Consider the following 144,179-nt stretch of genomic DNA (forward strand, 5'->3'; position numbering starts at 1 on the left):
CATTATAGTGAACAGCAGTCCCTGTGTGTATTATAGTGAACAGCAGTCCCTGTGTGTATTATTGAGAACAGCAGTCACTGTGTGTATGAAAGAGGACAGCAGTCCCTATGTATATTATAGTGAACAGCAGTCCCTGTGTGTATTATAGTGAACAGCCGTCCCTGTGTGTATTATAGAGAACAGCAGTCCCTGTGTGTATGATAGTGAACAGCAGTCCCTGTGTATAATACAGAGAACAGCAGTCCCTGTCTGTATTATCGAGAACAGCAGTCCCTGTGTATATTATAGTGAACAGCAGTCCCTTTGTACATTATAGTGAACAGCAGTCCCTGTGTGTATTATAGTGAACAGCAGTCCCTGTGTATATTACAGTGAACAGCAGTCCCTGTGTATATTATAGTGAACAGCAGTCCCTGTGTATATTATAGTGAACAGCAGTCCCTGTGTGTATTATAGTGAACAGCAGTCCCTGTGTGTATTATAGTGAACAGCAGTCCCTGTGTATATTATGGTAAACAGCAGTCCCTGTGTGTATTATAGTGAACAGCAGTCCCTGTGTGTATTATAGTGAACAGCAGTCCCTGTGTGTATTATAGAGAACAGCAGTCCCTGTGTGTATTATAGTGAACAGCAGTCCCTGTGTATATTATAGTGAACAGCAGTCCCTGTGTGTATTATAGTGAACAGCAGTCCCTGTGTATATTATAGTGAACAGCAGTCCCTGTGTATATTACAGTGAACAGCAGTCCCTGTGTATATTATAGTGAACAGCAGTCCCTGTGTATATTATAGTGAACAGCAGTCCCTGTGTGTATTATAGTGAACAGCAGTCCCTGTGTGTATTATAGTGAACAGCAGTCCCTGTGTATATTATGGTAAACAGCAGTCCCTGTGTGTATTATAGTGAACAGCAGTCCCTGTGTGTATTATAGTGAACAGCAGTCCCTGTGTGTATTATAGAGAACAGCAGTCCCTGTGTGTATTATAGTGAACAGCAGTCCCTGTGTATATTATAGTGAACAGCAGTCCCTGTGTGTATTATAGAGAACAGCAGTCCCTGTGTATGTTATAGAGAACAGCAGTCCCTGTGTGTATTATAGTGAATAACAGAACCGAAGTATATTATAGAGAACAGCAGTCCCTGTGTATATTATGGTAAACAGCAGTCCCTGTGTATATTATAGTGAACAGCAGTCACTGTGTGTATTATAGAGAACAGCAGTCCCTGTGTGCACTATAATGAACTGCAGTCCCTGTGTGTATTATAGTGAACAGCAGTCCCTGTGTGTATTATAGAGAACAGCAGTCCCTGTGTGCACTATAATGAACTGCAGTCCCTGTGTGTATTATAGAGAACAGCAGTCCCTGTGTATATTATAGTGAACAGCAGTCCCTGTGTGTATTATAGTGAACAGCCGTCCCTGTGTGTATTATAGAGAACAGCAGTCCCTGTGTGTATTATAGAGAACAGCAGTCCCTGTGTGTATTAGAGTGAACAGCAGTCCCTGTGTGTATTATAGTGAACAGCAGTCCCTGGGTATATTATAGTGAACAGCTGTCCCTGTGTGTATTATAGTGAACAGCAGTCCCTGTGTGTATTATAGTGAACAGCAATCCCTGTGTGTATTATCGTGAACAGCAGTCCCTGTGTGTATAATAGTGAACTGCAGGCCCTGTGTATATTATAGTGAACAGCAGTCCCTGTGTGTATTATAGTGAACACCAGTCCCTGTGTGTATTATAGTGAACAGCAGTCCCTGTGTATATTATAGTGAACAGCAATCCCTGTGTGTATTATAGTGAACAGCAGTCCCTGTGTGTATTATAGTTAACACCAGTCCCTGTGTGTATTATAGTGAACAGCAGTCCCTGTGTATTATAGAGAACAGCAGTCCCTGTGTGTATTATCGTGAACACCAGTCCCTGTGTGTATTATAGTGAACAGCAGTCCCTGTGTATATTTTCGTGAACAGCAGTCCCTGTGTGTATTATCGTGAACAGCAGTCCCTGTGTGTATTATAGAGAACAGCAGTCCCTGTGTGTTTTATAGAGAATGGCAGTCCCTGTGTGTATTGTAGTGAGCAGCAGCCCCTGTGTGTATTATAGTGAACAGCAGTCCCTGTGTGTTTTATAGAGAACAGCAGTCCCTGTGTGTATTATAGTGAACACCAGTCCCTGTGTGTATTATAGAGAACAGCAGTCCCTGTGTATATTATAGTGAACAGCAGTCCCTGTGTGTATTATAGTGAACACCAGTCCCTGTGTGTATTATAGAGAACAGCAGTCCCTGTGTATATTATAGTGAACAGCAGTCCCTGTGTGTATTATAGTGAACACCAGTCCCTGTGTGTATTATAGTGAACAGCAGTCCCTGTGTGTATTATAGTGAACAGCAGTCCCTGTGTGTATAACAGTGAACAGCAGTCCCTGTGTGTATTATAGTGAACACCAGTCCCTGTGTGTATTATAGAGAACAGCAGTCCCTGTGTATATTATAGTGAACAGCAGTCCCTGTGTGTATTATAGTGAACACCAGTCCCTGTGTGTATTATAGTGAACAGCAGGCCCTGTGTATATTATCGTGAAAAGCAGTCCCTGTGTGTATTATAGTGAACAGCAGTCCCTGTGTGTATTATTGTGAACAGCAGTCCCTGTGTATATTATAGTGAACAGCAGTCTCTGTGTGTATTATAGTGAACAACAGTCCCTGTGTGTATGAAAGAGAACAGCAGTCCCTGTGTGTATTATAGAGAACAGCAGTCCCTGTGTGTATTATTGAGAACAGTAGTCCCTGTGTATATTTTCGTGAACAGCAGTCCCTGTGTGTATTATAGTGAACAGCAGTCCCTGTGTGTATTAAAGAGAACAGCAGTCCCTGTGTGTTTTATAGAGAATGGCAGTCCCTGTGTGTATTTTAGTGAGCAGCAGTCCCTGTGTGTATTATAGTGAACACCAGACCCTGTGTGTATTATAGAGAACAGCAGTCCCTGTGTATATTATAGTGAACAGCAGTCCCTGTGTGTATTATAGTGAACAGCAGTCCCTGTGTATATTATAGTGAACAGCAGTCCCTGTGTATATTATATTGAAGACCAGTCCCTGTGTGTATTATAGAGAACAGCAGTCCCTGTGTATATTATAGTGAACAGCAGTCCGTGTGTGTATTATCGTGAACAGCAGTCCCTGTGTATATTGTAGTGATCAGCAGTCCCTGTGTATATTATAGTGATCAGCAGTCCCTGTGTATATTATAGAGAACAGCAGTCGCTGTGTGTATTATAGAGAACAGCAGTCCCTGTGTGTATTATAGAGAACAGCAGTCCCTGTGTGTATTATAGTGAACACCAGTCCCTGTGTGTATTATAGTGAACAGCAGTCCCTGTGTATATTATAGTGAACAGCAGTCCCTGTGTGTATTTCAGAGAACAGCAGTCCCTGTGTGTATTATAGTGAACACCAGTCCCTGTGTGTATTATAGTGAACAGCAGTCCCTGTGTATATTATAGTGAACAGCAATCCCTGTGTGTATTATAGTGAACAGCAGTCCCTGTGTGTATTATAGTGAACACCAGTCCCTGTGTGTATTATAGTGAACAGCAGTCCCTGTGTATTATAGAGAACAGCAGTCCCTGTGTGTATTATAGTGAACACCAGTCCCTGTGTGTATTATAGTGAACAGCAGTCCCTGTGTATATTATTGAGAACAGCAGTCCCTGTGTGTATTATAGTGAACACCAGTCCCTGTGTGTATTATAGTGAACAGCAGTCCCTGTGTGTATTATAGTGAACAGCAGTCCCTGTGTGTATAACAGTGAACAGCAGGCCCTGTGTATATTATCGTGAAAAGCAGTCCCTGTGTGTATTATTGTGAACAGCAGTCCCTGTGTATATTATAGTGAACAGCAGTCTCTGTGTGTATTATAGTGAACAGCAGTCCCTGTGTATATTATAGTTAACAGCAGTCCCTGTGTGTATTAAAGCGAACAGCAGTCCCTGTGTATATTATAGAGAACAGCAGTCCGTGTGTGTATTATAGAGAACAGTAGTCCCTGTGTATATTTTCGTGAACAGCAGTCCCTGTGTGTATGACAGTGAACAGCAGTCCCTGTGTGTATTAAAGAGAACAGCAGTCCCTGTGTGTGTTATAGAGAATGGCAGTCCCTGTGTGTATTGTAGTGAACAGCAGTCCCTGTGTGTATGAAAGTGAACAGCAGACCCTGTGTGTATTATAGTGAACAGCAGTCCCTGTGTGTATTGTAGTGAGCAGCAGCCCCTGTGTGTATTATAGTGAACAGCAGTCCCTGTGTATATTATAGAGAACAGCAGTCCCTGTGTGTATTATAGTGAACAGCAGTCCCTGTGTATATTATAGTGAACAGCAGTCCCTGTGTGTATTATCGAGAACAGCAGTCCCTGTGTGTATTATCGAGAACAGCAGTCCCTGTGTGCTTTATAGTGAACAGCAGTCCCTGTGTGTATGATAGTGAACAGCAGTCCCTGTGTGTATTATAGAGAACAGCAGTCCCTGTGTATATTATAGTGAACAGCAGTCCCTGTGTGTATTATAGTGAACAGCAGTCCCTGTGTATATTATAGTGAACAGCAGTCCCTGTAGGTATTATAGTGAACAGCACTCCCTGTGTGTATTATAGTGAACAGCAGTCCCTGTGTGTATTATAGTGAACAGCAGTCTCTGTGTGTATTATAGTGAACAGCAGTCCCTGTGTATATTATAGTGAACAGCAGTCCCTGTGTGTATTAAAGAGAACAGCAGTCCCTGTGTATATTATAGAGAACAGCAGTCCGTGTGTGTATTATAGAGAACAGTAGTCCCTGTGTCTATTATAGTGAACAGCAGTCCCTGTGTGTATTATAGTGAACAGCAGTCCCTGTGTGTATTAAAGAGAACAGCAGTCCCTGTGTGTATTATAGAGAATGGCAGTCCCTGTGTGTATTGGAGTGAACAGCAGTCCCTGTGTGTTTTGTAGTGAACAGCAGACCCTGTGTGTATTATAGTGAACAGCAGTCCCTATGTGTATTATAGTGAGCAGCAGCCCCTGTGTGTATTATAGTGAACAGCAGTCCCTGTGCATATTATAGAGAACAGCAGTCCCTGTGTGTATTATAGAGAACAGCAGCCCCTGTGTGTATTATAGCGAACAGCAGTCCCTGCGTATATTATAGTGAACAGCAGTCCCTGTGAATATCATAGTGAACAGCGGTCCCTGTGTGTATTATAGTGAACAGCAGTCCCTGTGTGTATTATAGTGAACAGCAGTCCCTGTGTGTATTATAGAGAACGGCAGTCCCTGTGTGTATTATAGTGAAATGCAGTCCCTGTGTATATTATAGAGAACAGCAGTCCGTGTGTGTCTGAAAGAGAACAGCAGTCCCTGTGTGTATTATAGAGAATCACAGTCCCTGTGTGTATTGTAGTGAACAGCAGTCCATGTGTGTATTATAGAGAACAGTAGTCCCTGTGTATATTATAGTGAACAGCAGTCCCTGTGTGTATTATAGTGAACAGCAGTCCCTGTGTGTATTAAAGAGAACAGCAGTCCCTGTGTGTATTATAGAGAATGGCAGTCCCTGTGTGTATTGTAGTGAACAGCAGTCCCTGTGTGTATTATAGTAAACAGCAGTCCCTGTGTGTATTATAGTGAATGGCAGTCCCTGTGTGTATTGTAGTGAACAGCAGTCCCTGTGTGTATTATAGTAAACAGCAGTCCCTGTGTGTATGATAGTGAACAACAGTCCCTGTGTGTATTATAGAGAACAGCAGTCCATGTGTGTATTATAGTGAACAGCAGTCCCTGTGTGTATTAAAGAGAACAGCAGTCCCTGTGTGTATTATAGAGAATGGCAGTCCCTGTGTGTATTGTAGTGAACAGCAGTCCCTGTGTGTATTATAGAGAATGGCAGTCCCTGTGTGTATTATAGTGAACAGCAGTCCCTGTGTGTATTATAGTGAACAGCAGACACTGTGTGTTTAATAGTGAACAGCAGTCCCTGTATATATATTATAGAGAACAGCAGTCCCTGTGTGTAATGTAGTGAACAGCAGTCCCTGTGTGTATTAGAGTGAACAGCAAACCCTGTGTGTATTATAGTGAACAGCAGTCCCTGTGTGTATTATAGAGAACAGCAGTCCCTGTGTGTATTATAGAGAATGGCAGTCCCTGTGTGTATTGTAGTGAACAGCAGTCCCTGTGTGTATTATAGAGAATGGCAGTCCCTGTGTGTATTATAGTGAACAGCAGTCCCTGTGTGTATTATAGTGAACAGCAGACCCTGTGTGTTTAATAGTGAACAGCAGTCCCTGTGTATATTATTGAGAACAGCAGTCCCTGTGTGTAATGTAGTGAACAGCAGTCCCTGTGTGTATTAGAGTGAACAGCAGACCCTGTGTGTATTATAGTGAACAGCAGTCCCTGTGTATATTATAGTGAACAGCAGTCCGTGTGTGTATTATAGAGAACAGCAGTCCCTGTGTGTATTATAGTGAGCAGCAGCCCCTGTGTGTATTATAGTGAACAGCAGTCCGTGTGTGTATTAAAGAGAACACCAGTCCCTGTGTGTATTATAGAGAATGGCAGTCCCTGTGTGTATTGGAGTGAACAGCAGTCCCCGTCTGTATTATAGTGAACAGCAGACCCTGTGTGTATTTTCGTGAACAGCAGTCCCTGTGTGTATTATAGTGAACAGCAGCCCCTGTGTGTATTATAGTGAACAGCACTCCCTGTGTGTATTATAGTGAACAGCAGCCCCTGTGTGTATTATAGTGAACAGCAGTCCCTGTGTATATTATAGAGAACAGCAGTCCCTGTGTGTATTATAGAGAACAGCAGTCCCTGCGTATATAAAAGTGAATAGCAGTCCCTGTGTGTATTATAGAGAATGGCAGTCCCTGTGTGTATTGTAGTGAATAGCAGTCCCAGTGTGTATTATAGTGAACTGCAGACCCTGTGTGTATTATAGTGAACAGCAGTCCCTGTGTGTATTATAGAGAACAGCAGTCCTTGTGTGTATTATAGTGAACAGCAGCCCCTGTGTGTATTGTTGTGAACAACAGTCCCTGTGTGTATTATAGTGAACAGCAGCCCCTGTGTGTATTATAGTGAACAGCAGTCCCTGTGTATATTATAGAGAACAGCAGTCCCTGTGTGTATTATAGAGAACAGCAGTCCCTGTGTGTATTATAGTGAACAGCAGTCCCTGTGTATATTATAGTGAACAGCAGTCCCTGTGTGTATTATAGTGAACAGCAGTCCCTGTGTATATTATAGTGAACAGCAGTCCCTGTGTGTATTATAGTGAACAGCAGTCCCTGTGGTTATTATAGTGAACAGCAGTCCCTGTGTATATTATAGTGAACAGCCATCCCTGTGTGTATTATAGTGAACAGCAGTCCCTGTGTGTATTATAGAGAATGGCAGTCCCTGTGTGTATTGTAGTGAATAGCAGTCCCAGTGTGTATTATAGTGAACTGCAGACCCTGTGTGGATTATAGTGAACAGCAGTCCCTGTGTGTATTATAGAGAACAGCAGTCCCTGTGTGTATTGTAGTGAATAGCAGTCCCTGTGTATATTATAGAGAACAGCAGTCCCTGTGTGTATTATAGTGAACAGCAGTCCCTGTGTATATTATAGTGAACAGCAGTCCCTGTGTGTATTATAGAGAACAGCAGTCCCTGTGTGTATTATAGAGAACAGCAGTCCCTGTGTGTATTATAGTGAACACCAGTCCCTGTGGGTATTATAGAGAACAGCAGTCCCTGTGTATATTGTATTGAACAGCAGTCCCTGTGTGTATTATAGTGAACAGCAGTCCCTGCGTATATTATAGTGAACAGCAGTCCCTGTGTGTATTACAGTGAACAGCAGTCCCTGTGTGTATTATAGTGAACAGCAGTCCCTGTGTTTATTATAGAGAACAGCAGTCCCTGTGTATATTATATTGAAGAGCAGTCCCTGTGTGTATTATAGAGAACAGCAGTCCCTGTTTATATTATAGTGAACAGCAGTCCCTGTGTGTATTGTAGTGAGCAGCAGCCCCTGTGTGTATTATAGTGAACAGCAGTCCCTGTGTATATTATAGAGAACAGCAGTCCCTGTGTGTATTATAGTGAACAGCAGTCCCTGTGTATATTATCGAGAACAGCAGTCACTGTGTGTATTATCGAGAACAGCAGTCCCTGTGTGTTTTATAGTGAACACCAGTCCCTGTGTGTATTATAGAGAACAGCAGTCCCTGTGTATATTATAGTGAACAGCAGTCCCTGTGTGTATTATAGTGAACAGCAGTCCCTGTGTATATTATAGTGAACAGCAGTCCCTGTGTGTATTATAGTGAACAGCAGTCCCTGTGTGTATTATAGTGAACAGCAGTCCCTGTGTATATTATAGTGAACAGCAGTCCCTGTGTATATTATAGTGAACAGCAGTCTCTGTGTGTATTATAGTGAACAGCAGTCCCTGTGTATATTATAGTGAACAGCAGTCCCTGTGTGTATTAAAGAGAACAGCAGTCCCTGTGTATATTATAGAGAACAGCAGTCCGTGTGTGTATTATAGAGAACAGTAGTCCCTGTGTCTATTATAGTGAACAGCAGTCCCTGTGTGTATTATAGTGAACAGCAGTCCCTGTGTGTATTAAAGAGAACAGCAGTCCCTGTGTGTATTATAGAGAATGGCAGTCCCTGTGTGTATTAAAGAGAACAGCAGTCCCTGTGTGTATTATAGTGAACAGCAGTCCCTGTGTGTATTAAAGAGAACAGCAGTCCCTGTGTGTATTATAGTGAACAGCAGTCCCTGTGTGTATTAAAGAGAACAGCAGTCCCTGTGTGTATTATAGAGAATGGCAGTCCCTGTGTGTATTGGAGTGAACAGCAGTCCCTGTGTGTTTTGTAGTGAACAGCAGACCCTGTGTGTATTATAGTGAACAGCAGTCCCTATGTGTATTATAGTGAGCAGCAGCCCCTGTGTGTATTATAGTGAACAGCAGTCCCTGTGCATATTATAGAGAACAGCAGTCCCTGTGTGTATTATAGAGAACAGCAGCCCCTGTGTGTATTATAGCGAACAGCAGTCCCTGCGTATATTATAGTGAACAGCAGTCCCTGTGAATATCATAGTGAACAGCGGTCCCTGTGTGTATTATAGAGAACGGCAGTCCCTGTGTGTATTGTAGTGAACAGCAGTCCCAGTGTGTATTATAGTAAACAGCAGTCCCTGTGTGTATTATAGTGAACAGCAGTCCCTGTGTGTATTATAGAGAACAGCAGTCCCTGTGTGTATTACAGTGAAATGCAGTCCCTGTGTATATTATAGAGAACAGCAGTCCGTGTGTGTCTTAAAGAGAACAGCAGTCCCTGTGTGTATTATAGAGAATCACAGTCCCTGTGTGTATTGTAGTGAACAGCAGTCCGTGTGTGTATTATAGAGAACAGTAGTCCCTGTGTATATTATAGTGAACAGCAGTCCCTGTGTGTATTGTTGTGAACAGCAGTCCCTGTGTGTATTAAAGAGAACAGCAGTCCCTGTGTGTATTATAGTTAACAGCAGTCCCTGTGTGTATTATAGTAAACAGCAGTCCCTGTGTGTATTATAGTGAATGGCAGTCCCTGTGTGTATTGTAGTGAACAGCAGTCCCTGTGTGTATTATAGTAAACAGCAGTCCCTGTGTATATTATAGAGAACCGCAGTCCCTGTGTGTATTATAGGAAACAGCAGTCCCTGTGTGTATTATAGTGAATGGCAGTCCCTGTGTGTATTGTAGTGAACAGCAGTCCCTGTGTGTATTATAGTAAACAGCAGTCCCTGTGTGTATTATAGTGAACAGCAGTCCCTGTGTGTATTATCGAGAACAGCAGTCCCTGTGTGTATTATAGAGAACAGCAGTCCATGTGTGTATTCTAGTGAACAGCAGTCCCTGTGTGTATTAAAGAGAACAGCAGTCCCTGTGTGTATTATAGAGAATGGCAGTCCCTGTGTGTATTATAGTGAACAGCAGTCCCTGTGTATATTATAGTGAACAGCAGTCACTGTGTGTATTATAGAGAACAGCAGTCCCTGTGTGTATTATAGTGAAATGCAGTCCCTGTGTATATTATAGAGAACAGCAGTCCGTGTGTGTATTAAAGAGAACAGCAGTCCCTGTGTGTATTATAGAGAATCACAGTCCCTGTGTGTATTGTAGTGAACAGCAGTCCGTGTGTGTATTATAGAGAACAGTAGTCCCTGTGTATATTATAGTGAACAGCAGTCCCTTTGTGTATTATAGTGAACAGCAGTCCCTGTGTGTATTAAAGAGAACAGCAGTCCCTGTGTGTATTATAGAGAATGGCAGTCCCTGTGTGTATTGTAGTGAACAGCAGTCCCTGTGTGTTTTGTAGTGAACAGCAGACCCTGTGTGTATTATAGTGAACAGCAGTCCCTGTGTGTATTATAGTGAGCAGCAGCCCCTGTGTGTATTATAGTGAACAGCAGTACCTGTGCATATTATAGAGAACAGCAGTCCCTGTGTGTATTATAGAGAACAGCAGCCCCTGTGTGTATTATAGCGAACAGCAGTCCCTGCGTATATTATAGTGAACAGCAGTCCCTGTGTGTATAACAGTGAACAGCAGGCCCTGTGTATATTATAGTGAACAGCAGTCCCTGTGTGTATAATTGTGAACAGCAGTCCCTGTGTGTATTATAGTGAACAGCAGTCCCTGTGTGTATTATAGTGAACAGCAGTCCCTGTGTGTATTATAGTGAACAGCAGTCCCTGTGTGTATTAAAGAGAACAGCAGTCCCTGTGTACATTATAGAGAACAGCAGTCCGTGTGTGTATTATAGAGAACAGTAGTCCCTGTGTATATTTTCGTGAACAGCAGTCCCTGTGTGTATTATAGTGAACAGCAGTCCCTGTGTGTATTAAAGAGAACAGCAGTCCCTGTGTATATTATAGAGAACAGCAGTCCGTGTGTGTATTATAGACAACAGTAGTCCCTGTGTATATTATAGTGAACAGCAGTCCCTGTGTGTATTATAGTGAACAGCAGTCCCTGTGTGTATTAAAGGGAACAGCAGTCCCTGTGTGTATTATAGAGAATGGCAGTCCCTGTGTGTATTGGAGTGAACAGCAGTCCCTGTGTGTTTTGTAGTGTACAGCAGACCCTGTGTGTATTATAGTGAACAGCAGTCCCTGTGTGTATTATAGTGAGCAGCAGCCCCTGTGTGTATTATAGTGAACAGCAGTCCCTGTGCATATTATAGAGAACAGCAGTCCCTGTGTGTATTATAGAGAACAGCAGCCCCTGTGTGTATTATAGCGAACAGCAGTCCCTGCGTATATTATAGTGAACAGCAGTCCCTGTGTGTATTATAGAGAATGGCAGTCCCTGTGTGTATTGTAGTGAACAGCAGTCCCTGTGTGTATTATAGTGAACAGCAGTCCCTGTGTGTATTATAGTGAACAGCAGTCCCTGTGTGTATTAAAGAGAACAGCAGTCCCTGTGTGTATTATAGAGAATGGCAGTCCCTGTGTGTATTGTAGTGAACAGCAGTCCCTGTGTGTATTATAGTGAACAGCAGACCCTGTGTGTATTATAGTGAACAGCAGTCCCTGTGTGTATTGTAGTGAGCAGCAGCCCCTGTGTGTATTATAGTGAACAGCAGTCCCTGTGTGTATTATAGTGAACAGCAGTCCCTGTGTATATTATAGTGAACAGCAGTCCCTGTGTGTATTATAGAGAACAGCAGTCCCTGTGTGTATTATCGAGAACAGCAGTCCCTGTGTGTTTTATAGTGAACACCAGTCCCTGTGTGTATTATAGAGAACAGCAGTCCCTGTGTATATTATGGTGAACTGCAGTCCCTGTGTGTATTATAGTGAACAGCAGTCCCTGTGTATATTATAGTGAACAGCAGTCCCTGTAGGTATTATAGTGAACAGCACTCCCTGTGTGTATTATAGTGAACAGCAGTCCCTGTGTATATTATAGTGAACAGCAGTCTCTGTGTGTATTATAGTGAACAGCAGTCCCTGTGTATATTGTAGTGAACAGCAGTCCCTGTGTGTATTAAAGAGAACAGCAGTCCCTGTGTATATTATAGAGAACAGCAGTCCGTGCGTGTATTATAGAGAACAGTAGTCCCTGTGTATATTATAGTGAACAGCAGTCCCTGTGTGTATTATAGTGAACAGCAGTCCCTGTGTGTATTAAAGGGAACAGCAGTCCCTGTGTGTATTATAGAGAATGGCAGTCCCTGTGTGTATTGGAGTGAACAGCAGTCCCTGTGTGTTTTGTAGTGAACAGCAGACCCTGGGTGTATTATAGTGAACAGCAGTCCCTGTGTGTATTATAGTGAGCAGCAGCCCCTGTGTGTATTATAGTGAACAGCAGTCCCTGTGCATATTATAGAGAACAGCAGTCCCTGTGTGTATTATAGAGAACAGCAGCCCCTGTGTGTATTATAGCGAACAGCAGTCCCTGCGTATATTATAGTGAACAGCAGTCCCTGTGTGTATTATAGAGAATGGCAGTCCCTGTGTGTATTGTAGTGAACAGCAGTCCCTGTGTGTATTATAGTGAACAGCAGTCCCTGTGTGTATTATAGTGAACAGCAATCCCTGTGTGTATTAAAGAGAACAGCAGTCCCTGTGTGTATTATAGAGAATGGCAGTCCCTGTGTGTATTGTAGTGAACAGCAGTCCCTGTGTGTATTATAGTGAACAGCAGACCCTGTGTGTATTATAGTGAACAGCAGTCCCTGTGTGTATTGTAGTGAGCAGCAGCCCCTGTGTGTATTATAGTGAACAGCAGTCCCTGTGTGTATTATAGTGAACAGCAGTCCCTGTGTATATTATAGTGAACAGCAGTCCCTGTGTGTATTATAGAGAACAGCAGTCCCTGTGTGTATTATAGAGAACAGCAGTCCCTGTGTGTATTATAGTGAAAACCAGTCCCTGTGTGTATTATAGAGAACAGCAGTCCCTGTGTATATTATAGTGAACAGCAGTCCCTGTGTGTATTATAGTGAACAGCAGTCCCTGTGTATATTATAGTGAACTGCAGTCTCTGTGTGTATTATAGTGAACAGCAGTCCCTGTGTATATTATAGTGAACAGCAGTCCCTGTGTGTATTAAAGAGAACAGCAGTCCCTGTGTGTATTGTAGTGAGCAGCAGCCCCTGTGTGTATTATAGTGAACAGCAGTCCCTGTGGATATTATAGAGAACAGCAGTCCCTGTGTGTATTATAGTGAACAGCAGTCCCTGTGTATATTATAGTGAACAGCAGTCCCTGTGTATATTATAGTGAACAGCAGTCCCTGTGTGTATTATAGAGAACAGCAGTCCCTGTGTATATTATAGTGAACAGCAGTCCCTGTGTGTATTATAGTGAACAGCAGTCCCTGTGGATATTATAGAGAACAGCAGTCCCTGTGTGTATTATAGTGAACAGCAGTCCCTGTGTGTATTATAGTGAACAGCAGTCCCTGTGTGTATTACAGTGAACAGCAGTCCCTGTGTGTATTATAGTGAACAGCAGTCCCTGTGTGTATTATAGTGAACAGCAGTCCCTGCGTATATTATAGTGAACAGCAGTCCCTGTGTGTATTACAGTGAACAGCAGTCCCTGTGTGTATTATAGTGAACAGCAGTCCCTGTGTTTATTATAGAGAACAGCAGTCCCTGTGTATATTATATTGAAGAGCAGTCCCTGTGTGTATTATCGAGAACAGCAGTCCCTGTGTATATTATAGTGAACAGCAGTCCCTGTGTGTATTATCGTGAACAGCAGTCCCTGTGTATATTATAGTGATCAGCAGTCCCTGTGTAAATTATAGAGAACAGCAGTCCCTGTGTGTATTATAGAGAACAGCAGTCCCGGTGTGTATTATAGAGAACAGCAGTCCCTGTGTGTATTATAGTGAACACCAGTCCCTGTATGTATTATAGTGAACAGCAGTCCCTGTGTATATTATAGTGAACAGCAGTCCCTGTGTGTATTTCAGAGAACAGCAGTCCCTGTGTATATTATAGTGAACAGCAGTCCCTGTGTGTATTATAGTGAACAGCAGTCCCTGTGTATATTATAGTGAACTGCAGTCTCTGTGTGTATTATAGTGAACAGCAGTCCCTGTGTATATTATAGTGAACAGCAGTCCCTGTGTGTATTAAAGAGAACAGCAGTCCCTGTGTGTATTGTAGTGAGCAGCAGCCCCTGTGTGTATTATAGTGAACAGCAGTCCCTGTGGATATTATAGTGAACAGCAATCCCTGTGTGTATTATCGTGAACAGCAGTCCCTGTGTGTATTATAGTGAACACCAGTCCCTGTGTGTATTATAGTGAACAGCAGTCCCTGGAAATATTATAGAGAACAGCAGTCCCTGTGTGTATTATAGTGAACACCATTCCCTGTGTGTATTATAGTGAACAGCAGTCCCTGTGTATATTATAGAGAACAGCAGTCCCTGTGTGTATTATAGAGAACACCAGTCCCTGTGTGTATTATAGTGAACAGCAGTCCCTGTGAGTATTATAGTGAACAGCAGTCCCTGTGTGTATAACAGTGAACAGCAGGCCCTGTGTATATTATAGTGAACAGCAGTCCCTGTGTGTATTATTGTGAACAGCAGTCCCTGTGTGTATTATAGTGAACAGCAGTCCCTGTGTGTATTATAGTGAACAGCAGTCCCTGTGTGTATTATAGTGAACAGCAGTCCCTGTGTGTATTAAAGAGAACAGCAGTCCCTGTGTATATTCTAGAGAACAGCAGTCCGTGTGTGTATTATAGAGAACAGCAGTCCCTGTATACATTATAGAGAACAGCAGTCCCTGTGTGTATGAAAGTGAACACCAGTCCCTGTGTGTATTATAGTGAACAGCAGTCCCTGTGTATATTATAGAGAACAGCAGTCCCTGTGTGTATTATAGTGAACACCAGTCCCTGTGTGTATTAAAGTGAACAGCAGTCCCTGTGAGTATTATAGTGAACAGCAGTCCCTGTGTGTATAACAGTGAACAGCAGGCCCTGTGTATATTATAGTGAACAGCAGTCCCTGTGTGTATAATTGTGAACAGCAGTCCCTGTGTGTATTATAGTGAACAGCAGTCCCTGTGTGTATTATAGTGAACAGCAGTCCCTGTGTGTATTAAAGAGAACAGCAGTCCCTGTGTACATTATAGAGAACAGCAGTCCGTGTGTGTATTATAGAGAACAGTAGTCCCTGTGTATATTTTCGTGAACAGCAGTCCCTGTGTGTATTATAGTGAACAGCAGTCCCTGTGTGTATTAAAGAGAACAGCAGTCCCTGTGTGTATTATAGAGAATGGCAGTCCCTGTGTGTATTGTAGTGAACAGCAGTCCCTGTGTGTATTATAGTGAACACCAGTCCCTGTGTGTATTATAGTGAACAGCAGTCCCTGTGTATATTATTGAGAACAGCAGTCCCTGTGTGTATTATAGTGAACACCAGTCCCTGTGTGTATTATAGTGAACAGCAGTCCCTGTGTGTATTATAGTGAACAGCAGTCCCTGTGTGTATAACAGTGAACAGCAGGCCCTGTGTATATTATCGTGAAAAGCAGTCCCTGTGTGTATTATTGTGAACAGCAGTCCCTGTGTATATTATAGTGAACAGCAGTCTCTGTGTGTATTATAGTGAACAGCAGTCCCTGTGTATATTATAGAGAACAGCAGTCCGTGTGTGTATTATAGAGAACAGTAGTCCCTGTGTATATTTTCGTGAACAGCAGTCCCTGTGTGTATTATAGTGAACAGCAGTCCCTGTGTGTATTAAAGAGAACAGCAGTCCCTGTGTGTATTATAGAGAATGGCAGTCCCTGTGTGTATTGTAGTGAACAGCAGTCCCTGTGTGTATTATAGTGAACAGCAGACCCTGTATGTATTATAGTGAACAGCAGTCCCTGTGTGTATTGTAGTGAGCAGCAGCCCCTGTGTGTATTATAGAGAACAGCAGTCCCTGTGTGTATTATAGTAAACAGCAGTCCCTGTGTATATTATAGAGAACAGCAGTCCCTGTGTGTATTATAGTGAACAGCAGTCCCTGTGTATATTATAGTGAACAGCAGTCCCTGTGTGTATTATAGAGAACAGCAGTCCCTGTGTGTATTATCGAGAACAGCAGTCCCTGTGTGTTTTATAGTGAACACCAGTCCCTGTGTGTATTATAGAGAACAGCAGTCCCTGTGTATATTATGGTGAACAGCAGTCCCTGTGTGTATAATAGTGAACAGCAGTCCCTGTGTATATTATAGTGAACAGCAGTCCCTGTAGGTATTATAGTGAACAGCACTCCCTGTGTGTATTATAGTGAACAGCAGTCCCTGTGTATATTATAGTGAACAGCAGTCTCTGTGTGTATTATAGTGAACAGCAGTCCCTGTGTATATTATAGTGAACAGCAGTCCCTGTGTGTATTAAAGAGAACAGCAGTCCCTGTGTATATTATAGAGAACAGCAGTCCGTGTGTGTATTATAGAGAACAGTAGTCCCTGTGTATATTATAGTGAACAGCAGTCCCTGTGTGTATTATAGTGAACAGCAGTCCCTGTGTGTATTAAAGGGAACAGCAGTCCCTGTGTGTATTATAGAGAATGGCAGTCCCTGTGTGTATTGGAGTGAACAGCAGTCCCTGTGTGTTTTGTAGTGTACAGCAGACCCTGTGTGTATTATAGTGAACAGCAGTCCCTGTGTGTATTATAGTGAGCAGCAGCCCCTGTGTGTATTATAGTGAACAGCAGTCCCTGTGCATATTATAGAGAACAGCAGTCCCTGTGTGTATTATAGAGAACAGCAGCCCCTGTGTGTATTATAGCGAACAGCAGTCCCTGTGTATATTATAGTGAACAGCAGTCCCTGTGTGTATTATAGAGAATGGCAGTCCCTGTGTGTATTGTAGTGAACAGCAGTCCCTGTGTGTATTATAGTGAACAGCAGTCCCTGTGTGTATTATAGTGAACAGCAGTCCCTGTGTGTATTAAAGAGAACAGCAGTCCCTGTGTGTATTATAGAGAATGGCAGTCCCTGTGTGTATTGTAGTGAACAGCAGTCCCTGTGTGTATTATAGTGAACAGCAGACCCTGTGTGTATTATAGTGAACAGCAGTCCCTGTGTGTATTGTAGTGAGCAGCAGCCCCTGTGTGTATTATAGTGAACAGCAGTCCCTGTGTGTATTATAGTGAACAGCAGTCCCTGTGTATATTATAGTGAACAGCAGTCCCTGTGTGTATTATAGAGAACAGCAGTCCCTGTGTGTATTATCGAGAACAGCAGTCCCTGTGTGTTTTATAGTGAACACCAGTCCCTGTGTGTATTATAGAGAACAGCAGTCCCTGTGTATATTATGGTGAACTGCAGTCCCTGTGTGTATTATAGTGAACAGCAGTCCCTGTGTATATTATAGTGAACAGCAGTCCCTGTAGGTATTATAGTGAACAGCACTCCCTGTGTGTATTATAGTGAACAGCAGTCCCTGTGTATATTATAGTGAACAGCAGTCTCTGTGTGTATTATAGTGAACAGCAGTCCCTGTGTATATTATAGTGAACAGCAGTCCCTATGTGTATTAAAGAGAACAGCAGTCCCTGTGTATATTATAGAGAACAGCAGTCCCTGCGTGTATTATAGAGAACAGTAGTCCCTGTGTATATTATAGTGAACAGCAGTCCCTGTGTGTATTATAGTGAACAGCAGTCCCTGTGTGTATTAAAGGGAACAGCAGTCCCTGTGTGTATTATAGAGAATGGCAGTCCCTGTGTGTATTGGAGTGAACAGCAGTCCCTGTGTGTTTTGTAGTGAACAGCAGACCCTGGGTGTATTATAGTGAACAGCAGTCCCTGTGTGTATTATAGTGAGCAGCAGCCCCTGTGTGTATTATAGTGAACAGCAGTCCCTGTGCATATTATAGAGAACAGCAGTCCCTGTGTGTATTATAGAGAACAGCAGCCCCTGTGTGTATTATAGCGAACAGCAGTCCCTGCGTATATTATAGTGAACAGCAGTCCCTGTGTGTATTATAGAGAATGGCAGTCCCTGTGTGTATTGTAGTGAACAGCAGTCCCTGTGTGTATTATAGTGAACAGCAGTCCCTGTGTGTATTATAGTGAACAGCAGTCCCTGTGTGTATTAAAGAGAACAGCAGTCCCTGTGTGTATTATAGAGAATGGCAGTCCCTGTGTGTATTGTAGTGAACAGCAGTCCCTGTGTGTATTATAGTGAACAGCAGACCCTGTGTGTATTATAGTGAACAGCAGTCCCTGTGTGTATTGTAGTGAGCAGCAGCACCTGTGTGTATTATAGTGAACAGCAGTCCCTGTGTGTATTATAGTGAACAGCAGTCCCTGTGTATATTATAGTGAACAGCAGTCCCTGTGTGTATTATAGAGAACAGCAGTCCCTGTGTGTATTATAGAGAACAGCAGTCCCTGTGTGTATTATAGTGAAAACCAGTCCCTGTGTGTATTATAGAGAACAGCAGTCCCTGTGTATATTATAGTGAACAGCAGTCCCTGTGTGTATTATAGTGAACAGCAGTCCCTGTGTATATTATAGTGAACTGCAGTCTCTGTGTGTATTATAGTGAACAGCAGTCCCTGTGTATATTATAGTGAACAGCAGTCCCTGTGTGTATTAAAGAGAACAGCAGTCCCTGTGTGTATTGTAGTGAGCAGCAGCCCCTGTGTGTATTATAGTGAACAGCAGTCCCTGTGGATATTATAGTGAACAGCAGTCCCTGTGGATATTATAGAGAACAGCAGTCCCTGTGTGTATTATAGTGAACAGCAGTCCCTGTGTATATTATAGTGAACAGCATTTCCTGTGTGTATTATAGAGAACAGCAGTCCCTGTGTGTATTATAGAGAACAGCAGTCCCTGTGTGTATTATAGTGAACACCAGTCCCTGTGTGTATTATAGAGAACAGCAGTCCCTGTGTATATTATAGTGAACAGCAGTCCCTGTGTGTAATAAAGAGAACAGCAGTCCCTGTGTGTATTATCGAGAATGGCAATCCCTGTGTGTATTGTAGTGAACAGCAGTCCCTGTGTGTATTATAGTGAACAGCAGACCCTGTGTGTATTATAATGAACAGCAGTCCCTGTGTGTATTGTAGTGAGCAGCAGCCCCTGTGTGTATTATAGTGAACAGCAGGCCCTGTGGATATTATAGAGAACAGCAGTCCCTGTGGATATTATAGAGAACAGCAGTCCCTGTGTGTATTATAGTGAACAGCAGTCCCTGTGAGTATTATAGTGAACAGCAGTCCCTGTGTGTATAACAGTGAACAGGAGGCCCTGTGTATATTATAGTGAACAGCAGTCCCTGTGTGTATTATAGTGAACAGCAGTCCCTGTGTATATTATAGTGAACAGCAGTCCCTGTGTGTATTAAAGAGAACAGCAGTCCCTGTGTATATTATAGAGAACAGCAGTCCGTGTGTGTATTATAGAGAACAGTAGTCCCTGTGTATATTTTCGTGAACAGCAGTCCCTGTGTGTATTATAGTGAACAGCAGTCCCTGTGTGTATTAACGAGAACAGCAGTCCCTGTGTGTATTATAGAGAATGGCAGTCCCTGTGTGTAGTGTAGTGAACATCAGTCCCTGTGTGTATTATAGTGAACAGCAGACCCTGTGTGTATTATAGTGAACAGCAGTCCCTGTGTGTATTGTAGTGAACAGCAGCCCCTCTGTGTATTATCGTGAACAGCAGTCCCTGTGGATATTATAGAGAACAGCAGTCCCTGTGTGTATTATAGTGAACAGCACTCCCTGTGTGTATTATAGTGAACAGCAGTCCCTGTGTGGATAACAGTGAACTGCAGGCCCTGTGTATATTATGGTGAACAGCAGTCCCTGTGTATATTATAGTGAACAGCAGTCCGTGTGTGTATTATAGAGAACAGTAGTCCCTGTGTATATTATAGTGAACAGCAGTCCGTGTGTGTATTATAGTGAGCAGCACCCCTGTGTGTATTATAGTGAACAGCAGTCCCTGTGTATATTATAGAGAACAGCAGTCCCTGTGTGTATTGTAGAGAACAGCAGCCCCTGTGTGTATTATAGTGAACAGCAGTCCCTGCGTATATTATAGTGAACAGCAGTCACTGTGTGTATTATAGAGAATGGCAGTCCCTGTGTGTATTGTAGTGAATAGCAGTCCCTGTGTGTATTATAGTGAACAGCAGACCCTGTGTGTATTATAGTGAACAGCAGTCTCTGTGTATATTATAGTGAACAGCAGTCCCTGTGTGTATTATAGTGAACAGCAGTCCCTGTGTATATTATAGTGAACAGCAGTCCCTATGGATATTATAGTGAACAGCAGTCCCTGTGTGTATTATAGAGAACAGCAGTCCCTGTGTATATTATAGTGAACAGCAGTCCCTGTGTGTATTATAGTGAACAGCAGTCCCTGTGTGTATTATAGTGAACAGCAGTCCCTGTGCGTATTATAGAGAACAGCAGTCCCTGTGTGTATTAAAGAGAACAGCAGTCCCTGTGTGTATTATAGAGAATGGCAGTCCCTGTGTGTATTGTAGTGAACAGCAGTCCCTGTGTGTATTATAGTGAACAGCAGACCCTGTGGGTATTATAGTGAACAGCAGTCCCTGTGTATATTATAGAGAACAGCAGTCCCTGTGTGTATTATAGTGAACAGCAGCCCCTGTGTGTATATTATAGAGAGCAGCAGTCCGTGTGTATATTATAGTGAACAGCAGTCCCTGTGTGTATTAAAGAGAACAGCAGTCCCTGTGTGTATTATAGAGAATGGCAGTCCCTGTGTGTATTATAGTGAGCAGCAGCCCCTGTGTGTATTATAGTGAACAGCAGTCCCTGTGTATATTATAGAGAACAGCAGTCCGTGTGTGTATTAAAGAGAACAGCAGCCCCTGTGTGTATTATAGTGAACAGCAGTCCCTGTGTGTATTATAGTGAGCAGCAGCCCCTATGTGTATTATAGTGAACAGCAGTCCGTGTGTGTATTAAAGAGAACAGCAGTCCCTGTGTGTATTATAGAGAATCGCAGTCCCTGTGTGTATTATAGTGAACAGCAGTCCCTGTGTGTATTATAGTGAACAGCAGACCCTGTGTGTATTATGGTGAACAGCAGTCCCTTTGTGTATTATAGTGAGCAGCAGCCCCTGTGTGTATTATAGTGAACAGCAGTCCCTGTGTATATTATAAAGAACAGCAGTCCCTGTGTGTATTATAGTGAACAGCAGTCCCTGTGTATATTATAGTGAACAGCAGTCCCTGTGTATATTATAGTGAACAGCAGTCCCTGTGTATATTATAAAGAACAGCAGTCCCTGTGTGTATTATAGTGAACAGCAGTCCCTGTGTGTATTATAGTGAACAGAAGTCCCTGCGTATATTATAGTGAAAAGCAGTCCCTGTGTGTATTATAGAGAATGGCAGTCCCTGTGTGTATTGTAGTGAGTAGCAGTCCCAGTGTGTATTATAGTGAACTGCAGACCCTGTGTGTATTATAGTGAACAGCAGTCCCTGTGTATATTATAGTGAACAGCAGTCCCTGCGTATATTATAGTGAACAGCAGTCCCTGTGTGTATTATAGAGAACAGCAGTCCCTGTGTGTATTACAGTGAACAGCAGTCCCTGTGTGTATTATAGTGAACAGCAGTCCCTGTGTGTATTATAGTGAACAGCAGTCCCTGTGTATATTATAGTGAACAGCAGTCCCTGTGTGTATTATAGTGAACAGCAGTCCCTGTGCGTATTATAGTGAACACCAGTCCCTGTGTGTATTATAGTGAACAGCAGTCCCTGTGTGTATTATAGTGAACAGCAGTCCCTGTGTGTATTTCAGAGAACAGCAGTCCCTGTGTGTATTATAGAGAATGGCAGTCCCTGTGTGTATTGTAGTGAACAGCAGTCCCTGTGTGTATTATAGTGAACAGCAGACCCTGTATGTATTATAGTGAACAGCAGTCCCTGTGTGTATTGTAGTGAGAAGCAGTCCCTGTGTGTATTATAGTGAACAGCAGTCCCTGTGTATATTATAGTGAACAGCAGTCCCTGTGTGTATTATAGTGAACAGCAGTCCCTGTGTATATTATAGTGAACAGCAGTCCCTGTGTGTATTATAGAGAACAGCAGTCCCTGTGTGTATTATAGAGAACAGCAGTCCCTGTGTGTATTATAGTGAACACCAGTCCCTGTGTGTATTATAGAGAACAGCAGTCCCTGTGTATATTATAGTGAACAGCAGTCCCTGTGTGTATTATAGTGAACAGCAGTCCCTGTGTATATTATAGTGAACAGCAGTCCCTGTAGGTATTATAGTGAACAGCACTCCCTGTGTGTATTATAGTGAACAGCAGTCCCTGTGTATATTATAGAGAACAGCAGTCTCTGTGTGTATTATAGTGAACAGCAGTCCCTGTGTATATTATAGTGAACAGCAGTCCCTGTGTATATTATAGTGAACAGCAGTCCCTGTGTGTATTTCAGAGAACAGCAGTCCCTGTGTGTATTATAGTGAACAGCAGTCCCTGTGTATATTATAGTGAACAGCAGTCCCTGTGTGTATTATAGAGAACAGCAGTCCCTGTGTGTATTATAGAGAACAGCAGTCCCTGTGTGTATTATAGTGAACACCAGTCCCTGTGTGTATTATAGTGAACAGCAGTCCCTGTGTATATTATAGTGAACAGCAGTCCCTGTAGGTATTATAGTGAACTGCACTCCCTGTGTGTATTATAGTGAACAGCAGTCCCTGTGTATATTATAGAGAACAGCAGTCTCTGTGTGTATTATAGTGAACAGCAGTCCCTGTGTATATTATAGTGAACAGCAGTCCCTGTGTGTATTAAAGAGAACAGCAGTCCCTGTGTATATTATAGAGAACAGCAGTCCGTGTGTGTATTATAGAGAACAGTAGTCCCTGTGTATATTATAGTGAACAGCAGTCCCTGTGTGTATTATAGTGAACAGCAGTCCCCGTGTGTATTAAAGATAACAGCAGTCCCTGTGTGTATTATAGAGAATGGCAGTCCCTGTGTGTATTGTAGTGAACAGCAGTCCCTGTGTGTTTTGTAGTGAACAGCAGACCCTGTGTGTATTATAGTGAACAGCAGTCCCTGTGTGTATTATAGTGAGCAGCAGCCCCTGTGTGTATTATAGTGAACAGCAGTCCCTGTGCATATTATGGAGAACAGCAGTCCCTGTGTGTATTATAGAGAACAGCAGTCCCTGTGTGTATTATAGAGAATGGCAGTCCCTGTGTGTATTGTAGTGAACAGCAGTCCCTGTGTGTATTATAGTGAACAGCAGACCCTGTGTGTATTATAGTGAACAGCAGTCCCTGTGTATATTATAGAGAACAGCAGTCCGTGTGTGTATTAAAGAGAACAGCAGTCCCTGTGTGTATTATAGAGAATCGCAGTCCCTGTGTGTATTGTAGTGAACAGCAGTCCCTGTGTGTATTATAGTGAACAGCAGATCCTGTGTGTATATAGTGAACAGCAGTCCCTGTGTGTATTATAGTGAGCAGCAGCCCCTGTGTGTATTATAGTGAACAGCAGTCCCTGTGTATGTTATAGAGAACAGCAGTCCCTGTGTGTATTATAGAGAACAGCAGCCCCTGCGTGTATTATAGTGAACAGCAGTCCCTGCGTATATTATAGAGAACAGCAGTCCCTGTGTGTATTATAGAGAATGGCAGTCCCTGTGTGTATTGTAGTGAATAGCAGTCCCAGTGTGTATTATAGTGAACTGCAGACCCTGTGTGTATTATAGTGAACAGCAGTCCCTGTGTGTATTATAGTGAACAGCAGTCCCTGCGTATATTATAGTGAACAGCAGTCCCTGTGTGTATTACAGTGAACAGCAGTCCCTGTGTTTATTATAGAGAACAGCAGTCCCTGTGTGTATTATAGTGAACAGCAGTCCCTGTGTGTATTATAGTGAACAGCAGTCTCTGTGTATATTATAGTGAACAGCAGTCCCTGTGTGTATTATAGTGAACAGCAGTCCCTGTGTGTATTACAGTGAACAGCAGTCCCTGTGTGTATTATAGAGAACAGCAGTCCCTGTGTATATTATATTGAAGAGCAGTCCCTGTGTGTATTATAGAGAACAGCAGTCCCTGTGTATATTATAGTGAACAGCAGTCCCAGTGTGTATTATCGTGAACAGCAGTCCCTGTGTATATTATAGTGATCAGCAGTCCCTGTGTATATTATAGAGAACAGCAGTCCCTGTGTGTATTGTAGAGAACAGCAGTCCCTGTGTGTATTATAGAGAACAGCAGTCCCTGTGTGTATTATAGTGAACACCAGTCCCTGTGTGTATTATAGTGAACAGCAGTCCCTGTGTATATTACAGTGAACAGCAGTCCCTGTGTGTATTTCAGAGAACAGCAGTCCCTGTGTGTATTATAGTGAACACCAGTCCCTGTGTATATTATAGTGAACAGCAATCCCTGTGTGTATTATAGTGAACAGCAGTCCCTGTGTGTATTATAGTGAACACCAGTCCCTGTGTGTATTATAGTGAACAGCAGTCCCTGTGTATATTATAGGGAACAGCAGTCCCTGTATGTATTATAGTGAACACCAGTCCCTGTGTGTATTATAGTGAACAGCAGTCCCTGTGTATATTATAGTGAACAGCAATCCCTGTGTGTATGATAGTGAACAGCAGTCCCTGTGTGTATTATAGTGAACAGCAGTCCCTGTGTGTATTATAGTGAACAGCAGTCCCTGTGTATATTATAGTGAACAGCAGTCTCTGTGTGTATTAAAGAGAACAGCAGTCCCTGGGTATATTATAGAGAACAGCAGTCCGTGTGTGTATTATAGAGAACAGTAGTCCCTGTGTATATTTTCGTGAACAGCAGTCCCCGTGTGTATTATAGTGAACACCAGTCCCTGTGTGTATTATAGTGAACAGCAGTCCCTGTGTATATTATAGAGAACAGCAGTCCCTGTGTGTATTATAGTGAACACCAGTCCCTGTGTGTATTATAGTGAACAGCAGTCCCTGTGTGTATTATAGTGAACAGCAGTCCCTGTGTGTATAACAGTGAACAGCAGGCCCTGTGTATATTATAGTGAACAGCAGTCCCTGTGTGTATTATTGTGAACAGCAGTCCCTGTGTATATTATAGTGAACAGCAGTCCCTGTGTGTATTATAGTGAACAGCAGTCCCTGTGTATATTATAGTGAACAGCAGTCCCTGTGTATATTATAGAGAACAGCAGTCTGTGTGTGTATTATAGAGAACAGTAGTCCCTGTGTATATTTTCGTGAACAGCAGTCCCTGTGTGTATTCTGGTGAACAGCAGTCCCTGTGTGTATTAAAGAGAACAGCAGTCCCCGTGTGTATTATAGAGAATGGCAGTCCCTGTGTGTATTGTAGTGAACAGCAGTCCCTGTGTGTATTATAGTGAACAGCAGTCCCTGTGTGTATTATAGTGAACAGCAGCCCCTGTGTGTATTATAGTGAACAGCAGTCCCTGTGGATATTATAGAGAACAGCAGTCCCTGTGTGTATTATAGTGAACAGCAGTCCCTGTGTATATTATAGTGAACAGTAGTCCCTGTGTGTATTATAGTGAACAGCAGTCCCTGTGTGTATTATAGAGAACAGCAGTCCCTGTGTGTATTATAGTGAACACCAGTCCCTGTGTGTATTATAGAGAACAGCAGTCCCTGTGTATATTATAGTGAACAGCAGTCCCTGTGTGTATTATAGTGAACAGCAATCCCTGTAGGTATTATTGTGAACAGCACTCCCTGTGAGTATTATAGTGAACAGCAGTCCCTGTGTATATTATAGTGAACAGCAGTCTCTGTTTGTATTATAGTGAACAGCAGTCCCTGTGTATATTATAGTGAACAGCAGTCCCTGTGTGTATTAAAGAGAACAGCAGTCCCTGTGTGTATTATAGAGAGCAGCAGTCCCTGTGTACATTATAGAGAACAGCAGTCCGTGTGTATATTATAGAGAACAACAGTCCCTGTGTGTATTATAGTGAACAGCAGTCTCTGTGTGTATTATAGTGAACAGCAGTCCCTGTGTATATTATAGAGAACAGCAGTCCGTGTGTGTATTATAGAGAACAGTAGTCCCTGTGTATATTATAGTGAACAGCAGTCCCTGTGTGTATTATAGTGAACAGCAGTCCCTGTGTGTATTAAAGAGAACAGCAGTCCCTGTGTGTATTATAGAGAATGGAAGTCCCTGTGTGTATTGTAGTGAATGGCAGTCCCTGTGTGTTTTGTAGTGAACAGCAGTCCCTGTGTGTATTATAGTGAACAGAAGTCCCTGTGTGTATTGTAGTGAGCAGCAGCCCCTGTGTGTATTAAAGAGAACAGCAGTCCCTGTGTGTATTATAGAGAATGGCAGTCCCTGTGTGTATTGTAGTGAACAGCAGTCCCTGTGTGTATTATAGTGAACAGCAGACCCTGTGTGTATTATAGTGAACAGCAGTCCCTGTGTGTATTGTAGTGAGCAGCAGCCCCTGTGTGTATTATAGTGAACAGCAGTCCCTGTGCATATTATAGAGAACAGCAGTCCCTTTGTGTATTATAGAGAACAGCAGCCCCTGTGTGTATTACAGTGAACAGCAGTCCCTGTGTGTATTATAGTGAACAGCAGTCCCTGTGTTTATTATAGAGAACAGCAGTCCCTGTGTATATTATAGTGAACAGCAGTCCCTGTGTGTATTATAGTGAACAGCAGTCCCTGTGTGTATTATAATGAACAGCAGTCCCTGTGTGTATTATAGAGAACAGCAGTCCCTGTGTTTTTTTTTCGAGAACAGCAGTCCCTGTGTGTATTATAGAGAACAGCAGTCCCTGTGTGTATTATAGAGAACAGCAGTCCCTGTACTTATTATAGTGAACAGCAGTCCCTGTGTATATTATAGTGAACAGCAGTCCCTGTGTATATTATAGAGAACAGCAGTCCCTGTGTGTATTATAGAGAACAGCAGACCCTGTGTATATTATAGTGAACAGCAGTCCCTGTGTATATTATAGTGAACAGCAGTCCCTGTGTATATTATAGAGAACAGCAGTCCCTGTACTTATTATAGTGAACAGCAGTCCCTGTGTATATTATAGTGAACAGCAGTCCCTGTGTATATTATAGAGAACAGCAGTCCCTGTGTGTATTATAGAGAACAGCAGACCCTGTGTATATTATAGTGAACAGCAGTCCCTGTGTATATTATAGTGAACAGCAGTCCCTGTGTATATTATAGAGAACAGCGGTCCCTGTGTGTATTATAGTGAACAGCAGTCCCTGTGTGTATTATAGTGAACAGCAGCCCCTGTGGGTATTATAGAGAACAGCAGTCCCTGTGTATATTATAGTGAACAGCAGTCCCTGTGTATATTATAGAGAACAGCAGTCCCTGTGTGTATTATAGTGAACGGCAGTCCCTCTGTGTATTATAGAGAACAGCAGCCCCTGTGTGTATTATAGGGAACAGCAGTCCCTATGCGTATTATAGTGAACAGCAGTCCCTGTGTGTATTATAGTGAACAGCAGTCCCTGTGTGTATGAAAGAGAACAGCAGTCCCTGTGTGTATTATAGGGAACAGCAGTCCCTGTGTATATTATAGTGAACAGCAGTCCCTGTGTGTTTTTAAGAGAACAGCAGTCCCTGTGTGTATGAAAGAGAACAGCAGTCCCTGTGTGTATTATAGAGAATGGCAGTCCCTGTGTGTATTACAGTGATCAGCAGTCCCTGTGTATATTATAGTGAACAGCACTCCCTGTGTGTATTATAGTGAACAGCAGTCCCTGTGTGTATTATAGAGAACAGAAGTCCGTGTGTGCATTATGGAGAACAGTAGTCCCTGTGTATATTATAGTGAACAGCAGTCCCTGTGTGTATTATAGTGAACAGCTGTCCCTGTGTGTATTATAGAGAATGGCAGTCCCTGTGTGTATTATAGTGAACAGCAGTCCCTGTGTATATTATAGTGAACAGCAGTCCCTGTGTATATTATAGTGAACAGCAGTCCCTGTGTATATTATAGTGAACAGCAGTCCCTGTGTATATTATAGAGAACAGAAGTCCGTGTGTGTATTATGGAGAATAGTAGTCCCTGTGTATATTATAGTGAACAGCAGTCCCTGTGTGTATTATAGTGAACAGCTGTCCCTGTGTGTATTATAGAGAATGGCAGTCCCTGTGTGTATTATAGTGAACAGCAGTCCCTGTGTATATTACAGTGAACAGCAGTCCCTGTGTATATTATAGTGAACAGCAGTCCCTGTGTGTATTATAGAGAATGGCAGTCCCTGTGTGTATGAAAGAGAACAGCAGTCCCTGTGTGTATTATAGTGAACAGCTGTCCCTGTGTGTATTATAGAGAATGGCAGTCCCTGTGTGTATGAAAGAGAACAGCAGTCCCTGTGTGTATTATAGTGAACAGCAGTCCCTGTGTATATTATAGTGAACAGCAGTCCCTGTGTATATTATAGTGAACAGCAGTCCCTGTGTGTATTATAGTGAACAGCAGTCCCTGTGTGTATTATAGTGAACAGCAGTCCCTGTGTATATTATAGTGAACAGCAGTCCCTGTGTATATTAAAGAGAACAGCAGTCCCTGTGTGTATTATAGGGAACAGCAGTCCCTGTGTATATTATAGTGAACAGCAGTCCCTGTGTATATTAAAGAGAACAGCCGTCCCTGTGTGTATGAAAGAGAACAGCAGTCCCTGTGTGTATTATAGAGAATGGCAGTCCCTGTGTGTATTAAAGAGAACAGCAGTCCCTGTGTGTATTATAGTGAACAGCAGTCCCTGTGTGTATTATAGTGAACAGCAGTCCCTGTGTATATTATAGTGAACAGCAGTCCCTGTGTATATTATAGTGAACAGCAGTCCCTGTGTGTATTATAGTGAACAGCAGTCCCTGTGTGTATTATAGTGAACAGCAGTCCCTGTGTATATTATAGTGAACAGCAGTCCCTGTGTATATTATAGTGAACAGCAGTCCCTGTGTGTATTATAGTGAACAGCAGTCCCTGTGTGTATTATAGTGAACAGCAGTCCCTGTGTATATTATAGTGAACAGCAGTCCGTGTGTGTATTATACAGAACATTAGTCACTGTGTATTTTATCGTGAACAGCACTCCCTGTGTGTATTATAGAGAACAGCAGTCCCTGTGTGTATTATAGGGAACAGCAGTCCCTGTGTATATTATAGTGAACAGCAGTCCCTGTGTGTTTTTAAGAGAACAGCAGTCCCTGTGTGTATGAAAGAGAACAGCAGTCCCTGTGTGTATTACAGTGATCAGCAGTCCCTGTGTATATTATAGTGAACAGCACTCCCTGTGTGTATTATAGTGAACAGCAGTCCCTGTGTGTATTATAGAGAACAGAAGTCCGTGTGTGCATTATGGAGAACAGTAGTCCCTGTGTATATTATAGTGAACAGCAGTCCCTGTGTGTATTATAGTGAACAGCTGTCCCTGTGTGTATTATAGAGAATGGCAGTCCCTGTGTGTATTATAGTGAACAGCAGTCCCTGTGTATATTATAGTGAACAGCAGTCCCTGTGTATATTATAGTGAACAGCAGTCCCTGTGTATATTATAGTGAACAGCAGTCCCTGTGTATATTATAGAGAACAGAAGTCCGTGTGTGTATTATGGAGAATAGTAGTCCCTGTGTATATTATAGTGAACAGCAGTCCCTGTGTGTATTATAGTGAACAGCTGTCCCTGTGTGTATTATAGAGAATGGCAGTCCCTGTGTGTATTATAGTGAACAGCAGTCCCTGTGTATATTACAGTGAACAGCAGTCCCTGTGTATATTATAGTGAACAGCAGTCCCTGTGTGTATTATAGAGAATGGCAGTCCCTGTGTGTATGAAAGAGAACAGCAGTCCCTGTGTGTATTATAGTGAACAGCTGTCCCTGTGTGTATTATAGAGAATGGCAGTCCCTGTGTGTATGAAAGAGAACAGCAGTCCCTGTGTGTATTATAGTGAACAGCAGTCCCTGTGTATATTATAGTGAACAGCAGTCCCTGTGTATATTATAGTGAACAGCAGTCCCTGTGTGTATTATAGTGAACAGCAGTCCCTGTGTGTATTATAGTGAACAGCAGTCCCTGTGTATATTATAGTGAACAGCAGTCCCTGTGTATATTAAAGAGAACAGCAGTCCCTGTGTGTATTATAGGGAACAGCAGTCCCTGTGTATATTATAGTGAACAGCAGTCCCTGTGTATATTAAAGAGAACAGCCGTCCCTGTGTGTATGAAAGAGAACAGCAGTCCCTGTGTGTATTATAGAGAATGGCAGTCCCTGTGTGTATTAAAGAGAACAGCAGTCCCTGTGTGTATTATAGTGAACAGCAGTCCCTGTGTGTATTATAGTGAACAGCAGTCCCTGTGTATATTATAGTGAACAGCAGTCCCTGTGTATATTATAGTGAACAGCAGTCCCTGTGTGTATTATAGTGAACAGCAGTCCCTGTGTGTATTATAGTGAACAGCAGTCCCTGTGTATATTATAGTGAACAGCAGTCCCTGTGTATATTATAGTGAACAGCAGTCCCTGTGTGTATTATAGTGAACAGCAGTCCCTGTGTGTATTATAGTGAACAGCAGTCCCTGTGTATATTATAGTGAACAGCAGTCCGTGTGTGTATTATACAGAACATTAGTCACTGTGTATTTTATCGTGAACAGCACTCCCTGTGTGTATTATAGAGAACAGCAGTCCCTGTGTGTATTATAGAGAATGGCAGTCCCTGTGTGTATTGTTGTGAACAGCAGTCCCTGTGTGTATTATAGTGAACAGCAGTCCCTGTGTATATTATAGTGAACGGCAGTCCCTGTGTGTATTATAGGGAACAGCAGTCCCTATGCGTATTATAGTGAACAGCAGTCCCTGTGTGTATTATAGTGAACAGCAGTCCCTGTGTATATTAAAGAGAACAGCAGTCCCTGTGCATATGATAGAGAACAGCAGTCCGTGTGTGTATTATAGTGAACAGCAGTCCCTGTGTGTATTATAGAGAACAGCAGTCCCTGTGTATATTATAGTGAACAGCAGTCCCTGTGTGTATTAAAGAGAACAGCAGTCCCTGTGTGTATTATAGAGAATGGCAGTCCCTGTGTGTATTGTTGTGAACAGCAGTCCCTGTGTGTATTATAGTGAACAGCAGCCCCTGTGTTTATTATAGTGAACAGCAGTCCCTGTGTGTATTATCGTGAGCAGCAGCCCCTGTGTGTATGAAAGTGAACAGCAGTGCCTGTGTATATTATAGAGAACAGCAGTCCCTGTGTGTATTATAGTGAACAGCAGTCCCTGTGTATATTATAGTGAACTGCAGTCCCTGTGTGTATTATAGTGAACACCAGTCCCTGTGTGTATTTTCGTGAACAGCAGTCCCTGTGTATATTATAGTGAACAGCAGTCCTTGTGTATATTATAGTGAACAGCACTCCCTGTGTGTATTATAGTGAACAGCAATCCCTGTGTGTATAACAGTGAACAGCAGGCCCTGTGTATATTATAGTGAACAGCACTCCCTGTGTGTATTATAGTGAACAGCAATCCCTGTGTGTATTATAGTGAACAGCAATCCCTGTGTGTATAACAGTGAACAGCAGTCCCTGTGTGTATGATCGTGAACAGCAGTCCCTGTGTGTATTATAGAGAACAGCAGTCCCTGTATATATTATAGAGAACAGCAGTCTCTGTGTATATTATAGTGAACAGCAGTCCCTGTGTGTATTATAGAGAACAGCAGTCCCTGTGTGTATTAAAGAGAACAGCAGTCCCTGAGTATATTATAGAGAACAGCAGTCCGTCTGTGTATAATATAGAGAACAGCAGTCCCTGTGTATATTATAGTGAACAGCAGTCCCTGTGTGTATTATAGTGAACAGCAGTCCCTGTGTGTATTATAGTGATCAGCAGTCCCTGTGTATATTATAGTGAACAGCAGTCCCTGTGTATATTATAGAGAACAGCAGTCCCTGTGTGTATTATAGTGAACAGCAGTCCCTGTGTGTATTATAGTGATCAGCAGTCCCTGTGTGTATTATAGAGAACAGCAGTCCCTGTGTGTATTATAGTGAACAGCAGTCCCTGTGTGTATTATAGTGAACAGCAGTCCCTGTGTGTATTATAGAGAACAGCAGTCCCTGTGTATATTATAGAGAACAGCAGTCCCAGTGTGTATTATAGTGAACAGCAGTCCCTGTGTGTATTATAGTGATCAGCAGTCCCTGTGTGTATTATAGAGAACAGCAGTCCCTGTGTGTATTATAGAGAACAGCAGTCCCTGTATATATTATAGAGAACAGCAGTCCCTGTGTGTATTATAGTGATCAGCAGTCCCTGTGTATAATATAGAGAACAGCAGTCCCTGTGTATATTATAGAGAACAGCAGTCCCTGTGTGTATTATAGTGAACAGCAGTCCCTGTGTGTATTATAGTGAACAGCAGTCCCTGTGTGTATTATAGAGAACAGCATTCCCTGTGTGTATTATAGAGAACAGCAGTCCCTGTATATATTATAGAGAACAGCAGTCCCTGTGTGTATTATAGTGATCAGCAGTCCCTGTGTATATTATAGAGAACAGCAGTCCCTGTGTATATTATAGTGAACAGCAGTCCCTGTGTGTATTATAGAGAACAGCAGTCCCTGTATATATTATAGAGAACAGCAGTCCCTGTGTGTATTAAAGAGAACAGCAGTCCCTGTGTATAATATAGAGAACAGCAGTCCCTGTGTATATTATAGAGAACAGCAGTCCCTGTGTATATTATAGTGAACAGCAGTCCCTGTGTGTATTATAGAGAACAGCAGTCCCTGTATATATTATAGAGAACAGCAGTCCCTGTGTGTATTATAGTGATCAGCAGTCCCTGTGTGTATTAAAGAGAACAGCAGTCCCTGTGTACAATATCGAGAACAGCAGTCCCTGTGTATATTATAGAGAACAGCAGTCCCTGTGTGTATTATAGTGATCAGCAGTCCCTGTGTGTATTAAAGAGAACTGCAGTCCCTGTGTATAATATAGAGAACAGCAGTCCCTGTGTATATTATAGAGAACAGCAGTCCCTGTGTGTATTATAGTGAACAGCAGTCCCTGTGTTTATTATAGAGAACAGCAGTCCCTGTGTGTATTATAGTGATCAGCAGTCCCTGTGTATATTATAGTGAACAGCAGTCCCTGTGTGCATTATAGAGAACAGCATTCCCTGTGTGTATTATAATGACCAGCAGTCCCTGTGTGTCTTTTCGTGAACAGCAGTCCCTGTGTGTATTATAGAGAACAGCAGTCCCTGTGTGTATTATAGTGATCAGCAGTCCCTGTGTATATTATAGTGAACAGCAGTCCCTATGTGCATTATAGAGAACAGCATTCCCTGTGTGTATTATAATGACCAGCAGTCCCTGTGTGTCTTTTCGTGAACAGCAGTCCCTGTGTGTATTATAGAGAACAGCAGTCCCTGTGTGTATTATAGAGAACATCAGTCCCTGTGTGTATTATAGTGAACAGCAGTCCCTTTGTGCATTATAGTGAACAGCAGTCCCGGTGTGTATTATAGAGAACAGCAGTCCTTGTGTGCATTATAGTGAACAGCAGTCCCTGTGTGTATTATAGTGAACAGCAGTCCCTGTGTGTATTATAGAGAACAGCAGTCCCTGTGTGTATTATAGTGAACAGCACTCTTTGTGTGTATTATAGTGAACAGCAGTCCCTGTTTGTAATATAGTGAACAGCAGTCCCTGTGTGTATTATAGTGAACAGCAGTCCCTGTGTGTATTATAGAGAACAGCAGTCCCTGTGTGTATTAAAGAGAACAGCAGTCCCTGTGTGTATTATAGAGAATGGCAGTCCCTGTGTGTATTATAGTGAACTGCAGTCTCTGTGTGTATTATAGTGAACAGCAGTCCCCGTATTTATTATAGTGAACAGCAGTCCCTGTGTGTATTGTTGTGAACAGCAGTCCCTGTGTGTATTATAGTGAACAGCAGTCCCTGTGTATATTATAGTGAACGGCAGTCCCTCTGTGTATTATAGAGAACAGCAGCCCCTGTGTGTATTATAGTGAACAGCAATCCTGTGTATATTATAGTGAACAGCAATCCCTGTGTGTATTATAGGGAACAGCAGTCCCTATGCGTATTATAGTGAACAGCAGTCCCTGTGTGTATTATAGTGAACAGCAGTCCCTGTGTGTATTAAAGAGAACAGCAGTCCCTGTGTATATGATTGAGAACAGCAGTCCGTGTGTGTATTATAGGGAACAGCAGTCCCTATGCGTATTATAGTGAACAGCAGTCCCTGTGTGTATTATAGTGAACAGCAGTCCCTGTGTGTATTAAAGAGAACAGCAGTCCCTGTGTATATGATTGAGAACAGCAGTCCGTGTGTGTATTATAGGGAATGGCAGTCCCTGTGTATATTATAGTGAACAGCAGTCCCTGTGTGTATTAAAGAGAACAGCAGTCCCTGTGTGTATTATAGAGAATGGCAGTCCCTGTGTGTATTGTTGTGAACAGCAGTCCCTGTGTGTATTATAGTGAACAGCAGCCCCTGTGTTTATTATAGTGAACAGCAGTCCCTGTGTGTATTATCGTGAGCAGCAGCCCCTGTGTGTATGAAAGTGAACAGCAGTCCCTGTGTGTATTATAGTGAACACCAGTCCCTGTGTGTATTATAGTGAACAGCAGTCCCTGTGTATATTATAGTGAACAGCAGTCCCTGTGTATATTATAGTGAACAGCACTCCCTGTGTGTATTATAGTGAACAGCAATCCCTGTGTGTATAACAGTGAACAGCAGGCCCTGTGTATATTATAGTGAACAGCACTCCCTGTGTGTATTATAGTGAACAGCAATCCCTGTGTGTATTATAGTGAACAGCAATCCCTGTGTGTATAACAGTGAACAGCAGGCACTGTGTATATTATAGTGAACAGCAGTCCCTGTGTATATTATAGTGAACAGCAGTCCCTGTGTGTATTATAGTGAACAGCAGCCCGTGTGTATAAAAGTGAACAGCAGTCCCTGTGTGTATGATCGTGAGCAGCAGTCCCTGTGTGTATTATAGAGAACAGCAGTCCCTGTGTGTATTATAGAGAACAGCAGTCCCTGTGTGTATTAAAGAGAACAGCAGTCCCTGTGTGTATTATAGTGAACAGCAGTCCCTGTGTGTATTATAGTGAACAGCAGTCCCTGTGTGTATTATAGAGAACAGCATTCCCTGTGTGTATTATAGAGAACAGCAGTCCCTGTATATATTATAGAGAACAGCAGTCCCTGTGTGTATTATAGTGAACAGCAGTCCCTGTGTGTATTATAGTGATCAGCAGTCCCTGTGTGTATTATAGAGAACAGCAGTCCCTGTGTGTATTATAGTGAACAGCAGTCCCTGTGTGTATTATAGTGAACAGCAGTCCCTGTGTGTATTATAGAGAACAGCATTCCCTGTATATATTATAGAGAACAGCAGTCCCTGTGTGTATCATAGAGAACAGCAGTCCCTGTATATATTATAGAGAACAGCTGTCCCTGTGTGTATTATAGTGAACAGCAGTCCCTGTGTGTATTATAGAGAACAGCAGTCCCTGTATATATTATAGAGAACAGCAGTCCCTGTGTGTATTATAGTGAACAGCAGTCCCTGTGTATATTATAGAGAACAGCAGTCCCTGTGTGTATTATAGTGAACAGCAGTCCCTGTGTGTATTATAGTGAACAGCAGTCCCTGTGTGTATTATAGAGAACAGCATTCCCTGTGTGTATTATAGAGAACAGCAGTCCCTGTATATATTATAGAGAACAGCAGTCCCTGTGTGTATTATAGTGATCAGCAGTCCCTGTGTATATTATAGAGAACAGCAGTCCCTGTGTATATTATAGTGAACAGCAGTCCCTGTGTGTATTATAGAGAACAGCAGTCCCTGTATATATTATAGAGAACAGCAGTCGCTGTGTGTATTATAGTGATCAGCAGTCCCTGTGTGTATTAAAGAGAACAGCAGTCCCTGTGTGTATAATATAGAGAACAGCAGTCCCTGTGTATATTATAGTGATCAGCAGTCCCTGTGTGTATTAAAGAGAACAGCAGTCCCTGTGTATAATATAGAGAACAGCAGTCCCTGTGTATATTATAGAGAACAGCAGTCCCTGTGTGTATTATAGTGAACAGCAGTCCCTGTGTATATTATAGTGAACTGCAGTCCCTGTGTGTATTATAGAGAACAGCAGTCCCTGTGTGTATTATAGTGAACAGCAGTCCCTGTGTGTATTATAGTGAACAGCAGTCCCTGTGTATATCATACTGAACAGCAGTCCCTGTGTATAGTATAGTGAACAGCACTCCCTGTGTGTATTATAGTGAACAGCAATCCCTGTGTGTATAACAGTGAACAGCAGGCCCTGTGTATATTATAGTGAACAGCACTCCCTGTGTGTATTATAGTGAACAGCAATCCCTGTGTGTATTATAGTGAACAACAATCCCTGTGTGTATAACAGTGAACAGCAGGCACTGTGTATATTATAGTGAACAGCAGTCCCTGTGTATATTATAGTGAACAGCAGTCCCTGTGTGTATTATAGTGAACAGCAGCCCGTGTGTATAAAAGTGAACAGCAGTCCCTGTGTGTATGATCGTGAACAGCAGTCCCTGTGTGTATTATAGAGAACAGCAGTCCCTGTATATATTATAGAGAACAGCAGTCTCTGTGTATATTATAGTGAACAGCAGTCCCTGTGTGTATTATAGAGAACAGCAGTCCCTGTGTGTATTAAAGAGAACAGCAGTCCCTGAGTATATTATAGAGAACAGCAGTCCGTCTGTGGATAATATAGAGAACAGCAGTCCCTGTGTATATTATAGTGAACAGCAGTCCCTGTGTGTATTATAGTGAACAGCAGTCCCTGTGTGTATTATAGTGATCAGCAGTCCCTGTGTATATTATAGTGAACAGCAGTCCCTGTGTATATTATAGAGAACAGCAGTCCCTGTGTGTATTATAGTGAACAGCAGTCCCTGTGTGTATTATAGTGATCAGCAGTCCCTGTGTGTATTATAGAGAACAGCAGTCCCTGTGTGTATTATAGTGAACAGCAGTCCCTGTGTGTATTATAGTGAACAGCAGTCCCTGTGTGTATTATAGAGAACAGCATTCCCTGTGTGTATTATAGAGAACAGCAGTCCCTGTATATATTATAGAGAACAGCAGTCCCTGTGTGTATCATAGTGATCAGCAGTCCCTGTGTATAATATAGAGAACAGCAGTCCCTGTGTATATTATAGAGAACAGCAGTCCCTGTGTGTATTATAGTGAACAGCAGTCCCTGTGTGTATTATAGTGAACAGCAGTCCCTGTGTGTATTATAGAGAACAGCATTCCCTGTGTGTATTATAGAGAACAGCAGTCCCTGTATATGTTATAGAGAACAGCAGTCCCTGTGTGTATTGTAGTGATCAGCAGTCCCTGTGTATATTATAGAGAACAGCAGTCCCTGTGTATATTATAGTGAACAGCAGTCCCTGTGTGTATTATAGAGAACAGCAGTCCCTGTATATATTATAGAGAACAGCAGTCCCTGTGTGTATTATAGTGATCAGCAGTCCCTGTGTGTATTAAAGAGAACAGCAGTCCCTGTGTATAATATAGAGAACAGCAGTCCCTGTGTATATTATAGTGATCAGCAGTCCCTGTGTGTATTAAAGAGAACAGCAGTCCCTGTGTATAATATAGAGAACAGCAGTCCCTGTGTATATTATAGAGAACAGCAGTCCCTGTGTATATTATAGTGAACAGCAGTCCCTGTGTGTATTATAGAGAACAGCAGTCCCTGTATATATTATAGAGAACAGCAGTCCCTGTGTGTATTATATTGATCAGCAGTCCCTGTGTGTATTAAAGAGAACAGCAGTCCCTGTGTGTATTATAGTGATCAGCAGTCCCTGTGTGTATTAAAGAGAACAGCAGTCCCTGTGTATAATATAGAGAACAGCAGTCCCTGTGTATATTATAGAGAACAGCAGTCCCTATGTGTATTATAGTGATCAGCAGTCCCTGTGTGTATTAAAGAGAACAGCAGTCCCTGTGTATAATATAGAGAACAGCAGTCCCTGTGTATATTATAGAGAACAGCAGTCCCTGTGTATAATATAGTGAACAGCAGTCCCTGTGTGTATTATAGAGAACAGCAGTCCCTGTATATATTATAGAGAACAGCAGTCCCTGTGTGTATTATAGTGATCAGCAGTCCCTGTGTGTATTAAAGAGAACAGCAGTCCCTGTGTGTATTATAGTGATCAGCAGTCCCTGTGTGTATTAAAGAGAACAGCAGTCCCTGTGTGTATTAAAGAGAACAGCAGTCCCTGTGTATAATATAGAGAACAGCAGTCCCTGTGTATATTGTAGAGAACAGCAGTCCCTGTGTGTATTATAGTGATCAGCAGTCCCTGTGTGTATTAAAGAGAACAGCAGTCCCTGTGTATAATATAGAGAACAGCAGTCCCTGTGTATATTATAGAGAACAGCAGTCCCTGTGTGTATTATAGTGAACAGCAGTCCCTGTGTTTATTATAGAGAACAGCAGTCCCTGTGTGTATTATAGTGATCAGCAGTCCCTGTGTATATTATAGTGAACAGCAGTCCCTGTGTGCATTATAGAGAACAGCATTCCCTGTGTGTATTATAATGACCAGCAGTCCCTGTGTGTCTTTTCGTGAACAGCAGTCCCTGTGTGTATTATAGAGAACAGCAGTCCCTGTGTGTATTATAGAGAACAGCAGTCCCTGTGTATAATATAGAGAACAGCAGTCCCTGTGTGTATTATAGTGATCAGCAGTCCCTGTGTATATTATAGTGAACAGCAGTCCCTGTGTGCATTATAGAGAACAGCATTCCCTGTGTGTATTATAATGACCAGCAGTCCCTGTGTGTCTTTTCGTGAACAGCAGTCCCTGTGTGTATTATAGAGATGAGCAGTCCCTGTGTGTATTATAGAGAACATCAGTCCCCGTGTGTATTATAGTGAACAGCAGTCCCTGTGTGCATTATAGTGAACAGCAGTCCCGGTGTGTATTATAGAGAACAGCAGTCCTTGTGTGCATTATAGTGAACAGCAGTCCCGGTGTGTATTATAGAGAACAGCAGTCCCTGTGTGTATTATAGAGAACAGCAGTCCCTGTGTGTATTATAGTGAACAGCAGTCCCGGTGTGTATTATAGAGAACAGCAGTCCCTGTGTATATTATAGTGAACAGCAGTCCCTGTGTGTGTTATAGTGAACAGCAGTCCCTGTGTGTATGAAAGTGAACAGCAGTCCCTGTGTATATTATAGTGAACAGCAGTCCCTGTGTATATTATAGAGAACAGCAGTCCCTGTGTGTATTATAGTGAACAGCAGTCCCTGTGTGTATTATAGTGAACAGCAGTCCCTGTGTGTATTATAGTGAACAGCAATCCCTGTGTGTATTATAGTGAACAGCAGTCCCTGTGTGTATTATAGTGAACAGCAATCCCTGTGTGTATAACAGTGAACAGCAGTCCCTGTGTGTATTATAGTGAACAGCAGTCCCTGTGTGTAGTATAGTGAACAGCGGTCCCTGTGTGTATTATAGTGAACAGCAATCCCTGTGTGTATTATAGTGAACAGCAGTCTCTGTGTATATTATAGTGAACAGCAGTCCCTGTGTGTATTATAGTGAACAGCAGTCCCTGTGTGTATTATAGTGAACAGCAGTCCCTGTGTGTATTATAGTGAACAGCAATCCCTGTGTGTATTATAGTGAACAGCAGTCCCTGTGTGTATTATAGTGAACAGCAGTCCCTGTGTGTATTATAGAGAACAGCAGTCCCTGTGTGTATTATAGTGAACACCAGTCCCTGTGTATATTATAGTGAACAGCAGTCCCTGTGTATATTATAGAGAACAGCAGTCCCTGTGTGTATTATAGAGAACAGCAGTCCCTGTGTATATTATAGTGAACAGCAATCCCTGTGTGTATTATAGTGAACAGCAGTCCCTGTGTATATTATAGTGAACAGCATTCCCTGTGTGTATTATAGTGAACAGCAGTCCCTGTGTATATTATAGTGAACTGCAGTCCCTGTGTATATTATAGTGAACAGCAGTCCCTGTGTATATTATAGTGAACTGCAGTCCCTGTGTATATTATAGTGAACAGCAGTCCCTGTGTGTATTATAGAGTACAGCAGTCCCTGTGTGTATTATAGAGAACAGCAGTCCCTGTGTATATTATAGAGAACAGCAGTCCCTGTGTATATTATAGAGAACAGCAGTCCTTGTGTATATTATAGTGAACAGCAGTCCCTGTGTGTATTATAGTGAACTGCAGTCCCTGTGTATATTATAGTGAACAGCAGTCCCTGTGTGTATTATAGAGTACAGCAGTCCCTGTGTGTATTATAGTGAACAGCAGTCCCTGTGTATATTATAGAGAACAGCAGTCCCTGTGTATATTATAGAGAACAGCAGTCCCTGTGTATATTATAGTGAACAGCAGTCCTTGTGTATATTATAGTGAACAGCAGTCCCTGTGTGTATTATAGTGAACTGCAGTCCCTGTGTATATTATAGTGAACAGCAGTCCTTGTGTATATTATAGTGAACAGCAGTCCCTGTGTATATTATAGTGAACAGCAGTCCCTGTGTATATTATAGTGAACTGCAGTCCCTGTGTATATTATAGTGAACAGCAGTCCCTGTGTGTATTATAGAGTACAGCAGTCCCTGTGTGTATTATAGTGAACAGCAGTCCTTGTGTGTATTATAGTGAACAGCAGTCCCTGTGTGTATTATAGTGAACAGCACTCCCTGTGTGTATTATAGTGAACAGCAGTCCCTGTTTGTAATATAGTGAACAGCAGTCCCTATGTGTATTATAGTGAACAGCAGTCCCTGTGTGTGTTATAGTGAACAGCAGCCCCAGTGTGTATGAAAGTGAACAGCAGTCCCTGTGTATATTATAGTGAACAGCAGTCCCTGTGTGTATTATAGTGAACAGCAATCCCTGTGTGTATTATAGTGAACAGCAGTCCCTGTGTGTATTATAGTGAACAGCAATCCCTGTGTGTATAACAGTGAACAGCAGTCCCTGTGTGTATTATAGTGAACAGCAGTCCCTGTGTGTAGTATAGTGAACAGCAGTCCCTGTGTGTATTATAGTGAACAGCAATCCCTGTGTGTATTATAGTGAACAGCAGTCTCTGTGTATATTATAGTGAACAGCAGTCCCTGTGTGTATTATAGTGAACAGCAGTCCCTGTGTGTATTATAGTGAACAGCAGTCCCTGTGTGTATTATAGTGAACAGCAATCCCTGTGTGTATTATAGTGAACAGCAGTCCCTGTGTGTATTATAGTGAACAGCAGTCCCTGTGTGTATTATAGTGAACAGCAGTCCCTGTGTGTATTATAGAGAACAGCAGTCCCTGTGTGTATTATAGTGAACAGCAGTCCCTGTGTGTATTATAGTGAACAGCAGTCCCTGTGTGTATTATAGTGAACAGCAGTCCCTGTGTGTATTATAGTGAACAGCAGTCCCTGTGTGTATTATAGTGAACAGCAGTCCCTGTGTATATTATAGTGAACAACAGTCCCTGTGTATATTATAGAGAACAGCAGTCCCTGTGTGTATTATAGAGAACAGCAGTCCCTGTGTGTATTATAGAGAACAGCAGTCCCTGTGTATATTATAGTGAACAGCAATCCCTGTGTGTATTATAGTGAACAGCAGTCCCTGTGTGTATTATAGTGAACAGCAGTCCCTGTGTGTATTATAGTGAACAGCAGTCCCTGTGTGTATTATAGTGAACAGCAGTCCCTGTGTGTATTATAGAGAACAGCAGTCCCTGTGTATATTATAGTGAACAGCAGTCCCTGTGTGTATTATAGTGAACAGCAGTCCCTGTGTACAGTAGCGAGTCTGTGTTCCCTCACCCCTGTTCTCCTGCTGTGATCCTCCATTGCTTTCCCCATGATCCGGTCCATCTTCCTCTGCTGAATTTTCTCATGACGTGCCTTTTTCTCTTCCTGAGTGCGTCTCCTGCAGTTAGAGAGAATACCACAGTGTGGGGCTGGATTATGGAGCTCAAGGCCTAGAGTATATCCATCTCTCTCCGACAGTGCGGCACTCCCTCAGTACTGGGCACCGGGAGGGAGGGAGGGAGGGAGGTAGTGTGGGCCAGGATTATGGAGCTCAAGGCCTCGAAAATATCCATCTCCCTCCGACAGTGCGGCACTCCCTCAGTACTGGGCACTGGGAGGGAGGGAAGGAGGGAATGTGGGCCTGGATTATGGAGCTCAAGGCCTAGAGTATATCCATCTCCCTCCGACAGTGCGGCACTCCCTCAGTACTGGGCACCGGGAGGGAGGGAGGGAGGGAGGTAGTGTGGGCCTGGATTATGGAGCTCAAGGCCTAGAGTATATCCATCTCCCTCCGACAGTGCGGCACTCCCTCAGTACTGGGCACCGGGAGGGAGGGAGGGAGGGAATGTGGGCCTGGATTATGGAGCTCAAGGCCTAGAGTATATCCATCTCCCTCCGACAGTGCGGCACTCCCTCAGTACTGTGCACCAGGAGGGAGGGAGGGAGGGAGTGTGTGCCGGGATCATGGAGCTCAAGGCCTAGAGTATATCCATCTCCCTCCGACAATGCGGCACTCCCTCAGCACTGGGCACCGGGAGGGAGGGAGGGAGGGAGTGTGGGCCTGGATTATGGAGCTCAAGGCCTAGAGTATATCCATCTCTCTCCGACAGTGCGGCGCTCCCTCAGTACTGCGCACCGGGAGGGAGGGAGTGTGGGCCTGGATTATGGAGCTCAAGGCCTAGAGTATATCTATCTCCCTCCGACAGTGCGGCACTCCCTCAGTACTCGGTAGTGAACACATTATAAACAGAGACCAACCTGAAGTACACGAGACAGCCAATGCAAGCTCCAATCAGAGTCAGAAGCATGAAGGACATAATCCCATAATTCATCGCCATCCTATTATCTGAACGAGAGAAGATTAAGTAGGGAGGTGGGCAAGGCACAGTGTGAGACTTGGAGAGATCACCGAAATTTCAAATAATACCCCTGTCCTTCCCACCCCTCCTCACCAACACTTGTAGCTGGGGACAGGTCTGTCCCTGTATAACACTGGGGTACAGTACTGGTGGGGACAGGTCTGTCCCTGTATAACACTGGGGTACAGTACTGGTGGGGACAGGTCTGTCCCTGTATAACACTGGGGTACAGTACTGGTGGGGACAGGTCTGTCACTGTATAACACTGGGGTACAGTACTGGTGGGGACAGGTCTGTCCCTGTATAACACTGGGGTACAGTACTGGTGGGGACAGGTCTGTCCCTGTATAACACTGGGGTACAGTACTGGTGGGGACAGGTCTGTCACTGTATAACACTGGGGTACAGTACTGGTGGGGACAGGTCTGTCCCTGTATAACACTGGGGTACAGTACTGGTGGGGACAGGTCTGTCCCTGTATAACACTGGGGTACAGTACTGGTGGGGACAGGTCTGTCACTGTATAACACTGGGGTACAGTACTGGTGGGGACAGGTCTGTCCCTGTATAACACAGGGGTACAGTACTGGTGGGGACAGGTCTGTCACTGTATAACACTGGGGTACAGTACTGGTGGGGACAGGTCTGTCACTGTATAACACTGGGTACAGTACTGGTGGGGACAGGTCTGTCCCTGTATAACACTGGGGTACAGTACTGGTGGGGACAGGTCTGTCACTGTATAACACTTGGGTACAGTACTGGTGGGGACGGGTCTGTCCCTGTATAACACTGGGGTACAGTACTGGTGGGGACAGGTCTGTCCCTGTATAACACTGGGGTACAGTACTGGTGGGGACAGGTCTGTCACTGTATAACACTGGGGTACAGTACTGGTGGGGACAGGTCTGTCCCTGTATAACACTGGGGTACAGTACTGGTGGGGACAGGTCTGTCACTGTATAACACTGGGGTACAGTACTGGTGGGGACAGGTCTGTCCCTGTATAACACTGGGGTACAGTACTGGTGGGGACAGGTCTGTCACTGTATAACACTGGGGTACAGTACTGGTGGGGACAGGTCTGTCCCTGTATAACACTGGGGTACAGTACTGGTGAGGACAGGTCTGTCCCTGTATAACACTGGGGTACAGTACTGGTGGGGACAGGTCTGTCCCTGTATAACACTGGGGTACAGTACTGGGTGGGGACAGGTCTGTCCCTGTATAACACTGGGGTACAGTACTGGTGGGGACAGGTCTGTCCCTGTATAACACTGGGGTACAGTACTGGTGGGGACAGGTCTATCACTGAAAAACACTGGGGTACAGTACTGGTGGGGACAGGTCTGTCACTGTATAACACTGGGGTACAGTACTGGTGGGGACAGGTCTGTCACTGTATAACACTGGGGTACAGTACTGGTGGGACAGGTCTGTCCCTGTATAACACTGGGGTACAGTACTGGTGGGGACAGGTCTGTCCCTGTATAACACTGGGGTACAGTACTGGTGGGGGACAGGTCTGTCACTGTATAACACTGGGGTACAGTACTGGTGGGGACAGGTCTGTCCCTGTATAACACTGGGGTACAGTACTGGTGGGGACAGGTCTGTCCCTGTATAACACTGGGGTACAGTACTGGTGGGGGACAGGTCTGTCACTGTATAACACTGGGGTACAGTACTGGTGGGGACAGGTCTGTCACTGTATAACACTGGGGTACAGTACTGGTGGGGACAGGTCTGTCACTGTATAACACTGGGGTACAGTACTGGTGGGGACAGGTCTGTCACTGTATAACACTGGGGTACAGTACTGGTGGGGACAGGTCTGTCACTGTATAACACTGGGGGTACAGTAGTGGTGGGGACAGGTCTGTCCCTGTATAACACTGGGGTACAGTACTGGTGGGGACAGGTCTGTCACTGTATAACACTGGGGGTACAGTAGTGGTGGGGACAGGTCTGTCCCTCTATAACACTGGGGTACAGTACTGGTGGGGACAGGTCTGTCCCTGTATAACACTGGGGTACAGTACTGGTGGGGACAGGTCTGTCCCTGTATAACACTGGGGTACAGTACTGGTGGGGACAGGTCTGTCCCTCTATAACACTGGGGTACAGTACTGGTGGGGACAGGTCTGTCCCTCTATAACACTGGGGTACAGTACTGGTGGGGACAGGTCTGTCCCTCTATAACACTGGGGTACAGTACTGGTGGGGACAGGTCTGTCACTGTATAACACTGGGGTACAGTACTGGTGCGGACAGGTCTGTCACTGTATAACCCTGGGGTACAGTACTGGTGGGGACCGGTCTGTCACTGTATAACACTGGGGTACAGTACTGGTGGGGACAGGTCTGTCCCTCTATAACACTGGGGTACAGTACTGGTGGGGACAGGTCTGTCCCTCTATAACACTGGGGTACAGTACTGGTGGGGACAGGTCTGTCACTGTATAACACTGGGGTACAGTACTGGTGCGGACAGGTCTGTCACTGTATAACCCTGGGGTACAGTACTGGTGGGGACCGGTCTGTCACTGTATAACACTGGGGTACAGTACTGGTGGGGACAGGTCTGTCCCTGTATAACACTGGGGTACAGTACTGGTGGGGACAGGTCTGTCCCTGTATAACACTGGGGTACAGTACTGGTGGGGACAGGTCTGTCCCTGTATAACACTGGGGTACAGTACTGGTGGGGACAGGTCTGTCACTGTATAACACTGGGGTACAGTACTGGTGGGGACAGGTCTGTCACTGTATAACACTGGGGTACAGTACTAGTGGGGACAGGTCTGTCACTGCATAACACTGGGGTACAGTACTGCTGGGGACAGGTCTGACCCTGTATAACACTGGGGTACAGTACTGGTGGGGACAGGTCTGTCACTGTATAACACTGGGGTACAGTACTGGTGGGGACAGGTCTGTCCCTGTATAACGCTGGGGTACAGTACAGGTGGGGACAGGTCTGTCACTGTATAACACTGGGGTACAGTACTGGTGGGGACAGGTCTGTCACTGTATAACACTGGGGTACAGTACTGGTGGGAACAGGTCTGTCCCTGTATAACACTGGGGTACAGTACTGGTGGGGGCAGGTCTGTCCCTGTATAACACTGAGGTACAGTACTGGTGGGGACAGGTCTGTCCCTGTGAAACACTGGCGTACAGTACTGGTGGGGACAGGACTGTCACTGTATAACACTGGGGTACAGTACTGGTGGGGACAGGTCTGTCCCTGTATAACACTGGGGTACGGTACTGGTGGGGACAGGTCTGTCACTGTATAACACTGGGGTACAGTACTGGTGGTGACAGGTCTGTCACAGTATAACGCTGGGGTACGGTACTGGTGGGGACAGGTCTGTCCCTGTATAACACTGGGGTACAGTACTGGTGGGGACAGGTCTGTCACTGTATAACACTGGGGTACAGTACTGGTGGGGACAGGTCTGTCCCTGTATAACACTGGGGTACAGTACTGGTGGGGACAGGTCTGTCCCTGTATAACACTGGGGTACAGTACTGGTGGGGGACAGGTCTGTCCCTGTATAACACTGGGGTACAGTACTGGTGGGGACAGGTCTGTCCCTGTATAACACTGGGGTACAGTACTGGTGGGGGACAGGTCTGTCCCTGTATAACACTGGGGTACAGTACTGGTGGGGACAGGTCTGTCCCTGTATAACACTGGGATACAGTACTGGTGGGGACAGGTCTGTCCCTGTATAACACTGGGGTACAGTAGTGGTGGGGACAGGTCTGTCACTGTATAACACTGGGGTACAGTACTGGTGGGGACGGGTCTGTCACTGTATAACACTGGGGTACAGTACTGGTGGGGACAGGTCTGTCCCTGTATAACACTGGGGTACAGTACTGGTGGGGACAGGTCTGTCCCTGTATAACACTGGGGTACAGTTCTGGTGGGGACAGGTCTGTACCTGTATAACACTGGGGTACAGTACTGGTGGGGACAGGTCTGTCACTGTATAACACTGGGGTACAGTACTGGTGGGGACAGGTCTGTCCCTGTATAACACTGGGGTACAGTACTGGTGGGGACAGGTCTGTCCCTGTATAACACTGGGGTACAGTACTGGTGGGGACAGGTCTGTCCCTGTATAACACTGGGGTACAGTACTGGTGGGGACAGGTCTGTCCCCGTATAACACTGGGGTACAGTACTGGTGGGGACAGGTCTGTCACTGTATAACACTGGGGAACAGTCCTGGTGGGGACAGGTCTGTCCCTGTATAACACTGGGGTACAGTACCGGTGGGGACAGGTCTGTCCCTGTATAACACTGGGGTACGGGACTGGTGGGGACAGGTCTGTCCCTGTATAACACTGGGGTACAGTACTGGTGGGGACAGGTCTGTCACTGTATAACGCTGGGGTACAGTACTGGTGGGGACAGGTCTGTCACTGTATAACGCTGGGGACAGTACTGGTGGGGACAGGTCTGTCCCTGTATAACACTGGGGTACAGTACCGGTGGGGACAGGTCTGTCCCTGTATAACACTGGGGTACGGGACTGGTGGGGACAGGTCTGTCACTGTATAACACTGGGGTACAGTACTGGTGGGGACAGGTCTGTCACTGTATAACGCTGGGGACAGTACTGGTGGGGACAGGTCTGTCCCTGTATAACACTGGGGTACAGTACCGGTGGGGACAGGTCTGTCCCTGTATAACACTGGGGTACAGTACTGGTGGGGACAGGTCTGTCACTGTGTAACACTGGGGTACAGTACTGGTGGGGACAGGTGTGTCACTGTATAACACTGGGGTACAGTACTGGTGGGGACAGGTCTGTCACTGTATCACACTGAGGTACAGTACTGGTGGGGACAGGTCTGTCACTGTATAACACTGGGGTACAGTACTGGTGGGGACAGGTCTGTCACTGTATAACACTGGGGTACAGTACTGGTGGGGACAGGTCTGTCACTGTATAACACTGGGGTACAGTACTGGTGGGGACAGGTCTGTCACTGTATAACACTGGGGTACAGTACTGGTGGGGACAGGTCTGTCCCTGTATAACACTGGGGTACAGTACTGGTGGGGACAGGTCTGTCCCTGTATAACACTGGGGTACAGTACTGGTGGGGGACAGGTCTGTCCCTGTATAACACTGGGGTACAGTACTGGTGGGGACAGGTCTGTCACTGTATAACACTGGGGTACAGTACTGGTGGGGGACAGGTCTGTCCCTGTATAACACTGGGGTACAGTACTGGTGGGGACAGGTCTGTCCCTGTATAACACTGGGATACAGTACTGGTGGGGACAGGTCTGTCCCTGTATAACACTGGGGTACAGTAGTGGTGGGGACAGGTCTGTCACTGTATAACACTGGGGTACAGTACTGGTGGGGACGGGTCTGTCACTGTATAACACTGGGGTACAGTACTGGTGGGGACAGGTCTGTCCCTGTATAACACTGGGGTACAGTACTGGTGGGGACAGGTCTGTCCCTGTATAACACTGGGGTACAGTACTGGTGGGGACAGGTCTATCACTGTATAACACTGGGGTACAGTTCTGGTGGGGACAGGTCTGTACCTGTATAACACTGGGGTACAGTACTGGTGGGGACAGGTCTGTCACTGTATAACACTGGGGTACAGTACTGGTGGGGACAGGTCTGTCCCTGTATAACACTGGGGTACAGTACTGGTGGGGACAGGTCTGTCCCTGTATAACACTGGGGTACAGTACTGGTGGGGACAGGTCTGTCCCTGTATAACACTGGGGTACAGTACTGGTGGGGACAGGTCTGTCCCTGTATAACACTGGGGTACAGTACTGGTGGGGACAGGTCTGTCACTGTATAACACTGGGGAACAGTCCTGGTGGGGACAGGTCTGTCCCTGTATAACACTGGGGTACAGTACTGGTGGGGACAGGTCTGTCCCCGTATAACACTGGGGTACAGTACTGGTGGGGACAGGTCTGTCACTGTATAACACTGGGGAACAGTCCTGGTGGGGACAGGTCTGTCCCTGTATAACACTGGGGTACAGTACCGGTGGGGACAGGTCTGTCCCTGTATAACACTGGGGTACAGTACTGGTGGGGACAGGTCTGTCCCTGTATAACGCTGGGGACAGTACTGGTGGGGACAGGTCTGTCCCTGTATAACACTGGGGTACAGTACCGGTGGGGACAGGTCTGTCCCTGTATAAAACTGGGGTACAGTACTGGTGGGGACAGGTCTGTCACTGTATAACACTGAGGTACAGTACTGGTGGGGACAGGTCTGTCACTGTATAACACTGAGGTACAGTACTGGTGGGGACAGGTCTGTCCCTGTATAACACTGGGATACAGTACTGGTGGGGACAGGTCTGTCACTGTATAACACTGGGGTACAGTACTGGTGGGGACAGGTCTGTCACTGTATAACACTGAGGTACAGTACTGGTGGGGACAGGTCTGTCCCTGTATAACACTGGGATACAGTACTGGTGGGGACAGGTCTGTCACTGTATAACACTGAGGTACAGTACTGGTGGGGACAGGTCTGTCCCTGTATAACACTGGGATACAGTACTGGTGGGGACAGGTCTGTCACTGTATAACACTGGGGTACAGTACAGGTGGGGACAGGTCTGTCACTGTATAACGCTGGGGTACAGTACAGGTGGGGACAGGTCTGTCACTGTATAACACTGGGGTACAGTACTGGTGGGGACAGGTCTGTCCCTGTATAACGCTGGGGTACAGTACAGGTGGGGACAGGTCTGTCACTGTATAACACTGGGGTACAGTACTGGTGGGGACAGGTCTGTCACTGTATAACACTGGGGTACAGTACTGGTGGGAACAGGTCTGTCCCTGTATAACACTGGGGTACAGTACTGGTGGGGGCAGGTCTGTCCCTGTATAACACTGAGGTACAGTACTGGTGGGGACAGGTCTGTCCCTGTTTAACACTGGCGTACAGTACTGGTGGGGACAGGACTGTCACTGTATAACACTGGGGTACAGTACTGGTGGGGACAGGTGTGTCCCTGTATAACACTGGGGTACAGTACTGGTGGGGACAGGTCTGTCCCAGTATAACGCTGGGGTACGGTACTGGTGGGGACAGGTCTGTCCCTGTATAACACTGGGGTACAGTACTGGTGGGGACAGGTCTGTCACTGTATAACACTGGGGTACAGTACTGGTGGGGACAGGTCTGTCCCTGTATAACACTGGGGTACAGTACTGGTGGGGACAGGTCTGTCCCTGTATAACACTGGGGTACAGTACTGGTGGGGGACAGGTCTGTCCCTGTATAACACTGGGGTACAGTACTGGTGGGGACAGGTCTGTCCCTGTATAACACTGGGGTACAGTACTGGTGGGGGACAGGTCTGTCCCTGTATAACACTGGGGTACAGTACTGGTGGGGACAGGTCTGTCCCTGTATAACACTGGGATACAGTACTGGTGGGGACAGGTCTGTCCCTGTATAACACTGGGGTACAGTAGTGGTGGGGACAGGTCTGTCACTGTATAACACTGGGGTACAGTACTGGTGGGGACGGGTCTGTCACTGTATAACACTGGGGTACAGTACTGGTGGGGACAGGTCTGTCCCTGTATAACACTGGGGTACAGTACTGGTGGGGACAGGTCTGTCCCTGTATAACACTGGGGTACAGTACTGGTGGGGACAGGTCTATCACTGTATAACACTGGGGTACAGTTCTGGTGGGGACAGGTCTGTACCTGTATAACACTGGGGTACAGTACTGGTGGGGACAGGTCTGTCACTGTATAACACTGGGGTACAGTACTGGTGGGGACAGGTCTGTCCCTGTATAACACTGGGGTACAGTACTGGTGGGGACAGGTCTGTCCCTGTATAACACTGGGGTACAGTACTGGTGGGGACAGGTCTGTCCCTGTATAACACTGGGGTACAGTACTGGTGGGGACAGGTCTGTCCCTGTATAACACTGGGGTACAGTACTGGTGGGGACAGGTCTGTCACTGTATAACCCTGGGGTACAGTACTGGTGGGGACAGGTCTGTCCCTGTATAACACTGGGGTACAGTACTGGTGGGGACAGGTCTGTCCCTGTATAACACTGGGGTACAGTACTGGTGGGGGACAGGTCTGTCCCTGTATAACACTGGGGTACAGTACTGGTGGGGACAGGTCTGTCCCTGTATAACACTGGGGTACAGTACTGGTGGGGACAGGTCTGTCACTGTATAACACTGGGGTACAGTACTGGTGGGGACAGGTCTGTCACTGTATAACACTGGGGAACAGTCCTGGTGGGGACAGGTCTGTCCCTGTATAACACTGGGGTACAGTAGTGGTGGGGACAGGTCTGTCCCTGTATAACACTGGGGTACGGGACTGGTGGGGACAGGTCTGTCCCTGTATAACACTGGGGTACAGTACTGGTGGGGACAGGTCTGTCACTGTATAACGCTGGGGTACAGTACTGGTGGGGACAGGTCTGTCACTGTATAACGCTGGGGACAGTACTGGTGGGGACAGGTCTGTCCCTGTATAACACTGGGGTACAGTACCGGTGGGGACAGGTCTGTCCCTGTATAACACTGGGGTACAGTACTGGTGGGGACAGGTCTGTCACTGTATAACACTGGGGTACAGTACTGGTGGGGACAGGCCTGTCACTGTATAACACTGGGGTACAGTACTGGTGGGGACAGGTCTGTCCCTGTATAACACTGGGGTACAGTACTGGTGGGGACAGGTCTGTCCCTGTATAACACTGGGGTACAGTACTGGTGGGGACAGGTCTGTCACTGTATAACACTGGGGTACAGTACCGGTGGGGACAGGTCTGTCACTGTATAACGCTGGGGTACAGTACTGGTGGGGACAGGTCTGTCACTGTATAACGCTGGGGACAGTACTGGTGGGGACAGGTCTGTCCCTGTATAACACTGGGGTACAGTACCGGTGGGGACAGGTCTGTCCCTGTATAACACTGGGGTACAGTACTGGTGGGGACAGGTCTGTCACTGTATCACACTGAGGTACAGTACTGGTGGGGACAGGTCTGTCACTGTATAACACTGGGGTACAGTACTGGTGGGGACAGGTCTGTCCCTGTATAACGCTGGGGACAGTACTGGTGGGGACAGGTCTGTCCCTGTATAACACTGGGGTATAGTACTGGTGGGGACAGGTCTGTCCCTGTATAACACTGGGGTACAGTACTGGTGGTGACAGGTCTGTCACTGTATAACACTGGGGTACAGTACTGGTGGGGACAGGTCTGTCACTGTATAACACTGAGGTACAGTACTGGTGGGGACAGGTCTGTCACTGTATAACACTGGGGTACAGTACTGGTGGGGACAGGTCTGTCCCTGTATAACGCTGGGGACAGTACTGGTGGGGACAGGTCTGTCCCTGTATAACACTGGGGTATAGTACTGGTGGGGACAGGTCTGTCGCTGTATAACACTGGGGTACAGTACTGGTGGGGACAGGTCTGTCGCTGTATAACACTGGGGTACAGTACTGGTGGGGACAGGTCTGCCCCTGTATAACACTGGGGTACAGTACTGGTGGGGGACAGGTCTGTCACTGTATAACACTGGGGTACAGTACTGGTGGGGACTGGTCTGTCACTGTATTACACTGGGGTACAGTACTGGTGGGGACAGGTCTGTCCCTGTATAACACTGGGGTACAGTACTGGTGGGGACAGGTCTGTCACTGTATAACACTGGGGTACAGTACTGGTGGGGACAGGTCTGTCGCTGTATAACACTGGGGTACAGTACTGGTGGGGACAGGTCTGTCGCTGTATAACACTGGGGTACAGTACTGGTGGGGACAGGTCTGTCACTGTATAACACTGGGGTACAGTACTGGTGGGGACAGGTCTGTCACTGCATTACACTGGGGTACAGTACTGGTGGGGACAGGTCTGTCACTGTATTACACTGGGGTACAGTACTGGTGGGGACAGGTCTGTCACTGTATTACACTGGGGTACAGTACTGGTGGGGACAGGTCTGTCCCTGTATAACACTGGGGTACAGTACTGGTGGGGACAGGTCTGTCCCTGTATAACACTGGGGTACAGTACTGGTGGGGACAGGTCTGTCACTGTATAACACTGGGGTACAGTATTGGTGGGGACAGGTCTGTCACTGTATAACACTGGGGTACAGTACTGGTGGGGACAGGTCTGTCACTGTATAACACTGGGGTACAGTACTGGTGGGGACAGGTCTGTCACTGTATAACACTGGGGTACAGTACTGGTGGGGACAGGTCTGTCACTGTATAACACTGGGGTACAGTACTGGTGGGGATAGGTCTGTCCCTGTATAACACTGGGGTACAGTACTGGTGGGCATAGTTCTGTCAGTGTATAACACTGGGGTACAGTACTGGTGGGGACAGGTCCGTCCCAATATATCACTGGGGTACAGTAGTGGTGGGGAATGGTCTGTCCCTGTAAAACGCTGGGGACAGTACTGCTGGGGACCGGTCTGTCCCTGTATAACACTGGGGTACAGTACTGGTGGGGACAGGTCTGCCCCTGTATAACACTGGGGTGCAGTACTGGTGGGGACAGGTCTGTAACTGTATAACACTGGGGTACAGTACTGGTGGGGACAGGACTGTCCCTGTATAACACTGGGGTACAGTACTGGTGGGGACAGGTCTGTCACTGTATAACACTGGGGTACAGTACTGGTGGGGACAGGTCTGTCCCTGTATAACACTGGGGTACAGTACTGGTGGGGACAGGTCTGTCCCTGTATAACACTGGGGTACAGTACTGGTGGGGACGGGTCTCTCACTGTATAACACTGGGGTACAGTACTGGTGGGGACAGGTCTGTCGCTGTATAACACTGGGGTACAGTACTGGTGGGGACAGGTCTGTCCCTGTATAACACTGGGGTATTGTACTGGTGGGGACAGGTCTGTCCCTGTATAACACTGGGGTTCGGTACTGGTGGGGACAGGTCTGTCACTGTATAACACTGGGATACAGTACTGGTGGGGACAGGTCTGTCCCTGTATAACACTGGGGTACAGTACTGGTGGGGACAGGTCTGTCCCTGTATAACACTGGGGTACGTAACTTGTGGGGACAGGTCTGTCACTGTATAACACTGGGGTACAGTACTGCTGGGGACAGGTCTGTCCCTGTATAACACTGGGGTACAGTACTGGTGGGGACAGGTCTGTCACTGCATAACACTGGGGTATAGTACTGGTGGGGACAAGTCTGTCCCTGTATAACACTGGGGTACAGTACTGGTGGGGACAGGTCTGTCCCTGTATAACACTGGGGTACAGTACTGGTGGGGGACAGGTCTGTCCCTGTATAACACTGGGGTACAGTACTGGTGGGGACAGGTCTGTCCCTGTATAACACTGGGGTACAGTACTGGTGGGGGACAGGTCTGTCCCTGTATAACACTGGGGTACAGTACTGGTGGGGACAGGTCTGTCCCTGTATAACACTGGGATACAGTACTGGTGGGGACAGGTCTGTCCCTGTATAACACTGGGGTACAGTAGTGGTGGGGACAGGTCTGTCACTGTATAACACTGGGGTACAGTACTGGTGGGGACAGGTCTGTCACTGTATAACACTGGGGTACAGTACTGGTGGGGACAGGTCTGTCCCTGTATAACACTGGGGTACAGTACTGGTGGGGACAGGTCTGTCCCTGTATAACACTGGGGTACAGTACTGGTGGGGACAGGTCTATCACTGTATAACACTGGGGTACAGTTCTGGTGGGGACAGGACTGTCACTGTATAACACTGGGGTACAGTACTGGTGGGGACAGGTCTGTCCCTGTATAACACTGGGGTACAGTACTGGTGGGGACAGGTCTGTCACTGTATAACACTGGGGTACAGTACTGGTGGGGACAGGTCTGTCCCTGTATAACACTGGGGTACAGTACTGGTGGGGACAGGTCTGTCACTGTATAACACTGGGGTACAGTACTGGTGGGGACAGGTCTGTCACTGCATTACACTGGGGTACAGTACTGGTGGGGACAGGTCTGTCACTGTATTACACTGGGGTACAGTACTGGTGGGGACAGGTCTGTCACTGTATTACACTGGGGTACAGTACTGGTGGGGACAGGTCTGTCCCTGTATAACACTGGGGTACAGTACTGGTGGGGACAGGTCTGTCCCTGTATAACACTGGGGTACAGTACTGGTGGGGACAGGTCTGTCACTGTATAACACTGGGGTACAGTATTGGTGGGGACAGGTCTGTCACTGTATAACACTGGGGTACAGTACTGGTGGGGACAGGTCTGTCACTGTATAACACTGGGGTACAGTACTGGTGGGGACAGGTCTGTCACTGTATAACACTGGGGTACAGTACTGGTGGGGACAGGTCTGTCACTGTATAACACTGGGGTACAGTACTGGTGGGGATAGGTCTGTCCCTGTATAACACTGGGGTACAGTACTGGTGGGCATAGTTCTGTCAGTGTATAACACTGGGGTACAGTACTGGTGGGGACAGGTCCGTCCCAATATATCACTGGGGTACAGTAGTGGTGGGGAATGGTCTGTCCCTGTAAAACGCTGGGGACAGTACTGCTGGGGACCGGTCTGTCCCTGTATAACACTGGGGTACAGTACTGGTGGGGACAGGTCTGCCCCTGTATAACACTGGGGTGCAGTACTGGTGGGGACAGGTCTGTAACTGTATAACACTGGGGTACAGTACTGGTGGGGACAGGACTGTCCCTGTATAACACTGGGGTACAGTACTGGTGGGGACAGGTCTGTCACTGTATAACACTGGGGTACAGTACTGGTGGGGACAGGTCTGTCCCTGTATAACACTGGGGTACAGTACTGGTGGGGACAGGTCTGTCCCTGTATAACACTGGGGTACAGTACTGGTGGGGACGGGTCTCTCACTGTATAACACTGGGGTACAGTACTGGTGGGGACAGGTCTGTCGCTGTATAACACTGGGGTACAGTACTGGTGGGGACAGGTCTGTCCCTGTATAACACTGGGGTATTGTACTGGTGGGGACAGGTCTGTCCCTGTATAACACTGGGGTTCGGTACTGGTGGGGACAGGTCTGTCACTGTATAACACTGGGATACAGTACTGGTGGGGACAGGTCTGTCCCTGTATAACACTGGGGTACAGTACTGGTGGGGACAGGTCTGTCCCTGTATAACACTGGGGTACGTAACTTGTGGGGACAGGTCTGTCACTGTATAACACTGGGGTACAGTACTGCTGGGGACAGGTCTGTCCCTGTATAACACTGGGGTACAGTACTGGTGGGGACAGGTCTGTCCCTGTATAACACTGGGGTACAGTACTGGTGGGGGACAGGTCTGTCCCTGTATAACACTGGGGTACAGTACTGGTGGGGACAGGTCTGTCCCTGTATAACACTGGGGTACAGTACTGGTGGGGGACAGGTCTGTCCCTGTATAACACTGGGGTACAGTACTGGTGGGGACAGGTCTGTCCCTGTATAACACTGGGATACAGTACTGGTGGGGACAGGTCTGTCCCTGTATAACACTGGGGTACAGTAGTGGTGGGGACAGGTCTGTCACTGCATAACACTGGGGTACAGTACTGGTGGGGACAGGTCTGTCACTGTATAACACTGGGGTACAGTACTGGTGGGGACAGGTCTGTCCCTGTATAACACTGGGGTACAGTACTGGTGGGGACAGGTCTGTCCCTGTATAACACTGGGGTACAGTACTGGTGGGGACAGGTCTATCACTGTATAACACTGGGGTACAGTTCTGGTGGGGACAGGACTGTCACTGTATAACACTGGGGTACAGTACTGGTGGGGACAGGTCTGTCACTGTATAACACTGGGGTACAGTACTGGTGGGGACAGGTCTGTCCCTGTATAACACTGGGGTACAGTACTGGTGGGGACAGGTCTGTCACTGTATAACACTGGGGTACAGTACTGGTGGGGACAGGTCTGTCCCTGTATAACACTGGGGTACAGTACTGGTGGGGACAGGTCTGTCCCTGTATAACACTGGGGTACAGTACTGGTGGGGACAGGTCTGTCCCTGTATAACACTGGGGTACAGTACTGGTGGGGACAGGTCTGTCCCTGTATAACACTGGGGTACAGTACTGGTGGGGACAGGTCTGTCACTGTATAACACTGGGGTACAGTACTGGTGGGGACAGGTCTGTCCCTGTATAACACTGGGGTACAGTACTGGTGGGGACAGGTCTGTCCCTGTATAACACTGGGGTACAGTACTGGTGGGGACAGGTCTGTCCCTGTATAACACTGGGGTACAGTACTGGTGGGGACAGGTCTGTCACTGTATAACACTGGGGAACAGTCCTGGTGGGGACAGGTCTGTCCCTGTATAACACTGGGGTACAGTACCGGTGGGGACAGGTCTGTCCCTGTATAACACTGGGGTACGGGACTGGTGGGGACAGGTCTGTCCCTGTATAACGCTGGGGACAGTACTGGTGGGGACAGGTCTGTCCCTGTATAACACTGGGGTACAGTACCGGTGTGGACAGGTCTGTCCCTGTATAACACTGGGGTACAGTACTGGTGGGGACAGGTCTGTCACTGTATAACACTGAGGTACAGTACTGGTGGGGACAGGTCTGTCACTGTATAACACTGGGGTACAGTACTGGTGGGGACAGGTCTGTCCCTGTATAACGCTGGGGACAGTACTGGTGGGGACAGGTCTGTCACTGTATAACACTGGGGTACAGTACTGGTGGGGACAGGTCTGTCCCTGTATCACACTGGGGTACAGTACTGGTGGGGACAGGTCTGTCCCTGTATAACACTGGTGTACAGTACTGGTGGGGACAGGTCTGTCACTGTATAACACTGGGGTACAGTACTGGTGGGGACAGGTCTGTCCCAGTATAACACTGGGGTACAGTACTGGTGGGGACAGGTCTGTCCATGTATAACACTGGGGTATAGTACTGGTGGGGACAGGTCTGTCGCTGTATAACACTGGGGTACAGTACTGGTGGGGACAGGTCTGTCGCTGTATAACACTGGGGTACAGTACTGGTGGGGACAGGTCTGCCCCTGTATAACACTGGGGTACAGTACTGGTGGGGGACAGGTCTGTCACTGTATAACACTGGGGTACAGTACTGGTGGGGACAGGTCTGTCACTGTATTACACTGGGGTACAGTACTGGTGGGGACAGGTCTGTCCCTGTATAACACTGGGGTACAGTACTGGTGGGGACAGGTCTGTCACTGTATAACACTGGGGTACAGTACTGGTGGGGACAGGTCTGTCACTGTATAACACTGGGGTACAGTACTGGTGGGGACAGGTCTGTCGCTGTATAACACTGGGGTACAGTACTGGTGGGGACAGGTCTGTCACTGTATAACACTGGGGTACAGTACTGGTGGGGACAGGTCTGTCACTGTATTACACTGGGGTACAGTACTGGTGGGGACAGGTCTGTCACTGTATTACACTGGGGTACAGTACTGGTGGGGACAGGTCTGTCCCTGTATAACACTGGGGTACAGTACTGGTGGGAATAGGTCTGTCCCTGTATAACACTGGGGTACAGTACTGGTGGGGACAGGTCTGTCACTGTATAACACTGGGGTACAGTACTGGTGGGGACAGGTCTGTCACAGTATAACACTGGGGTACAGTACTGGTGGGGACAGGTCTGTCCCTGTATAACACTGGGGTACAGTACTGGTGGGGACAGGTCTGTCCCTGTATAACACTGGGGTACAGTACTGGTGGGGACAGGTCTGTCACTGTATAACACTGGGGTACAGTACTGGTGGGGACAGGTCTGTCACTGTATAACACTGGGGTACAGTACTGGTGGGGACAGGTCTGTCACTGTATAACACTGGGGTACAGTACTGGTGGGGACAGGTCTGTCACTGTATAACACTGGGGTACAGTACTGGTGGGGATAGGTCTGTCCCTGTATAACACTGGGGTACAGTACTGGTGGGCATAGTTCTGTCAGTGTATAACACTGGGGTACAGTACTGGTGGGGACAGGTCCGTCCCAATATATCACTGGGGTACAGTAGTGGTGGGGAATGGTCTGTCCCTGTAAAACGCTGGGGACAGTACTGCTGGGGACCGGTCTGTCCCTGTATAACACTGGGGTACAGTACTGGTGGGGACAGGTCTGCCCCTGTATAACACTGGGGTACAGTACTGGTGGGGACAGGTCTGTAACTGTATAACACTGGGGTACAGTACTGGTGGGGACAGGACTGTCCCTGTATAACACTGGGGTACAGTACTGGTGGGGACAGGTCTGTCACTGTATAACACTGGGGTACAGTACTGGTGGGGACAGGTCTGTCCCTGTATAACACTGGGGTACAGTACTGGTGGGGACAGGTCTGTCCCTGTATAACACTGGGGTACAGTACTGGTGGGGACGGGTCTCTCACTGTATAACACTGGGGTACAGTACTGGTGGGGACAGGTCTGTCGCTGTATAACACTGGGGTACAGTACTGGTGGGGACAGGTCTGTCCCTGTATAACACTGGGGTTCGGTACTGGTGGGGACAGGTCTGTCACTGTATAACACTGGGATACAGTACTGGTGGGGACAGGTCTGTCCCTGTATAACACTGGGGTACAGTACTGGTGGGGACAGGTCTGTCCCTGTATAACACTGGGGTACGTAACTTGTGGGGACAGGTCTGTCACTGTATAACACTGGGGTACAGTACTGCTGGGGACAGGTCTGTCCCTGTATAACACTGGGGTACAGTACTGGTGGGGACAGGTCTGTCCCTGTATAACACTGGGGTACAGTACTGGTGGGGGACAGGTCTGTCCCTGTATAACACTGGGGTACAGTACTGGTGGGGACAGGTCTGTCCCTGTATAACACTGGGGTACAGTACTGGTGGGGGACAGGTCTGTCCCTGTATAACACTGGGGTACAGTACTGGTGGGGACAGGTCTGTCCCTGTATAACACTGGGATACAGTACTGGTGGGGACAGGTCTGTCCCTGTATAACACTGGGGTACAGTAGTGGTGGGGACAGGTCTGTCACTGTATAACACTGGGGTACAGTACTGGTGGGGACAGGTCTGTCACTGTATAACACTGGGGTACAGTACTGGTGGGGACAGGTCTGTCCCTGTATAACACTGGGGTACAGTACTGGTGGGGACAGGTCTGTCCCTGTATAACACTGGGGTACAGTACTGGTGGGGACAGGTCTATCACTGTATAACACTGGGGTACAGTTCTGGTGGGGACAGGACTGTCACTGTATAACACTGGGGTACAGTACTGGTGGGGACAGGTCTGTCACTGTATAACACTGGGGTACAGTACTGGTGGGGACAGGTCTGTCCCTGTATAACACTGGGGTACAGTACTGGTGGGGACAGGTCTGTCACTGTATAACACTGGGGTACAGTACTGGTGGGGACAGGTCTGTCCCTGTATAACACTGGGGTACAGTACTGGTGGGGACAGGTCTGTCCCTGTATAACACTGGGGTACAGTACTGGTGGGGACAGGTCTGTCCCTGTATAACACTGGGGTACAGTACTGGTGGGGACAGGTCTGTCCCTGTATAACACTGGGGTACAGTACTGGTGGGGACAGGTCTGTCACTGTATAACACTGGGGTACAGTACTGGTGGGGACAGGTCTGTCCCTGTATAACACTGGGGTACAGTACTGGTGGGGACAGGTCTGTCCCTGTATAACACTGGGGTACAGTACTGGTGGGGACAGGTCTGTCCCTGTATAACACTGGGGTACAGTACTGGTGGGGACAGGTCTGTCACTGTATAACACTGGGGAACAGTCCTGGTGGGGACAGGTCTGTCCCTGTATAACACTGGGGTACAGTACCGGTGGAGACAGGTCTGTCCCTGTATAACACTGGGGTACGGGACTGGTGGGGACAGGTCTGTCCCTGTATAACGCTGGGGACAGTACTGGTGGGGACAGGTCTGTCCCTGTATAACACTGGGGTACAGTACCGGTGTGGACAGGTCTGTCCCTGTATAACACTGGGGTACAGTACTGGTGGGGACAGGTCTGTCACTGTATAACACTGAGGTACAGTACTGGTGGGGACAGGTCTGTCACTGTATAACACTGGGGTACAGTACTGGTGGGGACAGGTCTGTCCCTGTATAACGCTGGGGACAGTACTGGTGGGGACAGGTCTGTCCATGTATAACACTGGGGTATAGTACTGGTGGGGACAGGTCTGTCGCTGTATAACACTGGGGTACAGTACTGGTGGGGACAGGTCTGTCGCTGTATAACACTGGGGTACAGTACTGGTGGGGACAGGTCTGCCCCTGTATAACACTGGGGTACAGTACTGGTGGGGGACAGGTCTGTCACTGTATAACACTGGGGTACAGTACTGGTGGGGACAGGTCTGTCACTGTATTACACTGGGGTACAGTACTGGTGGGGACAGGTCTGTCCCTGTATAACACTGGGGTACAGTACTGGTGGGGACAGGTCTGTCACTGTATAACACTGGGGTACAGTACTGGTGGGGACAGGTCTGTCACTGTATAACACTGGGGTACAGTACTGGTGGGGACAGGTCTGTCGCTGTATAACACTGGGGTACAGTACTGGTGGGGACAGGTCTGTCACTGTATAACACTGGGGTACAGTACTGGTGGGGACAGGTCTGTCACTGTATTACACTGGGGTACAGTACTGGTGGGGACAGGTCTGTCACTGTATTACACTGGGGTACAGTACTGGTGGGGACAGGTCTGTCACTGTATTACACTGGGGTACAGTACTGGTGGGGACAGGTCTGTCCCTGTATAACACTGGGGTACAGTACTGGTGGGGACAGGTCTGTCCCTGTATAACACTGGGGTACAGTACTGGTGGGGACAGGTCTGTCACTGTATAACACTGGGGTACAGTATTGGTGGGGACAGGTCTGTCACTGTATAACACTGGGGTACAGTACTGGTGGGGACAGGTCTGTCACTGTATAACACTGGGGTACAGTACTGGTGGGGACAGGTCTGTCACTGTATAACACTGGGGTACAGTACTGGTGGGGGCAGGTCTGTCACTGTATAACACTGGGGTACAGTACTGGTGGGGATAGGTCTGTCCCTGTATAACACTGGGGTACAGTACTGGTGGGCATAGTTCTGTCAGTGTATAACACTGGGGTACAGTACTGGTGGGGACAGGTCCGTCCCAATATATCACTGGGGTACAGTAGTGGTGGGGAATGGTCTGTCCCTGTAAAACGCTGGGGACAGTACTGCTGGGGACCGGTCTGTCCCTGTATAACACTGGGGTACAGTACTGGTGGGGACAGGTCTGCCCCTGTATAACACTGGGGTACAGTACTGGTGGGGACAGGTCTGTAACTGTATAACACTGGGGTACAGTACTGGTGGGGACAGGACTGTCCCTGTATAACACTGGGGTACAGTACTGGTGGGGACAGGTCTGTCACTGTATAACACTGGGGTACAGTACTGGTGGGGACAGGTCTGTCCCTGTATAACACTGGGGTACAGTACTGGTGGGGACAGGTCTGTCCCTGTATAACACTGGGGTACAGTACCGGTGGGGACAGGTCTGTCCCTGTATAACACTGGGGTACAGTACTGGTGGGGACAGGTCTGTCCCTGTATAACACTGGGGTACAGTACTGGTGGGGACGGGTCTCTCACTGTATAACACTGGGGTACAGTACTGGTGGGGACAGGTCTGTCGCAGTATAACACTGGGGTACAGTACTGGTGGGGACAGGTCTGTCCCTGTATAACACTGGGGTTCGGTACTGGTGGGGACAGGTCTGTCACTGTATAACACTGGGGTACGTAACTTGTGGGGACAGGTCTGTCACTGTATAACACTGGGGTACAGTACTGCTGGGGACAGGTCTGTCACTGTATAACACTGGGATACAGTACTGGTGGGGTCAGGTCTGTCCCTGTATAACACTGGGGTACACTACTGGTGGGGACAGGTCTGTCACTGTATAACACTGGGGTACAGTACTGGTGGGGACAGGTCTGTCCCTGTATAACACTGGGGTACAGTACTGGTGGGGACAGGTCTGTCCCTGTATAACACTGGGGTACAGTACTGGTGGGGACAGGTCTGTCCCTGTATAACACTGGGGTACAGTACTGGTGGGGACAGGTCTGTCACTGTATAACACTGGGGTACAGTACTGGTGGGGACAGGTCTGTCCCTGTATAACACTGGGGTACAGTACTGGTGGGGACAGGTCTGTCCCTGTATAACACTGGGGTACAGTACTGGTGGGGACAGGTCTGTCCCTGTATAACACTGGGGTACAGTACTGGTGGGGACAGGTCTGTCACTGTATAACACTGGGGAACAGTCCTGGTGGGGACAGGTCTGTCCCTGTATAACACTGGGGTACAGTACCGGTGGGGACAGGTCTGTCCCTGTATAACACTGGGGTACGGGACTGGTGGGGACAGGTCTGTCCCTGTATAACGCTGGGGACACTACTGGTGGGGACAGGTCTGTCCCTGTATAACACTGGGGTACAGTACCGGTGTGGACAGGTCTGTCCCTGTATAACACTGGGGTACAGTACTGGTGGGGACAGGTCTGTCACTGTATAACACTGAGGTACAGTACTGGTGGGGACAGGTCTGTCACTGTATAACACTGGGGTACAGTACTGGTGGGGACAGGTCTGTCCCTGTATAACGCTGGGGACAGTACTGGTGGGGACAGGTCTGTCCATGTATAACACTGGGGTATAGTACTGGTGGGGACAGGTCTGTCGCTGTATAACACTGGGGTACAGTACTGGTGGGGACAGGTCTGTCGCTGTATAACACTGGGGTACAGTACTGGTGGGGACAGGTCTGCCCCTGTATAACACTGGGGTACAGTACTGGTGGGGGACAGGTCTGTCACTGTATAACACTGGGGTACAGTACTGGTGGGGACAGGTCTGTCACTGTATTACACTGGGGTACAGTACTGGTGGGGACAGGTCTGTCCCTGTATAACACTGGGGTACAGTACTGGTGGGGACAGGTCTGTCACTGTATAACACTGGGGTACAGTACTGGTGGGGACAGGTCTGTCACTGTATAACACTGGGGTACAGTACTGGTGGGGACAGGTCTGTCGCTGTATAACACTGGGGTACAGTACTGGTGGGGACAGGTCTGTCACTGTATAACACTGGGGTACAGTACTGGTGGGGACAGGTCTGTCACTGTATTACACTGGGGTACAGTACTGGTGGGGACAGGTCTGTCACTGTATTACACTGGGGTACAGTACTGGTGGGGACAGGTCTGTCACTGTATTACACTGGGGTACAGTACTGGTGGGGACAGGTCTGTCCCTGTATAACACTGGGGTACAGTACTGGTGGGGACAGGTCTGTCCCTGTATAACACTGGGGTACAGTACTGGTGGGGACAGGTCTGTCACTGTATAACACTGGGGTACAGTATTGGTGGGGACAGGTCTGTCACTGTATAACACTGGGGTACAGTACTGGTGGGGACAGGTCTGTCACTGTATAACACTGGGGTACAGTACTGGTGGGGACAGGTCTGTCACTGTATAACACTGGGGTACAGTACTGGTGGGGGCAGGTCTGTCACTGTATAACACTGGGGTACAGTACTGGTGGGGATAGGTCTGTCCCTGTATAACACTGGGGTACAGTACTGGTGGGCATAGTTCTGTCAGTGTATAACACTGGGGTACAGTACTGGTGGGGACAGGTCCGTCCCAATATATCACTGGGGTACAGTAGTGGTGGGGAATGGTCTGTCCCTGTAAAACGCTGGGGACAGTACTGCTGGGGACCGGTCTGTCCCTGTATAACACTGGGGTACAGTACTGGTGGGGACAGGTCTGCCCCTGTATAACACTGGGGTACAGTACTGGTGGGGACAGGTCTGTAACTGTATAACACTGGGGTACAGTACTGGTGGGGACAGGACTGTCCCTGTATAACACTGGGGTACAGTACTGGTGGGGACAGGTCTGTCACTGTATAACACTGGGGTACAGTACTGGTGGGGACAGGTCTGTCCCTGTATAACACTGGGGTACAGTACTGGTGGGGACAGGTCTGTCCCTGTATAACACTGGGGTACAGTACTGGTGGGGACGGGTCTCTCACTGTATAACACTGGGGTACAGTACTGGTGGGGACAGGTCTGTCGCTGTATAACACTGGGGTACAGTACTGGTGGGGACAGGTCTGTCCCTGTATAACACTGGGGTTCGGTACTGGTGGGGACAGGTCTGTCACTGTATAACACTGGGGTACGTAACTTGTGGGGACAGGTCTGTCACTGTATAACACTGGGGTACAGTACTGCTGGGGACAGGTCTGTCACTGTATAACACTGGGATACAGTACTGGTGGGGTCAGGTCTGTCCCTGTATAACACTGGGGTACAGTACTGGTGGGGACAGGTCTGTCACTGTATAACACTGGGGTACAGTACTGGTGGGGACAGGTCTGTCCCTGTATAACACTGGGGTACAGAACTGGTGGGAACAGGTCTGTCCCTGTATAACACTGGGGTACAGTACTGGTGGGGACAGGTCTGTCACTGTATAACACTGGGGCACAGTACTGGTGGGGACAGGTCTTTACGTGTATAACACTGGGGTACAGTACTGGTGGGGACAGGTCTGTCCCTGTATAACACTGGGGTACAGTACTGGTGGGGACAGGTCTGTCACTGTATAACACTGGGGTACAGTACTGGTGGGGACAGGTCTGTCACTGTATAACACTGGGGTACAGTACTGGTGGGGACAGGTCTGTCACTGTATAACACTGGGGTACAGTACTGGTGGGGACAGGTCTGTCACTGTATAACACTGGGGTACAGTACTGGTGGGGACAGGTCTGTCCCTGTATAACACTGGGGTACAGTACTGGTGGGGACAGGTCTGTCCCTGTATAACACTGGGGTACAGTACTGGTGGGGACAGGTCTGTCACTGTATAACACTGGGGTACAATACTGTTGGGGACAGGTCTGTCACTGTATAACACTGGGGTACAGTACTGGTGGGGACAGGTCTTTACGTGTATAACACTGGGGTACAGTACTGGTGGGGACAGGTCTGTCCCTGTATAACACTGGGGTACAGTACTGGTGGGGACAGGTCTGTCCCTGTATAACACTGGGGTACAGTACTGGTGGGGACGGGTCTGTCACTGTATAACACTGGGGTACAGTACTGGCGGGGACAGGTCTGTCCCTGTATAACACTGGGGAACAGTACTGGTGGGGACAGTTGTGTCGCTGTATAACACTGGGGTACAGTACTGGTGGGGACAGGTCTGTCACTGTATAACACTGGGGTACAGTACTGGTGTGGACAGGTCTGTCCCTGTATAACACTGGGGTACAGTACTGGTGGGGACAGGTCTGTCCCTGTATAACACTGGGGTACGGTACTGGTGGGGACAGGTCTGTCACTGTATAACACTGGGGTACAGTACTGGTGGGGACAGGTCTATCGCTGTATAACACTGGGGTACAGCACTGGTGGGGACAGGTCTGTCCCTGTATAACACTGGGGTACAGTACTGGTGGGGACAGGTCTGTCCCTGTATAACACTGGGGTACAGTAGTGGTGGGGACAGGTCTGTCACTGTATAACACTGGGGTACAGTACTGGTGGGGACAGGTCTGTCCCTGTATAACACTGGGGTACAGTACTGGTGGGGACAGGTCTGTCACTGTATAACACTGGGGTACAGTACTGGTGGGGACAGGTCTGTCACTGTATAACACTGGGGTACAGTACTGGTGGGGACTGGTCTGTCCATATATAACACTGGGGTACAGTACTGGTAGGGGCAGGTCTGTCCCTGTATAACACTGGGTTACAGTACTGGTGGGGACAGGTCTGTCCCTGTATAACACTGGGGTACAGTACTGGTGGGGGCAGGTCTGTCACTGTATAACACTGGGGTACAGTACTGGTGGGGACAGGTCTGTCCCTGTATAACACTGGGGTACAGTACTGGTGGGGACAGGTCTGTCACTGTATAACACTGGGGTACAGTACTGGTGGGGACAGGTCTGTCCCTGTATAGCACTGGGGTACGGTACTGGTGGGGACAGGTCTGTCACTGTATAACACTGTGGTACAGTACTGGTCTGGACATGTCTGTCCCTGTATAACACTGGGGTACAGTACTGGTGGGGACAGGTCTGTCCCTGTATAACACTGGGGTACAGTACTGGTGGGGACAGGTCTGTCACTGTATAACACTGGGGTACAGTACTGGTGGGGACAGGTCTGTCACTGTATAACACTGGGGTACAGTACTGGTGGGGGCAGGTCTGTCCCTGTATAACACTGGGGTACAGTACTGGTGGGGACAGATCTGTCACTGTATAACACTGGGGTACAGTACAGGTGGGGACAGGTCTGTCGCTGTATAACACTGGGGTACTGTACTGGTGGGGACAGGTCTGTCACTGTGTAACACTGGGGTACAGTACTGGTGGGGACAGGTCTGTCGCTGTATAACACTGGGGTACAGTACTGGTGGGGACAGGTCTGTCCCTGTATAACACTGGGGTACAGTACTGGTGGGGACAGGTCTGTCCCTGTATAACACTGGGGTACAGTACTGGTGGGGACAGGTCTGTCGCTGTATAACACTGGGGTACAGTACTGGTGGGGACAGGTCTGTCGCTGTATAACACTGGGGTACAGTACTGGTGGGGACGGGTCTCTCACTGTATAACACTGGGGTACAGTACTGGTGGGGACAGGTCTGTCACTGTATAACACTGGGGTACAGTACTGGTGGGGACAGGTCTGTCACTGTATAACACTGGGGTACAGTACTGGTGGGGACAGGTCTGTCGCTGTATAACACTGGGGTACAGTACTGGTGGGGACAGGTCTGTCCCTGTATAACACTGGGGTTCGGTACTGGTGGGGACAGGTCTGTCACTGTATAACTCTGGGGTACGTAACTTGTGGGGACAGGTCTGTCACTGTATAACACTGGGGTACGGTACTGGTGGGGACAGGTCTGTCCCTGTATAACACTGGGGTACAGTACTGGTGGGGACAGGTCTGTCCCTGTATAACACTGGGGTACAGTACTGGTGGGGACAGGTCTGTCACTGTATAACACTGGGGTACAGTACTGGTGGGGACAGGTCTGTCCCTGTATAACACTGGAGTACAGTACTGGTGGGGACAGGTCTGTCCCTGTATAACACTGGGGTACAGTACTGGTGGGGACAGGTCTGTCACTGTATAACACTGGGGTACAGTACTGGTGGCGACAGGTCTGTCACTGTATAACACTGGGGTACAGTACTGGTGGGGACAGGTCTGTCGCTGTGTAACACTGGGGTACAGTACTGGTGGGGACAGGTCTGTCCCTGTATAACGCTGGGGTACAGTACTGGTGGGGACAGGTCTGTCACTGTATAACACTGGGGTACAGTACTGGTGGGGACAGGTCTGTCGCTGTGTAACACTGGGGTACAGTACTGGTGGGGACAGGTCTGTCCCTGTATAACGCTGGGGTACAGTACTGGTGGGGACAGGTCTGTCACTGTATAACACTGGGGTACAGTACTGGTGGGGACAGGTCTGTCCCTGTATAACACTGGGGTACAGTACTGGTGGGGACAGGTCTGTCCCTGTATAACACTGGGGTACAGTACTGGTGGGGACAGGTCTGTCACTGTATAACACTGGGGTACAGTACTGGTGGGGACAGGTCTGTCCCTGTATAACACTGGGGTACAGTACTGGTGGGGACAGGTCTGTCACTGTATAACACTGGGGTACAGTACTGGTGGGGACGGGTCTGTCACTGTATAACACTGGGGTACAGTCCTGTTGGGGACAGGTCTGTCACTGTATAACACTGGAGTACAGTACTGGTGGGGACAGGTCTGTCGCTGTATAACACTGGGGTACAGTATTGGTGGGGACAGGTCTGTCACTGTATAACACTGGGGTACAGTACTGGTGGGGACAGGTCTGTCCCTGTATAACACTGGGGTACAGTACAGGTGGGGACAGGTCTCTCCCTGTATAACACTGGGGTACAGTACTGGTGGGGACAGGTCTGTCCCTGTATAACACTGGGGTACAGTACTGGTGGGGACAGGTCTGTCCCTGTATAACACTGGCGTACAGTACTGGTGGGGACAGGTCTGTCCCTGTATAACACTGGGGTACAATACTGGTGGGGACAGCTCTGTCACTGTATAACACTGGGGTACAGTACTGGTGGGGACAGGTCTGTCCCTGTATAACACTGGGGTACAGTACTGGTGGGGACAGGTCTGTCACTGTATAACACTGGGATACAGTACTGGTGGGGGACAGGTCTGTCCCTGTATAACACTGGGGTACAGTATTGGTGGGGACAGGTCTGTCACTGTATAACACTGGGGTACAGTACTGGTGGGGACAGGTCTGTCACTGTATAACACTGGGGTACAGTACTGGTGGGGACAGGTCTGTCACTGTATAACACTGGGGTACAGTATTGGTGGGGACAGGTCTGTCACTGTATAACACTGGGGTACAGTACTGGTGGGGACAGGTCTGTCACTGTATAACACTGGGGTACAGTATTGGTGGGGACAGGTCTGTCACTGTATAACACTGGGGTACAGTACTGGTGGGGACAGGTCTGTCACTGTATAACACTGGGGTACGGTACTGGTGGGGGACAGGTCTGTCACTGTATAACACTGGGGTACAGTACTGGTGGGGACAGGTCTGTCACTGTATAACACTGGGGTACAGTACTGGTGGGGACAGGTCTGTCACTGTATAACACTGGGGTACAGTACTGGTGGGGACAGGTCTGTCCCTGTATAACACTGGGGTACAGTACTGGTGGGGACGGGTCTGTCACTGTATAACACTGGGGTACAGTACTGGTGGGGACAGCTCTATCACTGTATAACACTGGAGTACAGTACTGGTGGGGACAGGTCTTTCCCTGTATAACACTAGGGTACAGTACTGGTGGGGACGGGTCTGTCACTGTATAACACTGGGGTACAGTACTGGTGGGGACAGGTCTGTCCCTGTATAACACTGGGGTACAGTACTGGTGGGGACAGGTCTGTCCCTGTATAACACTGGGGTACAGTACTGGTGGGGACGGGTCTGTCACTGTATAACGCTGGTGTACAGTACTGGTGGGGACAGGTCTGTCACTGTATAACACTGGGGTACAGTACTGGGGGGGACAGGTCTGTCACTGTATATCACTGGGGTACAGTACTGGTGGGGACAGGACTGTCCCTGTATAACACTGGGGTACAGTACTGGTGGGGACAGGTGTGTCCCTGTATAACACTGGGGTACAGTACTGGTGGGGACAGGTCTGTCACTGTATAACACTGGGGTACAGTACTGGTGGGGACAGGTCTGTCGCTGTATAACACTGGGGTACAGTACTGGTGGGGACAGGTCTGTCCCTGTATAACACTGGGGTACAGTACTGGTGGGGACAGGTCTGTCCCTGTATAACACTGGGGTACAGTACTGGTGGGGACAGGTCTGTCACTGTATAACACTGGGGTACAGTACTGGTGGGGACAGGTCTGTCCCTGTATAACACTGGGGTACAGTACTGGTGGGGACAGGTCTGTCACTGTATAACACTGGGGTACAGTACTGGTGGGGACAGGTCTGTCACTGTATAACACTGGGGTACAGTACTGGTGGGGACAGGTCTGTCCCTGTATAACACTGGGGTACAGTACTGGTGGGGACAGGTCTGTCACTGTATAACACTGGGGTACAGTACTGGTGGGGACAGGTCTGTCACTGTATAACACTGGGGTACAGTACTGGTGGGGACTGGTCTGTCCATATATAACACTGGGGTACAGTACTGGTAGGGGCAGGTCTGTCCCTGTATAACACTGGGTTACAGTACTGGTGGGGACAGGTCTGTCCCTGTATAACACTGGGGTACAGTACTGGTGGGGGCAGGTCTGTCACTGTATAACACTGGGGTACAGTACTGGTGGGGACAGGTCTGTCCCTGTATAACACTGGGGTACAGTACTGGTGGGGACAGGTCTGTCACTGTATAACACTGGGGTACAGTACTGGTGGGGACAGGTCTGTCCCTGTATAGCACTGGGGTACGGTACTGGTGGGGACAGGTGTGTCCCTGTATAACACTGGGGTACAGTACTGGTGGGGACGGGTCTGTCCCTGTATAACACTGGGGTACAGTACTGGTGGGGACAGATCTGTCACTGTATAACACTGGGGTACAGTACAGGTGGGGACAGGTCTGTCGCTGTATAACACTGGGGTACAGTACTGGTGGGGACAGGTCTGTCCCTGTATAACACTGGGGTACAGTACTGGTGGGGACAGGTCTGTCACTGTATAAAACTGGGGTACAGTACTGGTGGGGACAGGTCTGTCCCTGTATAACACTGGAGTACAGTACTGGTGGGGACAGGTCTGTCACTGTATAACACTGGGGTACAGTACTGGTGGGGACAGGTCTGTCACTGTATAACACTGGGGTACAGTACTGGTGGGGACAGGTCTGTCGCTGTGTAACACTGGGGTACAGTACTGGTGGGGACAGGTCTGTCCCTGTATAACGCTGGGGTACAGTACTGGTGGGGTCAGGTCTGTCACTGTATAACACTGGGGTACAGTACTGGTGGGGACAGGTCTGTCGCTGTATAACACTGGGGTACAGTACTGGTGGGGACAGGTCTGTCCCTGTATAACACTGGGGTACAGTACTGGTGGGGACAGGTCTGTCCCTGTATAACACTGGGGTACAGTACTGGTGGGGACAGGTCTGTCCCTGTATAACACTGGGGTACAGTACTGGTGGGGACAGGTCTGTCCCTGTATAACACTGGGGTACAGTACTGGTGGTGACAGGTCTGTCCCTGTATAACACTGGGGTACAGTACTGGTGGGGACAGGTCTGTCCCTGTGTAACACTGGGATACAGTACTGGTGGGGACAGGTCTGTCACTGTATAACACTGGGGTACAGTACTGGTGGGGACAGGTCTGTCACTGTATAACACTGGGGTACAGTACTGGTTGGGACAGGTCTGTCTCTGTATAACACTGGGGTACAGTACTGGTGGGGACAGGTCTGTCACTGTATAACACTGGGGTACAATGCTGGTGGGGACGGGTCTGTCCCTGTATAACACTGGGGTACAGTACTGGTGGGGACAGGTCTGTCCCTGTATAACACTGGGGTACAGTACTGGTGGGGACGGGTCTGTCCCTGTATAACACTGGGGTGCAGTACTGGTGGGGACAGGACTGTCCCTGTATAACACTGGGGTACAGTACTGGTGGGACGGGTCTGTCCCTGTATAGCACTGGGGTACAGTCCTGTTGGGGACAGGTCTGTCACTGTATAACACTGGGGTACAGTACTGGTGGGGACAGGTCTGTCACTGTATAACACTGGGGTACAGTACTGGTGGGGACAGGTCTGTCCCTGTATAACACTGGGGTACAGTACAGGTGGGGACAGGTCTCTCCCTGTATAACACTGGGGTACAGTACTGGTGGGGACAGGTCTGTCCCTGTATAACACTGGGGTACAGTACTGGTGGGGACAGGTCTGTCCCTGTATAACACTGGCATACAGTACTGGTGGGGACAGGTCTGTCCCTGTATAACACTGGGGTACAGTACTGGTGGGGACAGCTCTGTCACTGTATAACACTGGGGTACAGTACTGGTGGGGACAGGTCTGTCCCTGTATAACACTGGGGTACAGTACTGGTGGGGACAGGTCTGTCACTGTATAACACTGGGATACAGTACTGGTGGGGGACAGGTCTGTCCCTGTATAACACTGGGGTACAGTATTGGTGGGGACAGGTCTGTCACTGTATAACACTGGGGTACAGTACTGGTGGGGACAGGTCTGTCACTGTATAACACTGGGGTACAGTATTGGTGGGGACAGGTCTGTCACTGTATAACACTGGGGTACAGTACTGGTGGGGGACAGGTCTGTCACTGTATAACACTGGGGTACAGTACTGGTGGGGACAGGTCTGTCACTGTATAACACTGGGGTACAGTACTGGTGGGGACAGGTCTGTCACTGTATAACACTGGGGTACAGTACTGGTGGGGACAGGTCTGTCCCTGTATAACACTGGGGTACAGTACTGGTGGGGACGGGTCTGTCACTGTATAACACTGGGGTACAGTACTGGTGGGGACAGCTCTATCACTGTATAACACTGGAGTACAGTACTGGTGGGGACAGGTCTGTCACTGTATAACACTGGGGTACAGTACTGGTGGGGACGGGTCTGTCACTGTATAACACTGGGGTACAGTACTGGTGGGGACAGGTCTGTCCCTGTATAACACTGGGGTACAGTACTGGTGGGGACAGGTCTGTCACTGTATAACACTGGGGTACAGTACTGGTGGGGACAGGTCTGTCCCTGTATAACACTGGGGTACAGTACTGGTGGGGACAGGTCTGTCCCTGTATAACACTGGGGTACAGTACTGGTGGGGACGGGTCTGTCACTGTATAACGCTGGGGTACAGTACTGGTGGGGACAGGTCTGTCACTGTATAACACTGGGGTACAGTACTGGTGGGGACAGGTCTGTCACTGTATATCACTGGGGTACAGTACTGGTGGGGACAGGACTGTCCCTGTATAACACTGGGGTACAGTACTGGTGGGGACAGGTGTGTCCCTGTATAACACTGGGGTACAATACTGGTGGGGACAGGTCTGTCACTGTATAACACTGGGGTACAGTACTGGTGGGGACAGGTCTGTCGCTGTATAACACTGGGGTACAGTATTGGTGGGGACAGGTCTGTCACTGTATAACACTGGGGTACAGTACTGGTGGGGACAGGTCTGTCCCTGTATAACACTGGGGTACAGTACAGGTGGGGACAGGTCTGTCCCTGTATAACACTGGGGTACAGTACTGGTGGGGACAGGTCTGTCCCTGTATAACACTGGGGTACAGTACTGGTGGGGACAGCTCTGTCACTGTATAACACTGGGGTACAGTACTGGTGGGGACAGGATTGTCCCTGTATAACACTGGGGTACAGTACTGGTGGGGACAGGTCTGTCACTGTATAACACTGGGGTACAGTACTGGTGGGGGACAGGTCTGTCCCTGTATCACACTGGGGTACAGTATTGGTGGGGACAGGTCTGTCACTGTATAACACTGGGGTACAGTACTGGTGGGGACAGGTCTGTCACTGTATAACACTGGGGTACAGTATTGGTGGGGACAGGTCTGTCACTGTATAACACTGGGGTACAGTACTGGTGGGGGACAGGTCTGTCACTGTATAACACTGGGGTACAGTACTGGTGGGGACAGGTCTGTCACTGTATAACACTGGGGTACAGTACTGGTGGGGACAGGTCTGTCACTGTATAACACTGGGTTACAGTACTGGTGGGGACAGGTCTGTCCCTGTATAACACTGGGGTACAGTACTGGTGGGGACGGGTCTGTCACTGTATAACACTGGGGTACAGTACTGGTGGGGACAGCTCTATCACTGTATAACACTGGAGTACAGTACTGGTGGGGACAGGTCTGTCCCTGTATAACACTGGGGTACAGTACTGGTGGGGACGGGTCTGTCACTGTATAACACTGGGGTACAGTACTGGTGGGGACAGGTCTGTCCCTGTATAACACTGGGGTACAGTACTGGTGGGGACGGGTCTGTCCCTGTATAACACTGGGGTACAATACTGGTGGGGACAGGTCTGTCACTGTATAACACTGGGGTACAGTACTGGTGGGGACAGGTCTGTCGCTGTATAACACTGGGGTACAGTATTGGTGGGGACAGGTCTGTCACTGTATAACACTGGGGTACAGTATTGGTGGGGACAGGTCTGTCACTGTATAACACTGGGGTACAGTACTGGTGGGGACAGGTCTGTCCCTGTATAACACTGGGGTACAGTCCTGTTGGGGACAGGTCTGTCACTGTATAACACTGGGGTACAGTACTGGTGGGGACAGGTCTGTCGCTGTATAACACTGGGGTACAGTATTGGTGGGGACAGGTCTGTCACTGTATAACACTGGGGTACAGTACTGGTGGGGACAGGTCTGTCCCTGTATAACAGTGGGGTACAGTACAGGTGGGGACAGGTCTCTCCCTGTATAACACTGGGGTACAGTACTGGTGGGGACAGGTCTGTCCCTGTATAACACTGGGGTACAGTACTGGTGGGGACAGGTCTGTCCCTGTATAACACTGGCGTACAGTACTGGTGGGGACAGGTCTGTCCCTGTATAACACTGGGGTACAGTACTGGTGGGGACAGCTCTGTCACTGTATAACACTGGGGTACAGTACTGGTGGGGACAGGTCTGTCACTGTATAACACTGGGGTACAGTACTGGTCTGGACAGGTCTGTCCCTGTATAACACTGGGGTACAGTACTGGTGGGGACAGGTCTGTCACTGTATAACACTGGGGTACAGTACTGGTGGGGACAGGTCTGTCACTGTATAACACTGGGATACAGTACTGGTGGGGGACAGGTCTGTCCCTGTATAACACTGGGGTACAGTATTGGTGGGGACAGGTCTGTCACTGTATAACACTGGGGTACAGTACTGGTGGGGACAGGTCTGTCACTGTATAACACTGGGGTACAGTATTGGTGGGGACAGGTCTGTCACTGTAAAACACTGGGGTACAGTACTGGTGTGGACAGGTCTGTCACTGTATAACACTGGAGTACAGTACTGGTGGGGGACAGGTCTGTCACTGTATAACACTGGGGTACAGTACTGGTGGGGACAGGTCTGTCACTGTATAACACTGGGGTACAGTACTGGTGGGGACAGGTCTGTCACTGTATAACACTGGGGTACAGTACTGGTGGGGACAGGTCTGTCCCTGTATAACACTGGGGTACAGTACTGGTGGGGACGGGTCTGTCACTGTATAACACTGGGGTACAGTACTGGTGGGGACAGCTCTATCACTGTATAACACTGGAGTACAGTACTGGTGGGGACAGGTCTGTCCCTGTATAACACTGGGGTACAGTATTGGTGGGGACAGGTCTGTCACTGTAAAACACTGGGGTACAGTACTGGTGTGGACAGGTCTGTCACTGTATAACACTGGAGTACAGTACTGGTGGGGGACAGGTCTGTCACTGTATAACACTGGGGTACAGTACTGGTGGGGACAGGTCTGTCACTGTATAACACTGGGGTACAGTACTGGTGGGGACAGGTCTGTCACTGTATAACACTGGGGTACAGTACTGGTGGGGACAGGTCTGTCCCTGTATAACACTGGGGTACAGTACTGGTGGGGACGGGTCTGTCACTGTATAACACTGGGGTACAGTACTGGTGGGGACAGCTCTATCACTGTATAACACTGGAGTACAGTACTGGTGGGGACAGGTCTGTCCCTGTATAACACTGGGGTACAGTACTGGTGGGGACGGGTCTGTCACTGTATAACACTGGGGTACAGTACTGGTGGGGACAGGTCTGTCCCTGTATAACACTGGGGTACAGTACTGGTGGGGACAGGTCTGTCACTGTATAACACTGGGGTACAGTACTGGTGGGGACATGTCTGTCCCTGTATAACACTGGGGTACAGTACTGGTGGGGACAGGTCTGTCCCTGTATAACACTGGGGTACAGTACTGGTGGGGACGGGTCTGTCACTGTATAACGCTGGGGTACAGTACTGGTGGGGACAGGTCTGTCACTGTATAACACTGGGGTACAGTACTGGTGGGGACAGGTCTGTCACTGTATATCACTGGGGTACAGTACTGGTGGGGACAGGACTGTCCCTGTATAACACTGGGGTACAGTACTGGTGGGGACAGGTGTGTCCCTGTATAACACTGGGGTACAGTACTGGTGGGGACAGGTCTGTCACTGTATAACACTGGGGTACAGTACTGGTGGGGACAGGTCTGTCGCTGTATAACACTGGGGTACAGTATTGGTGGGGACACGTCTGTCACTGTATAACACTGGGGTACAGTACTGGTGGGGACAGGTCTGTCCCTGTATAACACTGGGGTACAGTACTGGTGGGGACAGCTCTGTCACTGTATAACACTGGGGTACAGTACTGGTGGGGACAGGATTGTCCCTGTATAACACTGGGGTACAGTACTGGTGGGGACAGGTCTGTCACTGTATAACACTGGGGTACAGTACTGGTGGGGGACAGGTCTGTCCCTGTATCACACTGGGGTACAGTATTGGTGGGGACAGGTCTGTCACTGTATAACACTGGGGTACAGTACTGGTGGGGACAGGTCTGTCACTGTATAACACTGGGGTACAGTATTGGTGGGGACAGGTCTGTCACTGTATAACACTGGGGTACAGTACTGGTGGGGGACAGGTCTGTCACTGTATAACACTGGGGTACAGTACTGGTGGGGACAGGTCTGTCACTGTATAACACTGGGGTACAGTACTGGTGGGGACAGGTCTGTCACTGTATAACACTGGGTTACAGTACTGGTGGGGACAGGTCTGTCCCTGTATAACACTGGGGTACAGTACTGGTGGGGACGGGTCTATCACTGTATAACACTGGGGTACAGTACTGGTGGGGACAGCTCTATCACTGTATAACACTGGAGTACAGTACTGGTGGGGACAGGTCTGTCCCTGTATAACACTGGGGTACAGTACTGGTGGGGACGGGTCTGTCACTGTATAACACTGGGGTACAGTACTGGTGGGGACAGGTCTGTCCCTGTATAACACTGGGGTACAGTACTGGTGGGGACGGGTCTGTCCCTGTATAACACTGGGGTACAGTACTGGTGGGGACAGGTCTGTCACTGTATAACACTGGGGTACAGTACTGGTGGGGACAGGTCTGTCGCTGTATAACACTGGGGTACAGTATTGGTGGGGACAGGTCTGTCACTGTATAACACTGGGGTACAGTATTGGTGGGGACAGGTCTGTCACTGTATAACACTGGGGTACAGTACTGGTGGGGACAGGTCTGTCCCTGTATAACACTGGGGTACAGTACAGGTGGGGACAAGTCTGTCCCTGTATAACACTGGGGTACAGTACTGGTGGGGACAGGTCTGTCCCTGTATAACACTGGGGTACAGTACTGGTGGGGACAGCTCTGTCACTGTATAACACTGGGGTACAGTACTGGTGGGGACAGGTCTGTCACTGTATAACACTGGGGTGCAGTACTGGTGGGGACAGGTCTGTCACTGTATAACACTGGGGTACAGTACTGATGGGGACAGGTCTGTCACTGTATAACACGAAGGTACAGTACTGGTGGGGACAGGTCTGTCACTGTATAACACTGGGGTACAGTACTGGTGGGGACAGGTCTGTCCCTGTATAACACTGGGGTACAGTACTGGTGGGGACAGGTCTGTCCCTGTATAACACTGGGGTACAGTACTGGTGGGGACAGGTCTGTCCCTGTATAACACTGGGGTACAGTACTGGTGGGGACAGGTCTGTCCCTGTATAACACTGGGGTACAGTACTGGTGGGGACAGGTCTGTCCCTGTATAACACTGGGGTACAGTACTGGTGGGGACAGGTCTGTCACTGTATAACACTGGGATACAGTACTGGTGGGGGACAGGTCTGTCCCTGTATAACACTGGGGTACAGTATTGGTGGGGACAGGTCTGTCACTGTATAACACTGGGGTACAGGACTGGTGGGGACAGGTCTGTCACTGTATAACACTGGGGTACAGTATTGGTGGGGACAGGTCTGTCACTGTATAACACTGGGGTACAGTACTGGTGGGGGACAGGTCTGTCACTGTATAACACTGGGGTACAGTACTGGTGGGGACAGGTCTGTCACTGTATAACACTGGGGTACAGTACTGGTGGGGACAGGTCTGTCACTGTATAACACTGGGGTACAGTACTGGTGGGGACAGGTCTGTAACTGTATAACACTGGGGTACAGTACTGGTGGGGACGGGTCTGTCACTGTATAACACTGGGGTACAGTACTGGTGGGGACAGCTCTATCACTGTATAACACTGGAGTACAGTACTGGTGGGGACAGGTCTGTCCCTGTATAACACTGGGGTACAGTACTGGTGGGGACGGGTCTGTCACTGTATAACACTGGGGTACAGTACTGGTGGGTACAGGTCTGTCCCTGTATAACACTGGGGTACAGTACTGGTGGGGACAGGTCTGTCCCTGTATAACACTGGGGTACAGTACTGGTGGGGACGGGTCTGTCACTGTATAACGCTGGGGTACAGTACTGGTGGGGACAGGTCTGTCACTGTATAACACTGGGGTACAGTACTGGTGGGGACAGGTCTGTCACTGTATATCACTGGGGTACAGTACTGGTGGGGACAGGACTGTCCCTGTATAACACTGGGGTACAGTACTGGTGGGGACAGGTGTGTCCCTGTATAACACTGGGGTACAGTACTGGTGGGGACAGGTCTGTCACTGTATAACACTGGGGTACAGTACTGGTGGGGACAGGTCTGTCGCTGTATAACACTGGGGTACAGTACTGGTGGGGACAGGTCTGTCACTGTATAACACTGGGGTACAGTATTGGTGGGGACAGGTCTGTCACTGTATAACACTGGGGTACAGTACTGGTGGGGACAGGTCTGTCCCTGTATAACACTGGGGTACAGTACTGGTGGGGACAGGTCTGTCCCTGTATAACACTGGGGTACAGTACTGGTGGGGACAGGTCTGTCCCTGTATAACACTGGGGTACAGTACTGGTGGGGACGGGTCTGTCACTGTATAACACTGGGGTACAGTACTGGTGGGGACAGCTCTATCACTGTATAACACTGGAGTACAGTACTGGTGGGGACAGGTCTGTCCCTGTATAACACTGGGGTACAGTACTGGTGGGGACGGGTCTGTCACTGTATAACACTGGGGTACAGTACTGGTGGGGACAGGTCTGTCCCTGTATAACACTGGGGTACAGTACTGGTGGGGACGGGTCTGTCACTGTATAACGCTGGGGTACAGTACTGGTGGGGACAGGTCTGTCACTGTATAACACTGGGGTACAGTACTGGTGGGGACAGGTCTGTCACTGTATATCACTGGGGTACAGTACTGGTGGGGACAGGTCTGTCCCTGTATAACTCTGGGGTACAGTACTGGTGGGGACAGGTCTGTCACTGTATAACACTGGGGTACAGTACTGGTGGGGACAGGTCTGTCACTGTATAACACTGGGGTACAGCACTGGTGGGGACAGGTCTGTCACTGTATAACACTGGGGTACAGTACTGGTGGGGACAGGTCTGTCCCTGTATAACACTGGGGCACAGTACTGGTGGGGGACAGGTCTGTCACTGTATTACACTCGGGTACAGTCCTGGTGGGGACAGGTCTGTCCCTGTATAACACTGGGGTACAGTACTGGTGGGGACAGGTCTGTCACTGTATATCACTGGGGTACAGTACTGGTGGGGACAGGTCTGTCCCTGTATAACACTGGGGTACAGTACTGGTGGGGACAGGTCTGTCCCTGTATAACACTGGGGTACAGTACTGGTGGGGACAGGTCTGTCCCTGTATAACACTGGGGTACAGTCCTGGTGGGGACAGGACTGTCCCTGTATAACACTGGGGTACAGTACTGGTGGGGACAGGTGTGTCCCTGTATAACACTGGGGTACAGTACTGGTGGGGACAGGTCTGTCACTGTATAACACTGGGGTACAGTACTGGTGGGGACAGGTCTGTCCCAATATAACACTGGGGTACAGTAGTGGTGGGGACAGGTCTGTCCCTGTGTAACGCTGGGGACAGGACTGGTGTGGACAGGTCTGTCCCTGTATAACACTGGGGTACAGTACTGGTGGGGACAGGTCTGCCCCTGTATAACACTGGGGTACAGTACTGGTGGCGACAGGTCTGTCCCTGTATAACACTGGGGTACAGTACTGGTGGGGACAGGTCTGTCACTGTATAACACTGGGGTACAGTACTGGTGGGGACAGGTCTGTCCCTGTATAACACTGGGGTACAGTACTGGTGGGGACAGGTCTGTCACTGTATAACACTGGGGTACAGTACTGGTGGGGACAGGTCTGTCACTGTATAACACTGGGGTACAGTACCGGTGGGGACAGGTCTGTCACTGTATAACACTGGGGTACAGTACTGGTGGGGACAGGTCTGTCACTGTATAACACTGGGGTACAGTACTGGTGGGGACAGGTCTGTCCCTGTATAACACTGGGGTACAGTACTGGTGGGGACAGGTCTGTCCCTGTATAACACTGGGGTACAGTACTGGTGGGGACAGGTCTGTCACTGTATAACACTGGGGTACAGTACTGGTGGGGACAGGTCTGTCACTGTATAACACTGGGGTACAGTACTGGTGGGGACAGGTCTGTCACTGTATAACACTGGGGTACAGTACTGGTGGGGACATGCCTGTCCCTGTATAACACTGGGGTACAGTACTGGTGGGGACAGGTCTGTCCCTGTATAACACTGGGGTACAGTACTGGTGGGGACTGGTCTGTCACTGTATAACACTGGGGTACAGTACTGGTGGGGACAGGTCTGTCCCTGTATAACACTGGGGTACGGTACTGGTGGGGACTGGACTGTCCCTGTATAACACTGGGGTACAGTACTGGTGGGGACAGGTCTGTCACTGTATAACACTGGGGTACAGTACTGGTGGGGACAGGTCTGTCCCTGTATAACACTGGGGTACAGTACTGGTGGGGACAGGTCTGTCACTGTATAACACTGGGGTACAGTACTGGTGGAGACAGGTCTGTCCCTGTATAACACTGGGGTACAGTACTGGTGGGGACAGGTCTGTCCCTGTATAACACTGGGGTACAGTACTGGTGGGGACAGGTCTGTCACTGTATAACACTGGGGTACAGTACTGGTGGGGACAGGTCTGTCCCTGTATAACACTGGGGTAAAGTACTGGTGGGGACCGGTCTGTCACTGTATAACACTGGGGTACAGTACTGGTGGGGACAGGTCTGTCCCTGTATAACACTGGGGTACGGTACTCGTGGGGACGGGTCTGTCACTGTATAACGCTGGGGACAGGACTGGTGTGGACAGGTCTGTCCCTGTATAACACTGGGGTACAGTACTGGTGGGGACAGGTCTGTCACTGTATAACACTGGGGTACAGTACTGGTGGGGACACGTCTGCCCCTGTATAACACTGGGGTACAGTACTGGTGGGGACAGTTCTGTCCCTGTATAACACTGGGGTACAGTACTGGTGGGGACAGGTCTGTCCCTGTATAACACTGGGGTACAGTACTGGTGGGGACAGTTCTGTCCCTGTATAACACTGGGGTACAGTACTGGTGGGGACAGGTCTGTCCCTGTATAACACTGGGGTACAGTACTGGTGGGGACAGGTCTGTCCCTGTATTACACTGGGGTACAGTACTGGTGGGGACAGGTCTGTCACTGTATAACACTGGGGTACAGTACTGGTGGGGACAGGTCTGTCACTGTATAACACTGGGGTACAGTACTGGTGGGGACAGGTCTGTCCCTGTATTACACTGGGGTACAGTACTGGTGGGGACAGGTCTGTCACTGTATAACACTGGGGTACAGTACTGGTGGGGACAGGTCTGTCACTGTATTACACTGGGGTACAGTACTGGTGGGGACAGGTCTGTCCCTGTATAACACTGGGGTACAGTACTGGTGGGGACAGGTCTGTCACTGTATTACACTGGGGTACAGTGCTGGTGGGGACAGGTCTGTCACTGTATTACACTGGGGTACAGTACTGGTGGGGACAGGTCTGTCCCTGTATAACACTGGTGTACAGTACTGGTGGGGACAGGTCTGTCCCTGTATAACACTGGGGTACAGCACTGGTGGGGACAGGTCTGTCACTGTATAACACTGGGGTACAGTACTGGTGGGGACAGGTCTGTCCCTGTATAACACTGGGGTACAGTACTGGTGGGGACAGGTCTGTCACTGTATTACACTGGGGTACAGTACTGGTGGGGACAGGTCTGTCCCTGTATAACACTGGGGTACAGTACTGGTGGGGACAGGTCTGTCCCTGTATAACACTGGGGTACAGTACTGGTGGGGATAGGTCTGTCCCTGTATAACACTGGGGTACAGTACTGGTGGGGACAGGTCTGTCCCTGTATAACACTGGGGTACAGTACTGGTGGGGACAGGACTGTCCCTGTATAACACTGGGGTACAGTACTGGTGGGGACAGGTGTGTCCCTGTATAACACTGGGGTACAGTACTGGTGGGGACAGGTCTGTCACTGTATAACACTGGGGTACAGTACTGGTGGGGACAGGTCTGTCCCAATATAACACTGGGGTACAGTAGTGGTGGGGACAGGTCTGTCCCTGTGTAACGCTGGGGACAGGACTGGTGTGGATAGGTCTGTCCCTGTATAACACTGGGGTACAGTACTGGTGGGGACAGGTCTGCCCCTGTATAACACTGGGGTACAGTACTGGTGGGGACAGGTCTGTCCCTGTATAACACTGGGGTACAGTACTGGTGGGGACAGGTCTGTCACTGTATAACACTGGGGTACAGTACTGGTGGGGACAGGTCTGTCCCTGTATAACACTGGGGTACAGTACTGGTGGGGACAGGTCTGTCACTGTATAACACTGGGGTACAGTACTGGTGGGGACAGGTCTGTCACTGTATAACACTGGGGTACAGTACTGGTTGGGACAGGTCTGTCACTGTATAACACTGGGGTACAGTACTGGTGGGGACAGGTCTGTCACTGTATAACACTGGGGTACAGTACTGGTGGGGACAGGTCTGTCCCTGTATAACACTGGGGTACGGTACTGGTGGGGACTGGACTGTCACTATATAACACTGGGGTACAGTACTGGTGGGGACAGGTCTGTCCCTGTATAACACTGGGGTACAGTACTGGTGGGGACAGGTCTGTCCCTGTATAACACTGGGGTACAGTACTGGTGGGGACAGGTCTGTCACTGTATAACACTGGGGTACAGTACTGGTGGGGACAGGTCTGTCCCTGTATAACACTGGGGTAAAGTACTGGTGGGGACCGGTCTGTCACTGTATAACACTGGGGTACAGTACTGGTGGGGACAGGTCTGTCACTGTATAACACTGGGGTACAGTACTGGTGGGGACAGGTCTGTCCCTGTATAACACTGGGGTACGGTACTCGTGGGGACGGGTCTGTCACTGTATAACGCTGGGGACAGGACTGGTGTGGACAGGTCTGTCCCTGTATAACACTGGGGTACAGTACTGGTGGGGACAGTTCTGTCCCTGTATAACACTGGGGTACAGTACTGGTGGGGACAGGTCTGTCACTGTATAACACTGGGGTACAGTACTGGTGGGGACAGGTCTGTCACTGTATAACACTGGGGTACAGTACTGGTGGGGACAGGTCTGTCCCTGTATTACACTGGGGTACAGTACTCGTGGGGACAGGTCTGTCACTGTATAACACTGGGGTACAGTACTGGTGGGGACAGGTCTGTCACTGTATTACACTGGGGTACAGTACTGGTGGGGACAGGTCTGTCCCTGTATAACACTGGGGTACAGTACTGGTGGGGACAGGTCTGTCACTGTATTACACTGGGGTACAGTGCTGGTGGGGACAGGTCTGTCACTGTATTACACTGGGGTACAGTACTGGTGGGGACAGGTCTGTCCCTGTATAACACTGGGGTACAGTACTGGTGGGGACAGGTCTGTCCCTGTATAACACTGGGGTACAGCACTGGTGGGGACAGGTCTGTCACTGTATAACACTGGGGTACAGTACTGGTGGGGACAGGTCTGTCCCTGTATAACACTGGGGTACAGTACTGGTGGGGACAGGTCTGTCACTGTATTACACTGGGGTACAGTACTGGTGGGGACAGGTCTGTCCCTGTATAACACTGGGGTACAGTACTGGTGGGGACAGGTCTGTCACTGTATTACACTGGGGTACAGTACTGGTGGGGACAGGTCTGTCACTGTATTACACTGGGGTACAGTACTGGTGGGGACAGGTCTGTCCCTGTATAACACTGGGGTACAGTACTGGTGGGGACAGGTCTGTCACTGTATTACACTGGGGTACAGTACTGGTGGGGACAGGTCTGTCACTGTATAACACTGGGGTACAGTACTGGTGGGGACAGGTCTGTCAGTGTATAACGCTGGTGTACAGTACTAGTGGGGACAGGTCTGTCACTGTATAACACTGGGGTACAGTACTGGTGGGGACAGGTCTGTCACTGTATAACACTGGGGTACAGTACTGGTGGGGACAGGTCTGTCACTGTATATCACTGGGGTACAGTACTGGTGGGGACAGGTCTGTCTCTGTATAACACTGGGGTACAGTACTGGTGGGGACAGGTCTGTCACTGTATAACACTGGGGTACAGTACTGGTGGGGACAGGTCTGTCACTGTATAACACTGGGGTACAGTACTGGTGGGGACAGGTCTGTCCCTGTATAACACTGGGGTACAGTCCTGTTGGGGACAGGTCTGTCACTGTATAACACTGGGGTACAGTACTGGTGGGGACAGGTCTGTCCCTGTATAACACTGGGGTACAGTCCTGTTGGAGACAGGTCTGTCACTGTATAACACTGGGGTACAGTACTGGTGGTGACAGGTCTGTCGCTGTATAACACTGGACTACAGTACTGGTGGGGACAGGTCTGTCACTGTATAACACTGGGGTACAGTACTGGTGGGGACAGGTCTGTCCCTGTATAACACTGGGGTACAGTACTGGTGGGGACAGGTCTGTCACTGTATAACACTGGGGTACAGTACTGGTGGGGACAGGTCTGTCAGTGTATAACGCTGGTGTACAGTACTGGTGGGGACAGGTCTGTCCCTGTATAACACTGGGGTACAGTACTGGTGGGGACAGGTCTGTCCCTGTATAACACTGGGGTACAGTACTGGTGGGGACAGGTCTGTCCCTGTATAACACTGGGGTACAGTACTGGTGGGGACAGGTCTGTCACTGTATAACACTGGGGTACAGTCCTGTTGGGGACAGGACTGTCACTGTATAACACTGGGGTACAGTACTGGTGGGGACAGGTCTGTCACTGTATAACACTGGGGTACAGTACTGGTGGGGATAGGGCTGTCACTGTATAATACTGGGGTACAGTACTGGTGGGGACACGTCTGTCCCTGTATAACACTGGGGTACAGTACTGGTGGGGACGGGTCTGTCCCTGTATAACACTGGGGTACAGTACTGGTGGGGACAGGTCTGTCAGTGTATAACGCTGGTGTACAGTACTGGTAGGGACTGGTCTGTCACTGTATAACACTGGGGTACAGTCCTGTTGGGGACAGGACTGTCACTGTATAACACTGGGGTACAGTACTGGTGGGGACATGTCTGTCACTGTATAACACTGGGGTACAGTACTGGTGGGGACAGGTCTGTCACTGTATAACACTGGGGTACAGTACTGGTGGGGACAGGTCTGTCCCTGTATAACACTGGGGTACAGTACTGGTGGGGACAGGTCTGTCCCTGTATAACACTGGGGTACAGTACTCGTGGGGACAGGACTGTCACTGTATAACACTGGGGTACAGTCCTGGTGGGGACAGGACTGTCCCTGTATAACACTGGGGTACAGTACTGGTGGGGACAGATCTGTCCCTGTATAACACTGGGGTACAGTACTGGTGGGGACAGGTCTGTCAGTGTATAACACTGGGGTACAGTACTGGTGGGGACAGGTCTGTCCCTGTATAACACTGGGGTACAGTACTGATGGGGACAGGTCTGTCACTGTATAACAGTGGGGGACAGTACTGGTGGGGATAGGGCTGTCACTGTATAATACTGGGGTACAGTACTGGTGGGGACAGGTCTGTCCCTGTATAACACTGAGGTACAGTACTGGTGGGGACGGGTCTGTCCCTGTATAACACTGGGGTACAGTACTGGTGGGGACAGGTCTGTCCCTGTATAACACTGGGGTACAGTACTGGTGGGGACAGGTCTATCACTGTATAACACTGGGGTACAGTACTGGTGGGGACAGGTCTGTCACTGTATAACACTGGGGTACAGTCCTGGTGGGGACAGGTCTGTCCCTGTATAACACTGGGGAACAGTACTGGTGGGGGACAGGTCTGTCCCTGTATAACACTGGGGTACAGTACTGGTGGGGACAGGTCTGACCCTGTATAACACTGGGGTACAGTACTGGTAGGAAAGGGCTGTCACTGTATAACACTGGGGTACGGTACTGGTGGGGACAGGTCTGTCCCTGTATAACACTGGGGTACAGTACTGGTGGGGACAGGTCTGTCCCTGTATAACACTGGGGTACAGTACTGGTGGGGACAGGTCTGTCCCTGTATAACACTGGGGTACAGTACTGGTGGGGACAGGTCTGTCACTGTATAACACTGGGGTACAGTACTGGTGGGGATAGGTCTGTCACTGTATAACACAGGGGTACAGTACTCGTGGGGACAGGACTGTCACTGTATAACACTGGGGTACAGTCCTGGTGGGGACAGGTCTGTCCCTGTATAACACTGGGGTACAGTCCTGTTGGGGACAGGTCTGTAACTGTATAACACTGGGGTACAGTACTGGTGGGGACAGGTCTGTCCCTGTATAACACTGGGGTACAGGACTGGTGGGGACAGGTCTGTCCCTGTATCACACTGTGGTACAGTACTGGTGGGGACAGGTCTGTCCCTGTATAACACTGGGGTACAGTACTGGTGGGGACAGGTCTGTCCCTGTATAACACTGGGATACAGTACTGGTGGGGACAGGTCTGTCGCTGTATAACACTGGGGTACAGTACTGGTGGGGACAGGTCTGTCCCTGTATAACACTGGGGTACAGTACTGGTGGGGACAGGTCTGTCGCTGTATAACACTGGGGTACAGTACTGGTGGGGACAGGTCTGTCCCTGTATAACACTGGGGTACAGTACTGGTGGGGACAGGTCTGTCACTGTATAACACTGGGGTACAGTACTGGTGGGGACAGGTCTGTCCCTGTATCACACTGTGGTACAGTATTGGTGGGGACAGGTCTGTCCCTGTATAACACTGGGGTACAGTACTGGTGGGGACAGGTCTGTCACTGTATAACACTGGGGTACAGTACTGGTGGGGGACAGGTCTGTCCCTGTATAACACTGGGGTACAGTACTGGTGGGGACAGGTCTGTCCCTGTATAACACTGGGGTACAGTACTGGTGGGGACAGGTCTGACCCTGTATAACACTGGGGTACAGTACTGGTGGGGACAGGTCTGTCACTGTATAACACTGGGGTACAGTACTGGTGGGGACAGGTCTGTCACTGTATAACACTGGGGTACAGTACTGGTGGGGACAGGTCTGTCACAGTATAACACTGGGATACAGTACTGGTGGGGACAGGTCTGTCCCTGTATAACACTGGGATACAGTACTGGTGGGGACAGGTCTGTCACTGTATAACACTGGGGTACAGTACTGATGGGGACAGGTCTGTCCCTGTATAACACTGGGGTACAGTACTGATGGGGACAGGTCTGTCCCTGTATAACACTGGGGTACAGTACTGGTGGGGACAGGTCTGTCACTGTATAACACTGGGGTACAGTACTGGTGGGGACAGGTCTGTCACTGTATAACACTGGGGTATAGTACTGGTGGGGACAGGTCTGTCACTGTATAACACTGGGGTACAGTACTGGTGGGGACAGGTCTGTCACTGTATAACACTGGGGTACAGTACTGGTGGGGACAGGTCTGTCCCTGTATAACACTGGGGTACAGTACTGGTGGGGACAGGTCTGTCAGTGTATAACGCTGGTGTACAGTACTGGTAGGGACTGGTCTGTCACTGTATAACACTGGGGTACAGTCCTGTTGGGGACAGGACTGTCACTGTATAACACTGGGGTACAGTACTGGTGGGGACATGTCTGTCACTGTATAACACTGGGGTACAGTACTGGTGGGGACAGGTCTGTCCCTGTATAACACTGGGGTACAGTACTGGTGGGGACAGGTCTGTCACTGTATAACACTGGGGTACAGTACTGGTGGGGACAGGTCTGTCACTGTATAACACTGGGGTATAGTACTGGTGGGGACAGGTCTGTCACTGTATAACACTGGGGTACAGTACTGGTGGGGACAGGTCTGTCCCTGTATAACACTGGGGTACAGTACTGATGGGGACAGGTCTGTCCCTGTATAACACTGGGGTACAGTACTGGTGGGGACAGGTCTGTCACTGTATAACACTGGGGTACAGTACTGGTGGGGACAGGTCTGTCACTGTATAACACTGGGGTATAGTACTGGTGGGGACAGGTCTGTCACTGTATAACACTGGGGTACAGTACTGGTGGGGACAGGTCTGTCACTGTATAACACTGGGGTACAGTACTGGTGGGGACAGGTCTGTCCCTGTATAACACTGGGGTACAGTACTGGTGGGGACAGGTCTGTCAGTGTATAACGCTGGTGTACAGTACTGGTAGGGACTGGTCTGTCACTGTATAACACTGGGGTACAGTCCTGTTGGGGACAGGACTGTCACTGTATAACACTGGGGTACAGTACTGGTGGGGACAGGTCTGTCACTGTATAACACTGGGGTACAGTACTGGTGGGGACAGGTCTGTCACTGTATAACACTGGGGTACAGTACTGGTGGGGACATGTCTGTCACTGTATAACACTGGGGTACAGTACTGGTGGGGACAGGTCTGTCACTGTATAACACTGGGGTACAGTACTGGTGGGGACAGGTCTGTCCCTGTATAACACTGGGGTACAGTACTGGTGGGGACAGGTCTGTCCCTGTATAACACTGGGGTACAGTACTCGTGGGGACAGGACTGTCACTGTATAACACTGGGGTACAGTCCTGGTGGGGACAGGACTGTCCCTGTATAACACTGGGGTACAGTACTGGTGGGGACAGATCTGTCCCTGTATAACACTGGGGTACAGTACTGGTGGGGACAGGTCTGTCAGTGTATAACACTGGGGTACAGTACTGGTGGGGACAGGTCTGTCCCTGTATAACACTGGGGTACAGTACTGATGGGGACAGGTCTGTCACTGTATAACAGTGGGGGACAGTACTGGTGGGGATAGGGCTGTCACTGTATAATACTGGGGTACAGTACTGGTGGGGACAGGTCTGTCCCTGTATAACACTGAGGTACAGTACTGGTGGGGACGGGTCTGTCCCTGTATAACACTGGGGTACAGTACTGGTGGGGACAGGTCTGTCCCTGTATAACACTGGGGTACAGTACTGGTGGGGACAGGTCTGTCACTGTATAACACTGGGGTACAGTACTGGTGGGGACAGGTCTGTCACTGTATAACACTGGGGTACAGTCCTGGTGGGGACAGGTCTGTCCCTGTATAACACTGGGGAACAGTACTGGTGGGGGACAGGTCTGTCCCTGTATAACACTGGGGTACAGTATTGGTGGGGACAGGTCTGTCCCTGTATAACACTGGGGTACAGTACTGGTGGGGACAGGACTGTCCCTGTATAACACTGGGGTACAGTACTGGTGGGAACAGCTCTGTCCCTGTATAACACTGGGGTACAGTACTGGTGGGGACAGGTCTGACCCTGTATAACACTGGGGTACAGTACTGGTAGGAAAGGGCTGTCACTGTATAACACTGGGGTACGGTACTGGTGGGGACAGGTCTGTCCCTGTATAACACTGGGGTACAGTACTGGTGGGGACAGGTCTGTCCCTGTATAACACTGGGGTACAGTACTGGTGGGGACAGGTCTGTCACTGTATAACACTGGGGTACAGTACTGGTGGGGATAGGTCTGTCACTGTATAACACAGGGGTACAGTACTCGTGGGGACAGGACTGTCACTGTATAACGCTGGGGTACAGTCCTGGTGGGGACAGGTCTGTCCCTGTATAACACTGGGGTACAGTCCTGTTGGGGACAGGTCTGTAACTGTATAACACTGGGGTACAGTACTGGTGGGGACAGGTCTGTCCCTGTATAACACTGGGGTACAGGACTGGTGGGGACAGGTCTGTCCCTGTATCACACTGTGGTACAGTACTGGTGGGGACAGGTCTGTCCCTGTATAACACTGGGGTACAGTACTGGTGGGGACAGGTCTGTCCCTGTATAACACTGGGATACAGTACTGGTGGGGACAGGTCTGTCGCTGTATAACACTGGGGTACAGTACTGGTGGGGACGGGTCTGTCACTGTATAACACTGGGGTACAGTACTGGTGGGGACAGGTCTGTCGCTGTATAACACTGGGGTACAGTACTGGTGGGGACAGGTCTGTCACTGTATAACACTGGGGTACAGTACTGGTGGGGACAGGTTTGTCACTGTATAACACTGGGGTACAGTACTGGTGGGGACAGGTCTGTCCCTGTATAACACTGGGGTACAGTACTGGTGGGGACAGGTCTGTCGCTGTATAACACTGGGGTACAGTACTGGTGGGGACAGGTCTGTCCCTGTATAACACTGGGGTACAGGACTGGTGGGGACAGGTCTGTCCCTGTATAACACTGGGGTACAGTACTGGTGGGGACAGGTCTGTCCCTGTATAACACTGGGATACAGTACTGGTGGGGACAGGTCTGTCGCTGTATAACACTGGGGTACAGTACTGGTGGGGACGGGTCTGTCACTGTATAACACTGGGGTACAGTACTGGTGGGGACAGGTCTGTCGCTGTATAACACTGGGGTACAGTACTGGTGGGGACAGGTCTGTCACTGTATAACACTGGGGTACAGTACTGGTGGGGACAGGTTTGTCACTGTATAACACTGGGGTACAGTACTGGTGGGGACAGGTCTGTCCCTGTATAACACTGGGGTACAGTACTGGTGGGGACAGGTCTGTCGCTGTATAACACTGGGGTACAGTACTGGTGGGGACAGGTCTGTCCCTGTATCACACTGTGGTACAGTATTGGTGGGGACAGGTCTGTCCCTGTATAACACTGGGGTACAGTACTGGTGGGGACAGGTCTGTCACTGTATAACACTGGGGTACAGTACTGGTGGGGGACAGGTCTGTCCCTGTATAACACTGGGGTACAGTACTGGTGGGGACAGGTCTGTCCCTGTATAACACTGGGGTACAGTACTGGTGGGGACAGGTCTGACCCTGTATAACACTGGGGTACAGTACTGGTGGGGACAGGTCTGTCACTGTATAACACTGGGGTACAGTACTGGTGGGGACAGGTCTGTCACTGTATAACACTGGGGTACAGTACTGGTGGGGACAGGTCTGTCACAGTATAACACTGGGATACAGTACTGGTGGGGACAGGTCTGTCCCTGTATAACACTGGGATACAGTACTGGTGGGGACAGGTCTGTCACTGTATAACACTGGGGTACAGTACTGATGGGGACAGGTCTGTCCCTGTATAACACTGGGGTACAGTACTGATGGGGACAGGTCTGTCCCTGTATAACACTGGGGTACAGTACTGGTGGGGACAGGTCTGTCACTGTATAACACTGGGGTACAGTACTGGTGGGGACAGGTCTGTCACTGTATAACACTGGGGTATAGTACTGGTGGGGACAGGTCTGTCACTGTATAACACTGGGGTACAGTATTGGTGGGGACAGGTCTGTCACTGTATAACACTGGGGTACAGTACTGGTGGGGACAGGTCTGTCACTGTATAACACTGGGGTACAGTACTGGAGGGGACAGGTCTGTCCCTGTATAACACTGGGGTACAGTACTGGTGGGGACAGGTCTGTCCCTGTATAACACTGGGGTACAGTACTGGTGGGGACAGGTCTGTCACTGTATAACACTGGGGTACAGTACTGGTGGGGACAGGTCTGTCCCTGTATAACACTGGGGTACAGTACTGGTGGGGACAGGTCTGTCACTGTATAACACTGGGGTACAGTACTGGTGGGGACAGGTCTGTCCCTGTATAACACTGGGGTACAGTACTGGTGGGGACAGGTCAGTCGCTGTATAACACTGGGGTACAGTACTGGTGGGGACCGGTCAGTCACTGTATAACACTGGGGTACAGTACTGGTGGGGACAGGTCTGTCCTTGTATAACACTGGGGTACAGTACTGGTGGGGACAGGTCAGTCGCTGTATAACACTGGGGTACAGTACTGGTGGGGACAGGTCTGTCACTGTATAACACTGGGGTACAGTACTGGTGGGGACAGGTCTGTCACTGTATAACACTGGGGTATAGTACTGGTGGGGACAGGTCTGTCACTGTATAACACTGGGGTACAGTATTGGTGGGGACAGGTCTGTCACTGTATAACACTGGGGTACAGTACTGGTGGGGACAGGTCTGTCACTGTATAACACTGGGGTACAGTACTGGTGGGGACAGGTCTGTCCCTGTATAACACTGGGGTACAGTACTGGTGGGGACAGGTCTGTCCCTGTATAACACTGGGGTACAGTACTGGTGGGGACAGGTCTGTCACTGTATAACACTGGGGTACAGTACTGGTGGGGACAGGTCTGTCCCTGTATAACACTGGGGTACAGTACTGGTGGGGACAGGTCTGTCACTGTATAACACTGGGGTACAGTACTGGTGGGGACAGGTCTGTCCCTGTATAACACTGGGGTACAGTACTGGTGGGGACAGGTCAGTCGCTGTATAACACTGGGGTACAGTACTGGTGGGGACCGGTCAGTCACTGTATAACACTGGGGTACAGTACTGGTGGGGACAGGTCTGTCACTGTATAACACTGGGGTACAGTACTGGTGGGGACAGGTCAGTCGCTGTATAACACTGGGGTACAGTACTGGTGGGGACAGGTCTGTCCCTGTATAACACTGGGGTACAGTACTGGTGGGGACAGGTCTGTCACTGTATAACACTGGGGTACAGTACTGGTGGGGACAGGTCTGTCCCTGTATAACACTGGGGTACAGTACTGGTGGGGACAGGTCTGTCCCTGTATAACACTGGGGTACAGTACTGGTGGGGACAGGTCTGTCACTGTATAACACTGGGGTACAGTACTGGTGGGGACAGGTCTGTCCCTGTATAACACTGGGGTACAGTACTGGTGGGGACAGGTCTGTCACTGTATAACACTGGGGTACAGTACTGGTGGGGACAGGTCTGTCCCTGTATAACACTGGGGTACAGTACTGGTGGGGACAGGTCAGTCGCTGTATAACACTGGGGTACAGTACTGGTGGGGACCGGTCAGTCACTGTATAACACTGGGGTACAGTACTGGTGGGGACAGGTCTGTCACTGTATAACACTGGGGTACAGTACTGGTGGGGACAGGTCAGTCGCTGTATAACACTGGGGTACAGTACTGGTGGGGACAGGTCTGTCCCTGTATAACACTGGGGTACAGTACTGGTGGGGACAGGTCTGTCCCTGTGTAACACTGGGGTACAGTACTGGTGGGGACATGCCTGTCCCTGTATAACACTGGTGTACAGTACTGGTGGGGACATGCCTGTCCCTGTATAACACTGGGGTACAGTACTGGTGGGGACAGGTCTGTCACTGTAAAACACTGGGGTACAGTACTGGTGGGGACGGGTCTGTCACTGTATAACACTGGGGTACAGTACTGGTGGGGACATGCCTGTCCCTGTATAACACTGGGGTACAGTACTGGTGGGGACAGGTCTGTCACTGCATAACACTGGGGTACAGTACTGGTGGGGACAGGTCTGTCCCTGTATAACACTGGGGTACAGTACTGGTGGGGACAGGACTGTCCCTGTATAACACTGGGGTACAGTACTGGTGGGGACAGGTCTGTCACTGTATAACACTGGGGTACAGTACTGGTGGGGACAGGTCTGTCACTGTATAACACTGGGGTACAGTACTGGTGGGGACAGGTCTGTCACTGTATAACACTGGGGTACAGTACTGGTGGGGACAGGTCTGTCTCTGTATAACACTGGGGTACAGTACTGGTGGGGACAGGTCTGTCCCTGTATAACACTGGGGTACAGTACTGGTGGGGGACAGGTCTGTCACAGTATAACACTGGGGTACAGTACTGGTGGGGACAGGCCTGTCTCTGTATAACACTGGGGTACAGTACTGGTGGGGACAGGTCTGTCACTGTATAACACTGGGGTACAGTACTGGTGGGGACAGGTCTGTCACTGTATAACACTGGGGTACAGTACTGGTGGGGACAGGTCTGTCACTGTATAACACTGGGGTACAGTACTGGTGGGGACAGGTCTGTCGCTGTATGACACTGGGGTACAGTACTGGTGGGGACAGGTCTGTCGCTGTATAACACTGGGGTACAGTACTGGTGGGGACAGGTCTGTCCCTGTATAACACTGGGGTACAGTACTGGTGGGGACAGGTCTGTCACTGTATAACCCTGGGGTACAGTACTGGTGGGGACAGGTCTGTCCCTGTATAACACTGGGGTACAGTACTGGTCGGGGACAGGTCTGTCACTGTATAACACTGGGGTACAGTACTGGTGGGGACAGGTCTGTCCCTGTATAACACTGGGGTACAGTACTGGTCGGGGACAGGTCTGTCACTGTATAACACTGGGGTACAGTACTGGTGGGGACAGGTCTGTCACTGTGTAACACTGGGGTACAGTACTGGTGGGGACATGTCTGTCCCTGTATAACACAGGGGTACAGTAGTGGTGGGGACAGGTCTGTCCCTGTATAACACAGGGGTACAGTACTGGTGGGGACAGGTCTGTCACTGTGTAACACTGGGGTACAGTACTGGTGGGGACAGGTCTGTCACTGTATAACACTGGGGTACAGTACTGGTGGGGACAGGTCTGTCCCTGTATAACACTGGGGTACAGTACTGGTGGGGACAGGTCTGTCACTGTATAACACTGGGGGACAGTACTGGTGGGGACAGGTCTGTCACTGTATAACACTGGGGTACAGTACTGGTGGGGACAGGTCTGTCACTGTATAACACTGGGGTACAGTACTGGTGGGGGACAGGTCTGTCCCTGTATAACACTGGGGTACAGTAATGGTGGGGACAGGTCTGTCACTGTATAACACTGGGGTACAGTACTGGTGGGGACAGGTCTGTCAGTGTATAACACTGGGGTACAGTACTGGTGGGGACAGGTCTGTCCCTGTATAACACTGGGGTACAGTACTGGTGGGGACAGGTCTGTCCCTGTATAACACTGGGGTACAGTAATGGTGGGGACAGGTCTGACCCTGTATAACACTGGGGTACAGTACTGGTGGGGACTGGTCTGTCCCTGTATAACACTGGGGTACAGTACTGGTGGGGACAGGTCTGTCACTGTATAACACCGGGGTACAGTACTGGTGGGGACAGGTCTGTCACTGTATAACACTGGGGTACAGTACTGGTGGGGACAGGTCTGTCCCTGTATAACACTGGGGTACAGTACTGGTGGGGACAGGTCTGTCCCTGTATAACACTGGGGTACAGTACTGGTGGGGACAGGTCTGTCCCTGTATAACACTGGGGTACAGTACTGGTGGGGACAGGTCTGTCCCTGTATAACACTGGGGTACAGTACTGGTGGGGGACAGGTCTGTCCCTGTATAACACTGGGGTACAGTACTGGTGGGGACAGGTCTGTCACTGTAGAACACTGGGGTACAGTACTGGTGGGGACAGGTCTGTCACTGTATAACACTGGGGTACAGTACTGGTGGGGACAGGTCTGTCACTGTATAACACTGGGGTACAGTACTGGTGGGGACAGGTCTGTCCCTGTGTAACACTGGGGTACAGTACTGGTGGGAACAGGTCTGTCCCTGTATAACGCTGGGGTACAGTACTGGTGGGGACAGGTCTGTCACTGTATAACACTGGGGTACAGTACTGGTGGGGACAGGTCTGTCCCTGTATAACACTGGGGTACAGTACTGGTGGGGACAGGTCTGTCCCTGCATAACACTGGGTTACAATACTGGTGGGGACAGGTCTGTCCCTGTACAACACTGGGGTACAGTACTGGTGGGGACAGGTCTGTCCCTCTATAACACTGGGGTACAGTACTGGTGGGGACAGGTCTGTCACTGTATAACACTGGGGTACAGTACTGGTGGGGACAGGTCTGTCAATGTATAACACTGGGGTGCAGTACTGGTGGGGACAGGTCTGTCCCTGTATAACACTGGGGTACAGTACTGGTGGGGACAGGTCTGTCCCTGTATAACACTGGGGTACAGTACTGGTGGGGACATGTCTGTCCCTGTATAACATTGTGTACAGTACTGGTGGGGACAGGTCTGTCACTGTATAACACTGGGGTACAGTACTGGTGGGAACAGGTCTGTCACTGTATAACACTGGGGTACAGTACTGGTGGGGACAGGTCTGTCACTGGAAAACACTGGGGTACAGTACTGGTGGGGACAGGTCTGTCACTGTATAACACTGGGGTACAGTACTGGTGGGGACAGGTCTGTCCCTTTATAACACTGGGGTACAGTACTGGTGGGGACAGGTCTGTCCCTGTATAACACTGGGGTACAGTACTGGTGGGGACAGGTCTGTCACTGTATAACACTGGGATACAGTACTGGTGGGGACAGGTCTGTCACTGTATAACACTGGGGTACAGTACTGGTGGGGACAGGTCTGTCGCTGTATAACACTGGGGTACAGTACTGGTGGGCACAGGTCTGTCGCTGTATAACACTGGGTTACAGTACTGGTGGGGACAGGTCTGTCCCTGTATAACACTGGGGTACAGTACTGGTGGTGACAGGTCTGTCACTGTATAACACTGGGGTACAGTACTGGTGGGGACAGGTCTGTCCCTGTATAACACTGGGGTACAGTACTGGTGGGGACAGGTCTGTCACTGTATAACACTGGGGTACAGTACTGGTGGGGACAGGTCTGTCGCTGTATAACACTGGGGTACAGTTCTGGTGGGGACAGGTCTGTCACTGTATAACACTGTGGTACAGTACTGGTGGGAACAGGTCTGTCACTGTATAACACTGGGGTACAGTACTGGTGGGGACAGGTCTGTCACTGTATAACACTGGGGTACAGTACTGGTGGGGACAGGTCTGTCCCTGTATAACACTGGGGTACAGTACTGGTGGGGACAGGTCTGTCCCTGTATAACACTGGGGTACAGTACTGGTGGGGACAGGTCTGTCCCTGTATAACACTGGGGTACAGTACTGGTGGGGTCAGGTCTGTCACTGTATAACACTGGGGTACAGTACTGGTGGGGACAGGTCTGTCACTGTATAACACTGGGGTACAGTACTGGTGGGGACAGGTCTGTCCCTGTATAACACTGGGGTACAGTACTGGTGGGGACAGGTCTGTCCCTGTATAACACTGGGGTACAGTACTGGTGGGGACAGGTCTGTCACTGTATAACACGGGGGTACAGTACTGGTGGGGACAGGTCTGTCACTGTATAACACGGGGGTACAGTACTGGTGGGGACAGGTCTGTCACTGTATAACACGGGGGTACAGTACTGGTGGGGACAGGTCTGTAACTGTATAACACTGGGGTACAGTACTGGTGGGGACAGGTCTGTCCCTGTATAACACTGGGGAACAGTACTGGTGGGGACAGGTCTGTCACTGTATAACACGGGGGTACAGTACTGGTGGGGACAGGTCTGTCACTGTATAACACTGGGGTACAGTACTGGTGGGGACAGGTCTGTCACTGTATAACACTGGGGTACAGTACTGGTGGGGACAGGTCTGTCACTGTATAACACGGGGGTACAGTACTGGTGGGGATAGGTCTGTCACTGTATAACACTGGGGTACAGTACTGGTGGGGACAGGTCTGTCCCTGTATAACACTGGGGTACAGTACTGGTGGGGGACAGGTCTGTCCCTGTATAACACTGGGGTACAGTACTGGTGGTGACAGGTCTGTCCCTGTATAACACTGGGGTACAGTACTGGTGGGGACAGGTCTGTCCCTGTATAACACTGGGGTACAGTACTGGTGCTGACAGGTCTGTCCCTGTATAACACTGGGGTACAGTACTGGTGGGGACAGGTCTGTCACTGTATAACACTGGGGTACAGTACTGGTGGGGACAGGTCTGTCCCTGTATAACACTGGGGTACAGTACTGGTGGGGACAGGTCTGTCAGTGTATAACGCTGGTGTACAGTACTGGTGGGGACAGGTCTGTCACTGTATAACACAGGGGTACAGTACTGGTGGGGACAGGTCTGTCACTGTATAACACTGGGGTACAGTACTGGTGGGGACAGGTCTGTCACTGTATAACACTGGGGTACAGTACTGGTGGGGACAGGTCTGTCCCTGTATAACACTGGGGTACAGTACTGGTGGGGACAGGTCTGTCACTGTAAAACACTGGGGTACAGTACTGGTGGGGACAGGTCTGTCACTGTATAACACTGGGGTACAGTACTGGTGGGGACAGGTCTGTCCCTGTATAACACTGGGGTACAGTCCTGTTGGGGACAGGTCTGTCACTGTATAACACTGGGGTACAGTACTGGTGGGGACAGGTCTGTCCCTGTATAACACTGGGGTACAGTCCTGTTGGGACAGGTCTGTCACTGTATAACACTGGGGTACAGTACTGGTGGGGACAGGTCTGTCCCTGTATAACACTGGGGTACAGTACGGGTGGGGACAGGTCTGTCACTGTATAACACTGGGGTACAGTACTGGTGGGGACAGGTCTGTCCCTGTATAACACTGGGGTACAGTACTGGTGGGGACAGGTCTGTCACTGTATAACACTGGGGTACAGTACTGGTGGGGACAGGTCTGTCAGTGTATAACGCTGGGGTACAGTCCTGTTGGGGACAGGTCTGTCACTGTATAACACTGGGGTACAGTACTCGTGGGGACAGGACTGTCACTGTATAACACTGGGGTACAGTCCTGGTGGGGACAGGTCTGTCACTGTATAACACTGGGGTACAGTCCTGGTGGGGACAGGTCTGTCCCTGTATAACACTGGGGTACAGTCCTGTTGGGGAGAGGTCTGTCACTGTATAACACTGGGGTACAGTACTGGTGGGGACAGGACTGTCCCTGTATAACACTGGGGTACAGTACTGGTGGGGACAGATCTGTCCATGTATAACACTGGGGTACAGTACTGGTGGGGACAGGTCTGTCACTGTATAACACTGGGGTACAGTACTGGTGGGGACAGGTCTGTCCCTGTATAACACTGGGGTACAGTACTGGTGGGGATAGGGCTGTCACTGTATAACACTGGGGTACAGTACTGGTGGGGACGGGTCTGTCCCTGTATAACACTGGGGTACAGTACTGGTGGGGACAGGTCTGTCAGTGTATAACGCTGGTGTACAGCACTGGTAGGGACAGGTCTGTCACTGTATAACACTGGGGTACAGTCCTGTTGGGGACAGGACTGTCACTGTATAACACTGGGGTACAGTACTGGTGGGGACAGGTCTGTCACTGTATAACACTGGGGTACAGTACTGGTGGGGACGGGTCTGTCCCTGTATAACACTGGGGTACAGTACTGGTGGGGACAGGTCTGTCACTGTATAACACTGGGGTACAGTACTGGTGGGGACAGGTCTGTCACTGTATAACACTGGGGTACAGTACTGGTGGGGACAGGTCTGTCCCTGTATAACACTGGGGTACAGTACTCGTGGGGACAGGACTGTCACTGTATAACACTGGGGTACAGTCCTGGTGGGGACAGGTCTGTCCCTGTATAACACTGGGGTACAGTCCTGTTGGGGAGAGGTCTGTCACTGTATAACACTGGGGTACAGTACTGGTGGGGACAGGACTGTCCCTGTATAACACTGGGGTACAGTACTGGTGGGGACAGATCTGTCCCTGTATAACACTGGGGTACAGTACTGGTGGGGACAGGTCTGTAACACTGTATAACACTGGGGTACAGTACTGGTGGGGACAGGTCTGTCCCTGTATAACACTGGGGTACAGTACTGATGGGGACAGGTCTGTCACTGTATAACAGTGGGGGACAGTACTGGTGGGGATAGGTCTGTCACTGTATAACACTGGGGTACAGTACTGGTGGGGACGGGTCTGTCCCTGTATAACACTGGGGTACAGTACTGGTGGGGACAGGTCTGTCCCTGTATAACACTGGGGTACAGTACTGGTGGGGACAGGTCTGTCACTGTATAACACTGGGGTACAGTACTGGTGGGGACAGGTCTGTCACTGTATAACACTGGGGTACAGTCCTGGTGGGGACAGGTCTGTCCCTGTATAACACTGGGGTACAGTACTGGTGGGGACGGGTCTGTCCCTGTATAACACTGGGGTACAGTACTGGTGGGGACAGGTCTGTCCCTGTATAACACTGGGGTACAGTACTGGTGGGGACGGGTCTGTCCCTGTATAACACTGGGGTACAGTACTGGTGGGGTCAGGTCTGTCCCTGTATAACACTGGGGTACAGTACTGGTGGGGACAGGTCTGTCACTGTATAACACTGGGATACAGTACTGGTGGGGACAGGTCTGTCACTGTATAACACTGGGGTACAGTCCTGGTGGGGACAGGTCTGTCCCTGTATAACACTGGGGTACAGTACTGGTGGGGGACAGGTCTGTCCCTGTATAACACTGGGGTACAGTATTGGTGGGGACAGGTCTGTCCCTGTATAACACTGGGGTACAGTACTGGTGGGGACAGGTCTGTCCCTGTATAACACTGGGGTACAGTACTGGTGGGGACAGCTCTGTCCCTGTATAACACTGGGGTACAGTACTGGTGGGGACAGGTCTGTCACTGTATAACACTGGGGTACAGTACTGGTGGGGACAGGTCTGTCCCTGTATAACACTGGGGTACAGTACTGGTGGGGACAGGTCTGTCACTGTATAACACTGGGGTACAGTACTGGTGGGGACAGGTCTGTCAGTGTATAACACTGGGGTACAGTACTGGTGGGGACAGGTCTGTCACTGTATAACACTGGGGTACAGTACTGGTGGGGACAGGTCTGTCACTGTATAACACTGGGGTACAGTACTGGTGGGGACAGGTCTGTCACTGTATAACACTGGGGTACAGTACTGGTGGGGATAGGTCTGTCACTGAAGAACACAGGGGTACAGTACTCGTGGGGACAGGACTGACACTGTATAACACTGGGGTACAGTCCTGGTGGGGACAGGTCTGTCCCTGTATAACACTGGGGTACAGTCCTGTTGGGGACAGGTCTGTAACTGTATAACACTGGGGTACAGTACTGGTGGGGACAGGTCTGTCCCTGTATCACACTGTGGTACAGTACTGGTGGGGACAGGTCTGTCCCTGTATAACACTGGGGTACAGTACTGGTGGGGACAGGTCTGTCCCTGTATAACACTGGGATACAGTACTGGTGGGGACAGGTCTGTCCCTGTATAACACTGGGATACAGTACTGGTGGGGACAGGTCTGTCCCTATATAACACTGGTGTACAGTACTGGTGGAGACAGGTCTGTCACTGTATAACACTGGGGTACAGTACTGGTGGGGACAGGTCTGTCACTGTATAACACTGGGGTACAGTACTGGTGGGGACAGGTCTGTCCCTGTATAACACTGGGGTACAGTACTGGTGGGGACAGGTCTGTCCCTGTATAACACTGGGGTACAGTACTGGTGGGGACATGTCTGTCCCTGTATAACACTGGGGTACAGTACTGGTGGGGACAGGTCTGTCACTGTATAACACTGGGGTACAGTACTGGTGGGGACAGGTCTGTCACTGTATAACACTGGGGTACAGTACTGGTGGGGACAGGTCTGTCCCTGTATATCACTGGGGAACAGTATTGGTGGGGACAGGTCTGTCACTGTATAACACTGGGGTACAATACTGGTGGGGACAGGTCTGTCACAGTATAACACTGGGGTACAGTACTGGTGGGGACAGGTCTGTCCCTGTATAACACTGGGGAACAGTACTGGTGGGGACAGGTCTGTCACTGTATAACACTGGGGTACAATACTGGTGGGGACAGGTCTGTCACTGTATAACACTGGGGTACAGTACTGGTGGGGACAGGTCTGTCCCTGTAAAACACTGGGGTACAGTACTGGTGGGGACAGGTCTGTCGCTGTATAACACTGGGGTACAGTACTGGTGGTGACAGGTCTGTCCCTGTATAACACTGGGGTACAGTACTGGTGGGGACAGGTCTGTCACTGTATAACACTGGGGTACAGTACTGGTGGGGACAGGTCTGTCACTGTATAACACTGGGGTACAGTACTGGTGGGGACAGGTCTGTCACTGTATAACACTGGGGTACAGTACTGGTGGGGACAGGTCTGTCACTGTATAACACTGGGGTACAGTACTGGTGGGGACAGGTCTGTCCCTGTATAACACTGGGGTACAGTACTGGTGGGGACAGGTCTGTCACTGTATAACACTGGGGTACAGTACTGGTGGGGACAGGTCTGTCACTGTATAACACTGGGGTACAGTACTGGTGTGGACAGGTCTGTCCCTGTATAACACTGGGGTACAGTACTGGTGGGGACAGGTCTGTCCCTGTAAAACACTGGGGTACAGTACTGGTGGGGACAGGTCTGTCGCTGTATAACACTGGGGTACAGTACTGGTGGTGACAGGTCTGTCCCTGTATAACACTGGGGTACAGTACTGGTGGGGACAGGTCTGTCACTGTATAACACTGGGGTACAGTACTGGTGGGGACAGGTCTGTCACTGTATAACACTGGGGTACAGTACTGGTGGGGACAGGTCTGTCACTGTATAACACTGGGGTACAGTACTGGTGGGGACAGGTCTGTCACTGTGTAACACTGGGGTACAGTACTGGTGGTGACAGGTCTGTCCCTGTATAACACTGGGGTACAGTACTGGTGGTGACAGGTCTGTCCCTGTATAACACTGGGGTACAGTACTGGTGGGGACAGGTCTGTCCCTGTATAACACTGGGGTACAGTACTGGTGGGGACAGGTCTGTCCCTGTATAACACTGGGGTACAGTACTGGTGGGGACAGGTCTGTCCCTGTATAACACTGGGGTACAGTACTGGTGGGGACAGGTCTGTCCCTGTATAACACTGGGGTACAGTACTGGTGGGGACAGCTCTGTCCCTGTATAACACTGGGGTACAGTACTGGTGGGGACAGGTCTGTCACTGTATAACACTGGGGTACAGTACTGGTGGGGACAGGTCTGTCCCTGTATAACACTGGGGTACAGTACTGGTGGGGACAGGTCTGTCACTGTATAACACTGGGGTACAGTACTGGTGGGGACAGGTCTGTCAGTGTATAACACTGGGGTACAGTACTGGTGGGGACAGGTCTGTCACTGTATAACACTGGGGTACAGTACTGGTGGGGACAGGTCTGTCACTGTATAACACTGGGGTACAGTACTGGTGGGGACAGGTCTGTCACTGTATAACACTGGGGTACAGTACTGGTGGGGATAGGTCTGTCACTGAAGAACACAGGGGTACAGTACTCGTGGGGACAGGACTGACACTGTATAACACTGGGGTACAGTCCTGGTGGGGACAGGTCTGTCCCTGTATAACACTGGGGTACAGTCCTGTTGGGGACAGGTCTGTAACTGTATAACACTGGGGTATAGTACTGGTGGGGACAGGTCTGTCCCTGTATCACACTGTGGTACAGTACTGGTGGGGACAGGTCTGTCCCTGTATAACACTGGGGTACAGTACTGGTGGGGACAGGTCTGTCCCTGTATAACACTGGGATACAGTACTGGTGGGGACAGGTCTGTCCCTGTATAACACTGGGGTACAGTACTGGTGGGGACAGGTCTGTCACTGTATTACACTGGGGTACAGTACTGGTGGGGACAGGTCTGTCACTGTATAACACTGGGGTACAGTACTGGTGGGGACAGGTCTGTCACTGTATAACACTGGGGTACAGTACTGGTGGGGACAGGTCTGTCCCTGTATATCACTGGGGAACAGTATTGGTGGGGACAGGTCTGTCACTGTATAACACTGGGGTACAATACTGGTGGGGACAGGTCTGTCACAGTATAACACTGGGGTACAGTACTGGTGGGGACAGGTCTGTCCCTGTATAACACTGGGGAACAGTACTGGTGGGGACAGGTCTGTCACTGTATAACACTGGGGTACAGTACTGGTGGGGACAGGTCTGTCCCTGTAAAACACTGGGGTACAGTACTGGTGGGGACAGGTCTGTCGCTGTATAACACTGGGGTACAGTACTGGTGGTGACAGGTCTGTCCCTGTATAACACTGGGGTACAGTACTGGTGGGGACAGGTCTGTCACTGTATAACACTGGGGTACAGTACTGGTGGGGACAGGTCTGTCACTGTATAACACTGGGGTACAGTACTGGTGGGGACAGGTCTGTCACTGTATAACACTGGGGTACAGTACTGGTGGGGACAGGTCTGTCACTGTATAACACTGGGGTACAGTACTGGTGGGGACAGGTCTGTCCCTGTATAACACTGGGGTACAGTACTGGTGGGGACAGGTCTGTCACTGTATAACACTGGGGTACAGTACTGGTGGGGACAGGTCTGTCACTGTATAACACTGGGGTACAGTACTGGTGTGGACAGGTCTGTCCCTGTATAACACTGGGGTACAGTACTGGTGGGGACAGGTCTGTCCCTGTAAAACACTGGGGTACAGTACTGGTGGGGACAGGTCTGTCGCTGTATAACACTGGGGTACAGTACTGGTGGTGACAGGTCTGTCCCTGTATAACACTGGGGTATAGTACTGGTGGGGACAGGTCTGTCACTGTATAACACTGGGGTACAGTACTGGTGGGGACAGGTCTGTCACTGTATAACACTGGGGTACAGTACTGGTGGGGACAGGTCTGTCACTGTATAACACTGGGGTACAGTACTGGTGGGGACAGGTCTGTCACTGTGTAACACTGGGGTACAGTACTGGTGGTGACAGGTCTGTCCCTGTATAACACTGGGGTACAGTACTGGTGGTGACAGGTCTGTCCCTGTATAACACTGGGGTACAGTACTGGTGGGGACATGTCTGTCCCTGTATAACACTGGGGTACAGTACTGGTGGGGACAGGTCTGTCCCTGTATAACACTGGGGTACAGTACTGGTGGGGACAGGTCTGTCCCTGTATAACACTGGGGTACAGTACTGGTGGGGACAGGTCTGTCACTGTATAACACTGGGGTACAGTACTGGTGGGGACAGGTCTGTCCCTGTATAACACTGGGGTACAGTACTGGTGGGGACAGGTCTGTCCCTGTATAACACTGGGGTACAGTACTGGTGGGGACAGGTCTGTCCCTGTATAACACTGGGGTACAGTACTGGTGGGGACAGGTCTGTCACTGTATAACACTGGGGTACAGTACTGGTGGGGACAGGTCTGTCACTGTATAACACTGGGGTACAGTACTGGTGGGGACAGGTCTGTCCCTGTATAACACTGGGGTACAGTACTGGTGGGGACAGGTCTGTCACTGTATAACACTGGGGTACAGTACTGGTGGGGAGAGGTCTGTCCCTGTATAACACTGGGGTACAGTACTGGTGGGGACAGGTCTGTCCCTGTATATCACTGGGGAACAGTACTGGTGGGGACAGGTCTGTCCCTGTATAACACTGGGGTACAGTACTGGTGGGGACAGGTCTGTCACTGTATAACACTGGGGTACAGGACTGGTGGGGACAGGTCTGTCACAGTATAACACTGGGGTACAGGACTGGTGGGGACAGGTCTGTCCCTGTATAACACTGGGGAACAGTACTGGTGGGGACAGGTCTGTCACTGTATAACACTGGGGTACAATACTGGTGGGGACAGGTCTGTCACTGTATAACACTGGGGTACAGTACTGGTGGGGACAGGTCTGTCCCTGTAAAACACTGGGGTACAGTACTGGTGGGGACAGGTCTGTCGCTGTATAACACTGGGGTACAGTACCGGTGGGGACAGGTCTGTCCCTGTATAACACTGGGGTACAGTCCTTTTGGGGACAGGTCTGTCACTATATAACACTGGGGTACAGTACTGGTGGGGACAGGTTTGTCCCTGTATAACACAGGGGAACAGTACTGGTGGGGACAGGTCTGTCACTGTATAATACTGGGGTACAGTACTGGTGGGGACAGGTCTGTCACTGTATTACACTGGGGTACAGTACTGGTGGGGACAGGTCTGTCACTGTATAACACTGGGGTACAGTACTGGTGGGGACAGGTCTGTCCCTGTATAATACTGGGGTACAGTACTGGTGGGGACAGGTCTGTCACTGTATAACACTGGGGTACAGTACTGGTGGGGACAGGTCTGTCCCTGTATAACACTGGGGTACAGTACTGGTGGGGACAGGTCTGTCCCTGTATATCACTGGGGAACAGTATTGGTGGGGACAGGTCTGTCACTGTATAACACTGGGGTACAATACTGGTGGGGACAGGTCTGTCACAGTATAACACTGGGGTACAGTACTGGGGGGGACAGGTCTGTCCCTGTATAACACTGGGGAACAGTACTGGTGGGGACGGGTCTGTCACTGTATAACACTGGGGTACAATACTGGTGGGGACAGGTCTGTCACTGTATAACACTGGGGTACAGTACTGGGGGGGACAGGTCTGTCCCTGTATAACACTGGGGAACAGTACTGGTGGGGACGGGTCTGTCACTGTATAACACTGGGGTACAATACTGGTGGGGACAGGTCTGTCACTGTATAACACTGGGGAACAGTACTGGTGGGGACGGGTCTGTCACTGTATAACACTGGGGTACAATACTGGTGGGGACAGGTCTGTCACTGTATAACACTGGGGTACAGTACTGGTGGGGACAGGTCTGTCTCTGTATAACACTGGGGTACAGTACTGGTGGGGACAGGTCTGTCTCTGTATAACACTGGGGTACAGTACTGGTGTGGACAGGTCTGTCCCTGTATAACACTGGGGTACAGTACTGGTGGGGACAGGTCTGTCCCTGTATAACACTGGGGTACAGTACTGGTGGGGACAGGTCTGTCCCTGTATAACACTGGGGTACAGTACTGGTGGGGACAGGTCTGTCGCTGTATAACACTGGGGTACAGTACTGGTGGTGACAGGTCTGTCCCTGTATAACACTGGGGTACAGTACTGGTGGGGACAGGTCTGTCACTGTATAACACTGGGGTACAGTACTGGTGGGGACAGGTCTGTCACTGTATAACACTGGGGTACAGTACTGGTGGGGACAGGTCTGTCACTGTATAACACTGGGGTACAGTACTGGTGGGGACAGGTCTGTCACTGTGTAACACTGGGGTACAGTCCTGGTGGTGACAGGTCTGTCCCTGTATAACACTGGGGTACAGTACTGGTGGGGACAGGACTGTCCCTGTGTAACACTGGGGTACAGTACTGGTGGGGACAGGTCTGTCCCTGTATAACACTGGGGTACAGTACTGGTGGTGGGTCTGTCCCTGTATAACACTGGGGTACAGTACTGGTGGGGACAGGTCTGTCGCTGTATAACACTGGGGTACAGTACTGGTGGGGACAGGTCTGTCACTGTATTACACTGGGGTACAGTACTGGTGGGGACAGGTCTGTCACTGTATAACACTGGGGTACAGTACTGGTGGGGACAGGTCTGTCCCTGTATAATACTGGGGTACAGTACTGGTGGGGACAGGTCTGTCACTGTATAACACTGGGGTACAGTACTGGTGGGGACAGGTCTGTCCCTGTATAACACTGGGGTACAGTACTGGTGGGGACAGGTCTGTCCCTGTATATCACTGGGGAACAGTATTGGTGGGGACAGGTCTGTCACTGTATAACACTGGGGTACAATACTGGTGGGGACAGGTCTGTCACAGTATAACACTGGGGTACAGTACTGGGGGGGACAGGTCTGTCCCTGTATAACACTGGGGAACAGTACTGGTGGGGACGGGTCTGTCACTGTATAACACTGGGGTACAATACTGGTGGGGACAGGTCTGTCACTGTATAACACTGGGGTACAGTACTGGGGGGGACAGGTCTGTCCCTGTATAACACTGGGGAACAGTACTGGTGGGGACGGGTCTGTCACTGTATAACACTGGGGTACAATACTGGTCGGGACAGGTCTGTCACTGTATAACACTGGGGAACAGTACTGGTGGGGACGGGTCTGTCACTGTATAACACTGGGGTACAATACTGGTGGGGACAGGTCTGTCACTGTATAACACTGGGGTACAGTACTGGTGGGGACAGGTCTGTCTCTGTATAACACTGGGGTACAGTACTGGTGGGGACAGGTCTGTCCCTGTATAACACTGGGGTACAGTACTGGTGGGGACAGGTCTGTCACTGTATAACACTGGGGTACAGTACTGGTGGGGACAGGTCTGTCCCTGTAAAACACTGGGGTACAGTACTGGTGGGGACAGGTGTGTCACTGTATAACACTGGGGTACAGTACTGGTGGGGACAGGACTGTCCCTGTATAACACTGGGGTACAGTACTGGTGGGGACAGGTCTGTCACTGTATAACACTGGGGTACAGTACTGGTGGGGACAGGTCTGTCACTGTGTAACACTGGGGTACAGTCCTGGTGGTGACAGGTCTGTCCCTGTATAACACTGGGGTACAGTACTGGTGGGGACAGGACTGTCCCTGTGTAACACTGGGGTACAGTACTGGTGGGGACAGGTCTGTCCCTGTATAACACTGGGGTACAGTACTGGTGGTGGGTTTGTCCCTGTATAACACTGGGGTACAGTACTGGTGGGGACAGGTCTGTCGCTGTATAACACTGGGGTACAGTACTGGTGGGGACAGGTCTGTCACTGTATAACACTGGGGTACAGTACTGGTGGGGACAGGTCTGTCGCTGTATAACACTGGGGTACAGTACTGGTGGGGACAGGTCTGTCCCTGTATAACACTGGGGTACAGTACTGGTGGGGACAGGTCTGTCCTTGTATAACACTGGGGTACAGTACTGGTGGGGACAGGTCTGTCACTGTATAACACTGGGGTACTGTACTGGTGGGGACAGGTCTGTCACTGTATAACACTGGGGTACAGTACTGGTGGGGACAGGTCTGTCCCTGTATAACACTGGGGTACAGTACTGGTGGGGACAGGTCTGTCACTGTATAACACTGGAGTACAGTACTGGTGGGGACAGGTCTGTCCCTGTATAACACTGGGGTACAGTACTGGTGGGGACAGGTCTGTCCCTGTATATCACTGGGGAACAGTACTGGTGGGGACAGGTCTGTCACTGTATAACACTGGGGTACAATACTGGTGGGGACAGGTCTGTCACAGTATAACACTGGGGTACAGTACTGGTGGGGACAGGTCTGTCCCTGTATAACACTGGGGAACAGTACTGGTGGGGACAGGTCTGTCACTGTATAACACTGGGGTACAATACTGGTGGGGACAGGTCTGTCACTGTATAACACTGGGGTACAGTACTGGTGGGGACAGGTCTGTCCCTGTAAAACACTGGGGTACAGTACTGGTGGGGACAGGTCTGTCGCTGCATAACACTGGGGTACAGTACTGGTGGTGACAGGTCTGTCCCTGTATAACACTGGGGTACAGTACTGGTGGGGACAGGTCTGTCACTGTATAACACTGGGGTACAGTACTGGTGGGGACAGGTCTGTCCCTGTATAACACTGGGGAACAGTACTGGTGGGGACAGGTCTGTCACTGTATAATACTGGGGTACAGTACTGGTGGGGACAGGTCTGTCCCTGTATAACACTGGGGTACAGTACTGGTGGGGACAGGTCTGTCACTGTATAACACTGGGGTACAGTACTGGTGGGGACAGGTCTGTCACTGTATTACACTGGGGTACAGTACTGGTGGGGACAGGTCTGTCACTGTATTACACTGGGGTGCAGTACTGGTGGGGACAGGTCTGTCACTGTATAACACTGGGGTACAGTACTGGTGGGGACAGGTCTGTCCCTGTATAACACTGGGGTACAGTACTGGTGGGGACAGGTCTGTCCCTGTATATCACTGGGGAACAGTATTGGTGGGGACAGGTCTGTCACTGTATAACACTGGGGTACAATACTGGTGGGGACAGGTCTGTCACAGTATAACACTGGGGTACAGTACTGGTGGGGACAGGTCTGTCCCTGTATAACACTGGGGAACAGTACTGGTGGGGACAGGTCTGTCACTGTATAACACTGGGGTACAGTACTGGTGGGGACAGGTCTGTCACTGTATAACACTGGGGTACAGTCCTGGTGGGGACAGGTCTGTCACTGTATAACACTGGGGTACAGTACTGGTGGTGACAGGTCTGTCCCTGTAAAACACTGGGGTACAGTACTGGTGGGGACAGGTCTGTCACTGTATAACACTGGGGTACAGTACTGGTGGGGACAGGTCTGTCCCTGTATAACACTGGGGTACAGTACTGGTGGGGACAGGTCTGTCCCTGTAAAACACTGGGGTACAGTACTGGTGGGGACAGGTCTGTCACTGTATAACACTGGGGTACAGTACTGGTGGGGACAGGTCTGTCACTGTATATCACTGGGGTACAGTACTGGTGGGGACAGGTCTGTCCCTGTATAACACTGGGGTACAGTACTGGTGGGGACAGGTCTGTCCCTGTATAACACTGGGGTACAGTACTGGTGGGGACAGGTCTGTCACTGTATAACACTGGGGTACAGTACTGGTGGGGACAGGTCTGTCACTGTATAACACTGGGGTACAGTACTGGTGGGGACAGGTCTGTCCCTGTATAACACTGGGGTACAGTACTGGTGGGGACAGGTCTGTCACTGTATAACACTGGGGTACAGTACTGGTGGGGACAGGTCTGTCACTGTGTAACACTGGGGTACAGTACTGGTGGTGACAGGTCTGTCCCTGTATAACACTGGGGTACAGTACTGGTGGTGACAGGTCTGTCCCTGTATAACACTGGGGTACAGTACTGGTGGGGACATGTCTGTCCCTGTATAACACTGGGGTACAGTACTGGTGGGGACAGGTCTGTCCCTGTATAACACTGGGGTACAGTACTGGTGGGGACAGGTCTGTCCCTGTATAACACTGGGGTACAGTACTGGTGGGGACAGGTCTGTCACTGTATAACACTGGGGTACAGTACTGGTGGGGACAGGTCTGTCCCTGTATAACACTGGGGTACAGTACTGGTGGGGACAGGTCTGTCCCTGTATAACACTGGGGTACAGTACTGGTGGGGACAGGTCTGTCCTTGTATAACACTGGGGTACAGTACTGGTGGGGACAGGTCTGTCACTGTATAACACTGGGGTACAGTACTGGTGGGGACAGGTCTGTCACTGTATAACACTGGGGTCCAGTACTGGTGGGGACAGGTCTGTCCCTGTATAACACTGGGGTACAGTACTGGTGGGGACAGGTCTGTCACTGTATAACACTGGGGTACAGTACTGGTGGGGAGAGGTCTGTCCCTGTATAACACTGGGGTACAGTACTGGTGGGGACAGGTCTGTCCCTGTATATCACTGGGGAACAGTACTGGTGGGGACAGGTCTGTCACTGTATAACACTGGGGTACAATACTGGTGGGGACAGGTCTGTCACAGTATAACACTGGGGTACAGTACTGGTGGGGACAGGTCTGTCCCTGTATAACACTGGGGAACAGTACTGGTGGGGACAGGTCTGTCACTGTATAACACTGGGGTACAGTACTGGTGGGGACAGGTCTGTCCCTGTAAAACAATGGGGTACAGTACTGGTGGGGACAGGTCTGTCGCTGTATAACACTGGGGTACAGTACTGGTGGTGACAGGTCTGTCCCTGTATAACACTGGGGTACAGTCCTTTTGGGGACAGGTCTGTCACTATATAACACTGGGGTACAGTACTGGTGGGGACAGGTCTGTCCCTGTATAACACAGGGGAACAGTACTGGTGGGGACAGGTCTGTCACTGTATAATACTGGGGTACAGTACTGGTGGGGACAGGTCTGTCACCGTATTACACTGGGGTACAGTACTGGTGGGGACAGGTCTGTCACTGTATAACACTGGGGTACAGTACTGGTGGGGACAGGTCTGTCCCTGTATAACACTGGGGTACAGTACTGGTGGGGACAGGTCTGTCCCTGTATATCACTGGGGAACAGTATTGGTGGGGACAGGTCTGTCACTGTATAACACTGGAGTACAGTACTGGTGGGGACAGGTCTGTCCCTGTATAACACTGGGGTACAGTACTGGTGGGGACAGGTCTGTCCCTGTATAACACTGGGGTACAGTACTGGTGGTGGGTCTGTCCCTGTATAACACTGGGGTACAGTACTGGTGGGGACAGGTCTGTCCCTGTATAACACTGGGGTACAGTACTGGTGGGGACAGGTCTGTCCTTGTATAACACTGGGGTACAGTACTGGTGGGGACAGGTCTGTCACTGTATAACACTGGGGTACTGTACTGGTGGGGACAGGTCTGTCACTGTATAACACTGGGGTACAGTACTGGTGGGGACAGGTCTGTCCCTGTATAACACTGGGGTACAGTACTGGTGGGGACAGGTCTGTCACTGTATAACACTGGGGAACAGTACTGGTGGGGACAGGTCTGTCACTGTATAACACTGGGGTACAATACTGGTGGGGACAGGTCTGTCACTGTATAACACTGGGGTACAGTACTGGTGGGGACAGGTCTGTCCCTGTATAACACTGGGGTACAGTACTGGTGGGGACAGGTCTGTCCCTGTATAACACTGGGGAACAGTACTGGTGGGGACAGGTCTGTCACTGTATAACACTGGGGTACAATACTGGTGGGGACAGGTCTGTCACTGTATAACACTGGGGTACAGTACTGGTGGGGACAGGTCTGTCCCTGTAAAACACTGGGGTACAGTACTGGTGGGGACAGGTCTGTCGCTGTATAACACTGGGGTACAGTACTGGTGGTGACAGGTCTGTCCCTGTATAACACTGGGGTACAGTACTGGTGGGGACAGGTCTGTCACTGTATAACACTGGGGTACAGTACTGGTGGGGACAGGTCTGTCCCTGTATAACACTGGGGAACAGTACTGGTGGGGACAGGTCTGTCACTGTATAATACTGGGGTACAGTACTGGTGGGGACAGGTCTGTCACTGTATTACACTGGGGTGCAGTACTGGTGGGGACAGGTCTGTCACTGTATAACACTGGGGTACAGTACTGGTGGGGACAGGTCTGTCCCTGTATAACACTGGGGTACAGTACTGGTGGGGACAGGTCTGTCCCTGTATATCACTGGGGAACAGTATTGGTGGGGACAGGTCTGTCACTGTATAACACTGGGGTACAGTACTGGTGGGGACAGGTCTGTCACAGTATAACACTGGGGTACAGTACTGGTGGGGACAGGTCTGTCCCTGTATAACACTGGGGAACAGTACTGGTGGGGACAGGTCTGTCACTGTATAACACTGGGGTACAATACTGGTGGGGACAGGTCTGTCACTGTATAACACTGGGGTACAGTACTGGTGGGGACAGGTCTGTCCCTGTAAAACACTGGGGTACAGTACTGGTGGGGACAGGTCTGTCGCTGTATAACACTGGGGTACAGTACTGGTGGTGACAGGTCTGTCCCTGTATAACACTGGGGTACAGTACTGGTGGGGACAGGTCTGTCACTGTATAACACTGGGGTACAGTACTGGTGGGGACAGGTCTGTCACTGTATAACACTGGGGTACAGTACTGGTGGGGACAGGTCTGTCACTGTATAACAGTGGGGTACAGTACTGGTGGTGACAGATCTGTCCCTGTATAACACTGGGGTACAGTCCTGGTGGGGACAGGTCTGTCACTGTATAACACTGGGGTACAGTACTGGTGGGGACAGGTCTGTCCCTGTATAACACTGGGGTACAGTACTGGTGGGGTCAGGTCTGTCCCTGTATAACACTGGGGTACAGTACTGGTGGTGACAGGTCTGTCCCTGTATAACACTGGGGTACAGTACTGGTGGGGACAGGTCTGTCACTGTGTAACACTGGGGTACAGTACTGGTGGGGACAGGTCTGTCCCTGTATAACACTGGGGTACAGTACTGGTGGGGACAGGTCTGTCACTGTATAACACTGGGGTACAGTACTGGTGGGGACAGGTCTGTCACTGTATAACACTGGGGTACAGTACTGGTGGGGACAGGTCTGTCCCTGTATAACACTGGGGTACAGGACTGGTGGGGACAGGTCTGTCACTGTATAACACTGGGGTACAGTACTGGTGGGGACAGGTCTGTCACTGTATAACACTGAGGTACAGTACTGGTGGGGACAGGTCTGTCCCTGTATAACACTGGGGTACAGTACTGGTGGGGACCGGTCTGTCCCTGTATAACACTGGGGTACAGTACTGGTGGGGACAGGTCTGTCACTGTATAACACTGGGGTACAGTACTGGTGGGGACAGGTCTGTCCCTGTATAACACTGGGGTACAGTACTGGTGGGGACAGGTCTGTCCCTGTATAACACTGGGGTACAATACTGGTGGGGACAGGTCTGTCCCTGTAAAACACTGGGGTACAGTACTGGTGGGGACAGGTCTGTCGCTGTATAACACTGGGGTACAGTACTGGTGGTGACAGGTCTGTCCCTGTATAACACTGGGGTACAGTACTGGTGGGGACAGGTCTGTCACTGTATAACACTGGGGTACAGTACTGGTGGGGACAGGTCTGTCCCTGTATAACACTGGGGGACAGTACTGGTGGGGACAGGTCTGTCACTGTATAACACTGGGGTACAGTACTGGTGGGGATAGGTCTGTCACTGTATAACACTGGGGTACAGTACTGGTGGGGACAGGTCTGTCCCTGTATAACACTGGGGGACAGTACTGGTGGTGACAGGTCTGTCCCTGTATAACACTGGGGTACAGTACTGGTGGGGACAGGTCTGTCCCTGTGTAACACTGGGGTACAGTACGGGTGGGGACAGGTCTGTCCCTGTATAACACTGGGGTACAGTACTGGTGGGGACAGGTCTGTCACTGTATAACACTGGGGTACAGTACTGGTGGGGACAGGTCTGTCCCTGTATAACACTGGGGTACAGTACTGGTGGGGACAGGTCTGTCCCTATATAACACTGGTGTACAGTACTGGTGGGGACAGGTCTGTCCCTGTATAACACTGGGGTACAGTACTGGTGGGGACAGGTCTGTCACTGTATAACACTGGGTTACAGTACTGGTGGGGTCAGGTCTGTCCCTGTATAACACTGGGGTACAGTACTGGTGGGGTCAGGTCTGTCACTGTATAACACTGGGGTACAGTACTGGTGGGGACAGGTCTGTCACTGTATAACACTGGGGTACAGTACTGGTGGGGACAGGTCAGTCCCTGTATAACACTGGGGTACAGTACTGGTGGGGACAGGTCTGTCCCTGTATAACACTGGGGTACAGTACTGGTGGGGACAGGTCTGTCACTGTATAACACTGGGGTACAGTACTGGTGGGGACAGGTCTGTCCCTGTATAACACTGGGGTACAGTACTGGTGGGGACAGGTCTGTCCCTGTATAACACTGGGGTACAGTACTGGTGGGGACGGGTCTGTCACTGTATAACACTGGGGTACAGTACTGGTGGGGACAGGTCTCTCCCTGTATAACACTGGGGTACAGTACTGGTGGGGACAGGTCTGTCACTGTATAACACTGAGGTACAGTACTGGTGGGGACAGGTCTGTCCCTGTATAACACTGGGGTACAGTACTGGTGGGGACAGGTCTGTCACTGTATAACACTGAGGTACAGTACTGGTGGGGACAGGTCTGTCCCTGTATAACACTGGGGTACAGTACTGGTGGGGACAGGTCTGTCCCTGTATAACACTGGGGTACAGTACTGGTGGGGACAGGTCTGTCCCTGTATAACACTGGGGTACAGTACTGGTGGGGACAGGTCTGTCACTGTATAACACTGGGGTACAGTACTGGTGGGGACAGGTCTGTCACTGTAAAACACTGGGGTACAGTACTGGTGGGGACAGGTCTGTCACTGTATAACACTGGGGTACAGTACTGGTGGGGACGGGTCTGTCACTGTATAACACTGGGGTACAGTACTGGTGGGGACAGGTCTGTCCCTGTATAACACTGGGGTACAGTACTGGTGGGGACAGGTCTGTTTCAGTATAACACTGGGGTACAGTACTGGTGGGGACAGGTCTGTCCCTGTATAACACTGGGGTACAGTACTGGTGGGGACAGGTCTGTCCCTGTATAACACTGGGGTACAGTACTGGTGGGGACGGGTCTGTCCCTGTATAACACTGGGGTACAGTACTGGTGGGGACAGGTCTGTCCCTGTATAACACTGGGGTACAGTACTGGTGGGGACGGGTCTGTCCCTGTATAACACTGGGGTACAGTACTGGTGGGGTCAGGTCTGTCACTGTATAACACTGGGGTACAGTACTGGTGGGGACGGGTCTGTCACTGTATAACACTGGGGTACAGTACTGGTGGGGACAGGTCTGTCCCTGTATAACACTGGGGTACAGTACTGGTGGGGACAGGTCTGTCACTGTATAACACTGGGGTACAGTACTGGTGGGGACAGGTCTGTCACTGTATAACGCTGGGGTACAGTACTGGTGGGGACAGGTCTGTCCCTGTATAACACTGGGGTACAGTACTGGTGGGGACAGGTCTGTCACTGTATAACACTGGGGTACAGTACTGGTGGGGACAGGTCTGTCCCTGTATAACACTGGGGTACAGTACTGGTGGGGACAGGTCAGTCACTGTATAACACTGGGGTACAGTACTGGTGGGGACAGGTCTGTCCCTGTATAACACTGGGGTACAGTACTGGTGGGGACAGGTCTGTCCCTGTATAACACTGGGGTACAGTACTGGTGGGGACAGGTCTGTCCCTGTATAACACTGGGGTACAGTACTGGTGGGGACAGGTCTGTCACTGTGTAACACTGGGGTACAGTACTGGTGGGGACAGGTCTGTCCCTGTATAACACTGGGGTACAGTACTGGTGGGGACAGGTCTGTCACTGTATAACACTGGGGTACAGTACTGGTGGGGACAGGTCTGTCACTGTATAACACTGGGGTACAGTACTGGTGGGGACAGGTCTGTCCCTGTATAACACTGGGGTACAGGACTGGTGGGGACAGGTCTGTCACTGTATAACACTGGGGTACAGTACTGGTGGGGACAGGTCTGTCACTGTATAACACTGAGGTACAGTACTGGTGGGGACAGGTCTGTCCCTGTATAACACTGGGGTACAGTACTGGTGGGGACCGGTCTGTCCCTGTATAACACTGGGGTACAGTACTGGTGGGGACAGGTCTGTCACTGTATAACACTGGGGTACAGTACTGGTGGGGACAGGTCTGTCCCTGTATAACACTGGGGTACAGTACTGGTGGGGACAGGTCTGTCCCTGTATAACACTGGGGTACAATACTGGTGGGGCAGGTCTGTCCCTGTAAAACACTGGGGTACAGTACTGGTGGGGACAGGTCTGTCGCTGTATAACACTGGGGTACAGTACTGGTGGTGACAGGTCGGTCCCTGTATAACACTGGGGTACAGTACTGGTGGGGACAGGTCTGTCACTGTATAACACTGGGGTACAGTACTGGTGGGGACAGGTCTGTCCCTGTATAACACTGGGGGACAGTACTGGTGGGGACAGGTCTGTCACTGTATAACACTGGGGTACAGTACTGGTGGGGATAGGTCTGTCACTGTATAACACTGGGGTACAGTACTGGTGGGGACAGGTCTGTCCCTGTATAACACTGGGGGACAGTACTGGTGGTGACAGGTCTGTCCCTGTATAACACTGGGGTACAGTACTGGTGGGGACAGGTCTGTCCCTGTATAACACTGGGGGACAGTACTGGTGGTGACAGGTCTGTCCCTGTATAACACTGGGGTACAGTACTGGTGGGGTCAGGTCTGTCCCTGTATAACACTGGGGTACAGTACTGGTGGGGTCAGGTCTGTCACTGTATAACACTGGGGTACAGTACTGGTGGGGACAGGTCTGTCACTGTATAACACTGGGGTACAGTACTGGTGGGGACAGGTCAGTCCCTGTATAACACTGGGGTACAGTACTGGTGGGGACAGGTCTGTCCCTGTATAACACTGGGGTACAGTACTGGTGGGGACAGGTCTGTCACTGTATAACACTGGGGTACAGTACTGGTGGGGACAGGTCTGTCCCTGTATAACACTGGGGTACAGTACTGGTGGGGACAGGTCTGTCCCTGTATAACACTGGGGTACAGTACTGGTGGGGACGGGTCTGTCACTGTATAACACTGGGGTACAGTACTGGTGGGGACAGGTCTCTCCCTGTATAACACTGGGGTACAGTACTGGTGGGGACAGGTCTGTCACTGTATAACACTGAGGTACAGTACTGGTGGGGACAGGTCTGTCCCTGTATAACACTGGGGTACAGTACTGGTGGGGACAGGTCTGTCACTGTATAACACTGAGGTACAGTACTGGTGGGGACAGGTCTGTCCCTGTATAACACTGGGGTACAGTACTGGTGGGGACAGGTCTGTCCCTGTATAACACTGGGGTACAGTACTGGTGGGGACAGGTCTGTCCCTGTATAACACTGGGGTACAGTACTGGTGGGGACAGGTCTGTCACTGTATAACACTGGGGTACAGTACTGGTGGGGACAGGTCTGTCACTGTAAAACACTGGGGTACAGTACTGGTGGGGACAGGTCTGTCACTGTATAACACTGGGGTACAGTACTGGTGGGGACGGGTCTGTCACTGTATAACACTGGGGTACAGTACTGGTGGGGACAGGTCTGTCCCTGTATAACACTGGGGTACAGTACTGGTGGGGACAGGTCTGTCACTGTATAACGCTGGGGTACAGTACTGGTGGGGACAGGTCTGTCACTGTATAACACTGGGGTACAGTACTGGTGGGGACAGGTCTGTCCCTGTATAACACTGGGGTACAGTACTGGAGGGGACAGGTCTGTCACTGTATAACACTGGGGTACAGTACTGGTGGGGACGGGTCTGTCCCTGTATAACACTGGGGTACAGTACTGGTGGGGACAGGTCTGTCCCTGTATAACACTGGGGTACAGTACTGGTGGGGACGGGTCTGTCCCTGTATAACACTGGGGTACAGTACTGGTGGGGACAGGTCTGTCACTGTATAACACTGGGGTACAGTACTGGTGGGGACGGGTCTGTCCCTGTATAACACTGGGGTACAGTACTGGTGGGGACAGGTCTGTCCCTGTATAACACTGGGGTACAGTACTGGTGGGGACGGGTCTGTCCCTGTATAACACTGGGGTACAGTACTGGTGGGGTCAGGTCTGTCACTGTATAACACTGGGGTACAGTACTGGTGGGGACGGGTCTGTCACTGTATAACACTGGGGTACAGTACTGGTGGGGACAGGTCTGTCCCTGTATAACACTGGGGTACAGTACTGGTGGGGACAGGTCTGTCACTGTATAACACTGGGGTACAGTACTGGTGGGGACAGGTCTGTCACTGTATAACGCTGGGGTACAGTACTGGTGGGGACAGGTCTGTCCCTGTATAACACTGGGGTACAGTACTGGTGGGGACAGGTCTGTCACTGTATAACACTGGGGTACAGTACTGGTGGGGACAGGTCTGTCCCTGTATAACACTGGGGTACAGTACTGGTGGGGACAGGTCAGTCACTGTATAACACTGGGGTACAGTACTGGTGGGGACAGGTCTGTCACTGTATAACACTGGGGTACAGTACTGGTGGGGACAGGTCTGTCACTGTATAACACTGGGGTACAGTACTGGTGGGGACAGGTCTGTCCCTGTATAACACTGGGGTACAGTACTGGTGGGGACGGGTCTGTCACTGTATAACACTGGGGTACAGTACTGGTGGGGACAGGTCTCTCCCTGTATAACACTGGGGTACAGTACTGGTGGGGACAGGTCTGTCCCTGTATAACAGTGGGGTACAGTACTGGTGGGGACAGGTCTGTCCCTGTATAACACTGGGGTACAGTACTGGTGGGGACAGGTCTGTCACTGTATAACACTGAGGTACAGTACTGGTGGGGACAGGTCTGTCCCTGTATAACACTGGGGTACAGTACTGGTGGGGACAGGTCTGTCCCTGTATAACACTGGGGTACAGTACTGGTGGGGACAGGTCTGTCACTGTATAACACTGGGGTACAGGACTGGTGGGGACAGGTCTGTCCCTGTATAACACTGGGGTACAGTACTGGTGGGGACAGGTCTGTCACTGTATAACACTGGGGTACAGTACTGGTGGGGACAGGTCTGTCCCTGTATAACACTGGGGTACAGTACTGGTGGGGACAGGTCTGTCCCTGTATAACACTGGGGTACAGTACTGGTGGGGACAGGTCTGTCACTGTATAACACTGGGGTACAGTACTGGTGGGGACAGGTCTGTCCCTGTATAACACTGGGGTACAGTACTCGTGGGGACAGGTCTGTCCCTGTATAACAGTGGGGTACAGTACTGGTGGGGACAGGTCTGTCCCTGTATAACACTGGGGTACAGTACTGGTGGGGACAGGTCTGTCACTGTATAACACTGAGGTACAGTACTGGTGGGGACAGGTCTGTCCCTGTATAACACTGGGGTACAGTACTGGTGGGGACAGGTCTGTCCCTGTATAACACTGGGGTACAGTACTGGTGGGGACAGGTCTGTCACTGTATAACACTGGGGTACAGGACTGGTGGGGACAGGTCTGTCCCTGTATAACACTGGGGTACAGTACTGGTGGGGACAGGTCTGTCGCTGTATAACACTGGGGTACAGTACTGGTGGGGACAGGTCTGTCCCTGTATAACACTGGGGTACAGTACTGGTGGGGACAGGTCTGTCACTGTATAACACTGGGGTACAGTACTGGTGGGGACAGGTCTGTCACTGTATAACACTGGGGTACAGTACTGGTGGGGACAGGTCTGTCACTGTATAACAGTGGGGTACAGTACTGGTGGTGACAGATCTGTCCCTGTATAACACTGGGGTACAGTCCTGGTGGGGACAGGTCTGTCACTGTATAACACTGGGGTACAGTACTGGTGGGGACAGGTCTGTCCCTGTATAACACTGGGGTACAGTACTGGTGGGGACAGGTCTGTCCCTGTATAACACTGGGGTACAGTACTGGTGGGGACAGGTCTGTCCCTGTATAATACTGGGGTACAGTACTGGTGGGGACAGGTCTGTCCCTGTATAACACTGGGGTACAGTACTGGTGGGGACAGGTCTGTCCCTGTATAACAGTGGGGTACAGTACTGGTGGGGACAGGTCTGTCCCTGTATAACACTGGGGTACAGTACTGGTGGGGACAGGTCTGTCCCTGTATAACACTGGGGTACAGTACTGGTGGTGACAGGTCTGTCCCTGTATAACACTGGGGTACAGTACTGGTGGGGACAGGTCTGTCACTGTGTAACACTGGGGTACAGTACTGGTGGGGACAGGTCTGTCCCTGTATAACACTGGGGTACAGTACTGGTGGGGACAGGTCTGTCACTGTATAACACTGGGGTACAGTACTGGTGGGGACAGGTCTGTCACTGTATAACACTGGGGTACAGTACTGGTGGGGACAGGTCTGTCCCTGTATAACACTGGGGTACAGGACTGGTGGGGACAGGTCTGTCACTGTATAACACTGGGGTACAGTACTGGTGGGGACAGGTCTGTCACTGTATAACACTGAGGTACAGTACTGGTGGGGACAGGTCTGTCCCTGTATAACACTGGGGTACAGTACTGGTGGGGACCGGTCTGTCCCTGTATAACACTGGGGTACAGTACTGGTGGGGACAGGTCTGTCACTGTATAACACTGGGGTACAGTACTGGTGGGGACAGGTCTGTCCCTGTATAACACTGGGGTACAGTACTGGTGGGGACAGGTCTGTCCCTGTATAACACTGGGGTACAGTACTGGTGGTGACAGGTCTGTCCCTGTATAACACTGGGGTACAGTACTGGTGGGGACAGGTCTGTCACTGTATAACACTGGGGTACAGTACTGGTGGGGACAGGTCTGTCACTGTATAACACTGGGGTACAGTACTGGTGGGGACAGGTCTGTCCCTGTATAACACTGGGGTACAGTACTGGTGGGGACAGGTCTGTCCCTGTATAACACTGGGGTACAGTACTGGTGGGGACAGGTCTGTCCCTGTATAACACTGGGGTACAATACTGGTGGGGACAGGTCTGTCCCTGTAAAACACTGGGGTACAGTACTGGTGGGGACAGGTCTATCGCTGTATAACACTGGGGTACAGTACTGGTGGTGACAGGTCTGTCCCTGTATAACACTGGGGTACAGTACTGGTGGGGACAGGTCTGTCACTGTATAACACTGGGGTACAGTACTGGTGGGGACAGGTCTGTCCCTGTATCACACTGGGGGACAGTACTGGTGGGGACAGGTCTGTCACTGTATAACACTGGGGTACAGTACTGGTGGGGACAGGTCTGTCACTGTATAACACTGGGGTACAGTACTGGTGGGGACAGGTCTGTCCCTGTATAACACTGGGGGACAGTACTGGTGGTGACAGGTCTGTCCCTGTATAACACTGGGGTACAGTACTGGTGGGGACAGGTCTGTCCCTGTGTAACACTGGGGTACAGTACGGGTGGGGACAGGTCTGTCCCTGTATAACACTGGGGTACAGTACTGGTGGGGACAGGTCTGTCACTGTACAGCACTGGGGTACAGTACTGGTGGGGACAGGTCTGTCCCTGTATAACACTGGGGTACAGTACTGGTGGGGACAGGTCTGTCCCTATATAACACTGGTGTACAGTACTGGTGGGGACAGGTCTGTCCCTGTATAACACTGGGGTACAGTACTGGTGGGGACAGGTCTGTCCCTGTATAACACTGGGGTACAGTACTGGTGGGGACAGGTCTGTCACTGTATAACACTGGGTTACAGTACTGGTGGGGTCAGGTCTGTCCCTGTATAACACTGGGGTACAGTACTGGTGGGGTCAGGTCTGTCACTGTATAACACTGGGGTACAGTACTGGTGGGGACAGGTCTGTCACTGTATAACACTGGGGTACAGTACTGGTGGGGACAGGTCAGTCCCTGTATAACACTGGGGTACAGTACTGGTGGGGACAGGTCTGTCCCTGTATAACACTGGGGTACAGTACTGGTGGGGACAGGTCTGTCACTGTATAACACTGGGGTACAGTACTGGTGGGGACAGGTCTGTCCCTGTATAACACTGGGGTACAGTACTGGTGGGGACAGGTCTGTCCCTGTATAACACTGGGGTACAGTACTGGTGGGGACGGGTCTGTCACTGTATAACACTGGGGTACAGTACTGGTGGGGACAGGTCTCTCCCTGTATAACACTGGGGTACAGTACTGGTGGGGACAGGTCTGTCACTGTATAACACTGAGGTACAGTACTGGTGGGGACAGGTCTGTCCCTGTATAACACTGGGGTACAGTACTGGTGGGGACAGGTCTGTCACTGTATAACACTGAGGTACAGTACTGGTGGGGACAGGTCTGTCCCTGTATAACACTGGGGTACAGTACTGGTGGGGACAGGTCTGTCCCTGTATAACACTGGGGTACAGTACTGGTGGGGACAGGTCTGTCCCTGTATAACACTGGGGTACAGTACTGGTGGGGACGGGTCTGTCACTGTATAACACTGGGGTACAGTACTGGTGGGGACAGGTCTGTCACTGTAAAACACTGGGGTACAGTACTGGTGGGGACAGGTCTGTCCCTGTATAACACTGTGGTACAGTACTGGTGGGGACAGGTCTGTCACTGTATAACACTGGGATACAGTACTGGTGGGGACAGGTCTGTCACTGTAAAACACTGGGGTACAGTACTGGTGGGGACGGGTCTGTCACTGTATAACACTGGGGTACAGTACTGGTGGGGACAGGTCTGTCACTGTAAAACACTGGGGTACAGTACTGGTGGGGACAGGTCTGTCCCTGTATAACACTGGGGTACAGTACTGGTGGGGACAGGTCTGTCCCTGTATAACACTGGGGTACAGTACTGGTGGGGACGGGTCTGTCACTGTATAACACTGGGGTACAGTACTGGTGGGGACAGGTCTGTCCCTGTATAACACTGGGGTACAGTACTGGTGGGGACAGGTCTGTTTCAGTATAACACTGGGGTACAGTACTGGTGGGGACAGGTCTGTCCCTGTATAACACTGGGGTACAGTACTGGTGGGGACAGGTCTGTCCCTGTATAACACTGGGGTACAGTACTGGTGGGGACGGGTCTGTCCCTGTATAACACTGGGGTACAGTACTGGTGGGGACAGGTCTGTCCCTGTATAACACTGGGGTACAGTACTGGTGGGGACGGGTCTGTCCCTGTATAACACTGGGGTACAGTACTGGTGGGGTCAGGTCTGTCACTGTATAACACTGGGGTACAGTACTGGTGGGGACGGGTCTGTCACTGTATAACACTGGGGTACAGTACTGGTGGGGACAGGTCTGTCCCTGTATAACACTGGGGTACAGTACTGGTGGGGACAGGTCTGTCACTGTATAACACTGGGGTACAGTACTGGTGGGGACAGGTCTGTCACTGTATAACGCTGGGGTACAGTACTGGTGGGGACAGGTCTGTCCCTGTATAACACTGGGGTACAGTACTGGTGGGGACAGGTCTGTCACTGTATAACACTGGGGTACAGTACTGGTGGGGACAGGTCTGTCCCTGTATAACACTGGGGTACAGTACTGGTGGGGACAGGTCTGTCACTGTATAACACTGGGGTACAGTACTGGTGGGGACAGGTCTGTCACTGTATAACACTGGGGTACAGTACTGGTGGGGACAGGTCTGTCACTGTATAACACTGGGGTACAGTACTGGTGGGGACAGGTCTGTCCCTGTATAACACTGGGGTACAGTACTGGTGGGGACGGGTCTGTCACTGTATAACACTGGGGTACAGTACTGGTGGGGACAGGTCTCTCCCTGTATAACACTGGGGTACAGTACTGGTGGGGACAGGTCTGTCCCTGTATAACAGTGGGGTACAGTACTGGTGGGGACAGGTCTGTCCCTGTATAACACTGGGGTACAGTACTGGTGGGGACAGGTCTGTCACTGTATAACACTGAGGTACAGTACTGGTGGGGACAGGTCTGTCCCTGTATAACACTGGGGTACAGTACTGGTGGGGACAGGTCTGTCCCTGTATAACACTGGGGTACAGTACTGGTGGGGACAGGTCTGTCCCTGTATAACACTGGGGTACAGTACTGGTGGGGACAGGTCTGTCCCTGTATAACACTGGGGTACAGTACTGGTGGGGACAGGTCTGTCCCTGTATAACACTGGGGTACAGTATTGGTGGGGACAGGTCTGTCACTGTATAACACTGGGGTACAGGACTGGTGGGGACAGGTCTGTCCCTGTATAACACTGGGGTACAGTACTGGTGGGGACAGGTCTGTCACTGTATAACACTGGGGTACAGTACTGGTGGGGACAGGTCTGTCCCTGTATAACACTGGGGTACAGTACTGGTGGGGACAGGTCTGTCCCTGTATAACACTGGGGTACAGTACTGGTGGGGACAGGTCTGTCACTGTATAACACTGGGGTACAGTACTGGTGGGGACAGGTCTGTCCCTGTATAACACTGGGGTACAGTACTGGTGGGGACAGGTCTGTCCCTGTATAACACTGGGGTACAGTACTGGTGGGGTCAGGTCTGTCCCTGTATAACACTGGGGTACAGTACTGGTGGGGACAGGTCTGTCCCTGTATAACACTGGGGTACAGTACTGGTGGGGACAGGTCTGTCACTGTATAACACTGGGGTACAGTACTGGTGGGGACAGGTCTGTCACTGTGTAACACTGGGGTACAGTACCGGTGGGGACAGGTCTGTCACTGTATAACACTGGGGTACAGTACCGGTGGGGACAGGTCTGTCATTGTATAACACTGGGGTACAGTACTGGTGGGGACAGGTCTGTCACTGTATAACACTGGGGTACAGTACTGGTGGGGACAGGTCTGTCTCTGTATAACACTGGGGTACAGTACTGGTGGGGACAGGTCTGTCACTGTATAACACTGGGGTACAGTACTGGTGGGGACAGGTCTGTCACTGTATAACACTGGGGTACAGTACCGGTGGGGACAGGTCTGTCACTGTGTAACACTGGGGTACAGTACTGGTGGGGACAGGTCTGTCCCTGTTTTACACTGGGGTACAGTACTGGTGGGGACAGGTCTCTCCCTGTATAACACTGGGGTACAGTACTGGTGGGGACAGGTCTGTCCCTGTATAACACTGGGGTACAGTACTGGTGGGGACAGGTCTGTCCCTGTATAACACTGGGGGACAGTACTGGTGGGGACGGGTCTGTCCCTGTATAACACTGGGGTACAGTACTGGTGGGGACAGGTCTGTCCCTGTATAACACTGGGGTACAGTACTGGTGGGGACAGGTCTGTCACTGTAAAACACTGGGGTACAGTACTGGTGGGGACAGGTCTGTCACTGTATAACACTGGGGTACAGTACTGGTGGGGACAGGTCTGTCACTGTATAACACTGGGGTACAGTACTGGTGGGGACAGGTCTGTCACTGTATAACACTGGGGTACAGTACTGGTGGGGACAGGTCTGTCACTGTATAACACTGGGGTACAGTACTGGTGGGGACAGGACTGTCACTGTATAACACTGGGGTACAGTACTGGTGGGGACAGGTCTGTCCCTGTATAACACTGGGGTACAGTACTGGTGGGGACAGGTCTGTCACTGTATAACACTGGGGTACAATACTGGTGGGGACAGGTCTGTCACAGTATAACACTGGGGTACAGTACTGGTGGGGACAGGTCTGTCACTGTATAACACTGGGGTACAGTACTGGTGGGGACAGGTCTGTCCCTGTATAACACTGGGGTACAGTACTGGTGGGGACAGGTCTGTCACTGTATAACACTGGGGTACAGTACTGGTGGGGACAGGTCTGTCCCTGTATAACACTGGGGTACAGTACTGGTGGGGACAGGTCTGTCCCTGTATAACACTGGGGTACAGTACTGGTGGGGACAGGTCTGTCACTGTATAACACTGGGGTACAGTACTGGTGGGGACAGGTCTGTCACTGTATAACACTGGGGTACAGTACTGGTGGGGACAGGTCTGTCACTGTATAACACTGGGGTACAGTACTGGTGGGGACAGGACTGTCACTGTATAACACTGGGGTACAGTACTGGTGGGGACAGGTCTGTCCCTGTATAACACTGGGGTACAGTACTGGTGGGGACAGGTCTGTCACTGTATAACACTGGGGTACAATACTGGTGGGGACAGGTCTGTCACAGTATAACACTGGGGTACAGTACTGGTGGGGACAGGTCTGTCACTGTATAACACTGGGGTACAGTACTGGTGGGGACAGGTCTATCCCTGTATAACACTGGGGTACAGTACTGGTGGGGACAGGTCTGTCACTGTATAACACTGGGGTACAGTACTGGTGGGGACAGGTCTGTCCCTGTATAACACTGGGGTACAGTACTGGTGGGGACAGGTCTGTCCCTGTATAACACTGGGGTACAGTACTGGTGGGGACAGGTCTGTCACTGTATAACACTGGGGTACAGTACTGGTGGGGACAGGTCTGTCACAGTATAACACTGGGGTACAGTACTGGTGGGGACAGGTCTGTAACTGTATAACACTGGGGTACAGTACTGGTGGGGACAGGTCTGTCCCTGTATATCACTGGGGAACAGTACTGGTGGGGACAGGTCTGTCACTGTATAACACTGGGGTACAATACTGGTGGGGACAGGTCTGTCACAGTATAACACTGGGGTACAGTACTGGTGGGGCAGGTCTGTCCCTGTATAACACTGGGGTACAGTACTGGTGGGGACAGGTCTGTCCCTGTATAACACTGGGGTACAGTACTGGTGGGGACAGGTCTGTCCCTGTATAACACTGGGGTACAGTACTGGTGGGGACAGGTCTGTCCCTGTATAACACTGGGGTACAGTACTGGTGGGGACAGGTCTGTCCCTGTATAACACTGGGGTACAGTACTGGTGGGGACAGGTCTGTCCCTGTATAACACTGGGGTACAGTACTGGTGGGGACAGGTCTGTCACTGTATAACACTGGGGTACAGTCCTGGTGGGGACAGGTCTGTCACTGTATAACAGTGGGGTACAGTACTGGTGGGGACAGGTCTGTCCCTGTATAACACTGGGGTACAGTACTGGTGGGGACAGGTCTGTAACTGTATAACACTGGGGTACAGTATTGGTGGGGACAGGTCTGTCCCTGTATAACACTGGGGTACAGTACTGGTGGGGACAGGTCTGTCACTGTATACCACTGGGGTACAGTACTGGTGGGGAAAGGTCTGTCACTGTATAACACTGGGGTACAGTACTGGTGGGGACAGGTCTGTCACTGTATAACACTGGGGTACAGTACTGGTGGGGACCGGTCTGTCACTGTATAACACTGGGGTAGAGTACTGGTGGGGACTGGTCTGTCACAGTATAACACTGGGGTACAGTACTGGTGGGGACAGGTCTGTCCCTGTATAACACTGGGGTACAGTATTGGTGGGGACAGGTCTGTCCCTGTATAACACTGGGGTACAGTACTGGTGGGGACAGGTCTGTCCCTGTATAACACTGGGGTACAGTACTGGTGGGGACAGGTCTGTCCCTGTATAACACTGGGGTACAGTACTGGTGGGGACAGGTCTGTCACTGTATAACACTGGGGTACGGTACTGGTGGGGACAGGTCTGTCCCTGTATAACACTGGGGTACAGTACTGGTGTGGACAGGTCTGTCCCTGTATAACACTGGGGTACGGTACTGGTGGGGACAGGCCTGTCACTGTATAACACTGGGGTACAGTACTGGTGGGGACAGGTCTGTCACAGTATAACACTGGGGTACAGTACTGGTGGGGACAGGTCTGTCCCTGTATAACACTGGGGTACAGTACTGGTGGGGACAGGTCTGTCCCTGTATAACACTGGGGTACAGTACTGGTGGGGACAGGTCTGTCCCTGTATAACACTGGGGTACAGTACTGGTGGGGACAGGTCTGTCACTGTATAACACTGGGGTACAGTACTGGTGGGGACAGGTCTGTCACTGTATAACACTGGGATACAGTACTGGTGGGGACAGGTCTGTCCCTGTATAACACTGGGGTACAGTACTGGTGGGGACAGGTCTGTCACTGTATAACACTGGGGTACAGTACTGGTGGGGACAGGTCTGTCACTGTATAACACTGGGGTACAGTACTGGTGGGGACAGGTCTGTCCCTGTATAACACTGGGGTACAGTATTGGTGGGGACAGGTCTGTCCCTGTATAACACTGGGGTACAGTACTGGTGGGGACAGGTCTGTCCCTGTATAACACTGGGGTACAGTACTGGTGGGGACAGGTCTGTCCCTGTATAACACTGGGGTACAGTACTGGTGGGGACAGGTCTGTCACTGTATAACACTGGGGTACAGTACTGGTGGGGACAGGTCTGTCCCTGTATAACACTGGGGTACAGTACTGGTGGGGACAGGTCTGTCCCTGTATAACACTGGGGTACGGTACTGGTGGGGACAGGTCTGTCACTGTATAACACTGGGGTACAGTACTGGTGGGGACAGGTCTGTCCCTGTATAACACTGGGGTACGGTACTGGTGGGGACAGGTCTGTCACTGTATAACACTGGGGTACAGTACTGGTGGGGACAGGTCTGTCCCTGTATAACACTGGGGTACAGTACTGGTGGGGACGGGTCTGTCCCTGTATAACACTGGGGTACAGTACTGGTGGGGACAGGTCTGTCCCTGTATAACACTGGGGTACAGTACTGGTGGGGACAGGTCTGTCGCTGTATAACACTAGGGTACAGTACTGGTGGGGACGGGTCTGTCACTGTATAACACTGGGGTACAGTACTGGTGGGGACAGGTCTGTCCCTGTATAACACTGGGGTACAGTACTGGTGGGGACAGGTCTGTCACTGTATAACACTGGGGTACAGTACTGGTGGGGACAGGTCTGTCACTGTATAACACTGGGGTACAGTACTGGTGGGGACAGGTCTGTCCCTGTATAACACTGGGGTACAGTACTGGTGGGGACAGGTCTGTCCCTGTATAACACTGGGGTACGGTACTGGTGGGGACAGGTCTGTCACTGTATAACACTGGGGTACAGTACTGGTGGGGACAGGTCTGTCCCTGTATAACACTGGGGTACGGTACTGGTGGGGACAGGTCTGTCACTGTATAACACTGGGGTACAGTACTGGTGGGGACAGGTCTGTCCCTGTATAACACTGGGGTACAGTACTGGTGGGGACGGGTCTGTCCCTGTATAACACTGGGGTACAGTACTGGTGGGGACAGGTCTGTCCCTGTATAACACTGGGGTACAGTACTGGTGGGGACAGGTCTGTCGCTGTATAACACTAGGGTACAGTACTGGTGGGGACAGGTCTGTCCCTGTATAACACTGGGGAACAGTACTGGTGGGGACAGGTCTGTCAGTGTATAACACTGGGGTACAATACTGGTGGGGACAGGTCTGTCACAGTATAACACTGGGGTACAGTACTGGTGGGGGACAGGTCTGTCACTGTATAACACTGGGGTACAGTACTGGTGGGGACAGGTCTGTCCCTGTATAACACTGGGGTACAGTACTGGTGGGGACAGGTCTGTCCCTGTATAACACTGGGGTACAGTACTGGTGGGGACAGGTCTGTCCTTGTATAACACTGGGGTACAGTACTGGTGGGGACAGGTCTGTCACTGTATAACACTGGGGTACAGTACTGGTGGGGACAGGTCTGTCACTGTATAACACTGGGGTACAGTACTGGTGGGGACAGGTCTGTCCCTGTATAACACTGGGGTACAGTACTGGTGTGGACAGGTCTGTCACTGTATAACACTGGGGTACAGTACTGGTGGGGACAGGTCTGTCCCTGTATAACACTGGGGTACAGTACTGGTGGGGACAGGTCTGTCCCTGTATATCACTGGGGAACAGTACTGGTGGGGACAGGTCTGTCACTGTATAACACTGGGGTACAATACTGGTGGGGACAGGTCTGTCACAGTATAACACTGGGGTACAGTACTGGTGGGGACAGGTCTGTCACTGTATAATGCTGGGGTACAGTACTGGTGGGGACAGGTCTGTCACTGTATAACACTGGGGTACAGTACTGGTGGGGACAGGTCTGTCACTGTATAACACTGGGGTACAGTACTGGTGGGGACAGGTCTGTCCCTGTATAACACTGGGGTACAGTACTGGTGGGGACAGGTCTGTCCCTGTATAACACTGGGGTACAGTACTGGTGGGGACAGGTATGTCGCTGTATAACACTAGGGTACAGTACTGGTGGGGACGGGTCTGTCCCTGTACAACACTGGGGTACAGTACTGGTGGGGACAGGTCTGTCACTGTATAACACTGGGGTACAGTATTGGTGGGGACAGGTCTGTCCCTGTATAACACTGGGGTACAGTACTGGTGGGGACAGGTCTGTCCCTGTATAACACTGGGGTACAGTACTGGTGGGGACAGGTCTGTCCCTGTATAACACTGGGGTACAGTACTGGTGGGGACAGGTCTGTCACTGTATAACACTGGGGTACAGTACTGGTGGGGACAGGTCTGTCCCTGTATAACACTGGGGTACAGTACTGGTGGGGACAGGTCTGTCACTGTATAACACTGGGGTACAGTACTGGTGGGGACAGGTCTGTCACTGTATAACACTGGGATACAGTACTGGTGGGGACAGGTCTGTCACTGTATAACACTGGGATACAGTACTGGTGGGGACAGGTCTGTCCCTGTATAACACTGGGGTACAGTACTGGTGGGGACAGGTCTGTCACTGTATAACACTGGGGTACAGTACTGGTGGGGACAGGTCTGTCCCTGTATAACACTGGGGTACAGTACTGGTGGGGACAGGTCTGTCACTGTATAACACTGGGGTACAGTACTGGTGGGGACAGGTCTGTCACTGTATAACACTGGGGTACAGTACTGGTGGGGACAGGTCTGTCCCTGTATAACACTGGGGTACAGTATTGGTGGGGACAGGTCTGTCCCTGTATAACACTGGGGTACAGTACTGGTGGGGACAGGTCTGTCCCTGTATAACACTGGGGTACAGTACTGGTGGGGACAGGTCTGTCACTGTATAACACTGGGGTACAGTACTGGTGGGGACAGGTCTGTCACTGTATAACACTGGGGTACAGTACTGGTGGGGACAGGTCTGTCCCTGTATAACACTGGGGTACGGTACTGGTGGGGACAGGTCTGTCCCTGTATAACACTGGGGTACGGTACTGGTGGGGACAGGTCTGTCACTGTATAACACTGGGGTACAGTACTGGTGGGGACAGGTCTGTCCCTGTATAACACTGGGGTACGGTACTGGTGGGGACGGGTCTGTCACTGTATAACACTGGGGTACAGTACTGGTGGGGACAGGTCTGTCCCTGTATAACAGTGGGGTACAGTACTGGTGGGGACGGGTCTGTCCCTGTATAACACTGGGGTACAGTACTGGTGGGGACAGGTCTGTCCCTGTATAACACTGGGGTACAGTACTGGTGGGGACAGGTCTGTCGCTGTATAACACTAGGGTACAGTACTGGTGGGGACGGGTCTGTCACTGTATAACACTGGGGTACAGTACTGGTGGGGACAGGTCTGTCCCTGTATAACACTGGGGTACAGTACTGGTGGGGACAGGTCTGTCACTGTATAACACTGGGGTACAGTACTGGTGGGGACAGGTCTGTCACTGTATAACACTGGGGTACAGTACTGGTGGGGACAGGTCTGTCCCTGTATAACACTGGGGTACAGTACTGGTGGGGACAGGTCTGTCCCTGTATAACACTGGGGTACGGTACTGGTGGGGACAGGTCTGTCACTGTATAACAATGGGGTACAGTACTGGTGGGGACAGGTCTGTCCCTGTATAACACTGGGGTACGGTACTGGTGGGGACAGGTCTGTCACTGTATAACACTGGGGTACAGTACTGGTGGGGACAGGTCTGTCCCTGTAATACACTGGGGTACAGTACTGGTGGGGACGGGTCTGTCCCTGTATAACACTGGGGTACAGTACTGGTGGGGACAGGTCTGTCCCTGTATAACACTGGGGTACAGTACTGGTGGGGACAGGTCTGTCGCTGTATAACACTAGGGTACAGTACTGGTGGGGACAGGTCTGTCCCTGTATAACACTGGGGAACAGTACTGGTGGGGACAGGTCTGTCAGTGTATAACACTGGGGTACAATACTGGTGGGGACAGGTCTGTCACAGTATAACACTGGGGTACAGTACTGGTGGGGGACAGGTCTGTCACTGTATAACACTGGGGTACAGTACTGGTGGGGACAGGTCTGTCCCTGTATAACACTGGGGTACAGTACTGGTGGGGACAGGTCTGTCCCTGTATAACACTGGGGTACAGTACTGGTGGGGACAGGTCTGTCCTTGTATAACACTGGGGTACAGTACTGGTGGGGACAGGTCTGTCACTGTATAACACTGGGGTACAGTACTGGTGGGGACAGGTCTGTCACTGTATAACACTGGGGTACAGTACTGGTGGGGACAGGTCTGTCCCTGTATAACACTGGGGTACAGTACTGGTGGGGACAGGTCTGTCACTGTATAACACTGGGGTACAGTACTGGTGGGGACAGGTCTGTCCCTGTATAACACTGGGGTACAGTACTGGTGGGGACAGGTCTGTCCCTGTATATCACTGGGGAACAGTACTGGTGGGGACAGGTCTGTCACTGTATAACACTGGGGTACAATACTGGTGGGGACAGGTCTGTCACAGTATAACACTGGGGTACAGTACTGGTGGGGACAGGTCTGTCACTGTATAACGCTGGGGTACAGTACTGGTGGGGACAGGTCTGTCACTGTATAACACTGGGGTACAGTACTGGTGGGGACAGGTCTGTCACTGTATAACACTGGGGTACAGTACTGGTGGGGACAGGTCTGTCCCTGTATAACACTGGGGTACAGTACTGGTGGGGGACAGGTCTGTCTCTGTATAACACTGGGGTACAGTACTGGTGGGGACAGGTCTGTCCCTGTATAACACTGGGGTACAGTACTGGTGGGGACAGGTCTGTCCCTGTATAACACTGGGGTACAGTACTGGTGGGGACAGGTCTGTCCCTGTATAACACTGGGGTACAGTACTGGTGGGGACAGGTCTGTCCCTGTATAACACTGGGGTACAGTACTGGTGGGGACAGGTCTGTCCCTGTATAACACTGGGGTACAGTACTGGTGGGGACAGGTCTGTCCCTGTATAACAGTGGGATACAGTACTGGTGGGGACAGGTCTGTCCCTGTATAACACTGGGATACAGTACTGGTGGGGACAGGTCTGTCCCTGTATAACACTGGGGTACAGTACTGGTGGGGGACAGGTCTGTCACTGTATAACACTGGGGTACAGTACTGGTGGGGACAGGTCTGTCCCTGTATAACACTGGGATACAGTACTGGTGGGGACAGGTCTGTCCCTGTATAACACTGGGGTCCAGTACTGGTGGGGACAGGTCTGTCACTGTATAACACTGGGGTACAGTTCTGGTGGGGACAGGTCTGTCCCTGTATAACACTGGGGTACAGTACTGGTGGGGACAGGTCTGTCCCTGTATAACACTGGGGTACAGTACTGGTGGGGACAGGTCTGTCACTGTATAACACTGGGCTACGGTACTGGTGGGGACAGGTCTGTCCCTGTATAACGCTGGGGACAGTACTGGTGGGGACAGGTCTGTCCCTGTATAACACTGGGGTACAGTACCGGTGGGGACAGGTCTGTCCCTGTATAACACTGGGGTCCAGTACTGGTGGGGACAGGTATGTCCCTGTATAACGCTGGGGACAGTACTGGTGGGGACAGGTCTGTCCCTGTATAACACTGGGGTATAGTACTGGTGGGGACAGGTCTGTCGCTGTATAACACTCGGGTACAGTACTGGTGGGGACAGGTCTGTCCCTGTATAACACTGGGGTACAGTACTGGTGGGGACAGGTCTGTCCCTGTATAACACTGGGGTACAGTACTGGTGGGGACAGGTCTGTCCCTGTATAACACTGGGGTACAGTACTGGTGGGGACAGGTCTGTCCCTGTATAACACTGGGGTACAGTACTGGTGGGGACGGGTCTGTCCCTGTATAACACTGGGGTACAGTACTGGTGGGGACAGGTCTGTCCCTGTATAACACTGGGGTACAGTACTGGTGGGGACAGGTCTGTCCCTGTATAACACTGGGGTACAGTACTGGTGGGGACAGGTCTGTCCCTGTATAACACTGGGGTACAGTACTGGTGGGGACAGGTCTGTCCCTGTATAACACTGGGGTACAGTACTGGTGGGGACAGGTCTGTCACTGTAAAACACTGGGGTACAGTACTGGTGGGGACAGGTCTGTCACTGTATAACACTGGGGTACAGTACTGGTGGGGACAGGTCTGTCACTGTATAACACTGAGGTACAGTACTGGTGGGGACAGGTCTGTCACTGTATAACACTGGGGTACAGTACTGGTGGGGACAGGTCTGTCCCTGTATAACACTGGGGTACAGTACTGGTGGGGACAGGTCTGTCACTGTATAACACTGGGGTACAGTACTGGTGGGGACAGGTCTGTCCCTGTATAACACTGGGGTACAGTACTGGTGGGGACAGGTCTGTCGCTGTATTACACTGGGGTACAGTACTGGTGGGGACAGGTCTGTCCCTGTATAACACTGGGGTACAGTACTGGTGGGGACGGGTCTGTCGCTGTATAACACTGGGGTACAGTACTGGTGGGGACGGGTCTGTCACTGTATAACACTGGGGTACAGTACTGGTGGGGACAGGTCTGTCACTGTATAACACTGGGGTACAGTACTGGTGGGGACAGGTCTGTCACTGTATAACACTGGGGTACAGTACTGGTGGGGACAGGTCTGTCACTGTATAACACTGGGGTACAGTACTGGTGGGGACAGGTCTGTCGCTGTATAACACTGGGGTACAGTACTGGTGGGGACAGGTCTGTACCTGTATAACACTGGGGTACAGTACTGGTGGGGACAGGTCTGTCCCTGTATAACACTGGGGTACAGTACCGGTGGGGACAGGTCTGTCCCTGTATAACACTGGGGTACAGTACTGGTGGGGACAGGTCTGTCCCTGTATAACACTGGGGTATAGTACTGGTGGGGACAGGTCTGTCGCTGTATAACACTGGGGTACAGTACTGGTGGGGACAGGTCTGTCCCTGTATAACACTGGGGTACAGTACTGGTGGGGACAGGTCTGTCACTGTATAACACTGGGGTACGGTACTGGTGGGGACAGGTCTGTCGCTGTATAACACTGGGGTACAGTACTGGTGGGGACAGGTCTGTCCCTGTATAACACTGGGGTACAGTACTGGTGGGGACAGGTCTGTACCTGTATAACACTGGGGTACAGTACTGGTGGGGACAGGTCTGTCCCTGTATAACACTGGGGTACAGTACTGGTGGGGACAGGTCTGTCACTTTATAACACTGGGGTACAGTACTGGTGGGGACGGGTCTGTCACTGTATAACACTGGGGTATAGTACTGGTGGGGACAGGTCTGTCGCTGTATAACACTGGGGTACAGTACTGGTGGGGACAGGTCTGTCGCTGTATAACACTGGGGTACAGCACTGGTGGGGACAGGTCTGTCACTTTATAACACTGGGGTACAGTACTGGTGGGGACAGGTCTGTCCCTGTATAACACTGGGGTACAGTACTGGTGGGGACAGGTCTGTCGCTGTATAACACTGGGGTACAGTACTGGTGGGGACAGGTCTGTCACTGTATAACACTGGGGTACAGTACTGGTGGGGACAGGTCTGTCACTGTATTACACTGGGGTACAGTACTGGTGGGGACAGGTCTGTCACTGTATTACACTGGGGTACAGTACTGGTGGGGACAGGGCTGTCCCTGTATAACACTGGGGTACAGTACTGGTGGGGACAGGTCTGTCCCTGTATAACACTGGGGTACAGTACTGGTGGGGACAGGTCTGTCACTGTATAACACTGGGGTACAGTATTGGTGGGGACAGGTCTGTCACTGTATAACACTGGGGTACAGTACTGGTGGGGACAGGTCTGTCCCTGTATAACACTGGGGTACAGTACTGGTGGGGACAGGTCTGTCACTGTATAACACTGGGGTACAGTACTGGTGGGGACAGGTCTGTCAATGTATAACACTGGGGTACAGTACTGGTGGGGACAGGTCTGTCCCTGTATAACACTGGGGTACAGTACTGGTGGGGACAGGTCTGTCCCTGTATAACACTGGGGTACAGTACTGGTGGGCATAGTTCTGTCAGTGTATAACACTGGGGTACAGTACTGGTGGGGACAGGTCTGTCACTGTATAACACTGGGGTACAGTACTGGTGGGGACAGGTCTGTCAATGTATAACACTGGGGTACAGTACTGGTGGGGACAGGTCTGTCCCTGTATAACACTGGGGTACAGTACTGGTGGGGACAGGTCTGTCACTGTATAACACTGGGGTACAGTATTGGTGGGGACAGGTCTGTCACTGTATAACACTGGGGTACAGTACTGGTGGGGACAGGTCTGTCCCTGTATAACACTGGGGTACAGTACTGGTGGGGACAGGTCTGTCACTGTATAACACTGGGGTACAGTACTGGTGGGGACAGGTCTGTCAATGTATAACACTGGGGTACAGTACTGGTGGGGACAGGTCTGTCCCTGTATAACACTGGGGTACAGTACTGGTGGGGACAGGTCCGTCCCAATATATCACTGGGGTACAGTAGTGGTGGGGAATGGTCTGTCCCTGTAAAACGCTGGGGACAGTACTGCTGGGGACCGGTCTGTCCCTGTATAACACTGGGGTACAGTACTGGTGGGGACGGGTCTGTCACTGTATAACACTGGGGTACAGTACTGGTGGGGACAGGTCTGTCACTGTATAACACTGGGGTACAGTACTGGTGGGGACAGGTCTGCCCCTGTATAACACTGGGGTACAGTACTGGTGGGGACGGGTCTATCCCTGTATAACACTGGGGTACAGTACTGGTGGGGACTGGTCTGCCCCTGTATAACACTGGGGTACAGTACTGGTGGGGACAGGTCTGTAACTGTATAACACTGGGGTACAGTACTGGTGGGGACAGGACTGTCCCTGTATAACACTGGGGTACAGTACTGGTGGGGACAGGTCTGTCACTGTATAACACTGGGGTACAGGACTGGTGGGGACAGGTCTGTCCCTGTATAACACTGGGGTACAGTACTGGTGGGGACAGGTCTGTCCCTGTATAACACTGGGGTACAGTACTTGTGGGGACAGGTCTGTAACTGTATAACACAGGGGTACAGTACTGGTGGGGACAGGTCTGTCACTGTACAACACTGGGATACAGTACTGGTGGGGACAGGTCTGTCCCTGTATAACACTGGGGTACAGTACTGGTGGGGACAGGTCTGTCACTGTATAACACTGGGGTACAGTACTGGTGGGGACAGGTCTGTCCCAGTATAACGCTGGGGTACGGTACTGGTGGGGACAGGTCTGTCCCTGTATAACACTGGGGTACAGTACTGGTGGGGACAGGTCTGTCACTGTATAACACTGGGGTACAGCACTGGTGGGGACAGGTCTGTCCCTGTATAACACTGGGGTACAGTACTGGTGGGGGACAGGTCTGTCCCTGTATAACACTGGGGTACAGTACTGGTGGGGACAGGTCTGTCCCTGTATAACACTGGGGTACAGTACTGGTGGGGACAGGTCTGTCCCTGTACAACACTGGGGTACAGTACTGGTGGGGACAGGTCTGTCACTGTATAACACTGAGGTACAGTACTGGTGGGGACAGGTCTGTCACTGTATAACACTGGGGTACAGTACTGGTGGGGACAGGTCTGTCCCTGTATAACACTGGGGTACAGTACTGGTGGGGACAGGTCTGTCCCTGAATAACACTGGGGGACAGTACTGGTGGGGGACAGGTCTGTCCCTGTATAACACTGGGGTACAGTACTGGTGGGGACAGGTCTGTCACTGTATAACACTGGGGTACAGTACTGGTGGGGACAGGTCTGTCACTGTATAACACTGGGGTACAGTATTGGTGGGGACAGGTCTGTCCCTGTATAACACTGGGGTACAGTACTGGTGGGGACAGGTCTGTCCCTGTATAACACTGGGGTACAGTACTGGTGGGGACAGGTCTGTCCCTGTATAACACTGGGGTACAGTACTGGTGGGGACAGGTCTGTCACTGTATAACACTGGGGTACAGTACTGGTGGGGACAGGTCTGTCCCTGTATAACACTGGGGTACAGTACTGGTGGGGACAGGTCTGTCACTGTATAACACTGGGGTACAGTACTGGTGGGGACAGGTCTGTCACTGTATAACACTGGGGTACAGTACTGGTGGGGACAGGTCTGTCACTGTATAACACTGGGGTACAGTACTGGTGGGGACAGGTCTGTCCCTGTATAACACTGGGGTACAGTACTGGTGGGGACAGGTCTGTCACTGTATAACACTGGGGTACAGTACTGGTAGGAAAGGGCTGTCACTGTATAACACTGGGGTACGGTACTGGTGGGGACAGGTCTGTCACTGTATAACATTGGGGTACAGTACTGGTGGGGACAGGTCTGTCACTGTATAACACTGGGGTACAGTACTGGTGGGGACAGGTCTGTCACTGTATAACACTGGGGTACAGTACTGGTGGGGACAGGTCTGTCACTGTATAACACTGGGGTACAGTACTGGTAGGAAAGGGCTGTCACTGTATAACACTGGGGTACGGTACTGGTGGTGACAGGTCTGTCACTGTATAACACTGGGGTACAGTACTGGTGGGGACAGGTCTGTCCCTGTATAACACTGGGGTACAGTACTGGTGGGGACAGGTCTGTCCCTGTATAACACTGGGGTACAGTACTGGTGGGGACAGGTCTGTCCCTGTATAACACTGGGGTACAGTACTGGTGGGGACAGGTCTGTCACTGTATAACACTGGGGTACAGTACTGGTGGGGACAGGTCTGTCCCTGTATAACACTGGGGTACAGTACTGGTGGGGACAGGTCTGTCCATATATAACACTGGGGTACAGTACTGGTGGGGGCAGGTCTGTCCCTGTATAACACTGGGTTACAGTACTGGTGGGGACAGGTCTGTCCCTGTATAACACTGGGGTACAGTACTGGTGGGGGCAGGTCTGTCACTGTATAACACTGGGGTACAGTACTGGTGGGGACAGGTCTGTCCCTGTATAACACTGGGGTACAGTACTGGTGGGGACAGGTCTGTCCCTGTATAACACTGGGGTACAGTACTGGTGGGGACAGGTCTGTCGCTGTATAACACTGGGGTACAGTACTGGTGGGGACAGGTCTGTCACTGTATAACACTGGGGTACAGTACTGGTGGGGACAGGTCTGTCACTGTATTACACTGGGGTACAGTACTGGTGGGGACAGGTCTGTCACTGTATTACACTGGGGTACAGTACTGGTGGGGACAGGGCTGTCCCTGTATAACACTGGGGTACAGTACTGGTGGGGACAGGTCTGTCACTGTATAACACTGGGGTACAGTACTGGTGGGGACAGGTCTGTCACTGTATAACACTGGGGTACAGTACTGGTGGGGACAGGTCTGTCCCTGTATAACACTGGGGTACAGTACTGGTGGGGACAGGTCTGTCACTGTATAACACTGGGGTACAGTACTGGTGGGGACAGGTCTGTCACTGTATAACACTGGGGTACAGTACTGGTGGGGACAGGTCTGTCCCTGTATAACACTGGGGTACAGTACTGGTGGGGACAGGTCTGTCACTGTATAACACTGGGGTACAGTATTGGTGGGGACAGGTCTGTCACTGTATAACACTGGGGTACGGTACTGGTGGGGACAGGTCTGTCCCTGTATAACACTGGGGTACAGTACTGGTGGGGACAGGTCTGTCCCTGTATAACATTGGGGTACAGTACTGGTGGGGACAAGTCTGTCACTGTATAACACTGCGGTACAGTACTGGTGGGGACAGGTCTGTCCCTGTATAACGCTGGGGACAGTACTGGTGGGGACAGGTCTGTCCCTGTATAACACTGGGGTACAGTACCGGTGGGGACAGGTCTGTCCCTGTATAACACTGGGGTACAATACTGGTGGGGACAGGTCTGTCCCTGTATAACGCTGGGGACAGTACTGGTGGGGACAGGTCTGTCCCTGTATAACACTGGGGTATAGTACTGGTGGGGACAGGTCTGTCGCTGTATAACACTGGGGTACAGTACTGGTGGGGACAGGTCTGTCGCTGTATAACACTGGGGTACAGTACTGGTGGGGACGGGTCTGTCCCTGTATAACACTGGGGTACAGTACTGGTGGGGACAGGTCTGTCCCTGTATAACACTGGGGTGCAGTACTGGTGGGGACAGGTCTGTCCCTGTATAACACTGGGATACAGTACTGGTGGGGACAGGTCTGTCCCTGTACAACACTGGGGTACAGTACTGGTGGGGACAGGTCTGTCACTGTATAACACTGAGGTACAGTACTGGTGGGGACAGGTCTGTCACTGTATAACACTGGGGTACAGTACTGGTGGGGACAGGTCTGTCCCTGTATAACACTGGGGTACGGTACTGGTGGGGACAGGTCTGTCCCTGTATAACACTGGGGTACAGTACTGGTGGGGACAGGTCTGTCACTGTATAACACTGGGGTACAGCACTGGTGGGGACAGGTCTGTCCCTGTATAACACTGGGGTACAGTACTGGTGGGGGACAGGTCTGTCCCTGTATAACACTGGGGTACAGTACTGGTGGGGACAGGTCTGTCCCTGTATAACACTGGGGTACAGTACTGGTGGGGACAGGTCTGTCCCTGTACAACACTGGGGTACAGTACTGGTGGGGACAGGTCTGTCACTGTATAACACTGAGGTACAGTACTGGTGGGGACAGGTCTGTCACTGTATAACACTGGGGTACAGTACTGGTGGGGACAGGTCTGTCCCTGTATAACACTGGGGTACAGTACTGGTGGGGACAGGTCTGTCCCTGAATAACACTGGGGGACAGTACTGGTGGGGGACAGGTCTGTCCCTGTATAACACTGGGGTACAGTACTGGTGGGGACAGGTCTGTCACTGTATAACACTGGGGTACAGTACTGGTGGGGACAGGTCTGTCACTGTATAACACTGGGGTACAGTATTGGTGGGGACAGGTCTGTCCCTGTATAACACTGGGGTACAGTACTGGTGGGGACAGGTCTGTCCCTGTATAACACTGGGGTACAGTACTGGTGGGGACAGGTCTGTCACTGTATAACACTGGGGTACAGTACTGGTGGGGACAGGTCTGTCACTGTATAACACTGGGGTACAGTACTGGTGGGGACAGGTCTGTCACTGTATAACACTGGGGTACAGTACTGGTGGGGACAGGTCTGTCCCTGTATAACACTGGGGTACAGTACTGGTGGGGACAGGTCTGTCACTGTATAACACTGGGGTACGGTACTGGTAGGAAAGGGCTGTCACTGTATAACACTGGGGTACGGTACTGGTGGGGACAGGTCTGTCACTGTATAACATTGGGGTACAGTACTGGTGGGGACAGGTCTGTCACTGTATAACACTGGGGTACAGTACTGGTGGGGACAGGTCTGTCACTGTATAACACTGGGGTACAGTACTGGTGGGGACAGGTCTGTCCCTGTATAACACTGGGGTACAGTACTGGTGGGGACAGGTCTGTCACTGTATAACACTGGGGTACAGTACTGGTGGGGACAGGTCTGTCACTGTATAACACTGGGGTACAGTACTGGTGGG

Source organism: Chiloscyllium plagiosum, unplaced genomic scaffold, assembly GCF_037043375.1.
Source record: "Chiloscyllium plagiosum isolate Xiang-an unplaced genomic scaffold, Cpla_swu_hap1 HiC_scaffold_53Y, whole genome shotgun sequence".
NCBI classification, from domain to species: domain Eukaryota; kingdom Metazoa; phylum Chordata; class Chondrichthyes; order Orectolobiformes; family Hemiscylliidae; genus Chiloscyllium; species Chiloscyllium plagiosum.